Here is a 118,174-nt window from a genome sequence, read left to right as displayed (position 1 = left end):
AGTATTATTGTCAAGAAATCTTGAGAGTTTTGGAGCTAAAATCTCTTTTCCTTGTTTATAAAAAATATGTCTTCATTATGAAGTTTTCATCTGAACACATAATCTGAATTGGGCTCTGGTTTGAGGATTTGTGGCTGAAGCAAGCAAGTTCAACTTCACCCTTTCTCTAGTTTTCCCATCTGTGAATTATTGTTTTTATTCCAGCAGAGGTTTATAAACATCCAAGTAAAAAGGTCTTGGAGAAGTATACTGTTATACAACTGCTAATCATTACTATTCTTCTATTGTATTTCATGACGTAAAGAAAGTTCTCACCAGATGCCTTAAAATCTGAGGAAATGTCTGCAAGGCATCTTTGTGGTAACACATGGGTGCAGATTCCATTCATCATTTACTTGACAGTTTAACTAACTACTCCCAAGCCAAAATGATCACTAAAATCCCTTTTCAGAAATATTAGCTGAGGAACAGGAGCAAGCCACTAAAAGCTCAGGCAGCCTCTATAATTGAAAATGCCAAGACTCATGGAATATTAGTAAGGGGTCTGCAGAAGGTAATAAAAAAATGCTAGCTTGGTATGCTTAGGCTTAATTTCTACATGCAGGGATTTACACCTCCACTGGAATAAAAAGAAAAAAAGAAGAAAAAAGAAAACAAACAAAATCCAACTAACTCTGCGCATTATACGCAGTTGAAACCACTCATCCAGAAATTCTGGTTTGAACTTTCCAAAGTACCCATGGGATTTAGAACAAATCCCAGTTAACCTCAGTAGAACTGGGGCCCCCACATCGCTTAAATAGTTGAAAGTTCAACTCAGAATCTCCTGAAACATATTTTTCAACATTTTACAATTTGCTGCACCTTAAAACATTTTCCAGTGGAAGTGTCAGTTCCTGCATAGTGATTTAATGCTACAGAAAATAGGTTTGCTTTTCTTAGTTACCCTCTGCAGACCCTTTAAATATACACTGAACACACAGATTGCAGGTTAAAAACTGTAACTTTGGTGTAACATACAATATTTATTGTTTTCTACAGTCCTTTGTGCTAGCATCATTCAAACACTATACAATAGGCACCGTCTAGTTCTTGCATTCAGAAAAAGCTGAAAACAACTTTAAATGTTTAGTATTTGAACACTGTATTTGAAAGCCAATTTCATGATTATTGAGCTCTAGATTACAACTTCTGAATGTTTCTTATTGGTAATAATGCATTCCTGACTTTTTGTTGATACTGCACAATGTATGTTGGTCCTCTATGCATCATAAACCCAATATTAGAAAAAAAATTTAGAGAATCATAAAGTTATAAAATTATTAAGGTTAGGAAAGACCTCTGGGATCATATATTCCAGCCATCAATGCGTCACCAGCATGCCCACTAAACCTCGTCTCTCAGTGCAACATCTACACATTTCTTGAAGACCTCCTGGGACAGTGACTCCACCACTTCCCTGAGCTTGACTACTCTTTCTGAGAATAATGTTTTCCTAACATCCAACTTGAACCTCCCCTGGCACAACTTAAGGCCATTACCTCTCATCCTATCATCCTACTCCCATCTTGCTACAACTACCTTTCAGATAGATGTTGAGAGTGATAAGGTCTTCCCTGAGCCTCATACTGAAATATGTTTGATTCTCCCCAACCTTGCTTTCTGCTGGGTACCTTAGAAAACCTGGGAAGCAGTCTGTCCAGGACCATCAAAATATAATATTATAAAATTAGATAGTGACACATGCAAATTTCAGATACAAATCTGAGCTTGTTTCTGGGACATACAGTGTTCCAGCAAATTTTAACTTATCTTTACTCTCCATAGAAACCTGCAAGAATGGCAAGCTGAGGATACCAATAGAGAGCCAGAAAAAGGCAATCAAACACAATTGTAAGGATTATGTTTCTCTTGGTACCAGAAAGAAAAATGTCCATAAGCAATTTGCTTTGTATAAACTATAAAATTTTTACCTCGGTATATTGTTCGTGTTCATAATAAACTTCTGGACTCACGAATCAACCATTCAGAGGAGCTTTCTGGAGAAAAGATGAATGCACACAGCCTTTAAATTATGCAGTGAAACGCTACTCTGCATATTATAGCTACAGCATGATATATTAGCTAATAAAACACAACACAAAAAAAAAAAAAAAAAGGTTTTGGATGGCACAGTCAACAGGCTGCTCAGAAATATGGAAAGAAGGATTTTGGGATATATACGATGAAGGGATGTAGTCCAGGGTAAAGGCTGAAGGTGTAGGTCTTGGTGAGGCCCAGGAGGTCCGGCAGGGGAATGGTGAAAGGTGGAAATGGGTTCTTGAAATGGTTGCAAGAGAAATAATCTTTGTAGGACCACAAAAAGCAGCAGAATGAAAACGATGATGGTCCAACTGATGCAAGAGAGAGAAAACAGAAAAAAAACTATTCAAATTGCAATATATCTCACAACTGGATCAGAATATCACAAGAGCGACCATGAAATGGTAGAGTTCTCATTTCTTGGTGGAACCAGGAGAGGGGACAGCAAAACGTCTACCTTGGAATTCTGGAGGGCAGACTTTGAATTGTTCAGGAGGCTGGTAGGGAGGGTCCCTTGGGATTTGGTCTTGGAGGGTAAAGGGGTCCAGGAAGGCTGGTTGCTCCTCAAGAAGGAAGTCCTGAAAGCGCAGGAACAGGCTGTCCCCCTGAGCTGCAAGATGAGCCAGCGGAGAAGGAGACCGGCGTGGATGAACAGGGAGCTTTTCCTGAGGCTCCAGGAGAAAAAGAGAATCTACCTCCTGTGGAAGAAGGGACAGGCAGCTCGGGGAGAGTACAAAGAGGTTGCCAGGATGTGCAGGGAGAAAATTAGAAAGGCAAAGGCCCAGCTCGAATTAAGGTTGGCTGCCAGGATTAAAGGGAACAAGAAACTCTTTTACAAATATATTAACAGTAAGAGGAGGACCAAGGAGAATATCCATTCCTTACTGGATGCGGCTGGGAATGTGGCCACTGAGGACAATAAAAAGGCTGAGATTCTCAATGCCTTTTTTACGTCTGTCTTTAAAAGCCAGACCAGTTGTCCTCAGAGCAATCTACTCTCTGACCTGGAAGTCTCGGACGGGGAGCGAAACAAATCCCCCCTGATTCAGGAGGAAATGGTCAGAGACCTACTACTCCACCTGGACTGCCACAAGTCCATGGGGCCGGATGAGATCCACCCGAGAGTACTGAGGGAGCTGGCAGAAGAGATAGCCAAGCCGCTTTCCATCATCTATCGGCATTCCTGGTCAACTGGAGGGGTCCCAGAAGACTGGAGACTTGCCAATGTGACTCCCATCTACAAGAAGGGTCGTAAGGAGGATCCGGGGAACTACAGGCCTGTCAGCCTGACCTCGGTGCCAGGAAAGGTTATGGAGCAGATTGTCCTGAGGGAGATCACGCAGCATGTGCAGGACAGCTGGGGGATCGGGCCCAGCTAGCATGGGTTTGTGAAGAGCAGGTCCTGCTTGACCAACCTGATCTCCTTCTATGATCGAGTGACCCGTCTGGTGGATGAGGGAAAGGCTGTTGATGTGGTCTACCTAGACTTCAGCAAAGCCTTCAACACTGTCTCCCACAGTATTCTCCTGGAGAAACTGGCAGCCCGTGGCTTGGACAGGTACACCCTTTGCTGGGTAAGGAGCTGGCTGGAGGGCCGGGCCCAGAGGGTGGTGGTGAATGCAGTTAAATTCAGCTGGTGACCAGTCACGAGTGGTGTTCCCCAGGGGTCGGTGCTGGGGCCTGTCCTCTTCAATATCTTTATTGATGACCTGGATGAGGGCATTGAGAACACCCTCAGTAAGTTTGCAGACGACACCAAGCTGGCAGGAGGTGTCGATCTGCCTGGGGGTAGAGAGGCCCTACAGAGAGATCTGGACAGGCTGAAGCCAATGAGATGAGGTTCAACAAAACCAAGTGCCGGGTCCTGCACTTTGGCCACAACAACCCCAGGCAACGCTACAGGCTTGGGGCAGAGCGGCTGGAAGGTTGTGTAGAGGAAACGGACCTGGGGGTATTAGTTGATGCTCGGCTGAGCATGAGCCAGCAGTGTGCCCAGGTGGCCAAGAAGGCCAATGGCATCCTGGCTTGTATCAGAAATAGTGTTGCCAGTAGGAGTAGGGAAGTCATTGTCCCTCTGTACTCAGCCCTGGTGAGGCCCCACCTCGAGTACTGTGTCCAGTTCTGGGCCCCTCACTGCAAGAAAGACATTGAGGCCCTGGAGCGTGTTCAGAGGAGGGCGAAAAAGCTGGTGAGGGGTCTGGAGCACAGGCTTTATGAGGAGCGGCTGAGGGAGCTGGGATTGTTCAGTCTGGAGGAGGATCAGGGGGGACCTTATCACTATCTATAACTACTTGAAGGGAGGTTGTAGTGAGCTGGGCATTGGCCTCTTCTCTCTTGTAACTAGTGACAGGACGAGGGGGAATGGCCTCAAGTTGCACCAGGGGAGATTTAGGCTGGACATTAGGAAATACTACTTTTCTGAAAGAGTGGTCAGGCGCTGGAATGGGCTGCCCAGGGAGGTGGTTGAGTCACTGTCCCTGGAGGTATTCAAGAAACATTTAGACATAGCATTGAGAGACATGGTCTAGTGGGGTTATTGGTGGTAGGTGGATGGTTGGACTAGGTGATCTTGTAGGTCTTTTCATATGATTTTATGATTCTAAGTTAAGATCTATCCTTGCAGCATAAATAATGTGACCACAACAGGGCAACTGGACCATTCCTACACACTATAGTAACAAGTGATAGCTAGACAGTAATGTAATTTCAGGGACCTGAGAAAGCAACAAGGCCTTCTCTAAAACAGAATGGCACTTTGGGGCCCAGAAGACATGATTTAGGTGTTCAATTTGAACTATGTACAGCCTGGAGATAGTACTCGAAAGAACTGGAAGTTCTTCTGTGTACTGGGACAGCTTTGTCCCTCAGCCCCAAACTCCCCAAAGATTGGTAATGCCTGAACTGAAGAGCTTGACTTCACTGCTCTTCTAAAGGTTTGGATTGCTTTGTTTCTTGTGGTTTGGTTCCTCTAAATAAAGTCTTAACTAAACATTAAAGTGGCTGCAATAATCCTTGTCAGTTTTGGAAGGACAATCCCATTGTTAATAGGATTAATTCTATTGTAGTTTGGAAAAACAAATTACTCCAAGGCTAAATATCTGAGGCTATGAATATTACAAAACATAGACTTTAAATTCTGAATCTCAGATTAAACCTCGCTTAAGATGAGGAATAGTCAAAAGTCTCTACTTCTTGAAAACTACTTGTTAGCCTACATGAAGTCGATGTAGCATCCTCAGATCATAACTACTCTTAGACTTGCACAAATTTGGTCAGATTTTGAAATGACTGAATTTATCTAATCTGCACCAGTGATGAAATATTCATAGCTGCAATGTGCAAATATAAGCAGAACTGCTGAAAAAGGTCACATGAGCACTTGTTTCATCTGTGCAATTAATTTCAGTGGGTAGTCCCAAGGCTTAGTTCTAACAGCCTTTCATGATTTGTAAGTAAAGGGAAATCTTGAGAACTTTAGGCCAACGTGGCAGTTTTGGGGTTAAATTTGCTTTTAAACATTTGGGCATTGGTTGTATGGCAGTGTGGTGCAACAGTGTGACTGAACATACACAACCAAACAAATTATTATAAGACCATTTTCTACTCTGAAAATACAAATTTCTCAGGTGCCAGAAAAGGCCTTAGCTACAAGGTCATGGAAACCTTTGTCTGGACTCACATTCACAGTCACTCTGAACTCATTTTTACTTCTATGACCTTGTCCTTCTTTCTGTAGAAGAGCAATGGCCTCATTATACAAACCTGACCAAACTGGTCCCTATTGCACATCTATTGTCTGTATACTAAGGATCACAAGAACATAAAGAAAAAGCTACTACTGTAGTGAATATTGTGATACGCAAGAAGAACATGAAACAGGATTAGAGAGATAGAGAACTGAAGCTTTCTGAATTTCAAGTACATATTTTTATACTGTATTAGTGTTTGTCCTTTCTCTCTGAACCCTGTTAACGTGTAGCTGTCCGGAGTGATCAGCAGCAGGATATGGACTCCATCTTCTGCTCAAGCATTTCTGATGTTTGGGCAAATGGAGTACCAAGAGTGACTTAGAGCTTGCCACTGGGGAGGCACAACACACACTTTGGGTGTGGGTTTTGCAGGCATTTGCTGACAGCAAGAAAACGGTGGAGTGCAGGATTCGTGATTTGCAGGCTCCATGCTTTAGTGGACACAGTCTTCTGCCTGTCTCTTTGAAGCACGATACTTCCTTCTTTTCCTTTTCTTCCTAAGGATGTTACTCAGCAAAGTGCTAACTATGTATTCATCCACCATCCTGAGTGGGTTTTGTAACCCATGTTTGGTTTCCAGGGGCCCCAGCTATGCTTCGCAATTAAGTTTCTCTAATTTGACAGACAGCCACAGCTCCCATACCCCAAGTCCCTGTGATGCCCAGCTCCCCAGTTCAACTTCTGTAAACCTCAGGTCTCTGTTCTCTGCCTTGGGTGCTGTTCCACAGTATAATCTCCTTGTCTTTCCCCCATCTTTCTCCTCACACCACTGTACAGTTCTGGTAGTTTCCCTCTTTGTGATGTCTGTACAGGATGAGAGGAAATTCTGGGAGAGCAGGAGGGAAGAAGGGCCTGCTCTTTGCCTTGGTGCCCTGATCCAAAGGCAAGAAAGGCCAGAACTGCAACTAAAGCCAAAGTCTTGCTTGACGCCAGGATGCCAGGTGTGTGGTGCAGAGGAGCTTTTGTAAATCTTCAGCAAATCAGGCTGTGAAGCTTTACTGAGGCCAAGTCTTACAAGAGCAGGTGAGTGGTTAAGCTCACTGCCAGGCAGCACAAGCTGTCTCTGCCTCCACTTCTCGATGGCCTGCCACTACCATCCCCCTTTCCCTCACTCCTGTATCCCTTGGACCTACCACTGGTCACTGGCAGAAAGCTAATCCAGCCACTTTCTGTGGGATTAGTGGGCTGAATTGAGAAGACTATGGAGGGGCCTGGTGAGTGTTAAAATTGACATGTGGAGGGGTCAGAGACAACATGACTGGGAGGGGAATCAAGGCAAGTTGTTCTCCCTGTTTTGTTAGGCAACTAATAGCTGTTTGGAGATATGGCCACAGGTCTTGTCAGATAGTGCCACTTGTATATTTTCAAAGCCTTCTAATGCGTTCAAACTGGGCAGGCTCTCACAAAAGCAAATTAAGGGCAGGGACATAAAAGCCTCTCTGAGAATCATTACCAGAATATTTTGGCATGGCAAAATATTCTCCTGGCCCTGACCTTAGAGATAATAGAAAATTCTGACAAAGAGTTTGTTATGGGATTCAGGTTTAGGGAGATACTCAGCGTGGAAATTATGGCTAAAATAGCTAATGTTTGGTAAGTGTGCTTAACAATAGAGATGCCAGTCCCTATAAGAAGTGGTTTGCACCTCCTTGGCAGAAGGATCTGAGATTGAATGGGTATAAGCAAAGCTGGGAAAATGATGTTTTTCACTGTTTCCCAATGAGTCATCAACAGGTTTTTGAAAACTGTAAAAATAACATTTTTTTTTAGAACACATGAGATGCTTTTCTTCAAAAAGTAGCATTATAATGAAGGATGAGTGGAAACGCATGTGCTTTTCATCTGCACAGGATACAAAGAGACTGTAATGTAAAGCAGACCTTAACGGAGACAAATAAGCATGTTAAAGAAAAATGCTGGTAAAATAAATCTGGAGAAAAATGTTTCAAGTACACACTGAAATCCTTTCATACCATCTGAAATGCATGAACTAGGCAGAGAAAACCATGCCGAAAGTCACGGAGGGGCTGATAGACAGACTCACACACCCAGCACTGATAAGAAGTTCTGTGCAAATCTCTTTCATACTGTTTTGCTTTTCCTCTGAGAAATATTTAAAAAGAGATTTGTCTTACCAGAATGACTGAATGAGAAAGTGAAAAGAGCAGGGATTTTATATTCCTGCATTAGAGCTTTACAAACTTTTGTTTTCCTTTTATTATTTTTTTTTAATGGGGTGTGCTACCAGCATCAGCTACAAGCTTTCACGTACAGTCTTTGCCATCTTACGCTGCTGTGGTTCCAAGTCACTCATGTGTATAAGCTTGAAGGAACAGGGCAGGTACCTCAGTGGTGTTCCAGTCTATCTGTTTTTCTCTTGCTGCCTGTCTGGGAAATAGGAGAGCCCAGGCTCCACCCTGCCAGTGGAAAGTTCATGGAAACCATCAGTCAGCACCAGTTGCCTTTAGCAACCAACAACAAATCTGCCCACACTGGCCACAGAGATTGAGACTACGTGCTTATTACTGCATTGATGTTCAGCTGAGGAGTCCTGGCATCTGGAAGACTTCACCTATAGGAACTTCCAGAGAGCACGTAAGTCATGTCTTCAGGGAAACTAAGAGAGAGCAGTGAATGCCAGGGTGTGAGAGAAACATCCTCCAGCTTGGTTGCACCCAGTCACTGCTGCTTCCACCAGGAAGATACGCTAGGCCAGTTTGGAAAACAGTGCCCAAGGGATTCCTCTTCTGAGACATCTGTCTCACTAGAGGGGGAAGGGCACACTAAAGATGCCATGGGAGAGCTTCTCGTGTAGCCCTCAGCAAGGTTTCTTCTGGTTGAATATTTGCAGGAGTGGAACTGTCACAGCCTGCCTTTAAATAGTCTGAATTAATTGGCATATTTTAATCTATTTACTTATTATTATTGCTGACTTGTAACATAAAACCTTAATCACTCTGAAAGAGATATATATATTTATATATATACGAGTTAAATATGTGTGTGAGTGTTTGATATATGTATAGTCGTATTGAGAAACTATCTGACTCTCAATACCTGTGTCAGGTGGTCCTTAATGTGCATGCAGTACTCTCCAGTCACACCAAGGAACATCTGCCCCTTCACACTGCACTGCAGTGAAACAGCACAGGCTGCAAGGCTACAGAGCCCAGCAATGCACACAGAATTACATTCATCTGTGAGCCTTTATCTGTGGACCCATTATCTGTCTCCCACTGAGAGGGCCTAGAAAAAGTCAGCAGTCTCAGTGGCTGCTGTCAGCAGAGGGATTATGGATTCTGACCCTCCCAACCCCAGATGTTTTCCTAGGCCAGTGCCATGTGGGTCTCAGCAGCTGCCCCTGAGCTAACACCTTTGCCTTTGGGACCAGGAGGCAGAGAAGGGAAAACATGGACACACTTCAAAGTCAGCTCAGGTTTCAAGGGGCAAGAAGCTGAAGAGGATGATTTCTGCTCATTCCTTTCTTCCCCTGAGCATCAGAAAGAGCCTGTTGTGGCGGTGGAGGGAGGCAGAACTATTGTTACACCGCTCCCGGCATCTCTATTCAGTACAACTCATCCTGCCTTTGGGGAAGTTCAGCAATTTCAACACTGTCTTTGGGATTTTCCAGAGGTTACAATCCACCAGTTAGTAATTCAGCCTGTTCTCTGAGTGCTCTTTTGAAAGAATCATGGCATTTTCAAAGAAGTCAGAGGTCATCGCTGGCTTGGCTTGACATTTACACTTGTTTTTATCAAGAGATAGAGGAATGGCATTCATTGCTGGTATACCCAAAAACAGTAGAATTTTTTTCCCCTCAAGGGTTTAGAGCTCATTCTCACACTTGTTCACGATCCAAAAATAATCCTCTCATTAGTTCTTTAGCAAAATCACATTGCAGTATCCTGCACCTTGTTATTGACATTCTTAGCAATATATAAACTGCTGCAGAATAACTGCCTGACCACTTCTGCCAGGAAGGAAAATGCCGGAGGATACATTCATTCCATCGACAGAGGAATTAATTTTTAACTTTTTTCTCCTTTTTACCTCGCTGAAAGATACAGGAATGACCGAAGCCAGAGGAACTGAACAGATCATGTTATGTGAGGATCTGGCTAACCATTTGGTAGGTCTGTGCACCAGCGTCTCTCCTGAACATAGCAGGTGCTGCAGAGACAAAGGTGGAAGCAAAAAAGCCTAAAAGAAAAATACCCAGATTTACTTTATTTGGGCTTCCTGGTGATAAGATGGAGAATTTTTATTGCTATTTAATTTCACCAACAAGTTTATACAGCAGGTTACCCAGCAAATAGAGGGAGAAATGTTAAATAATGTTTAATTATTAATTAAAACTAGGTGAACATTATGAGATCCATCAAGATCAGAATCTCACTGTGCTGAGCCAGGTAAGAAGTTATTCCCTGCCCTGAAGAGCTTAAAAACTGAAGAGACCAGTGAATCACTGAAGTTGGGCACAGACTTCTTTTCACTGAGAAACTAGAGCTGCAGTAACCCTGCGTCCTTCTCCACAAGACTGACCCTTTTTCCAGAGATTCTTTTAATAATAGGACAAACTTAGCTTACTAGCAGTGCTGTACACACAATCTATTCCTTGGCAAGTGCATTCCTTAACATGCCAATTAAAATAATTCAGTTGCCTTTGTCCCCCTCACTTTATTTAGAGAACTCAAAGTACATCAGCATACATGCTGTAATAACAGATAAGGGTATGAAGATATAACCAATCCTCATTTGTATTATGCTGGGTACATCAAAAAGCTACTTTTCCATAATCTGCTTATTCCCATTGTAATCGTTATACAAGAACTCTGAAAATCTCGCTGGAGCATAAAGATAGAAAAGAGTCAGAGAGGGAGGGGAAAAGGGAAGCATATTTAATAACTGAGGAAAATCTTATTTGAGAAAGGCTAATTTATGAGTACATGAAGCATCATATGGTTCTATATAAAGGCTCCAAGTATGGCTGGGATGGAGAAAAACAGTTGGGTCTACCAGCTCTAGATCACACATCTAGCAGCTAGACCTGGATCAATAGGTACTGTGGTTCCAGGGAAACCTTGAGCCTATGACTGAGAGACTTTTTGAGGCAAAAGGTGCACAAGAAAGTAGGCAGAGCTAAAGGAGCTCTAACTTCTACACAATTCAGCAAATATGAAATTCCCACTTGGTTCCCTTGCTATTAAGAACTTCTCTGTTTCTAGCGGAAGTAAACAAAGCTTTGCTTCATGTGGGGAAACCTTTTCCCCGTGATATAACCTATCCATAGGGATAAAGCCGTGGGCATGCCTTGGAAACTTGGAAAATTCAGTTATCTCAGCTCTTCTTTTACCATATATTTGAGTGAAAAAGGAAGAGGAACCCACAGATCTCTGTAAATTGAAGCTGTCATCTTTTGGACAGTTCCATGTCAGTGCTACTTTCTCCCACATTTCTACATGCCAGACAGAGGTTCCTAGGTAGGTTCCATTAGCCCTCTGAGTGCCAGTGTGCTAGATAAATATCTTATGTACAAAAAGATTCTGTACTTAAAGGGAACTGTAGATACTTACCTGTGTCTTGCATTCAACTAGGTTTAAACATGTTTTGAAATAGTTTCAATTTATTTTGAGGTTCCCAGACTATTTTCTGTTATTTTTGGAATAAATATGCATTAATATACATTTGTGCTGGTCTGCACACTTGCAGAGTCCAGTGCATTAAGGAGATGCTGAATGCACTGCTCACGGATTGCATAGGGAATTTGTGTGTACAGTAATTCTGATGCAATTAACATGTGTAGGAGCCACTAGGGTTAAATCATAGGTTGTATCTGTTTGTGCACTGTGTCCATCTATGTAGTGTATTCAAGTGTCAGACTGTCTGGACAGAAATGCTATTCTGACTCAGTTGCCAGAGACATACAAAGATCCTAGAAGTATGTCTGAAGCCCCCTTGTAATCTTCAAGATAAAACTTTTTCTTGCTAGAAATCTGGCCACATCCAGAACATGCAGGTATATATATGGTAGTCCTGCCCAAATCAAATCCTTAGTTCCCATGGTAGGAAACCAGTGCAAATAAAAGGGATCAGGTTAACATGCATCTGTGTGCACGGACATACACAATACAATTAAAAGCTCAGCTCCATTCCTAGCTCACTGCTTTTGCTCTGGGTAGTAGTAAATCCTCACCCAGCAGGGTTGCAAGAATGAAAACCAGCCACAAGAGACAAAGAGGCACAGAAGTGATTGAAGCCAGCCTAGGCAGAAGCAAGTTCTGGGAAGCGTGATGCTCCTGGGCAGGCTTGGGGCCAGCATGGCCCCCGCTGCCCTGACTGATCCTGTAGCAGATCCCTGAGGGCAATGCTGATGTTGTTTTTCTTCCCCCTCCTTGCAAGGGTTTGCAAATAAAGGCCATGCAATGAAGGCGGCCTCTTCTTTATTTATTTCTTTCTTTCTGTAGTCTGTCTGAAAGAAGAACACGATTTCTTCATCTTTGTAATTCAGAAGTATTTGAATATTTGTTCTTCAGGCTGTGAAATGACCATAAATAGTTTTCCACAAGAATTTGCTTCTTGGACTGTGGTATTTACTAGAGACAAGTCAGATAAAATACCTTAGGCTAAACTGCAGCTTTTTGGTCTCTGTTCATAGGAGAAAGGAGGCTGGGAGTTCCTGGGGGAACTCTCCCACCAGAAAGCACATCTCAAGCTTTCCACACTGCTTCCTCATCAAATCATCAGCAAGAGAGGGAATGCCTTGAATGCTCTGCAACATGGAAGCCTGTACCCTAGGAAAGCTGATAGCTTGGTAGTGCCCTCGATGCAGGGAAGGCCCAAATCTTTAGGTCTGCATTCACTGTAGATGAACTTATGTACCAACAAAAAGTTTCTGTGGTGGATAATTATGGACAAGTCTCAGTGATTTAGGAGCATGCGTGCTTATGGAACTCAGCAAACTCTGAATAAATGCATAAAGAAATTGCGGTCACTGCTTCAAGTGTCTCTATTTACAGACACCTAAAAATAGCAGTGACTACAACAAGGTACTTCAAGTTAATGCAGTGTCCTGAGTTGTCATGCACACATGATGGTTAAAACAGCTCTCAGCTCTTAAAGTCAGTGCTCACAGATTTCTTTAGAACATTTTAAAGTTAATAACATTCTTTATCCTCAAAGCAGGCCTACTTAACTGTGAGTTGATTTTGCTGTACAGTCATATTGACACCTACATTTAGTTAACACTTCTTTATCCAGCCCCACCAGTGAGACCTGTAGAGTGGCAACACTCCTTGATTACTGACATGACTGACTGAGCTTTAATGTAGCCTAAGTGTCACCACCTTTCACATCAAGACAGGCACAAGTCCCAGTATCAATCAAAATGTCTCTGAGTGGAGTTTCCCATATACTTTATTAGCTTAAAACATTACAGTGAACATAGCCCCCTGTACAGAATGGTTCTTAAGGAGGCAGAGCAGCCCAAGAGTCAGTTCATCAGAGTGACATTTTTTCTACTTGGAGAAAATATATGATAGTGATTACCAGTGGAATTGTCTATTGCTTATTTAAAATAATCTCATTCTGCCTTTCTGTCCCATTCAAGAACTTTCTAAAATTCTTGTACTACAAAAGGCGGACTGACGTGGGATCCAGAATGTTCCTATTTTTATTTTTTTTAGCTATGCTTGCCAATGTTTGAAGTGCATTGACATGAACCAGAAACAGCTGGAGCTTCAGTCAGCAAAATGAGAAGGATAGGTGGTGCATAATCATTGAATTAAGAAGCTTCACTGCTGCCCAGAATCACTGATTGGATATTATCTAATGGCAGAAGAAGAGATATTGTTAACATCTGATGGTTTCAAATTCAAGTATTTTTAGGAGATGCATCAATTGAAGCAGTGATTAGACAAAAGTGGACCAAAACCATCAGCTGATTGGTTTTAAACATTACAATCTCATTTAAAAATGAATAAAAAAAGTCTGTAACTTTACTCAGCTGTAATTTCTGTCTGCTCAAATATTGTGAACTTGTTCTGTTTTGCAAACATCAAAGGGAACAGAGTTCTGTAAAATGACCAACACTCTTTTCTCCTCCACATGAATAATTCCTGTAGCTGATTTCTACTGGGAAAGAGAAATACCTTTTATTTCTGTTGTGTACCCAGACACAATTTAGAGCAATTAACCGCATTTAGGATACTTCAGATTATTGTCAGTTCTTCCGACAGTTCAAGGAAAGTGGCTCCACAAGATCTGTTTTGAAAGAGATATTATGAATATGTCCAAAACAGTGTACACAGCTGGGTTGAAGTGCTTCATTTCCAGTGTCTTTGTTTTGGTAGGAAATTATGATTGAGTCTGACGCTTGTACACATTCGTCAAAACGGGTATTTTCTGGACTGCCTATTCAAACAGTGCATCTGACACTCTTTCCAGTTAGCATCCCCAAGGCTTACAGCAGATGATTGTCTGATGGGCTCTCATCTCCACTGTTACTGGGAAAGTCCATTTGGAAATAATGGCTTAAAAATAAAATAAAATAAAATAAAATAAAATAAAATAAAATAAAATAAAATAAAATAAAATAAAAGCAGAGGCAACATTATCAGAATCATTTACCACAGGTGATCCAAATGAAATCCCTGGAGGAAGGATTATCCAACCTCCACATCCATTGCAACTATGAAATAAAAAGCTATGAAATAAAAGTGTTAGTGCTCTGGAGATCCTTTCATCATCTCTCCATCCCAACACAGTAAACAGGTTCTCAGTGCTTCTGAATGTCTGAACATGCAGACTCTGTATGTTCTTAATGTTGTGCAGTCATAGCCATTGCTATGATTTCTTCAGTATGGCAACTTTTCTGTGTTGGAGTAGGAAAGCAGATTGAAACATAACTATGTCTGTCTGCTTTTCATGGTCTATTAAGACATTAAGTCCTGTGTTTCCCTCTCTTTTCAGAGCCATCACTGTGCCTGATACTGAAGCTAGCAGTGACTGTATTTAAACAAGGATTTAATAAATAGAGGTCTAGCATGGTTTCCTTAACCATCATGGATAAGAGGTTTCACGTCCCAGCAGCTCTCCGTTTTACTTAACGTATGAGTCAGGGGCTCAAACAAAATAGTGATTTAACCTTGACACAGATCAGTTTTATTTTGTCTGTGTAAGTGGGAGCAAAATGCTTCAGCATGGGACTTTAATGATTTAGTTGATTACTGTTGTCATTTTTTCACAGAACTAAAATAAGGTTAGAGGAAAGAAAAAGATTTTTTTTCCCCCTTGGACTTCATTGTAAAGCTTTGAGTTTTCATTGCCAGAAATGAAAACAGAAAAAAAAAAAAAAAAAAAAGGCTTGTATGATTTTTATTACAAACAGCCAAATAGGAATTTTCTTTCAAACAGTATCCATTCTACCCAAGGCTTCTTTTTGGCTTCATAAGCTTTCAGTCAGCTCTAATTCTTATCCTTGTCATATAGTTAAGGAATCCAAGCCTCAGCCAAGTGAAGTGATTTGCCCCAGGTGCCCCAGTAGGCTGGTGGCAGAGCCCAGAAGAGTCCAGTTCCCTGACATCCATTCTCATGCTGGAGCCTGTTCTCCATTCACACCCCTCCACAAGAAGAAAGACATTTATCAGCGCTCCCAAAGAAGCTCCAATATTGGAATCTTTATTCTCAGAGTAGAGAACAGGCCCGATAACAGTGTATCTGCTGATAAATGCTGACAGTATTTTGAGTTAAATATCCTCTGGAAAGATTCTGCTGCAGACAGAGACACCTGCAACGGTAAGGAATATTATTTAGCATCATATCTTTCTCCAGCTACTGATTACTGAGCACTTCCTTTAAGAAATGATAAAAAGGAGAGAAAATGTAAATGATGGCATGGAAGCCAACACATTCCCCTGCCAGATAAAATGGCACTTAGCAATCAGAGTAAGTCTTAGCTACACTAACAGCACTGGACATTTAAAGCAGTGATTGGGCTAAATTTGAACACATCATTCTTCAGGATCTATGTAAATATTATCGATATTTTGTATATATTTCTCCTTTGAGGGCATCAGAAAGGATAAATTTTCATGCTGTCTGCTGCTTCTTTACTAACTGCTCTAGATTTTCCAAAAAACTGTATTTTGTTCTTTGAGATGATTTATTACTGTGGCTTCCTCAGTCTTATTTGAATAGGGATTTAAATAATTGTATTTCCAGTGTTCTCTTCCTATTATGTGCAAGAAGCTTTTATAGGAGATGGGGGCTGATACAGCCAGAAAAGAATGCATTTTGAATGTGATAATCTCCAATTTAGCTAATAGTGCTAATTAACTAGGATTATATTTTTTGGCTTGTCACTGGTTAGTGAATGAATCCCGGGAAAGATGAGTGCTTCAATAAAATGAGACAGTAGTTCTTAATGTATATGTTTTTAGCGTTTCTTGTCAAGAAGCTGCATCAGCCCCTTACTGTATACAGTACATGAGGGTAATATATATTTTTAATGTTTTTGCTTCAGGAATATTGACTGAAGACTTTTCTTTCTCTTTGACTGACCAGTATGTATTTTTTTTCCCTCCAGATTACAAAGCTTGTTACTTCCATGTCTTCATGGTTTACTGAAGAACTAAGCCAAGTAAAGCTTCAAGTCTTTGAATCATGTTCAAATGTTATGTATGAATTTCATTAACAGTTGCAAGGATAAGTTTAACTTGGCGTCGATCGGGTTAGTGGGAAACTATGTACAATAGCAGAAAATGTATTGCAGGGATCAGCATGAGTATATGGGCTTGTTCTCTTTTCCTTTAGAAAATGTCTTTGAAGGTATTCCCAAACTTTCTCATCTTTCTGTGCTTTCTGAGCATGTTTAAAGTGTCTGGAGAAAGGAAGAAAGGAAGGTATCAACCTAGTAATCATGGAGGTGTATTGAGAGACTGTAATCCAGACCCTGTCTGTAATCCATCTGTAATTCGTCCTCCCTGCACTCCCTGGCAATATGCTATTGAATTATCACATTCAATGTACACAGTGCGTATAATAACAAATAATGAGGTTTCATGCGGAATTCATAAACTATCACAGAGATGCCTCCAGGTTGTTTCCAGTATGAAGATAAATTATGTTAGCTAATGTTATGTAGTGTGATCGTACATCACAGGCCTTCCCCATAGACCATATTGCCCAGCTCTACTTAGTTTTCTTTAAAAATAGATGCTATGGATTTATATTCCTGTAGCATAACGGATGCTTCTGCTCGGGCCTTGTAAATGCAAGAGCTGGAAATGAACTGTGGTGTAAGAGATACAGAATCATAGAATTGTTTGAGCTGGAAAGGATCCTTAAAGCTAACTACACTGATACGTGGAAATGGCATGAAAGTGAGATTTGAGAAAAACTGAGATACAAATGGATTTATACTATCTCACTAACCAGCTAGCCCAAATACAATACAGCTTCAAAAGTGCCTTTAATTTGTACAGGGCCTACCACTGTGACAAAGACTTTTAGATTAGAATACCAGGAAAGCCTTGGTGAGAATATGTTTGGGGCTTTTTTTAAATGTTTTTTTTTTTTCCTTTTTCTTTTATTCATTTTCTCTTTTTCTTTTTTTTTCCTTTTTCTTTTTTCATTTTCTCTTTACATTTAATGATGATAGATTATGTGGTCAATTTGATCACCTCTTTTGGAAGGCATTTATAATGATCAGTGTCAATATTTATGAGGAAATAAAGCACTCTAAAAATTATTCATAGTCACTGAGGCTATTTTTCACTTAGCATTAATGCACTGAGTGCAGGTTTCTTGATACAGTCAGATATGCTAGCCAAGAATAAGCTCAGGCCCCAAAGTACAGCTAAGGATGTTTAATGTATCTTGACAGTCATTAAGTAGTTGGTAAAGGACTGGCAATGAATTCATTATTCTTCTTATGAATCAATCCCTATTTATAGCAAACTATCAAAATTTTCATGTTATAATATGGAGATTGAAATGGTTATATTTAGTGGTCCTTTCACCAGAGGCAGCCATGAAAGAACCGGTGAGACTAGAACAAATTACAGTTAATGACAGACTCTTTCTCAGAGAATTAAATACTTTAATTGGTCAATCAGGTTGGGCATTCGAGAAAGAAAGAGTTGTAATTATGTGAAAACCTGCCTACTGTACTTTGGCAGCTTTATGGGCCTCTGGCAATTTTTCATCAGGATTTAGATTTGTCATCATGTTCTTACGCTTACAGATACCCCTAGCCAAGAATAAGAGCTACTTCTTGACCTCCTAGGTTTGGGGGTTCCTTGGAACAAAATAAGATCAAGATTTTGGTACTGATATGCTGTTGCCTTTGAGTGCAATTCCATCATGACATCTATATATCAGCTACACTGTCTTTTGAAGGCTTATGTGAGACTTTCCACCCTCTTGGCAAGTGTATGAGGCAGCAGTCTCACTTCTTTGCATATCACCCATGTAGTAACACTCAGTAATATTGTTTGAAGACATAGAGTTTGTTCCATTGTTCCATATACTTTTTTTTTTTTTTGCTTCTTGCATCTAATTCACAATTCGGTTGTTTTCTAGTTAAACACCAGAACAACTCCATAAATTGTCTACCTTGCATATTTAGTTTGTTATTCATTCAGGGAAGAGTTTATCTCTTAATGTGTGTTTTGCCAGGCTGCTTACTACACTGCTCTGGTTCCTGGTAGAAGCTTTGCGATGCTAATGTAATGTTGTGGCTGCTTTTAACATTCTGTGTTACAGCATCTGTAACAAAGCTCTATTATGTTGGTTTTTGGGTGTCCCACATGAATCAGTGAGTTGAAACAGCCATTTTACATCAGAAAAAGTTCTGCCTTCTCTCTTCTATAGTCTCATATTAGAAGTGATGTAAGATTTTGTTCAGCGTGAAACTGGACTCTACCTCACAGCAGAGAGATGTTCTTGCTTGATGATTGTGAGGAACATGATATGCCTTAGCTATGCCTATTGACTGCATGAAGTTATTGCTCTACATTAGCGCAAGTTCATAGTGAAAGCTTTGTGCTGTGCTTATTCAATGAGCTTAATAAACGAGGTTATAAAATGAGGTTTTGGAGTGCGAGTGAGAGCAAGCCTTTCCCTGTATGAAAAGAAAGAGTGAGAATAGCTTGCTCCAGGAACACTATGAAAGTGCCTGTGAGCTGGGCTGAGCAGTCTATCGTGCTGAATTGGGATGTTAGACTGGTCTGCAGTCTTACATCAAGACAGGTATGACTGTTTTGGGACAAGCATATGAAGGCTGCAGCCGTGTTCTGCAAGAGAAGGAAACACTTTACAATTTGGATAGTTTAGAAGCCAGGAGAGAAAGGGGAGCTAGATCTTACATTGCACCAATCAGAGACTTGCTGTTGCAGGGCCAGGTCTGACACACTGTGAAAGCCGTGGCTGATACCTCTGCAGCTGAGCTTCACAACACTACTCCCTAGGATGGATGAATGCTCACACATCCTAGCTTTCTCCAGGTAGATGAATCCTCCATCTAGTGCTCACCAGTGAGAAGATCAGACAGTTGCCATTGCTGACAAAAAGCAGCTACCTGCACCTTGGGATCTTCTGGAGAAGAGCAGCAGCAGCAAGACGAGAAAAGCGATTAGCGGCAACAGCAAAACCCCAGAGGAATCAAGTACCAAAACTGGTTTTATTTTCTGCTGCTTTGATGGAGGAAAAGTCACTTTTCCTAAGGAAAGCCATTTTGTTTCTTTACCCCAAAGAAAAAGTCACTTTTCTTAGGTAAGCAGAGCAATAGTATGGATCTGATGTTTTATAGGTAAAAAAAATAGAGGTATTTCGCTGTCATAGCCTCTGTACATCACCACCTTCAGCTGACAGACATGAAATAAAAGCTTCCACCCCTGAAAGCAAAGGCAGAAACCTAGTGAGGATGCATGGTTCTCAAATCCTACCTTCTTCTTCCTCTGTCACAGCTGTGCTGAGCCTTTAGGACCACACTCTTCCCAAGATGCATGGTCAACACACACCAAAGAGGGAGCAGAAAGTGCGTGGAGCTACACTAGCAGCCAAGTGGAGAGGCACTTCTCTGGGTCACGAGACAGGGCTCAGGAATGGCCTGGTACAGGATATATTTCTGAGGCACCATGGAAACAAACAGATGAGACACACCCCCAGCAGCAGTGGCCTGTCAGAGGAAATTTCTCCCTTGCTGTAGCCAGCCCTGGCTTTGACTAGGCCTGGACAGGGGGACCAGGGCCAGGGTGGGCCCTTCCCAGAGTAGGCTTTTCCTGTCCTTCCCTGCCCTATTCCAGGCCTGTGGCCTCTGAGGTGAGCGGCAGCCCAGGGCACAGTGGGCTCGGCTGGGCCCATCTGTGGGACAGGGATACCAGGCCAGGGTTCTGCCTGTGGGACAGGAGTGAGTTCTGACCCATGGGCATCGGGCCAGGCAGGGGCCGGTCTGCAGTGTGGCTAACAAGATGGCTCCCATCAAACCCGAGGTGAGAGCACTGGGTAGAATGCAGCTCTCAGAGGAGGGGGCCTTTTTTTGCATTGTCCCTACATGTACCTCTGAGTCTGAGGAACAAAAACCAGCCCATTATTAGATAAAGCTGGTTTTGTGTCTATACAGACCAGAGGAGCTCTGAAGCAGCAGAACACTTGCAGCTCCTCTCTGTTCAAGAGGAGGGAAATTCATGGAGGCCGAGGGCCGGAGGGGGATCCCATGCAGCTGCTTCTTGCCAGGAAAGAGCTTACACAGCTGAAAACACACATCACAGTGCCTCGGAGAAGGTAAGGAACAAAACTGGGTTTTCAGGAAACGGTACAGTGTTTTCTCACATCTACTATTTCTGGGGTGTTTACAAAAAATGTCACCTCTGATCTTGTGCTAATAGGCAACGTGCCATGAAGTGCTGGATGTACAGCTTCCTCTTGTGTGTGCTTGGCACATCCCAGGTTTAATACAGCTTTTGGCATGAATTATTGCTCACTCCCATCGGGGGTAGGTTGGTCAGTGTCCAGCAACACAGTGATGTTCTCCAGATCTTCAGCTGCATCCCTGGCTGTGAGTGAGGGTGGTTCCTACACCACTTGGGCACACACAGACACTTTTCTGCAACTGGTGCTTGGGAGAGAAACAGAATGTGCTTTGGAGCTGGCCAGGGTCTCAGGCACTGGCTCTTCAGCACTGGCTCTTCAGCACTGAAGTGAGAGAAGACACACTGGCTAGGTACAGAGCCCTATTTTTGTCCTTGCTCCAGACCCAGCCATGCTGCTCCTTGCAGTTAAAATCAGCTTTCTGGCTGGCTGGCTGCCAGCAGAGGCCTGGAACAACCACAGCCTAAGCCTGCTCTGCTGGCTGCACTGGCTGTATAGGGGCAAAACTATTTTAGCGAAACACTGGTATGCAAACAGTACCTATGTCAGTGTGAGTGTTTGACCTTCAGAGAGACCTCATCTTGTTTGGCAACGGTAGAGTCAGCTCCAGCACTACAGGTACAAGTGACTTCTACTGCTCCAGTGATGGGGCCATGGTATGTTAAAGAGGTGAAGAAAGCCTCTGCAGTGTATGGGCAGATGGGGGCTGCAAAGAGAAGTCCCTGAAAGCTGGGCTTGCTTTTCCTTCTGTCCCTGGGAGAGTGAGAGCGTGGCTACTTCCCCTGCAGAGGGAATTCATCTTACTCTTCCCAGACAGCAGTTAGAGCTACCTCAATATACTTGGAGCTCTCTTTTGCTGGAGGCTGCAGCCCACACCAGCCTGGTGCTGCAAGCAGGTGGTGGGCAGCAGGACTGTGGTATTGCCCCCAGCAGTCTGCTACTCCATGTAGGTACCTGCATTGCTGGGGCCTTTAACTCAAGTCAGCAGTCCTTTAGGGAGCTCAGGTTTACCTAGGCATAAGAGTTTGTTAAAATTCACTCCAGGTTATTCATTGAATGCATTACAAATATTATTAAATTAACTGTTAATGCTTTTGAAATGCAAATACTGGCCAGGGCCTTTCTCTGTTTTGCTTTGCTAAGGCTCACAAGACAGGGGAGCTGACTCATGGTAGGATTCTCAGGAGTCTCCAAGCTTTTAGTGTTTTGGCATTTACTACCCATAAACACATTTCTCATATTTAGATGACAAACTGGCACTGCACCAGGGGAGCCCATGTTTATTCACAATATTCTAGCCTTCCTCATGCTTATGACAAATCCATACACAAGGCTTCCTGCCAGCTTGGAAGTCTGGATCCTGATCAGCAAACTCTGATGAGAATCAATTCAGTATAACTTGCTATATTACCAGTTGATGTGAGAATGAGCCCAGGGAGACAAAAAGCCAGCACAGCTTCTGTTAACAGACAAAACTGTTGCCTTTATATGTGCATTTGCATGAGGAATAGCTTTTTGATGCACTGGGCCTTCACCTTCTATCCATTCCCTATAAAGAGCGACACATGACCTAGCAATTCTGATCTTTTGGCTTTGCCTGTGAGGGAGATGTTTCACTACTCTACCTTAGGAGATATCTGATAAATCTGTATTTTTCCTTTAAAACATGAGTACTTCCGTGGACTTTAAAAACTGTAATTTATTTAACTGGCTGATGTCTTCAGGGAAATCTAGAAAAACATGCTGGTCTAATCCTCTTCCCACGTTAGAAAATGAAAGGGTATCCAAGCAATTTGTTTTTAGTGGTACCATGTGTTTTGAACTTGCCATCCTCTCTGTACTTGTCTATTCTCATCCTTTTTCCCTGTTTGTTCGCTGTTCTTCCTGCCCAGTAGGGAGCAGTTCCCCCCACATGTCCTGTGCCACTCAGTGGCCCTGATGGAGAAATGTTTATTGCCTTCTTCTTCCCTGCTGTGACAGGCAGGAAGTTTAGCAAATGATGTTTCCTTTCAGGAAGTCAATGCAGGGCATAGGAATCTCTGCTGTCCATAAAAACTCACCAATCGATGCAATTAACAATGAAACTTCTTTGGTATGCATTACTACAATTGCTATTCATAGCTTAGTCTCATATTTGCATTGTTATCCAAGAACAAAATTGTCACATCTCTGTCCCATGCAAAATTTTTGGTTGCTCTGCAATTGAAGACCTCAGTTAATAACGTGCAAGATAACTCACAATAATGCACAAGTTTCACTCTGTTATTCTCAAAGATATTAAGGAAAGTATCAAGGAAATACAAACATTGTGTGACATGATTATCATCATATACGAGCATTTAGGACCAACAGTGTCTTTGTTATCTACATGGTAATTATTACTATGTTTCCTTGGTTTAATTACATTTACACCTGTAAGATTACAAGATAATTAAGTTTGCGTTAATACAGGAAACTAGAAATGGCATGGTTTGTTAACAACAGACAAAAGGAGTAAAATTGGCAAACACGACATGGTTATTTGTGCAACATCTGAAAGTGTATATTACTTCTTTGAAGATCCAAGACTGTTGTGTGAGATGCAAGCGTGAAGCCTAGTCAGTTTAGCACCTGGTAATAGGGAAGCAAAACACCAAGGAAAGCATTGCATTGTAAAGCCACCTGGCAGCTCTCCAGGGCTGGAAGCAAAATCTTAAAGATTAAATTTTAGAGATGTAGCAATTTACCACACATCTTCATTTGTGACTTCTTGTCTTTTTCATGCTGGAATACCAAGAAGCATTTTTACCTATTGCCTATGTTGTAAAAAATGGTTTATGTTCTGTATGTTTTGTGACTCTAATGGGCTGGACTTCTATGACCTTAGTAGCTACCATGTTATACAGGGAGGAAATGCCAGTCAGCTTGTTTTATTTGTTGGCCGTAGAGAGAAGATAGAGCATTCTGATGGATAGGGCACAGAGCAAAATGTTCTGCTCCTAGAGGTATTGCTCTTTGACTTCCGGAGGCAGATGCTGTCTCTTCACTAAGAGTATGCCTATCAAATTGTCTCTCCAAACTCAGCTAAGCCTTCTAGGCACTGGCAAAATCTATAAAGGTTATTAAAGATGCAGTGGAAACCATCTCTAGTCAGTGATGGCAATGATATTATCAATTAATTGGCAGTAGCAGTGAACTGTATACTTTAGGTCTGCATCATTCAGGCCTTGAATGGTAGGTTTTGCTCTGGAGTCAAGGAGAATTTAGGAATTTAGCCTGAGTTTAGGATTTAGGAACTTAGGATTCATCTTTCAAGCTCCTCAGCTCCTTGCTAAGTCAACATCTTTCATGTGGTGTAGAATGTCATCCTTCCCTGATGGTGGACATCAACTGATCTGGAGCAGCAGCCTTGACTTGGAGTTCCCATGTTGCTGTTGTGCATTTCTAGGTAGATATAAAATTCTCTCAGCTTGGCATTTTGTTTCTTCTATGCCTATTTAAAAAAAAAAAAAAAAAGACAGCAAAATCCTCATGGAGCTCATGAACCTCCTTGCCAGCAAGCCATCAAGAGTTGCCTCCAGGTATCACTGTGTTGCTGAATGTCTTGGGATGTCAAGAAGCTGAGCAGGGTGTTGAAGTATCCAGAGTGTCAGCATAACCCCAGGCATTTCTACACATCCTCCACTCTCTGTAGACAGCAGAAGTGAATACATCCTGGCGTTTGTGTATAATAACAGCATTTTGACTGTGTGTTGGCACTTGGAGCAAGTTTAAATATTTTCACAATGACAGTGCTTCATTTCATCCAAAGTCATTTAAATAATGTAAATATATTTAAGCTTTGTGACAAGCCAACTAGTAGATAAGCAGTATTACTCCTACCAAGAGACAGTGAGACTGAGGTACCAGGAAAATGAATAATTTAGTTTGGTACGAATACTGTGCTGTGAATAACAGAAATACAGAATTATAAATTCTTTGCTGCAACCTCTGGAGATGACCTCCCCTTCTGCTAAGTATTCTTCCTTTCCACTGCTGGTGCACAACTGTGGAACATCTTTGTAATGAAATAAACAAACAACAGCATGAAAACTTGTCCAAGAAGATGGCAAGGTAGTGAGCTGAACAACACCGTGGAGCAACACAGGAGGGCAAGCACGGTGATCCCAGGATCACGCTTTCTCACCCATAGGGCATAGACCAATGGGACTTGAGCTGAGTAAGTAGAGTAGGGGCAGTGATAACAGCAGGTCCTACCCACTGACTGCTGAACCTCAGGGAAGAGCAAGGTTAACAAACCAAGCCCAAGGTCAATCCAAACACCAGTTCAAGAACAAGGCTAGAAACAAGTTGTCATATGACATAGCTCAGTGGAAAAATGATTATGATTATTATTATTACCAACAAGAATTTTTTTTCCAAACGTGTTTGAGGAAATCAGATGCCTTCTGAGAAAAATGTTTCTTTATTTGAAAACACTTTTTTCCTTCCAAAAAGAAGCATGATAGGAATGTAAATAAGCCCTACCTAGTGAACTTTATTTGCCTCTGTAGCGCCTTGAGCATCTTAATCACTCATTTCATTGGATATTCTGTATAGCAGTGGGCTACATTATATGGCCCAGCTGTCTTTTTGCAGTGTGTATTCAGTTATGCCAGTGAAATTGGGAAAGATCTTGGGCCAAATTATGTGATCCCCAGGCTAATGTTTTACATACCTTTCTTTCTTTCTTTCTTTCTTTCTTTTTTTCAGTTTCCACTGATTAAAATTAAAAATAAACAAACAGCACTTTTAAATCTTCAGTGACAATGCTGACTTATTTACACTCTGTCTCCCTATTACTCCCAGAAAAAAGAGCTTGAACCCAATAGGGGAAGGCTTTACCTTTTTAGTGAATTAGGGTTGAATGTATATTTCTTATCTACATGAAGCTTGCACTGGTACCTGCTTTGGGCTACCATCCTGCAGCAAGCAGTTTCCTTGACAGAAGTTGATCCAGGAAATCAAAAGTCTGCTCCAGAAAGTCACTTCAGCAAAACTTGCCCCCAGCACTTGTACCAAAGAGAAACAATGGCTCATGATCTATTCAGAGAGAAGTGGTGACTAAGAGGGTCCACACTTAAATAATTATTTTCCCCTCTGCCAAGTAAGCATTTCCAAGAGTTGTTATGAAACAAAGAAGGGAGGATCCAAGTAAATCCGTTTGCATCCACTTTTCTTTCTCTCTTTGCATGGTCGAAAAGCTTCCAACAATATAAATAAAATCAGGGCATTTTAAAAGAACACCAACAAAAAATGCTGCTTTTCTGTAACATCTGTAAGTCACCAAAACTACTCTATGGGCTGGCCGACTTTTACTGGGTGCGCTGGCTCCCTGAAAGTTTACACAAGCCTCTTCTGGAAAGCCTTGCTGAGCCAAATCTTGCCTTCTCTGAGATCGGCGGATGTAAAAGGCATGAGGAGAAACAAGGGTGCAGGAAGGTGAGCACAGAACCTACGTGCCCTGATGAGTCTTCCACCTTTTCCATGATGACTACAAATCAGCATGCCCTAATTAGGGGATCTGAGGTACCAAGCAACACAGGTCAGACAAAATTTCCATGGCTTCTCTACCCCTGCTTCCCAGTGCTAGTGGTTTGTGTTTCACAACAGTGCTAATGGAATTCGAGTCATTGTGAAAACAAAATAAAAAAAACCCAACCCAGTGTATTTTTCCTTATCCCCCAAAATGTTAGGCCCAAGAAAGGACTATTCCAGCAGCTGAAATTACAGGGCCAGGTACTGCAACTCCAACACTGGTTGGAAGTTCAAAGACAAAATTGTTTACAAGTGAGAAGAATAACCTTGGCCTTAAAAAAATGCATCTTCAGTGCCTCATAATTATTCTGCTATTCCTCCAGAGCTGACTTTCCTTCCAAAGCAGATTAGTACAAACTGGCCTATAATGCTACTGAACTGCAGCAATGATGCTGGAGAGCATGTTCTTGAATGCAATGCCTGAATACAATGCAAAAGCCTCGGCACAGGGCAGAATCTTGCCCCAACTCTGGGCTTTTTCACCATTTTTGTCACCTGGATTACCAGGACTCAATAAACTACCATTGGTGCTCACTGGCCCTTCTTAAGCCCTTGAGCCTCATTGCTATATCAGTCACAACCACTGATGCCTCCTCTTTTTCCTCCTTCATAGTTAGGAAAAAGGACCAGAACTGCATGCAGTGTGAAGCTAGCTTACCTCTTTTGAGGTCTCCTCGCTGAGTATTAAGTTACTCTTATGAAATAAGGTAGTGAATAATTTTTGTGTGTGTGAATATGAGTTTGTTCTTACGTCATACTTCACAGAGTCACTTGCAGAGGTGTGTTTGTCCAGTTAACAGACACAGGGCATTGCCTCATATCAGACTGCATGCTCCCTTTCATTTCTTAATTATGTTCATGGATGATTTAGCATGGGTCCTCTACAGGAGTAATAAAAGAAAATCTCCGAGAAGAGAGAGCTCAGGACTTCTCAGTGTCGTAAGTAGGATTCCAATTTGCTTGGGCTACAGGTGCTCCTGTTCCACGAAGGAGAGGAACATGTCAAGGCTGAGTGTGGTGTAACTGTGTAGAGAGGGGCCCTTTCCTCCAGGGTCACTCCTCTGGTTTTCTGGAGTTGCTGAAGTGCGAAGAAAGCTACGGCTCCACTGGCTGCTAGCTGCCATAGATGACCAGCTCTGCTCTGTATGAGTTTAGGCAAGCCTTTTTATTCTGCAGATTGCCACGTGAAAGGAGGAAACTGAAACTTCTGATGCTTTGGCTTTTCTGCCATGCTAACATGCTAGCTGAAATGGCATCACTTCTTCTCAGGAGCAGGTTGTTTGTCTCTATACCTACAGTAAAAAAAAAAAAATAGTGCAGATCCATAGGAATTGACCTGTAGAACAAAGTAACTGTTGCTTAGGTCCCGGTATCCTCAATGTATGTATTTTGGGCTACTCTTAGCCCCATCCCCAAGCAGTACATCCATTTGCAAATGGAGCTATTGCTCTGTTTAGTTTGATTTTAAATAAGTTTGCTCTGCGGGCTCTCAGCCTCTCTGTGTTATGAACCAAAGCACAGCGAGTGGGAGTGATGGAAAGGATGTTTTTTGGAGCATGGCTGCGGTTCTAACAGCACCTAATACAGGTCCGCCTTTATGGTCAGCATGCAGCGTTACTTCCCTTGGGCACGCCTGCTGATAGCAAGGGAAATAGTGCTGGACTATGCAATAGCTGAGCTTTTCGAATGTAAAAAATCCCTTTTTTAGCTCATTGATTTGAAATGTCTGCCTGCCTCTGCATCTACAGAGGGTTCAAATGCATTGGCTGACAAAGGAGGAGCGGGTATTGATTCTGAGGAGAATGATGAAAAAGGGAATTGTTTGAGTAACCTGAAACGCAGGCAGCGAGTCAGAGTGTTAGCACGGTGACTTCCCTCATTTTGCTAGGAAGGTGATGTGATGCTTAATTCTTTAATGTTTGCTAAGTGTTTTTAAAGTGTGTGAAGAAGTTATTTGAGAGATGTAGAGATTACTAACGGCCTTACGCAGTAAGCTTTCAATGCTAGGTTATTATTTAAATGTGGAATACCCTGCTGTAAACTGAGTGCCAGAGCTGTTTCATTAAAGGATCTGTTAGCACTTCGATTATTAAACTCTATTTTAAAGCTAAATCTCATTTCTGGCGAACATCTTGGGAGCAATTCCCACCTCCCCAAGACCGAGTGGTGTTTAAGTTCTCGTTAGTTCTGGAGCTGGCTCTATCAGTCTTGTAAGTGAGCAGAACTACTTTCCTGTGGAGATGATGGCTTTGGTTGCAGCCAATTTACTACAGGTGAGGTGCTAACTGGTGGGGGCCAGACACAATGGAAGGGGGTGGAATCGCGCAGAGATTGCTTAGGATTGGTGTGGTTGTGGGTTTTTTGTTTTGTTTTGTTTTGCTTTTTAAAGAAAACATGCCCAAGAATGAAAATCTAAGGTCAATGAGAAATAAAAAGAGGTCCTTGAAATGTCAGTAATTCAAGTTGCAGATACCATGTTAAAAATAGCATTCTTTAAACTAGATTAATTGTGATCAGTATTGCCAGCTTCAGGCTTTCCAGGTTCCCTCCTAAACCTCGGGGTTAATTTTCCTGTCTGACCTGCTTTTGTTTTCTGGTGAAACTACTAAAATAACAGTTTGACAATGGAAATCTTTCCTGCGCGTGAATTTAAAAAGAACAAAGCATGAATTAGCATTTGTATTACAGAGGTGCTCAAGAGAACGGAGCCAGAGTCACAAGACAAAAGCTCTTTGTGTGGTTAGGTAGTCACCTTGCTGATCCGTAATGACACTCATGACACTGACAATGAAAACCCAATAAAAGGGGAAAGTGGTTCTATTTTCAGTTTCTGACTTTGTACTCGAGAGACCGAAGTGTTTCACTTCATCTCTTTACCCTTAGGCAAGGAAGAACAGCCTTACAGCCCGGGATGGTGGGAAAAGCCAAATAGATGAGGCAATGAAGTCTCACGAATAGACAAGTATTGGTGCCCTCTGCAAAAGTCAAGTAGGCCTGAACCCTCACATGAAGCTTTCTTATATGCTGTTTTTTAAATACCACTGGCATCTCCAGAAAGGCTGTTCAACTGTGGCTGTGCTGTACTCTTGTACCTAGATGTCTGGCCCTCAGTTTGAGCCAGTCTGAGCAGGCAGATAGGTTGTGAATGCTTCACTTTGGGAAGAAACTCTTGGTGGGAACATTGTAATAGTCTGGTGTTCACTGAGGTTTTTTTTGTTTGTTTGTTTGGTTTGGGTTTTTTTTTTGAGCGGTCTGATGGTGTTGGGAGTGTTGTGGTGGTGTTTTCTTTTTTTTTTGGGGGGGGGAGGGTTGTTTTTAGGTGAGCAGGATCTTTCTATGCCCTTGAGTACTTGAAATGACACATGGTGAGATGAGAGGTAGACTGTTTGATGAGGGAAGCTGTTGCTTTCTGGTGTTGGCTAGAAAGGAGTTCTTGTTTTTTATGCATATAGCAAAAGAGCTCATGCACAGTAAGAAGTCTTCAACCTTACTGCAGAGGCGGAGGGTATGTGCTACTGCCAAAAGCAGAACAGTTGACTTTAATGATCTGAATGGAAACAGCAAAGGCAACGATTAGCTCTTGCTATTTTTAATACTGGGACAAAATGCCAGTGATACTAAAGGTTTGTGGAATGAAGAAGGCAGCAGAAGACTGCTGGAGTCTTCCGTCAAACAGTGTTGTGGTTATAACTTTAAATAGTCCTGTGTACTTTCTGGGAAATCAGTGCTAGTCCAAATGTAATGTGTGTTCATTCTTCTTTTTCATATCCTGTGTGGTAAAATTCAGTGCTTCTCAGTGACTGATTTGATCCAGCTACATTCAGGAGTAAAAATAACAACCAGAGCATGACTTCTCTTAACTAACACTGTGTTGTGATCAGACAGATAAACTGTGACTGATCTCTTGCAATGCACTGTATATGGCTGTCTGCTTCCAGAGGAAAGTGTAATACAGAAAAGTGTGGTTTGGCTTTTTTTGGCCTGTCCCTTCTTCTCTTGTCATAGTCAGCTCTTACCCAGGTCCATGTGCATGTGATCACTGACAATGGCATAGATAGAGGGCTTCCTGTGTCACCGGTACAGGCCTGTTACCGAGTGATGTCCTCTGTGTACCCATTTCTCCTCCCTCTCTCTCTCTTGCCTGTTGTTTCTGTAATACAACACAAAGGTGGAAGCAAAGCTTACGTCCCTGGAGCCTCTGTGAGGAGAGAGGTTAGCTCAGAATGGATAAGGTTTGCTGCTTATGTCCTGTCCAGATGTTTTGGCTTTTCTAAGGGGGTGTATTTGAGATGGGGAGGCTGAGCACTGCCTGAGGGGGGTCGTGAAGCTTGGATGAATATGAGGTGACTTCACAGTGCAGGTCAGCCCAGGTGAGTTGCTGGGGATTGGCTTTAGTTCAGCCAGAACTAGGCCCGTGTCTGTTGTAAAGCTGTTAGCTATGGACTGTTCTGCTGGAAGGCTGTTGTAGAAACCACCCTTGAGTAGCTGCTAACAGTGAGGCACAAGGTAAGCACAGCTTTGCCCGGTGTGCACTCCAGATCCAAGGTGCTTGCTCTATGCAGAGCATGATAAAGCCCTTGAAAGAGTAGAAAAGAACAATAAAAAATTAAAGTTAATCAGTGGTAGAATCAAAATCACTCAGGGAATGTATTTAGGGACAGACTGTAACTTGGCTGCCCTTCCGTGAGGTGCAGGACAGCGTGTGGATCGCACGTACCCTCAGGTGTGAGAGAGGCATGGAGAACTGTCACCTCCTGCAGCAGCTGGGGCCGAAGCACAGCCTGGCACTTACAGCCTTTCTTCTCCTGCTGCCCACCGTGCCTCCTGCTCACCCACAAAGCAGAAATAGCAGCCTTACGTGCCAGGACTGCAGCTTCTACAGCAGTTGTTAGCGACAAGCCCAGTGCACCACAAGCAAAGGAAATAGCAGAGTATGGCTGTTCCAAACACCCACGCTGCGTTGCTGCCGAAGGCAGCTGCCAGCTTTCCCTCTGCCTGGGGCAGCCCTGCGGAGGAGCAGAATCCCCTGGGTGGCTGCCAGCAGGAGGTTTTGGCACCTGCACCAGGTGTCCTGGCCAGTATGCAGCTGGCTGAGGAATGTTTTGTAGGGGGTGACGAGGGCGGGGTGCAGTTTGCTTATTTTGTCTCTTTATGAGTTAGTTTTCTTGGCTGTTCCTATGCCTATGCAAACACTTCCTCCCTGGGTTCCCGTGCCTCTATTATTTCCCCTGGTGAATTGAAGTTGCTGTTACTGAGTGATGATGATTTTTTTTTCATCCTCTTCATTTTCAAGCATGAAGAGGGGTGATTAATGTGTGGGAGGAGGAGTGGAGTGGGGAGAAGTGCTGAAGGCAAGAAGTGTTTCCTGTTGCATGAAGGGGAAGATTTCTGCTGATCTTGCTGAAGTCCTGTGCTGCTGATTGGGACTCTCCTTGTACCAAGGAGGAAAGCACTCAGGGCAAAGCATATCAGACTTCTTGTGTGACAAGGATGGTCAGACTGGAAGTTGGATTTATTTTTTCTCCTTCCTGCTGCTGAATTTCATTTTTCCTTCTGCATTCTGTCCTGCTGTCCACAGCAGTTTGTAACAGTTTGATAAGCAACATAGGCCTGTTAGAAGTTACTCCCTTAAACATAGGCTTAGCAATTGGTTAACTGGCTTCTTTCAGCAGATGCATGACTACAGAGCCTCACTGAATGTCTTTCTTGGCTTTTTTTTTTTTTTTTTAACATTCTGTCCCTTCAGATGGTCTCAATTGATGCCTTATCTCATAAAATACTAGATACTAGCAATCCCAGCAGATGAGAACAGGGCTTCTGCAGTCAGAAGCTCTCTTCCTCAAGTCAGAAGAAATCCTTCAGAACCAAGTGATATGGACCCAGGTTTAATGTCTGAAGTTCAGAAAATCTGAGAAGCCAACAAAGCAAGAGTGAAATGAATCTAAGAGCAGTCTGCGGTAGCATACCATCAAAACGTAAGCCTATAATGTACAACATTTTCCTTCTTTCATTTGTCTACTTTAGAAGAGCTAACACACAGCATTTTCAAGATTCACAAGGGGGCTTTTCTCCCTCTAGGCTATTAGTTGCAGTAACAACTTATTAAGAAAGTTAGATTCTTCTCCCGGATGGGAGAAAAAGAGGTCCTAAAAGGGAGAGAGAGGAAGATGAAAAAGCCGAACATTTTGTTTGAACAACTTAACAATACAATGCCAGAGGAAATGAATCAGATGAGTGATTTCTGTGAGTGTGTATGTTTTGCTCTAAGAAAACAAAGAAATTTAAATCCTGGCCTCCGAAGAGTCAATAGGGCCTGTATTTAGCTTAGAAAGGCAATGTAGAGTCCTGGATCAGTTGCTAAGGGTGGAGAACGGTATTTCCAGAAGAATAAATGTTAGTTAGGTTCCTATCTAGTGCAACATCCTCAGAGGCCCTTTACAGCACTATTTTCTGGGGAACTAAAAACCAAACAACCTTTTTCCTTACTGCTCCCTTAGGAAAAAAGCACAACTTTAATGTCCTCTTCTACAGAAAATGAGATCGTCTGCACCTGATGCAGTAGGGTGTCATCTTGTTGCTGGCCCTTGGCACAGATGCCTAATTCCTTCCTGCTGCGTGGTCAGACCAGCTCTGTAAAGTCTTAATGCTGCCCAAAGCTGTGCCACACTGAGAAGCTCGGAAGGGCCATCTGGCAGGCATGGACTTCAGAAGACTGTAAATAAACCCTTGCTTTTCCTGAACTTGCCCTTTGTGATGAGACATAAGAAGGTTTCCTTCCTCTCATTTCCTGTATTAGCGAGATCCTCAGCTCTTCATCTGAAGAAGACAGAATAGGAGGATGTGCTGCCTGTCTTGTACCCAGTGTGGCTGTTTGTGTATGTGGAGTCTGTAGATTATTAATATCCCTTTGTGGGCAGATTGTTCATGTGATTTTGTTTGCATGCACTTCCAAGCCATCCTGGCTTTCTTTTGAAGGACTGTTTCCTGGAATAAGCTCTCTGTGGGCTTTGCATGATTGATGATTGCTATCCCCGGTCTAAGACCGTTAGCTAGGAGAGGTATTTAATCTTGGTTTTTCACAACATGACTGACAGCTGTTTCACACCTCTGGTGATTTTTCATAGCACCTTAAGTGTGTGGTGATTCTGAAATGGAAATTTTGCTGTTCGCCCTCTCCATTAGTGCGTATGAATAATTGACTCTCAAGGTACTTTGAGATATCAGCTCTTTTTTTGTCCACTCTAAAACTTTACTGTTCCCTTTGTGCCAAATACTTTCAAGAGGGCTTCCTGCGTCTCTCAAACTGTCCAGTTCATTTATCCATAAGTAGTAATATCGGTCAATGGATGAAATTCTGGTCTGCGCTTTCATAGGCTGTGTCCTTCCTGCCCCTCTGTGTGCAGGACTTCCTGATTTTAAGTCTTTGCAAGCAAGACTTAAATGTTCTGAACCAACTCTCGCTACAGCGAGTAGCTGCAGCCAAGTAGGGTGAACTGTCTACAGTGTAAATCAAGGGGAATGATGTTTCTCTCTGGATGCTTAATATGATCTTGTTGTTCAGATCAGAATACAAATTCTTGCACTTTTTAATCTCAGCCTCATGTCACTGAGCAGCCTGACAAAGACTACCGCACACAGGGAAGGTGGGCTGGGACACATGATCGCTTCAGCACAGTCCAAGGCACTGTCCTGCAGTATCTGGTGACAGTGCTGGTCCCAAGCTTCAGTGTCACTGATGTTCCCAAACAAGGTGAGCTTTTGAACCAGGTGTGGGACATATCCAGGACAGTAAATTCAGAAGCAGCAGGAGACCAGATTGGAGCTGGGACTACCTAGAATGTAGGTACAAGAATAATCTAGCCAATGGGGTTGGAAATGAGACTGGAAATAAGGCTACCTATAATGTAGGCCTGGGGCTTTGGGGGAAGCCCTGTCAGTAGGTTGGGATGAGGCTGGGCACAGTCATGCTGCACCATAGCTCCAGCAAGGACTGCAGCTCTAGGGCTGAGCTGCCAACAGCAGGGGATGTGTGGGGGTCACAGGAGAGGACAGCAAGTGCTGTTGAGGCCACAGAGTTGTTAATGCATGGCAGAGTTTGGGGGGCTCTTTTCAAAAAAAAGGTAACCAGTGAACAACCTGTCATGAAGGCATACTTTGTAGTTCCCTGTTTTTTAAGAGAACAGAATTAGTTTTCCCAGATTAACAGCCTGCTTCCTGAAAACTGACACAAAAGAAGTCAAAAATTAAAAAAAAAAGATGAAAATAATATGTCAGTGAAATGTGAAGGGCAAGGGAGGAAGGAAGAATGCAAAACAGAAGGCCAATATGAATTGTTGGCTGATCTTTTTATATGAAGACAAAAAAACATTTCCTCGTGAAATTTTATCCAGTCTTGTAGCCCAATGAATCTTTCTCTTCTAAAATACACAACTGAAAAAGTGTGAGAAGGAAAAGTCTGAGAAGTTCCAAGAATGATGCTATATTATTCGAAGCTTTGTGACCCTTGTTCTTGTCATGATCATGACTTTCTTTTCAATCCCTTATCCTAGCAGTCAATTAGCAAAGCATCAATTCTGTTATCAGATCAGTAATGTCTCTGAAGGCTAATAGATGTCCCTTCCTTTGAAAGGTCACTTCTCTTCAACAGAACATCAGTAAGGAAATTTAAGTGAGAGTATCTGACAAATAGCAATGTGAAGTCTTTTGAAATACTGCCAAGAGGAATCTGTATATTCTTCCATTCTAGCATAGCAAAAACACAAGCAATCAAAGTAGGACCTTCACCTTTTAAAGGAGCTAATCTGATTAGGACTTTCATTTTATGAAGGTGTATACTCCTAGAATTGGACAGCCTTACCAGGCATTTGTCAGGTAGGGTGGAGAGGAAGAGATTGCTAACATCAAAGCCCTTGCTGTAACCTATTCCACAACAGAGCATTAGAGATGTCAAGATATATGAAAGAGTTTTTATTTTAAAAATACTTATTAAAAAGGTAATATGAATCAAAGCTAAGGCTACTTCCCACTGCCAGTTTTATTGTTTCATTTGTGATCAGAAATGCTGAAACTGTAATACTGAGATTGCCCAGACATGTTACTGGTTCAGTCAGAGGTAGGAAATGCTGCAACTCTCCTTGTTGCTTGTTTGTCTGCTTTTTCTCTTGAAACTTCTAGCCCCAATCTGTAGATACAAGAAGTCTGTATGAGTTCTTTTACAAGCTGTAGTGCATCAGTCCTGGAGAATCCATGGGCTCCATCTGAGAGGCCATGAAAGATGATTATCAACAAAATTGAATGCCTTAAACAGACTTGCACTTCCCCTGAAGAAAGTCCAGGAATTCGCAAGTGCACAAAAGTCTCAAATTATTTATTTAAATAATTCTGGGCTTTCCTATGAGGAACTCGCCATGTCTCACGTTTATCTCCCAGCTGTATGTTATGTATGGCAACCAGCAGTAGAACTTTGTCATGTTTTACCATGCAACCCTGAGTTGATTCTCTGACTTTATAACTGTAGCCTTTCCCTTGGGCTCTAATTTTACTCCCCTCATCTGACTGAGTTTAATATTTCTGCTGTTCTGTAAAGATCTATTTGAAATTAGCCAGTAAGTTCAAAAGCTATTGAAGGGTGTGTGTGTGCATACCATCCATACGGATGTGCATCTGATAATAACTTCCTTAAGCTTTATTTTCTTAGAAATCAAAGCTAACAACTCAAGAAAATAGAACTTTTTTGAAACAGCTTTGGAAGCAGATATTGAATGATAAATTGCACAGCCTATGATGCCTGCCCCCCAAATTGCCATATATTAGCAAACTACATGCCATAAATGCATAATGGTATATGACCTTTTCTCAGGTGAATTGTGATTTGAAGGATTGTTTATTAGAGGATAGATGGATGGGAGGGAATAGATCAGAACCCTCCTTTCACTAATAGCACTGAACTTGTTATTTGCCATGTCAACTCTTGATTTCTGTGCCTGCTCAAAGCTTTCGTCCAGTTGTTTTTTGGACAGTGTATTATTGCCACTTGTCTCAGTGCCATGCAAAACTGAGAACTACAATAACCTTAATTAGTCTCTAATTTAATGCCCAAACTTGCCATCATGTGGTGTAATGCTGTTTGGAAACTACTTTTTTTAGGTTCTTGAGTTTCAGAGGATATACTCTCATGATTACCAGTGTGAATGACCTAAATGGCAAAAATCAACCAATCTGTCACTAATTGTCTATTCAAAATTTGTACTTTCATGAAAGAGTTTATCAAAAGCTCTTGCTTTGTTTCCAGCATGTGACCAGAATGGATACCAAAACCTCAAAAGCTGTTCTCCTTTGGCCAGCTCTCTACAACAACTTAATCACTGCTTTGATCCATCAGCTTGTTAGCTATAGGTGTGCCCTGAGCATGAAACATGGCTGAGGACTGTGTTTTACTTCTGTACACTGCAGCTATGTACAATTAAGTGGACTGTCTAGTGCCATATTTAGTTTGCACAAACAAGCTTTAATGCAGTTTCTCTTTCCATTATCTGTAATTGTTTGAATGGCAATTTCAAAGGTGTGACAGGGACCAAGGTGAAGTTAATATGATCTGCTGTCACGTGCATTCATATGAGATGATCTGCACACTAGAGTAGTTAATTCTCTCTTAACCATGATGGGAGAGCCCAGGGTGAGATGCTCTGGCATGGGTAAAATGAATTCCACTCTGGGGGATAGTTTGTAAGACTTATACTCCCAAGTTGCTTGGCTTCCTCCAGTAAAACCCACTTTGCTTTTTTATTGAGGGGAATCAGGCTTGGCTCTCTTTGCAGGGACTCTAATCTTGTGCGTCAATAGGGAAATTTGAGGAGGCAAATGACCACAGTTCATCAACATCTCTTCTTTTCCATCATGTTTCTGATCAGCGGGTGTGCTCCTCCTGATGAGCTGCAAATGTGTACTTAATATTATATTAGCTATTAACTCCCAAAGTCAACAGTTTCCCTGGTAAGATCAGAACACTTCAAACATTAGTCTGTAGTTTTTTTTAAATAAAAAAGTAATATTTTGTTTAGTGTAGAAGAACCCTTATTTAAATATTTACAGATACTTTTATGATGCTGTATTGCTTTCCTAAAACCTAAAATGGATCAACTGTGGTGAATACATATGTATGTCATCAGTCTCTTCCCCCTTCCCCCAAGTTCTTCAAACAGAAGAGAGTATTTGTTCTGTATCCAGAGGAGCTCCAAGCTTGTTATGCTCTATTATAAAAATGAATCGGAGCCCAAAGACTTAAAGCAAACACGTGAAGTCTGTTGGTGCACAGTTGTCTCCTTGCTGCAGTGAAAGAGGTCCTATTGACTGTTGTATTTCATGCCTGTGGAACAAGAAAGAGGGACTCCTCCATGCCTTCTGTACCTTTATCTGCTCATTTGTTTGGGAGGAAAAAATAAAAATATCCTTTTGTGTGTCATTTTCCTTGCTCTAAGTGGCATTGTTCATACATCCAAGTTGCAGTAGCAACTCTGGTAGGGCTGTGGACCATAAGTTTTGTAACATCCAAATTCTCGTTCCTTTGGATTGATACTCTTATAATTATGAATTTCAGCAGGCTCGATGCAGTTTAACTCTCAAACAGAGTTAATGACATGGATGTCTTTGTGGTAGTTATGAGAGCTCTATGTGGAAATGATAGCACCCTTACCTGACCCAAAGCCTATTTAGACAGATAGGAATTTTCCTACTGACCTCACTGTAGAGTGAATTAGGCTCCAAGTAGACAGCAGCTTCCCCACAGCAGCAATCAGTTGTTTTAATACTGCAAGAGGGATTAATTACAAGCAAATGGTGTTTCACCAAATTTCAGGCCAGCAGCTAATTCTTATATTCCTACAGGAACAGTATGTGCTTACTGAGTGTGTGTCATGAGCAACTGCAAAGATGGCAAATCGTCAAATGATGGTGCCTACGTGGGAAGAAAATAGCGAGCATGAGGGGAAATGAATGTGCACTTATGTCTTGGGAATGCACAACCATTCAGCGAGCAGTTGCTGTTCAGTTTTGAGCATCCCAGAGCACTGCAGCATGCTGTTTGGCTTGATCTTGGTGTGTAACGTAACTAATATGTTGTGATCTTTCACGTAGATACATAGAAGTCAAACAAAATTGTCAGGGCCTTGGGTGCTTTAATAGGTGTGTGAGGGAGAGAGGGAGCAGGTGCTGGAACGGAATGGCCAGGGAGGTGGCAGAGTCACTGCCCCTGGAGGCGTTCAAGAAAGGTTTAGATGTTGTGCTGAGGGACATGGTATAGCGGGAAATATTGGTGATAGGTGGATGGATCATCTTGGAGGTCTTTTCCAACCTAGGTGATTCTATGATTCTGTGAAGTGGGGTGGCCTTGGCAGCACTGTTAGACCTAAGCTCATGTGTCCCAGATGGTGGGTTTTCATCTCTGCTGGGTTGTGTAATGATTCAAAGGGGTCCCAGGGTGTCTGGATGCAGGTACAGCACCAGCTGCAGTGGGTTTCTGTAGTCTTCTGGTCCTATATGACACGTCACTGACCTTTTCTTCCAGTGCAACAGTTTGTGATACTATACTGTAAAAGATTTAAGAAGTTTTGGTCTTACTTTTGACCTCAGCTGTGTGTTATTTGTCACAGTTTTGGAAGCAGTGAACAGAGAGCATAAAGGTGAGAGTCAGCAGCTGGGAAAACAAACTTCTTCAGCCAGCTTTGTGCCACTAAAGCCTGGGGTTGCTCTTCTACAAGTCTGCAGGAGGTTTTTTTCTCATAGTGAAAGGGGAGAGAGTAGACGTTAATTACTGACTGCAAATGTTTAAATTAGCCTGAGAATTGCTAACTACATTTAATTGGTAGGATCTCGGCAGCCATGGAGTTGGGGAGTGAGGGTCACCTTATGCCTTCAGTGCTTGCAGTTAGCGCTGTCTCCCCCACCACAGCCAGAGGCTGGGCTGCTGCCAGCCTGGGCGGTGAGGGCTGCTGAGCCCAGGTGGCTTGCTCTGCCTAGAAGACCAGGAGCAATGGCCAACAATACTTGTTCACTTAACCCAGCAGGCAGGAACAGGCCTTTGGTTTTGGAAACAGCGTCGATGAGGAACTAATAGTTCATGGAAAGATTACTTAGCTAGATAAAGTGGGAAATAATAAACCATATCAAGTAGTGTAAGAAGATAAGAATGCTTCCCAGGACACTTGTGTGTTTGAGTGAAAGAAAATCACTGAATGATTAAATCTCTCTCAAGAAAAGTGGAAACTTTCTAAGAACTTGTTAATGTAATTATGTGTGTGGAGTAGTGCAGGCATACTGTGTGTTAAGGCCTTTAAATTAAAAGATTATGTAATACAGATTTTTTTAAGGATGTTACTAATAGACTAACTACTAACACACTAAACTTTCTAATAGTTACTTATTAATGTTTCTATAAATCAGTTAATTCAGTGGTTAAGAGCAAGTAAGACGCTAAAAAGTACATTTTGAAAACCAATAATATAGGTTGAAAGGGAAAATAATTCTATTTCTGTCAGCCATTATGAGGCTGCTCTGAAAATAATACCTCCTGTTTTATTATGTTGGCCCACGACATCAGAGGTGGATGTTGGTGGTATGGCAGTAGAGGTTGAACACTGCCACCAGCATTCCTTTACAGTTTGTTGCCGTGTGACAGATGGCAGCAGAGGGGCAGTCTGACAACATGGCGTCTGGCATGGAAGTGCATATGAAGCAAAGATGCGTCACTGAATTCCTCCCTGCGGAAAAAATGGCACCCACTGACAGTCATCAATGCTTGATGAACAATTATGGAGACCAGCAGTGGCTGTGAGCACAGTGAGGCGGTGGAAGGTGCACTTCAGCTCTGGCAACAGCCACAGTGGGTCACCTCCACTAGTGCAGATTTTTATGAGTGCAGAATGCAATTCTTGTTCATTGTTGGCAAAAATGCATAGCTAATGGTGGTAACTAAGTTGAAAAACAGTGTTTTGTAGCTGAAAATGTGCTCTATAAATTTGTGTGATTGAACTCTTTGTATCAGTTGTAGTTTCCACCGAAATAAATAGGAGGCATTACTTTCAGAGTGACCTATATATTTTACACTGAAGTTACTCTATTTCCTTATAAGTATTTTCTTTTAATGTGAAAGTAACCAGGCTGTAGATTTAGGTCTGTACTATCTGGGAGGAGGAGTGTGCTGGGTGGTCTGTTTACACTGCAGAGTGGTGTGGCAAATTGTATGTTGTGACAGTGCCATGGAGGTGCAGCCCTCAAGTAACGCTTGCTTCAAGTGGAAGGAAGAGCTACTGGAGAAAAGTGATGCTTTGCCTCACTATAGTAGCATTTTCTGGCACAACTGTAATGTATTTTCAGAGCTACAGGCTGGCAAACAGACCTATCTGTGTTCAGATAGTAAATACCATATGGCCACTGAGGCCTGCTTTGAGAACTTCCTTCTCTTGCAGATTTTAACTCACCTCCAGGGAAATCTCCCAAAATAGGTAGGAGTAAAAGGAGTGAAAGGAGAAGGTGTACCCAAACACTACCACGCTTGCACTGTTTGCTGGTGTGATTGCTTATGCAATTTACAGCTGCCTTGAGGTTGCTTTTCCTTGTGACAAGGATTTTCAGATCAGTTTTCAGCCCACACTGGAAGTGCTGTTGGTCGGGACCTCCCCTTGGAGCCCTCAGTGACCTTCTCATGTCATGCTCCCAGTTGCTGCAGTAAACCTGTGAGTTCAGTGCTGATGAAAGGTGGTCTGCTGACAGCTCTGGAAATGTATGCTAAATGTGCAGCCAGACAGGAATACTAGAGGCCTACTGGCTTCTCCTGCACTACCGACCTGCGGGTGGCCTCACACAGGACCAGGCTGATGCTGACTCCTGTTTAATCCTTGGCCTTGCTGGGGCCACTGGCAAACCACTAATTAGTACCACCTGTAGAGGCTTCCTCTGATGTATATCAACAACTCTGATTGCCAGTCCCATTGCAGCTGCTGGTGGGCAGGCCTTGCTGTTGCTGCTGAGCTGTGTGAGTACTTCAGCATGGAAGTTCTCAGTGCAAGACCCCTGAACAACCAGGCTCTCTGGGATGGAAAGTAATCTGTAACAAGAGAACCAAGTCACTGAAACAAAAAGGCAAGAAGATTCTGAATTCTCTGCAGCTCTCTGAAGAGATGTGCATAGAAAAGAGAAGCCTGCTACTACAAATTCTGTTCTGACACAGCTGTGAGGCTGTCTCCAGGCCATCTCTCTCAGGTCTTGAAATCATGGAATCATAGAATCACCAAGGTTGGAAAAGATCTCCAAGATCATCCAGTCCAACCATCCACCTATCACCAATATTTCCCACTAAACCATGTCTCTCAACACAACATCTAAACGTCCTTGAACACCTCCAGGGTTGGTGACTCCACCACCTCCCTGGGCAGCCTGTTCCAGCACCTGACCGCTCTTTTGGTGAAGCAGTATTTCCTAACGTCCAGCCTGAACCTCCCCTGGCACAACTTGAGGCCATTCCCACTCGTCCCATTGCTAGTTACATGGGAGAAGAGGCCCACCCCCACTTTGCCACAACCTCCCTTCAGGTAGTTGTAGAGAGCGATAAGGTCTCCCCTGAGCCTCCTCTTCTCAAAAGATGTTCTGTGCTTGGGGCGGCAGTGCCAGAAAAGAGTTGGTGGGAGAGGTGTACGTGAAGTGTTTAATCTGAGTATCTGAAGTAAGGAAAGAATTTGAACTAGACAAGGGATAAGGGAATGGGAGAGCAGTAAAGTGTGAAACAAATTGTGGTTGAAAAAATCCATCCTTAAATTGTTTTGACAGCCTTGTGGCTCTCTTCCTTGGACTCTAAGGGTATGAAGTACTCATGAGTCCAGCAGCAGTAATCTGGGATTTTTCCCAGGTGGTTTCCCAACTGGATTGGCTTTGTTTACCATCCTACTAGAGTTCCCATACAGTGCTCTTTCCGTAGGTGATGTGGTTCCCAATGCACATCAATTTTTGTATCCTATGTTAGTGCCTGGAAATGCACAAGACCAGCTTTAAATATATGTATTTTTTTGCACTGGATGTGGTTGCTGGGTTTGAGACCTGTACTGTTCTCTGATGCTGTGCGGGTAAGTGAGGCTTTCTGCTGTCTAAATGGGAGCTATGAGAATGCCAGATGCCCATGAGAGATCGTGAAAAAGGGCAGAAATTCAGAATAAAAATACCTAATTGGAGCTTTGGAATAAGCCTGAAGTGCATGTGGGATGGCAGTAGGGAGAGAAGAAATTAAACGGATATTTGACTTTCCCTGTCATAATATTTTATGGAAGACTTAAGTGCAAGATGAAAAGGTTTTAACACTTGAGCAGTTCTATTTTCTGTAGTCAGTTTGTTCTATATTCAACAATACTCTTTCTCTGCATCCACATAACTTAACAGAGGTCAATAAAGAAAGAAAGAAGTGCAGAAATAATTGAGAAGCACTCCACTGAGGAACAACAAGGGAGGTTTTTTTTTATTTTATTTTTCTCTCTGAAGCAAAGATAAAGCTAAGTAATTTTCTATTAGAGGCTGGAATCAACATAGGAACATTAAGGAAATAAATCACGTTTTCTTTTGAATCTTCTCGCTGTGCTTCCACTATCTCTAGGCAATAACAAGAAAAAAGTAGCAGTCATGTTCTCATTCTGCCATTCGGGCACATGGCTAAAAAAATTCTGGCAGAAGCTCACAACCTTTCCTTTTCTACTTTATTTCTACCTGCTAGTAACAAGAATCTAAAAATGCAGCTGTTGCTTGTATTTATTACCTGCTGATTATCCTTGTTAAATTTACCTCTATCATATTCATTGAAGTACCTTCCACTGCCACTTTGGTGTGGCTAAGGTAAGACGCGGTGCAATTCTTGTTCTCTGCCAGAATAGGTAAGCACATATACAGCAGGTCTTTTTATTGGAAAAATACTTGTTTGCTGAAATATAAATTATTTGTGTTAAATGGTGTTTTTATTAGATTTCTGATTATGAAGAAAGAGAGAAAGAGAGGGAGGAGAGGAGGAAGGAGGGAGAGAGTGAGAGAGAGGAAGGGAGCGGGAGAGAGAGGGAGAGAGAGGAAGGAGAGGGAGAGAGCATAGACTATAAACTTCTCCACAGATGCTAGAGAGATGCTTAATGATTCAGATGAAATGACATGTCAGAACCTTTTCCTGGTGTTGCTGAGTAGCAGCTGCTTAATAAAGGCTAAAGCAAGAGAGCATGCTGTCCTTTGCCCGGAATACTTTCTTTCTTCCTAGCAAGCTGTTGCTTCAGGGCTTCCTGAGGCAGAGTTTGTATCTGGGTCACTGTGTTCGATAACCACTGATGGACTGATCCTTTCTCAACTTGTCAAAATTTTCTTACTCTGGAGCTTCTTCTTCGGAAATGAGCAAATGTAGGACTTCTGATTATGTTTATAGGAGAGATGCTTCTATTTCTACAGGAATCCCAAAGCATTCAAGCCTTTTCAAGCTGCAAGTAAGCCCCTCTGACTAGACACCCAGCTATGTCCAAGGAGTATTCTCATTACTTGTTTTACATTGGAGAGGGTGGGAAGTCCTTGAATGCAAACAGTGAATGAATGAATTGCATATATCAAGGAGGAACAGACTGCCAGCTCCTCACACTGAAGAATTCTTGCCTTGCATTTGTACTAACAGGAACGAGGCTGAGGGAAGGTGTTGGTGTGTCTTGTTCATTTGGAAAAAAATTCCCCCTGCCAATGTGTGTGCGTGCCCATAGCACGTTCCCCTCTGCTATAACCACTTCCAGGATTCACGTGAGATGTTCTGCCTGTTCACTCTGTGGGTGGCAAGGTGGACTCGATCTCTTGGAGAGACTCAGGGCTCTCTGCCCACTACAGCCTTATGCAGCATGTGTGTTTCTATATGGACTGACTTTCATAGGGAATGTTTTCTTTACGCTGGCAAAGGGCCAAAAAAATACTGTGTAAGCAGAGCTGTATATTTAGATGTGAATCTCCTACAGTTAGGTAAAAGATAGTTGCTTGTGTGTAGATGAGAAATCGTGCTTTGTTGTTTTTAAACAACTACTTTATTGACCAGTTCCAAAGGAAAGTTGCTGTGTTTCTGTCCCTGCTCACCTGCCCTAACATGTACTCTGTATGTGATCTGCTTTGTTTGTTTCCATACCTGTACTGAGTGCTTCTGTGCCAGTCCTGGATTTAAAGCCCAAATGCAGCTTTATACAAAACCAGATCTAATGTAAAGGACATAAAGTAACCATTAGGCAAATAGCAGAGCACTACTAATTCCCATAGCATAACTGAGATGCTGTCAACATGACTGATGCCAGTAACATGAAGAAAGATGCAGCACAACAATCTCAGCTGCTAAAAGCTGTGCTCCTAACAAGGAGCATGTGAGAGACAGGCTGGGAAGCTGCTGTTGCCTGCGCTCTCTCTGTGCCTGGCCCCTTGTTCAGAGCTTGTGAGTCACTTCCTCTCTTCCCTGAAGAGAAGCTCTTCAGAAAATGGCATACCAGGGTGCTGTGTTTATTGACTTTCAGAATTAAACTGTTTCGTGTACCAGAAGAGATACTTTTCCCCTAACTGCTCACTCCATAGATTCTCCCTGGGTGTTGAAAGTCAAACAGTTTTTCCTCTGACTTAGGTCTTGCTGAGGATTCAAAAGCCTCATGCCAAATTTTACTTCTGGAGGTGCTGTGAATGCCTCTAGAGCATGGCTGCCATCTCCCTGGGCCCCTTTCTTGTGTGGTGCAAGCGGACTACTCAGCATCAGCTCCCCTGACACACACGGACAAAGGCAAAGGGAGTTTGTAGCTGCCTCTTCCTGCAGAATGGAGTTTGACTTCCATCTTGGAGGAGGCGATCAGCCACAGTGACGGGCAAGCAGCTGGGGGAGGAAACGTCACTCTGTTTGGCTTTTGAGTATGTTCTGCCCATGCTCAGTGAAACATGGACTTACCCAGGAGGCAGTCTGTGGATCTGAAAGGCCGTGTGCCAAGCATTGCCATGGAACTGTGTACTCCTGACATCAGTTAGTCATCCCAAAATCATGGTAGGTTATCTGAAGGGCTGGTTATCTGAGTGTTTTTTTAATTATTATTTTTATTTTTTTTGAGGGGAGACTGGGTGCTGGGGAAGGCCCCCAGGGTGTGTGCTCTGCAAGGGTCACTCTGCAAAGCGCTTCATGCTCTTTGCATACCACCAGCTGTGGAGCTGTTGCGTTGCTTCCATAACAACCAGCTGATGTTATCAACATGAAATTGACTTAACTTTAAGAACAAGCAGATGTAGAAACAGCTGTGGGGTCTCTAACCCAAGACTGGGTCAGCGCTCTGCCATCCCTCACCCAGGTCCCATGCTGTGATGGGAGTGGACTGAACAATAGCAGTATGGTTCTCGCTGTAGCTAGTAGTTTAACCACAAATATTACTGATATACAAAGTGCCAGTCTGTTAGGGTTGTCTGTGTTCTACTTCTCTTATGCTTGTTTCAAATACTGCCTGACAGCGCTCAGGAGCTTTGCGTGTAATAACCACCAACAGAGTATTGAAAACATCCCTCTGTGTGTATGGAAAATAGAGAATCTGAAAGTGTTTCCCTAGGAAAAGTTAATTTATGTGTGCTTTTCAGTACTCTCTGCAGCTAAATAACTTCTCGGTCTGATTCACCAGCGTATTAAAGCTGTTCTTTAGCACGCTTGAAATACAAAATGGCTTTATAGTAGATCAAGTAATCACTGGAGAGTATCTACTGGAGTTGGTGCATCTCATTCCTGGTAAAGTTACCATGGTAGCACTCATGGCATTTACTTTTTTAGGCTGTAATTGGGGATGTACCCAGTGACAGATCCAGCATCAGCTATCTGCTTCTCAGGATTTTCTGCACCTTCAGTGTTCTTCTGGGCCTGTCAGTTGCCCTGACTTTTAGTGGGGACTGATACAGAGCTCCATGAGACTATAATAAAAAACCTTCCTTATATATCACTCATGTCTTTTGAATTTGTCTTCTGTCGAATGTTCCATGGCTGAATTAAAGAGTTGGGATTTTTTTCTTATCCATAAGCTTCCATTTAAAATTATGATAACTAGCCATTAGAAGTGAACTGTCACCTCAGCTTTTAATGCAATTTAGTTTAACAAATTTTCACTATCCTTCAATTCTCGAAGCATGCGTGTATATACATACATTATTAATTTTCGTATTGACTCTAGTAAGTCTGAGTGCAACTCCCATGAGCAGGTTTCAGTTTGACTTGCAGAGCTGAGCCCAGTCAGTAATGTATGGAAACAGAACGCAGGTGTTCTAGGTTATTTTCATCCATTCTAACATTTCTGCTTTTAGCTGTAAGTTAATGTGAGTAACATTCCTCATATGCAATGAGTTTACGTCATGCAATGCAAGGAAATGTAACGTGTAACAGGTTATGGCACGGCTGAGACAGTTACAGTGTTCGGAGGCTGGAGTCTTAACACCAACGGCACCGTGCATCTTGCATGTTGTAAATGATCTTCCCACTGGAGAGGGGGAGGCATTTGTTTTAAGCAGCAGTGTAAAACAGCCCCATTCTTATAAATCAGCATTTTTGCCCCAGACTACAAAAAATACCACAATAAATTCTGGAGGCTGTCTTTTAGAACATTGTTAGTGTCTAGAATCAGTCAGTAACAGCATTCTCCTGCTCATAAAGTTCAGTAAATGACTTCTTTCAGACAGAAAGGATCATAAATTTTGACCAGGATGCATGACTGCAGAAAGACTTCAGTAAATTAAAATCTCAGGATAAGCAATGTTTTATTTTTGGAGAAAATGGAGAAAAAATTCTGTAGATGCTTTCCTTTGTTCCTTGATTTTGAGCTTTGCAGTACTTCATGCAGTGACACTGAAGAATAATCATACCTTTTGTTTTCCCCATATTTTTAAATCAAAGGATGAATGTGGTGTGCAAACACCATAGCTGCCGTGGTCAACCTCTCTGGGAGAGTTAAGAGTATGCTCCTGCTGTTCAAACTGCTAAACCAAGGTACAGGCTCTGTCATTCTCTATGGTTGTCACTAGTCAGTGCTGGCATGTACAACCAGGAGTGGCTTGAACTGGCAAGATCAGTGAGTGTGAGGCTTTCAATAAGGCTGTCTGCTTGCTGCTGTCACCCCCAGGCCACTTACTCTCCCACTGGTGTGTACTATGCTTGATCTGAAGTCGGACTGGTTTGATATTTTCTTGTGTGTGCACTTTGGGGGCCTGACCAAATTCTGTTCTGACTGGATGCTGAATCCCTTACAATATTTTAATTCACTGAAAGGCTCATGTGTTGCTTTAATACAAGTGTAGATCATACTGGACCAACAGCTTCTTGGTATTGGGTGTTTTCAATGTGCTCGTCAAAAGACTTGCTATTTTTAGTTCTTCTGAAGGCATTGGCTCTAATTTTAGCTATTTCTTTCCTGTGCACTGAATGGGAAGTTAGAGTTGAGAGTTTGAAACTTGGCATCAACATGTATTCTCTTGTCCCTGTACTTGGGGATAACCAGGAGCATGCATGGCTCATAACATATCAAAGAGCACTTTCAAAGCTGTTTGTTCTGCTTTCTCTGCCTGTGGGTCTTTGGAAGCAGGTCATTACATTACATATTGAGCTGTAGTGCTCTGCTTGTCCCCTTTGCACCCCTTTTTACCATTCTGTTTCATTCTGGGTAGAGTGGAGCAAAGCATTCTTGGTAGAATTGGGCCCAGTATTATCCGTACTCTGAAGAGCAGTAGAGTGAAGCTTGACATAATTTGATCCTGATTCTTTCTGGAGCTGTTGAACTGCTGTTCCTCAAACATATAAGAGGCATTCTGACTCCAGCTGTAGCTGTAGCTCCATGGTGGTGCATCTTTTTTTTCCCCAGTGTTTCTCCTGCAGGTTGGAGAAAACCACACATCTTTACAGTTCACAGTGGCAATTTTGGTTGTCTGAAACTTCAGATCTAAGCACTATTAAACCTGTAGAATTCCTTACCTGAGGTTTACTGCCACCTGGTTTAGTCAGTTGATGCTTTGGTTTTTGAGGTCAAGTATTTTCATATGAAGACAAAACCAATATTTCTGGTTTTCCAGACAATGCTAACACTTACTCCACTATTTCTTGGAACAGTGTCCAGTTAGAATAAACACAGGGACAAGCTATGTTGTCTTAAAACAGGTAAGTAGAATAGAATCATATAATGGCTTTTGTTGGAAGGGATCTCAAAGATCATCTAGTTCCAACTCCTCTGCCATGGGCAGTGCTGCCAACTGCTAGATCTGGCAGTTTGCTCAGGGCCCCATCTAGCCTGGCCTTGAGCATCACCAGGGATGGGGCATCCACAGCCTCTCTGGGCAGCCTGTGCCAGCACCTCACCACTCTCTCTATGAAAAACTTCCCCCTGACACCCAATCTAAATCTCCCTTTCTTTAGTTTAAAACCAGTCCCCCTTGTCCTGTCACTATTTACCTGTGTAAAAAGTTGATTTCTCTCCTGTTTATAATCTCCCTTCAAAAACTGGAAGGCCATAATTTTCTTTGATGTTGTCCTGAAACTAGAATAAATCCTTCAGACTGGCAGAGGTAGTTGTTTTTTTGTTTACAGAGGAAATAATGAAGGCCATCATAATTGATACTTGATGTTGCTTTCCTAGTTGTACAGCTCATTAATCTGCTCAAATCCTGTGTTGATGGGAAAACAGTGAAAGAAGAAATGAAATCAAAATAAATGTTACATAGTTAAAAGCCTTCTGCATTATAAGGGAAACATAGTACTAATACTGTGTATCTGGATAGATTAGAAGAATCAAATTGTTGGAAGAAAGTGTTTCTGGTAAAATGCACTGCGATCTTAAGGTGAATCCAAACAAATGTACATGCATGTGGATTACTCCCTAAATGCTTTCCAGGCTTGTTTTTAATGAGTGTTTTGTCTCCCACAGACGCTGCTAATAGAGAGAAATTTGGAGCTGCTACTTCTCTCCCACCATGCTATGTGTTTGGCATTTGCCAGCTGAGATGTGATGATTCATATAATCAGTGTTGGTGTTTTATTTCCACTTTGATAGTTATACAGCTTATGTTGCTTGACAAGTCCCTCATGTATGTATGTTTGTTATTTATTGCAGTTTCAGAAGCTGCAAATGAGATTACACGCTGACCAAGTCATGCTGGAACAAGTACAACAGGAGAACCAGTGCCTGAATCAGCAAGTTGCCCATCTGACGGCTGCATTTATGGCACTGCAGAAAATGGTGAGATCAATATAACAATAATAGAGGTTGTTTGAAAGTTTGAGGCTTGGAAGCAGTTGAAACCACTGTTTGATTTTATAAAGTTGAGGTTTTGTACAGGCATGTTTTCTTCTGCATGCTTCAGAACATAATTCACTGTGTGACTAACATAATGCTATTTACTTGAATGCATTAGGAAAAGAGCGCCTGGTGTTCAGTCACATGTATTTTTGGAAAGCTTTCAAATGCAATATTGCTATAACTGTCTTGTAGAGACATACCTAGAATAATTCAGAGGAAAGCTGGAAAACTACAATGGGGTGAATTTTTTCCCTGTAAAAAGGAGTTGAGGCCTGATATGGTTTCATCCTTTAAGGGGAGATTATTATGCAGTTATTTAAAACAGTGGAGGCATTTGATCCTTTCGTGGCTGGAGGAGGGAAAAGGCTTTTGCTGTAGGCAGTAAGATATCTTCTGCTCTTTATGACTGCTGTTTCAATAAATTGCATTCTGGTAAATTTCACACGGTAAGAATATAATACATTTGTTTGGCGCCATGTAAGCCTATGAAAACACTGTGGCTGAATTCTCCATAAGTGCTTATGGGTGCTAATAGCTTTCATTACCTCTTGACATAAACGCGAGCTACAAAATGTATCAAGGCTGGTTATGTTGCATAAAGGGGCAGCAGTTCTCTTCCCTCCTCCCTTCCCAAAACAAGAGACTGCTTTCAGTCAGGTTACTGCATGGATAATATGTTCTCAGAATGAATTCCTTTATCAATAGAATGGTTAATAAGGATGAAATGTCATCTGGGAAAAGAAATACAGGTAAAGAAATGGAGAGAAGAGGAGGAAGTGGTGTAATTCCTCCTTTTATCCAAGAGATCTGCATCATTTACCTAGCATACAGCATGTTTGAATAAAATTACCTTATTCTTAGTGAGAGGGATTTAAACTGTATCTCCCACCCCCAAGAATTTTCTATGTGCCAAACTGCTCTGGGGCATTGTTCATCTTTCTGAATTTAAGATCCCTAGAGATGACTCTGTCCTCTTGTTATTTATATAAAGGGTAAATGTGGCAAATCACTTCAAGGATACTTTTCATAATATAAGAGGAATCATTCTCTGGATGAGCTTCCCTTTTGACCACACAGGGCACTTAAATAACTCGTGCGGGAGAGGTCGAGCTAAGTGAGGAGGCATTTATTTCCTGTCTTCCCAGTCCAGTGAGAATAGCTTCTAGTGGAGGTTACCAAGGATGTTGTCATGTCTTAGGCACCTAGTTTTGATGCTTAATGTCAGATTGTGCAAAAATGTGTTTTTGTTTTGTTTTGTTTTGTTTTCCTTAAAAGTGGGTTAAAACATTAAGTATAATTTAAAAGATACCTTTTATCTCGGTCTGGGCAAGATCAAAGACATCCTGAAATTACACTGATAGCTGTGGAACAAATGAAGTGCTGTTTGTCTCTTTGGAAGTAATAATGCAGCTGAGAGTTTTTGATCCTATCGGACCAAAGTTTTCTCTCTTTGCTACCAGTAAAGTTATGCTCAGGGTATTGAATCCCAGATGAGTATTGCTATGCTGCACATATTGGATTTCTGTGAAGAAGAAACAAAGAGGCTAATATTTAATCGTATCTGTTTTAGACCAAGATGCATCTGGAAAACTAGAGCAATTTAATCCTGTAAATGGAAAAGATTGCTGGAATCTTCTCAAACTTACTGCACCTGTATTTGTTAATAAATAAATAACTCACCCTTGAAAAATGTCTTAAACTTTTTTGGTGCAAGAAATATACATATATATATATTTACATGACTTCCTGGGTCTTTATATGAAGTTTGTTAAATCTAAGTTTTTAAATTGTGTCTGTTTCCAAGAGTAGTCCTGCAGTGGTGTCAGCAATTGCACCTGTAGCTCTCACTCATGGTTTGTTAGCAGCTGTACCCAGATGCCCATCAGGTCTACTGTTGCTATCCTAAATTGTACAGCCAGGAAATGAGACCTCTGATACTGTGCCTGGCTTTACTGGTAAAATACTCAAGTGTTCCAGGTAGGTTAGAGCAGATTGAAGAAAAACAAGCTGAGCTCCCTCCAGGATCCTGCTGAGAACCCCACACACCCTTCCTGAGCTTCTAGAAGTAATCAAAAGCAATGAAAGGCTGATCCCTGGGCTGCTCTGCTTGGGCAGTGCAGTGTCTTTTCAAAAGATTGATTTGCTAATCAAAGGCTGTTGCAGAGGCCACTGGAAAAATATCAAGGAAAAGTAATTTTCACTAGACTTCTGTGTAGTGCCATTCGACTGAAGGAATGAACATTAAAGGAACTGTGATGTCAGTAGTATTTGCAAATGCATATGCTTCATATTTTTTAATGATATCTTTGCTCGTTCTCTGCTAGAGAATCTTCTGTTCTCCCACGGATTTCTTCTATACTGAACAGTACTTGGCGGAGGAGCTGGCCAGTACTTGGTGCAGAAGGTCATTGCTTTGGTCACTGTATGCTGATGGACTCCTCACCTCTGTGAGATGACCTTAGCCCCTGTCACAGAACCCAGACGTGCACCAGCAGCCTGACGCAGGAGGGAGGGCTTCTCACCTGTGCTGGAGCTGCCTCCATGCTACACACAGTGCACTATGTGATCTGTCCTTCTTTTCCAGCTTCAGTCTAGTTAAAATACATCAGACTGGCCACACAACCTCTTTCTTTTTCCTGCTGAGCCCTGTGACAGTGGGTCTGTGGTCTGGACTCAGCTCTACTGAGCACTATTTGTGCTGCTGCGGACCAAATCTTCTGCCAGGCTGTGCGATGCCTATGAAGGACAGACGCAGAAGAAATTTCATGCAGAAGGACATTAAAACCTCTCGTTCAAAAATCTCAAACAGACATTTAAAAATTATTCCATATTAAACACTGCAGTATTAGCAGAAACATCCCTTCCAACTGAGGGTTTGTGGTAGGAGAATGGCAACTCTCCTGTTGTCACCTTCTCTTCAGAGAAGATCATATAGGAAATCCTGTTCTTGCTGATTGTGTTTGCAAATCTCTCTTCCCCGGGACATCGCAACAAGGTGAGGAAGAAGGCACTGAGACATCCATCTCAGCCTTGATCCTGCCTGGGTGGGGTTAATGAGTTCTGGGTTATACCCACAGGGAGCAGCATCTTGGTGAGCATTTGTTAACATTGAAACATGAGTGCTGGCGAACAACTGCAAAAAGGACTCCTCAGAGTGTGTGGAGAAAAGCTTGAGGGATGCTGACTCAGGTAAACTCTGAGGCAAAATAAATGAGACTTGTGGGAAGCTTGATTAAACTGTTGATAAGTTTTTGTGCTAGTGGGAGGGATTTTTCTATATTGAGAAGAGTGAACTCAAAAAGATGAGGGCAGGATTTTCCCGGGCACTCTCAAAGGTTAAACTTGAGTCTTCTGACTGCATCTTAGTATGATTCCGTGGATAGTCTAACATCATGGTTCAGATTCCTTTATAATGTTATGATCTCTAAAATAATTAGTCATCTTTATTATTTTCCAATTTAGAATGTGGTGTTTTAATATGTGTATAGCCGAATCAGTGTAAATATCTAGAACAGAGTTACCCAACAAACCAGTAATTAGTTGAGTCAAAGAGAAGTACCTTTTAAGCCAACAGAATAGAAGTTAGTTTTGAGATATGATGAATACTCTATTGCAGGTGAAGGACTGCACTAGGTTAGGGCACAGCAGCGTGTGGTAAAATAACTTGTGTTGGCAAAGATGTGGGTGCATTCTTCTGTCAGCAAATGTGATCCCAGACCACTTACGTCCATTTTCTGCTGAAAACACCATATAGACATCACAGAAGATCACTTACTGCATACACCTCGATTTATGGCAAGAAAGCCCTTTAATTTTCCAGAATGGATTTCCTCGCTTCCTCAGAGCAGTGCCTCTGGAAAAACTGATACGGTACAAACTTCATACAATCCTGATGAAAGCATAAGGATTTCTAAAGCAGCATGTAGTCTGCGTGGATTAAAGTACTGAAATAATTGTTTTAGTGTGTTGCTGTTAGGAAAAGATTTTCACGGGAACTCAGTCCCCTCATTTGGGAAAGGAACGTGAGATCTCAGTGAGGCTCCTCGTAGGGTTTTGTCTTGCTGTAAGTACAGGAAACACATGTACAATCTTCTTCAGGATATTCATTTGAATGAAATTGGGTTTAACCCTTTCCTCCCTCTTCCTTTTTTTTTTAAGGCTTACATCATGTTGGCTTTGGTGCCTTGTTTCTCTTGTGGCTGAGGTAGTTTGCTTTTGCCAAATGTTAATCTAGTATAGGTGCTGTTTTTGAAAATGTTGTGGTGCAAAGATGCATTTGAAGCATCTATAAGGCATATTTGCACTTCAATTTGTGTTTTGGGGTTTGAAGCTGTAGTCCTTAAGACTATCATAAAACTGTCTTTTGAGGTAGTGACGCTTGGTAGATTTTCACTGCACTTCTATTGTTATCTAATAGACCTTGTGTGTGTGCAGATGACTGCTTTTCCTCATTCCTTAGCAAGGACTAAATCTGGGGAAAGGGGGGGAAGCAGTCACAAGTGTTTTGTGCACTGACAAGCTTCATGTATGTAAGGAGCTGATGTTTGACATGAACCTTTGGAAATTATCTATGCATGCTTTCCTTCTACTTTTCTTCTGTGGCATGTTTCTGGATATGTATTTGTCTTCTTGTAAAGCATGTCAGCAGAGTAGCTGATAGGGTCACTCCCCAGATGTTACCTTTCAGGTGAGTAGATGTGGCAGTGTTCACAGCAGTAGATGACAAAAGCAAAACACCTTTTGAGAAGTTCCTCTGTAATGGTGCCCAAAGCTTTCTCAAGGGAAAGAAATGAATGTCTGAATAAACCCCTTCCTGCTTTAAGGACAGTCCTGGAGACCTCAGTCAGACAAGCTCCTTCAAGCTGGCTAAGTCAGTGGTTTGGCTAAATTGGTTTGTGAGCAGTGGGACATGGTGAAATGCATAGATCAGCCAGCAAGTGAGAGAGGACTGCAGTTACTACTAACATTCCTTTGTGATGATAGTCTAGATGCAATTAAGTTAGTAAGAGGTGATTTGCAAATTTTTTGTTCAGTTTAGTGCATTGTAACATAGCTGTCACCACTTTGCACTCTTTGGCTTGGCAAGGTGAGCTTCTAGTCCGTCTTGTCTGACTTTTGTAAATGATAAACTGTCTCCCAAAATTAATACCAATATGTCATATCATCTTCTTAATTAATGTGAAGATTAATCTTAAGTTTTACCTGTCTCACCAAGCACTTGCAAGCATACTACTGCTTTCTTACATCCCAAGGCTGAGGTATTACATATTCATAATGACAAAGCAGAAACAAATCTCAGATGTGGATGCTCCCCTGTATCCTGTTTCTGCCACACTACTTAGAACATCATTTAAGATTGGTCTTTAAGAACTAGACATGCAGCACCGAGGAAACCTGCAATATAAAACCAAGTAGCTGGCAGAACAAGTGAAATGTAGAGCACATCTCCTACGTGCCATGCGATGACAAACACAATCATCTTTAGATCCGAACAAGAGGATGTATGTCTGTCACAGATGCAATGACTTCATTTTGTTGTGGATTTTTTTCCCAGCAGCAAAGGATTTTAAAATATTCCAGGAATTTACCTTATTTTCTGAGGTGTGGTACAAATATCATGAGAAATAACTCCTGCTTAGTAAATATTTTTTATAGAATTGTGGTCATAAAATTGAATTCTTCAGCTGCAGTCACAGTGAGTTGTCGAACTAAGACATAACGTGCAGTGAAATACTGTGGAGTGCTACATTGTGCAGGGTAGACCTCACGTTACTGTTTGGATCTCACTGAAAGAAAATACCTCCATCTTATCCACACTTCCATCTGGTGAGGGGACTAATTTTACCCTGTGGAAAATCAACAGCACGCTCTCTCTGTTTTTTGTATGCCCTACTGGCAGACAAATACTTGGAAGGAAAATCAGAGCTGCTCTGAATGAAGAAACTCTTGCAGGGTAAAATTAGAGTACAAGTCACAGGAACACTTCTTTTTTGTGTGTCTCAACGCAGGCTGCACATGTAGCCTTGACATCCTTCATTTGCTATAGCACTGAGCTGAGGTGATTTGGTGCAGGTCAGGACTGATAGTCCCCTCTGTTACTGTCTTATTCTCTACTGACAGGCAAGATGGGAGAGCAGTTCAGGGTAGTTGGTTACACCCTACATGGTGGTCAGGATGTACAGTAAAATTCTGTGCTAGCCACACACAAGGAGAATTAACACTTCTGTCTTTGGAGGTTAATGTTAAAAATGGGCAAGACAAATCACTTTGATACAAGTGAGCCAAGAGGGAGGAGCCAGGAGGTTTCATTTGTCTTTTTAAGCAATCATAGGAATAAAGCAAGAAGCCAATAGCTGCTTCCATGCTCTGCTGCCCTCTTGCAACATAACACCACATGCACTTCCTTTCTTGCACTCTCCAAGCAGTGGCTCAGTGACTTTCTCAGTGCTGGAGAGCTCAGTTCTCAGATGAATGTCTACTCCGTGGGTGTTCTTGTCTGGCTCTGGCATCCAGAATGTGTGACAGCTATTGTTGCAGCTGGGACTTTTTTTTTGAGTGGAGCCAATGTCACTGACGTATACTTCTGCATGCAGACCAGATTTGGATTTTAAAACCTCTTCAGAAGCATCTCAGCCACAAATGTTGCATTGACTGTGCTTGCTTATCTGAGATGAGGTCTACACTGACAAACTTTCAGCAGAAATCACTCTGGAGTAATCAGAGAGCATGAGAGAATGTGCAGGCTCACAGAACTTTCTGTTCACTTTGCATATTGTAAGAAAAGGTGAAAAGAGTGATGAGAGCTGCTAGGAATTTTTTAATAAAGTTTTTTTGGCAAAACATAAGGTTCTGTCAAGAAATACTTCTTTTCACAGTATGTTATTTTTCTGTTGCTAACAGCACTGCACCTTCCAAAACGAGTTTCCTAAAGGTGGAGAGCTTTTAACTTACAGAAAAACTTTCTGATGAACTGGAAGCTTGTGCATGCGTATACATGTGCGTGAAACTTGCACCTCCCAACCAGCTTTAATGAATGCAGTGCTCGTCTCTTTTATTCCACTGTGTGGGATCTGTACTGATGCTGGTACTTTTTTTCTATAAAGGAATCTGCAGCCCCGAGGAGAGGACAGAAAGGACTATGGGTTAAGCTTCTCGGATCCTGGTCAATGTTCCTTCTAATCAAAAGCCAGACTTTGATGGCAAATAGATTTTTTGTAGTGTGACATTAGCACCCAGTGGCGCTGCTTATTACAGAAAGAGATGAAATTAGTTAAGAGTACATGAAGTCAGCTGAAAAGTAATACTTGAGATCCTGTTGTATTTACTTCTATGACTTTTGGATTAAGTGGTTTACATTCATAAAAAACAGAATGTCAGACTCTTCCAGTCTGAGGTGATTTTTGGGGAGGAAAACATTCACCTGGCTACCAAAATCCTTTTGCTAGGGCTTGGCTTTAACTGCTGAGTGTTCTAGCCCCTCTGGAACACATTTTTCTCCTCTTTTTTTTTGTACTGAGTAGGAGGAAGCTGTCTCTCCGAACTAAACAGGCTACTGCAAGGCTTGCATGATAGTTACAGAATTAAACTCTCTCCAACATGCATATACTCAGTGAAGCTATTCTGTCTTTGGGGTGAGTTATTGCTCATTTTAAAGGGTGTATATTCATTTGTGTGCATATGCATGGGTGTGGGGAAGAAGAACGGGCAGGTGAAAGATGAAATTATTCAACAGAAGCATTTGCCTTGCATTATAAATATGGATCACAACTTAAGGAGCCTGAGGACATAGTATATTCATCTTCTGCTTGAATATCTAATTTTAATCAAAGACTTGCCCAAAAGCCCTTAGAAAAGATAAGCACTGACATTTAAAGTACTTATGACGTATACATTGTCTGTGTGCAGATACAGTGGGCAAAAGGACCCAAGACAAGAGGATGCTGAACTGAAACAAAGCCAAGTCAGCCTTTTTCCAAATAGGGAAACTTTATTTTCATGCATTAGAAAATGCCTATAGGTAAGGGAAGGATACATTTAGCATAAATGTCAAATCATTTAGTTGAAAGGATAATCTATTGAAGCATGAGTGTTGACACTGGGGAGCGGGTTGACAGGAGGCATAGATTGTGTTCACTGCCCTGGCACTGGCTTTAGGCAAACTGCTTAATCTCTTCCTGCCCACCTCCTGTTTGGCTTGTGCCTGTTCATCCTGGTGAGCTTTCCTGGAGAACAGGCACACAGTTGTGTAACTGCAGATGGGGTCCATGTGACAGCTGTGTCCAGACTGCTGCCTTTGCCTTGGCAGAGACGTGTATGAAGTTCAGCAGACATACACCTCATCCTACATTGTCCTATACATGCTCACTGTATTCCCAGCTCTGCTAGCCATAGCACTGAAGTATGCACATGAAGTATGTGTAGAGAAAAGATGCTCAAAATGGCAATCCATGCTGCTGGAGAGGCAGAACTATAGCACATGCGACTATACAGCATTCCACAGTGAGGACTCAATTACATAGCAAGCCTTTAGGATGTCCCATAATTAAAAATGAGTACTGGGTGGAGTTAATCAACTATCTTGTGCCTTTCTTTCTATTTAGTCCTTTGTGATAACTGGCTACATGTGCCTCACTGTGATAAAATAATGTGTTTTATTCCTTTGGCAGTTCTGAATTTAATGATCTAACTTGTTTCTAAACAAATCTTTTCCCAGTGGTGAAAGAAGGGTTTCCACAATACAGTGCCTCTGAAATACCAGGGAGAGCTTGCCCATGATCTCAGATGATGTCATATATATGACATCAAGCTACATCTTGTGGGCCTTCAGGTGGTGTCTTGCAGACACTTACTCACACAGTTCACCTAGTTGCTTGAGTCATTTTACCATTTAACCCAAGCCATGGTTCTGCACTGAAGCAGAGCACCTGAGTGGCTGTTTGTGGGACCAGATTAATGCTTATCTCATTATTGTGAATATGAGACTTTGCACTCCACCTGCTGGGATATGCAATAAGCCCAACTTCTACTTTAGAAAGAAAGATGAGTGTGGTGGGGGTGCACTGTCTTGTGGTAGCTCAGTGAATGAATAACCATCTCTTCTTTCTTGCCTTTGGCTGTGGAAAGCCATGCAGGAAGCTAGACTGTAGAGCAGATGAATGTTCATGTGTAAGGAAAAGGATCAACTTATGGAGCATGAGACCTAATAAATGAAGTGGACATTCTTCTCTCCAAAGAAACTATTTTTCTGGAAATTTAGTTTTTTTTAGCTAATATCATCAGTACCTTTTCCTATGCTAAGATGCATCATATGCTACAGTACACACTGTACATTTGTCTATGGTATTTTACGCAAGTCTTATTTCAGTGGTAAATCTTACATGTTAAGAGTCTCCTTATATTTGAATTTCTGTTTGAAATCGTTCAGAGCAAACTAGACTAACTGTTTCCTGAAGAAGCTAATAGAAACTGTGACACAAATGCTCAGTGATGTTACTCAGGCAAAAGATTGAAACTGTCAAGGAACAATTAGACATTTCCCCGAGGGAGCAGGCATACTACTGGAGAATGAAATTTGATGAGACACATAACCTTTACTCTTTCCCAAGAAAAGACTAACTAACTTCTTTCTTTTTTCCTACTAGTTATGAGGTAAGAAAGCAAAACTATAAATCAGAGCATGCAAGACATTTACTGAAGATTGTTTAGTGCTAGATGAAGAATAGTGTAAGGCTGTGTTTGGATAGCCAGGCAAACAGAACTACATTCCCAAAAGGGTTACACTTCCAAGGCATGTTGTACTGGGGCATTCTATCATTGATAAACTGTTCACAAGCCTGGAGCGATGCAATAAGCTGGTTATTAATATTTAGCATCTTGGTAAGTATGGGAGTACAAGCCTGCTGCCTTCTAACCTGCAAGTTATTCTGCTTGTGGACAGAAACCAGGATACCAACAGACTGGGGCATCTTTGGCTTTGCTTCAGTATTCCGTTCAACACACTGCGCTGAATCCTGTAAGCTAGGAGAACTGGCATAGCCACTGCAGAAAAATATGCAAATGTTTTTCTCATCCTACAAAAATAAACTGTGGTTCCAGTAGCAGGGATTTCATAAACTGTGTCCTTTGTGTGTAAGGTTTACTAAATCTCTCTATTTCTATCTCTTTCTTGTTTAATATATTTAAATAGAGAGCTTTAAAGCAGTTAAGATACAAGGAAACAAAAAAGCCAGTGTTACAGGAGCCAGTTGTCTACCTGAGGGCATAAACATTAAAAAAAAAAATAAAATCCTTCCTATCGTGCAAAGCAGATAGTGAAATAAATAAGCTAAAATTTGGAGAAGTTTCCCCTTCTGTGGACGACAGTCCTCACTTTGTCAGCACAGTTTCCTCTACAACTTACAGGTCTGTCATGTATCTTAACAATTAAGGCTGAGTTTGGCAATAGTTCCTCTATTAACTTTCCTTTCCCGAGCATCTGTAGATGAGAGGCAAAGTACAGAGCCAACAAAGAGCTGCCACATTTTTTCATGTGGCAGAGCCTTTGTCAATACTAAAATACATTTCTGAGCCAACTTTCTCTAAGTGAGAGGCAAAGAGGACAATGAAGGCCAGTTGTTGGAGGAGGAGTAGGATATCTGAGGTACGATCTCAGTTCTACTGGCCTATGCCTTGGTAAACATATGTGGGACAGTTTACAAAACAGGAAGAAAGAATCTCCTTCTTGTGCACTTTGGGATCTACAGATAAGAAGTGCTTCATAAGAGGAAAATGGTGTTGTTAGATGTTGCTTGGAGTTTATGTGGATGCCAACTGAACTGCTGATACAGATGCTCTGGCTTTTTCTCCAGACATGTTGACAGCTGGGTGTGTATGGTATTACAACAATGTCCTTAATTGTGGGTTAGGAAGCTCCAAGACAGAGGTGGTGCTAGCTGTCAGTGAGGTGATTGACACTGTGACTTAAAGGAAGATGAAAGATGCTGCACTGCTGCCAGAGTGCAAACACTTAATGAGTGTTTTGGAGGGTTTCTCTTTGAGCTCATTAAGTTAGCCTAACTGGACAATATGCATGAAAAGCATTGTTAGCAAAGCTGTTTCTCATCTGAACTTGCCCAAATTTTTCTGGCTATGGCCAGATGTTGGACTGAATTTCACCTGAAGTGATCATCTCCTGTTCGTTTGTGAAATGAGGTGTTAATATCAGAGACCTTACCCAAAATAGAAGCGCCAGTTTGATAGGAAATTGAGCTTGCTTTATTCTATGATGTTACTATTATCCCAGTAATATATTTTGTTGCTGCTCCAGTACTACTCTCTATTAATGACCATAGTACTTTCTTCACAGTTCTATGTTTCTTATGTAGCACCATGGGGATATCTGAGATAAGGACTGAGCCCAGAGCAGTTCACATGCTCTGAAGACATGAGGGGCTTTCCATAGATTCCTTGTTTTACAGGTCATTTCAAGCTCTCTGTCCCTATTCCTGTAGCACTGGTAGTGAATCTTGCCAGGAGACCATATAAGAAAAGAGTATTTTTAGTGGTTTAAGTTATACTCTAAACCCCTGTCCTTTTGGAAAAGCATGGGAGTAGACCCATGCATCTAGCTTTCACCTTGTGCTCATTCATAGATGCGCCTGTGGCCAACACACCTGTGGAGCTGTCTGTGCTCTGGAAGCTGTACCGTGTGCAGTGGCTTTGCCTAATCTGTCTCCTCACCAGCTGTATCTGGCACATTGGGTGTAGAAGGCATGGGTGACCTGAGATCAAAGACTTGCCATCCTTCTTTTTCAGACTAGTATGTCAGCATCTTGCTGTTAACTATGCACCCATCTCATCACCTGGGATGCTGCATACTCGGAGAAGAAAGGCTTTGGACATCTGTTTGAAGCTAGAGGAAAAGTATTTTTAATTGTTAATAAATATAAAGTGATTTTAATTACTACTTGTTCTTCATCTGGTTGCATCATATAAGACCCTAACTTGGTAAGCAAATCACTCAACCAACTGTCCTAGTACCAGTGCCTGGATAGAATATAGAGACCTATGCACGGACAAAACACAGCTGAGGTGTTCTCAGCTTCCCTGAAACAAGGGGTTTGGCTACATCCCTGCAGGCATCAGTGCAACTTTTAGTTAAGACTGTTCTTCATTCAATGAATGAATGAGTAGAAGGTATGTGGGATTGGCTGTTACAATTTGGATATGTGCCAGCTTTTTGGGAGGTACCACTGTGACCACCACTGTGAAAATCACCACTGTGAAAATCACCACTGTGATTTTTCCTTGTTACTAGTTTCTGAGACAGTGTAGATGCTCAGGTGGAATACTTGCCCCTTGAACCTGGCAGGGAAGAGTGGAGAGTTTGGGATGTAGTGGTTTTAAATTTTACAACTGGGCTGGAAAAACAAGAGCAGTCAGCTTACTTGGGACTATCTACCATACAGCTGTTTGTGTGGGGCACCAGCTGCCATTTCTCACCTTGCTTATAATAGGCTTTGTACAGTAGTGTAAGAAGAAAGCTCCACATGCACTAGTTGTGACACGCCTTAGATGGTTATCTGCAGCATGAGAGTTCTGTTTTTGTGATGATTCTCATGAAAACAGATGTGCTTTAGGAACTGAATGATTTAGAGTGACATAAGCATAACCCCATTATGTACATCACTGGAAAATTTCTTCAAGTTTTCACTCAGCATAAGCTATTTACATGCTTAAATCTCCTAACTGAAAATGGTTTCCCCTTTTTATCCATATTCTCTTTTTATTCCTGCCAGATGCCAAAGAAGTACAAGCTCAAACAAAATGATAGTTATTTTTTAGGACAGCAAGCATATTTTCTAACCGATCTTAGCCCTGAGCTTATGTATCAAATGCAAGCACCCTCAGTGGGTAAAAAGGAGAAGGTTCAAGTTTAAATCTGACTTGGAAATTTGGCTCCTCTGTTAATGAAATAATTCCATTTCTTTCAAGCCTTCAACTTCATTTTGGGGCAAAGTTTGGCTCAAAGGAAGGATCTTCCTTTTGTTCAGGTTGCCAAAGGCTATGGGGTACTTTGTCCAACTTCTGCAGCATAGATAATGGAGTGCTTCCTGGCATGATGGGAGCATTTTGCACTGAAATATGCAAGAATGGAAGGATGGGTCTCTGGAGATGTGCATGGTCTCTCCTCTCTTGTGATGTGCTATAGCTTGCAACTTCTGGTCTTTTGTACTTAAGGTCTTAGTTTTTCATGAGCTGCTACCTAGGATTTTCCAGTCTGAAGTAGTGGAATGGGTATTTTATGGCTTTCTAGAAGGCTAAATATATCCATAAGTAAATAGATTATGAGTTTTTTGATATAAATTGTTGAGATCTGCTGTCCTTTTTAGGCTATCAGTTACTGATGAGATCCCACAAGCACATTCCAAGTTTCACATCTAGTTCTCAAGAGGTTTATGCTACATCACAAGGTTGCTGGTTTTGCCTCAGTCTCTGTGGGCCTTGGCACTTACAAAAGTACCCAAGTGAATCCTCCTTTATATCAGCAGTTGTTGTGGGAAGGGTTGCCTATGAGAGCAAGATATGCTGATTGCACAGCTAAGACAGATGATCAGACATATTGGGCCATTCTTTCTCTGTTAACACTTCATACACAGGCTTTCGAAACCTTTTTAGACCTGCATTAATGCAACTCTTTCACAGCAGAATGCTCCTACTGAGAGGGAAAAAACAGCCTGTTGCAATCGGGGTTGGGCAGGAGAGGATAATGGTGAAATACCACTCTTCTACTCTTCCTATAGCTCCTGCTACCACAGTTGCTGCCAGTTAAACCACCCATTCCACTGCAATGTACAACTGCAGCTGCCAGGTATTTGACCAAATTCCAAATCAGGCAATATTCGAAAAGCTAGTGGAGAAAAGCCTCTGCTGTAATTATCACGACTTTTCTGAAGTTTGAGAATTTTATGTTTGGTCATTTCTGGGTATTTTATGCATCATTCTTTGGTTCTGAGAAGAATTAGAAGCAAAGTGATTATATTCTGCTTGTGTGTGTATGTCTGTGTGTGTGTTACATTTATGTGCATTATAATAGCATGGCTTCCTTGAGTATATGGCTTTTAAGTTTGCACTGCACATCTGGTCCCCTCCCTGCCACAATACTGAAATTCAGTAAAATATGAAGGATCTGGATGCTTCAAAGGTAGCTGTGTTTCTTCCCCCTTCAACTTTTATTGAAGCTTACTTGTTTCTATCCTTTTTTTTTTCATTGCTTCTATACTTAGCTTTCAGTTCTGTACTGGACCATGCTGATTGAACTTATGTAAGAATTTGGCTACTTAGGTGACAGCTGTACCTATATTTAAAATTTTTTAAAATGAATTCTGTTCCCCATTTAATTCCGTTTTCCTTTGTGGTGTTTATTTAAGAGTAAATATTAATAAGCACCAAGAATTGGCGTCTGTACTCCAATGAAAATAATTGCTTAATTAAGAGAATAATAACTTAATACTTACTAGTAACATTAGTGACCACACCTCACAGAATAAGATTTGTGTCTCATCAGTATCAGCCTAAACCAAAAATCTGGATCTGAATAGGTGGTGGGTATCATTCAAATTTCTCTTAAAATTACAGTCTGATAAACTAGGGGTCAAAATAAGTTTGTGAACCAAATAACAAATTTATAAGTGTTTGACTTGGCCACCGTTATGTATAGGAACAAAGCAATATTCTCCAGCTGCTACAAGCTTTATATTCTCATTCAAAATCCAAAGAGAGTAGTAATAAATATGTTGAGCCATTGTCATAACAAAAACTTTTGAACTGGATCTATTGCACATTGTTCTGGAAGAATTTAGCTGTTCTATATTTTTAACAAGTCAAAACTTCTGATGCTTTGGCTCTTGTACCATGTCTTTTTTAGCATGTAGTAAATGAAATGAAATCTACTTAGCTGCACCTTCTTGATAGAATGAAATAGAACAGATTGGAATACAGGCATACTACCAAAGTAACATGTTGCTCTTTTAAACAAGCATGGATTTTTTGTTACTGTTGTTTCTCCACACCAGGTTAATTTTTGCTTTATGACATTTTACCCAGTTTAATCATATTCTGCCATTTATTGCTATGTTCTGGTACGTACACAGAGGCCACCATTTACTTTTAGCTACGCATTTTGAAGGGTGCTGCCATTTTATGACAGAGTACCTCTGAATTTTTTTGTAAGATCTGCTAGCTTCCTAAATATCTGTAGTGGAAATGCTGAGTCATGGCTTGAGGCAGTGATAGAGCACCTGATGGGAAGGCAGGGCCAACCCAGGGGAGCTCAGGTACAAGCAATGCTCCTGAGTGACCGGAAGGGGTGAAGCCAGGATCCACTCCTTCCCAGACCTCATTTAAGGGTTGGCAGGGGGAGGGGAGGGTGTCTTTTGCTGGAGATCTGTGTCTATCTGGGGTCTTCTAAGGGTAAGCATTCCCCCCCCCTTTGTTTCTATGCCTAGGGCTGCTGTATTTGAGCATATCCTCACTTGCTGTAGCCTAGGATTTTGCTACTATGCTGTCATTGCTGTGTTTTCTATTGTATTAAGGTGTTACAATATCAAATTATTCTGTTAGACATCTCTTGATACTGTCATACTCCTTGTTATGACAGTGCCCTTTGTAGGGAACTTGTAAGGCAAAGAAGATGGGAAGGGTCTGGAGAGCAAGATATGTGACAAAAAGCTGGTGCCCCTTGGTGTGCTTAGCCTGGAGCAGAGGAGCTGAACTTTGTGGCTGCTGCAGCTCCTCAGGGAGCAGGAGGGCAGTGCAGAGCTCTGCTCTCTGGTGACAGCGATAGGGTACGAGGGAATGGTATGGAGCTGTGTCAGGGGAGGGGCAGGTGGTGGTTAGGGAAAGGTCCTGCACCAGAGGGTAGTGGACATGGAGCAGACCCCCCTGGGCAGGGGGCATGGCCTCAAGTGCCAGAGTTCAGGCGGTGTTTGGGCAGCACTCTCAGACACAGGGCTTGGAATTTGAGTGGTCCTGTGTGGAGCCAGGAGTTTGACTTGATGATCTTTGTGGGTCTCATCCAACTCAGGGTATTCTATACACATACATATTCTATGTATGTGTAAATTATTGTGGAGCAGATGCATCGAGAAGACTGACTTGCTGTTTGCCCCAAAAATAAGAATAAACACTTAATGCTACATAAGATGTTTAGCCTGCCAGTAATGAGAATGAACATGCTTTCTCTTTCCCTGGGTGAGTGATGATGTTATTTGTCCAAACTATTATCTTGAAGGGCACCATTCCTTTGGGGTCTATCACTTTTTTCTCATTATGCTACTTTCAGTGAGGTGTATTTGGGGAAACTCTGTAAACTCAGACATATTAGAGCTTCCTTTCTTATGTAAAGGGAAGCACAAAGAGTGTGGTTTAACTTTCAGCAAGATTATAGTGTTTTATCCTAAAATCACAACTTCACCACAGACGACTGATTTCTTTAGTAACTTTACAGTAATATGTCAGTTGGGGGGGGGGGAGGGGGAAGCCTAGGAAAATGAAACTATTCTGTATTAAACAAATGGATGCAAGTGGCTAGGCATACATTTGTTGTGTGGTAATTTGTGGAAATTGGTTTTTAGTTCTTTTTCTCTTCCAGATGTCCCCTTGATTATTCTCACCTTTGGCCTGTAAGGAGACATGGTAGAAATACTGGAGTTGTTTTTCTTCATTCAGATGGTGGCAACTATGCCTGGACCAGCACTGAACCATTGCTAAAGTGCAATGTCATGTTCTGGCCAAGGCTGGCTTCTTGAAATTATCTGATTTCCTGAACTAATTTTATAGGGATTTGAGTGGATACAATATTCTTCTATGCAGGCCATCTTTAGTTGACCTTCAAGGAGCTTCATCAAGTCCTTACCATCCACTTAGCTATGTTTAACTGCAGTTATACAAATGATGGCATTTAAAAACTGGAGAAGGGAGACGAAAGGAGGACGGAAGACAGAGAGGAAGTAAGGGGCAAGGAAGAGAAAAGCGGAACACAAGAACTCCACAAACCAAACATTTTTTTTTTTCCCTCAGTGTATCTTATTCCTTGAAGGAAATTGATTCAGACCCAAGAGATTCAACATTATAGTGCCTAAAGCAGAGTAGGAGTTGGTGTTAGCATCCCTTGAAATTTGGAGCTGTGACTCAAACAGCAAATGGAAAGCAGCACTTGAGTTTGGGCTCTCAGGGCACTTTGAGAAGGGATGGTGAGGATGGATATCTGAGAAGAGCATCTTGGTTTGTGCTTCCCTGAGGAAGTACCAAAATACTGGCTGTTCACTTTCCTTCTACTTCATTCCTGGTCTGGCTCCTATGTATCTATGCCTGTCTCATCTCATTGCATTCTCAGTGACCATATAGCTTTTTGTGATTTAAGTGTCATGTATGGACAACTCCTTCTCCAGTTCTAAATATGCAGGATAGTGTGGACTGTCATGGTTTGGTATTTACTTTCAGTTTTGTAACTCCATGATTTACAGCTTCTCCTCAGTTCAGGCTAAAATAATAACTACAAATGGCTGAGTCGTTCTGAAAAGGCATTGTTTTTTTTGATGAAGCATTTTAATAATTTTATTTAAAAACTGCACTTTTTGAGCATCAAAATCTAAGGAAGAGGAGAACACCCTTATGCATAGTGTGCCTTTATGACATTATCTTATACTTAATCAGTATAATTAAAAGTCATGGAACAGTGCAAAATGATGATTTCTTTATAAAAATGTTCTAGTAAAGAATATGAGGAAATTGCATCAATCTTCTACAAATAAAACTTGCAACATGGCACAAAGCTTCTCTTATTATAAATGTTAGAAAAATAGGAAGAGCCAGAATCCTGTCTGGCACAAATCTGCCTACCCCTACAGAAAGCAAAGTGCTGTCTTCATGGGGAAAGCAGGATCTATAATGCATAGCCAATATCCCTGTTTAGTGTTTCTACTGAATGTGTGACTGGAAAATATATGGTATTTACTAAATCAACTAACTCTAAAAGCTGAACAGAGAATGACTTTGGTCTTCAAACAGCCTCTGCAGTCAGCAGCTCCTTCAGTCAAAGGTTCACTTTAAAATTCTTTGAGTTTACAATGCTTTCATTTCTTGCATATTTACAAATGGACTAAATCCTTCCCAAACATGTATTGTTGTTTGACAGTCTCTTGTGTAATGCTCTGTGCATATGTTCTTGTTTTGTGGGGCAGCTTTTCCCCACAGATCTATATGCTCACTTTCTTGGACAGATTAAATTGGGAGACAGCTGGTCTGATTATAGATCAATGCCTTTAGTTAATCTGAAAGAAGTTGTACTTCCAGTTATAGAATTCTATGTGGTTTGGGTGGGGGGAGAAATATGAAGTTTTATGTAAGCCTGGCAGGCTAATATTTAACAGTCCTTGCTTGCCTAGAGCGCGTGGAGGTGAAGCTGTTTCTGCATTATGTGACTTGGAGTTGTTGCTCCCTTCAGAGAGGGGAGAAAACAAAACCATGAAGCTATTTTCTATTGCAGGTTGCCTCAAACAGGTGAACTATGGCTCAAGCATGCTAGTGGCAATATTAAGACTAATTTTTTGAAAAGAAACAATTTAGAACAGAAAAGTGTCTTTTCATATATTTTCTTTTCTTTTATCTTTGAGCTTAAGATCTTTCTTTCTATTACTTCATAATGTAACAGAAAATTAAGAAATAATTTCAGTATAAGCTAAAATTTCATGTATCACTTAGATGAACGTGGTGTTTAGAGGGGGGGAAAAAAGGAGGAAAAAAAGCATTATGTGGGAAAGGATGCCGTATTGATGCAAGGCATCTGAAGTGTAGGTGCTGGGAAAGTGCTCAAGAGCAACTATGTGGTGCCTCAAGAAGCAGAAGGTCCAGATAGCAGAAAGAGACAGCGTATCAAAGAGAGGCATGGAATGCTGATCTGCAAAAGAATGGACTGGTTATATACAATGGACTTTGCTCAATTGTAAATAATATCATAAATCAGTAACTGTAGCAAGTAATGGATGAAGTAATGTGTGAAAGGAGAAGTATATAATCTGTTATTAGCAGATTTTGCAGCACATCATATTGGTGTATTTCTGCTGTCCAGTGTCGCACGAGGAATAGGGGTGCTACATTATTAAAGCATACTTTTATTTTCCTGGCTCCTTCTGGCTACCAACGGCTGATTTACTCCTTGTTGGAAACTGGAGTGATTAAGCTAAAAAGCTCATAGATAAGATATGTTGGTGCACAGATACCAATGTGCTCTTCTTTTTGGCATATCTAACTCACCATGCTGGAGACTGTGGCAGGTTAACTTCTGTATTAAGTGTGAAGTCTCACACTTGCAGCTCAGGCAAGGAACGCTTTTTATCATGAAAGACAGTCTTTCTCAGAAATTGTCCATTCTCTGTGATAGCCATAAAATGCAGTGTGGTCCTGGGTGCAGAGTGTCAGACTACTAAGTGAACAGCTGCAGTGTAAAACATGGAGGTGTTGGCTTGTTCCCCATGGCTTGGTCCGAGCATGTAGCTGGGGCTCTCCCATTACCCATTGTGGCAGCAGAACCACCAGTGATGATCACCGGCTACAGCATGCTGATACGCAGTGTAGGTGCAAAGCTGGGTCCCACAGGGCAGGAGGTCAGCCACAGGAGACCAATTAACTTCCTTTTAGAGCTGCAAAATTACTTTTCTTAGGAGGCACATTAACAAAAAGAGCTTTCCAGCATGAAGAGAGTATTAAGATTGTCTGGTTTAAGGAGAAAACTTCTCTCAAACCTTTTTTACTGGCAGAGTGAAATCTTTTTTACAGCAGTCTCTTAGATATAAATTATGCGTTGTTATTAAGCAGTAATCAAATGATTCAAATGCAATTTAATGTTTTTAATTAAATCATTTAAGATCATGTTTTGAATGCAGTGCTTTAATAAAATGATACTTTCTGCTGCTCTTTTATGAAAAACTTTATTCACAACCTTGAATATTTTATGGTGCTAGGGGGATCATATCTCCAATGCTGCCAATCTGATAAGGAAGTCGTGAATGTAGTTTCTTCACACATTGGACAGACAAGTATCTGACAATTTGTTAAACGAGGACATATTGCGTTGAAAATGCAAATTGATAAAATAACATTAGGATTAGAAAATATAGCTACTTTGTATCAAATAACAGACAAGGAATTATCTGAGGTATTACTTAGACAATTTGCATTTAATTCAAACTCTTACTAATCGTTCCTGGCTGGTAGTTCTCTTGCTGAACTCTGCCCTGGTGTGTGAATGAGTGTAACATCACTGAAGTCCAGCACAGGGTTTACTCCTCTAATTTGCTCTGTAACAGCAGTGGGTCTTGTTTAGCTGCTGAGCCAATGGAGTTGTGTGTGCTCATGAATGTCACCCTAAGCAAAATCCTGTATTGTTCTTCACACCCCAAGATCAAGCTGTGTGTGTGTTTAAGTACGGGTAGTGGAGATCCATGGGGGTCTGGACCAGTCATGACCAGTCTGAAACTATACAGAGCTGTGATGGTGCTGGCTGGCAGTGCCTGCTGGAGTAAGGGGTGTATTTCCTTCAGTCTGGAGGAGTTAGTGGAAGCGGGTTTTCATCTGCTCCCTAGGGCCCTCTGGGGTGAATAGCACGGGTTATTCTCATGATATCCTCTTGGTATTCTAGTCCACTACAGCCACCAGGTAACGAAATAGTACTTTACTTGTCCTATGTGAGCAGCAAGAACAGAAAGCTGCAGATAGGGTACAAATAGACAGAAAATTCAGCAGAAGCTTCACTGCTGCAGTGATTCTGAGAGACCTGTGGGGAAAATGGGAGGACTCAGCTTGCTGGCTGTTTTTCCCAGCACTTTCCTTTCAGGGGACAGGTCCTTTGGAAAAATGCAAATAGGTTGTATGTCTGATCATCTAGTCATTCAAAAATAAAGTTCATGGTTAGTATCTCTCATGTGAATGTTTCTATGGAAAGGCTTTAATGTTTTCAATGAGCTGCTCCACTTAACTCCAAGACAACCATTAAGTCCTCTTTTAAGTGTTAGGAAATGGGGCTATCTCAGATGCTGTGGTTGCCAATATCATGATGCTTGCTGTTTGCAGCAGCTCATGTCTTCACCTTTTCATCTGCTTCCGGTTATTTAGACCTTCTTGCAAAATGTAGCAAAAGGAATAGCGCTTGTTGCTGCCAGTAGTCCTGGGAGATTTTTGTATAGGCCCTTCCTCAGGAATGTAAGAAGAAAATTTCCTTTACTGTACTATGATAGTATGCTGTAAATCATATTGGGCACCAAAAATGGTTGTTATTAATCTGCCTAATGAAAAATTTTGAGTGACTTTCACTTGGTTGTATATTTTATCTCCACCAGCTTCGTAGTTCTTCAGTGGCAACAGTACTTTCTTTTTCCAGACTTATCCTCAGACACTCTTCTAATGTCTGTCTTCACTGTTGGACGAGTTGTACCTTCTAGGGAGTCTGGATTACAGATTTCAGAATCACTGGAATTATTTCTTCACTTGTGTCTAAATCTTGGCTGGGAGGGGAGAAGTTTTTTAAATAATCAAAATGTTTCATTTAGAAGTTTTTGGAATGTTCTTTTCACACAAAAACAGGTGAATTCTGTACTGACTGAAAATATTTCAATGATGAAGACTCTCCCCTTATGACTGAGCCACTCTTTCCTCTCACCCTTTCCTTTGCATTTCTCTACTCCAAACTAATTTTTTTGTTTCTTGATACAAGGTGGCCATAAAACTGACTTGAATTATTTCTTGATGTTCAGTGTAACTCAGTGGGACAGATTTACATGCTTCCATCTGTTTTGCACCATTGAGACAAGGCAAAACAGACAGTGCATTCCAGTGACTCTGGTCTATGCAACTGTCTTGAATAGTGAGACAGTGAAAGGCTGCATCTAGCAAAAATACTCTATTTCTTGTCTTTTGAAAAAAATCAAGGATGTGGTAGAGAGCCAGATACTCAATGGCAATGTTTGTGTGAGAGAGGAAGCATTCTCCTTGCCACTTGCCAAAAGGCAGTTTTTTTTTTTTTTTTTTTTTTGTGGTGTTATAGGTGACACCTCTATGAGAGAAATCTACTTCACCTCTCACAAGGCGAGCATCTGCTGCCCAGACAATGTATTTTTACCTTCTTCCTCCTTTGGTGTTTGTATGTGTTTTGCTTTGGGTTGTTTAACATTTCTGATAATCACAGATGCTCTGAGTAATAGAATAATGTACATTTTGTTGTGAGTGAAGTTTGAGCATGAGCAACCATAGCAAAAATCTGTATTATACTTCAGTTAGCTAAAGCATAATTGAAGCGTCTGAGTTTAAGTTGTCCCTTCACCTCCTTTCACCTGCCTTACAGCTTCCTCCTTGGGAGCGTTGCTGCAGAGGGCTCCTGACTGAACAGAAGGCCTGGCATTGAATTTGACATTGCTCAGCACAAAGCCTGGCCTTCGTGGTTCCAGTAATACTGATATTGCCACCGTGGCTAATTTCTGAAAGATGTTTGTATGGATGATAATACTGGCTAAGAAACTCTGTTTTTCATGGGATGATGCAGTCACAAGGAAAAGGTAGTCAGTTTTCTGCTCCTTGCTTGTAGGTCTTCCTTGGAAGTGCCCAGAGGAGGTGAGGGCTCATGGCTGATGCAGTATGTGTGTACTGAAAACTCCTCAGTGAGTTCAGAGTGTCTGGCCTCATTAGGCAGCCCTGTGACCCATGTTATTGTGTTATCAGAGCCCTGCACAGGCCTGAATTCCTATCCCCATGGTGTCCTTCTGGGATAGGAAGTACACATACTCCTGTTTTATAGATGAGGCTGAGACCTGGCTGTGCTGCAGAAGGAAGATGTGATGTGCTGCAGTGTTAACTGCAGCAAACTAAATGAGGGTAAGAATAGCTGGTGCTGGCAAGTGGTATGCAGGCCCTCTGTGGGTGGATGGTATGTTAAAGGCTGTGCTGGCTGCGTGCTGCCATCCATGCCAGCTGCTGTCACTGCTGTGGTTACACTGGGGAGCTGAAGTTAGCAGGCAATGACCTAGGCTGTCATTCTGCCGTTCAGATATAGCTGAAGTGATATGCCCAAGGTCACCAAGAGAGCAAGTGCTGGAGAAGTGAATTGGGCTGGGGAATTGGGAATAATGCCGCTACCTTGGAACTACTCAGAAAAGCACTGTTTTCCATCTGATGTGGGAATTATTAAATGTTTTGCTAGTACCAGAAGCTGATTGTAGGAAGCCCTCACAGAGGGAGTGAGTTGCTGAAGCCTGGTGTCACACAGCTGTCATGGTGTGGCCAGGTACATATTTGTACTGATGGCTGTATTTCATACTTGCTAATGCTGATGTCAAAACACTGCAGTATCGCTAGAATCAAAGTGGCTAAATGGAGCGCTTATCCCACATACACATTTCCCCGTATGCATGGGGGATGAGGGTCCATGCCTGGGAACACTGCTGCTCACTGGGGGGGGAGCTGCAGTCACCTGCTGGAGCATTGTGGAACATGCGTGGATGAGGCCTCATGTCAACTGAGGGAGGGAGGAGGTGACTGCAGAAGCTTGATGTGCAACAATTTTCAGAACTGCGGTGAGGTAGTTCAAAGTGAATGAGCCTTTTAAAATTAAGCACAGGCAGCGTAAAAGGTACTTCACGAAATATCATTCTGTTTCTAAGCGTACAGCCATTAGACTTCCCAGAAATATGGATGAATTTAGCTATTGGGCTAATTTTCAAGGCTTTCACTGGATCAAGTGATTATCCTGTCTTACTGCGGAGCACTTCTATCTAGAATGCTGGATGGGATTTTTCCTGTTCACAGAGCACAAAGCAGACACCTCACTTGGAGTAAAGTGTTTAGTCTGAGTGAGAACTACTCGTTGTGTGCACACATGTGATTTATTTATAACAGATAATTCCTGCTATCCAGATGATTTCTTCAAGCTTCCTTTCAGTCTGAGCCAGGGCAGTCTTTGTCAGTTATGTAAGGTCTAGTAAGTGTGGCTCATAAGCAGCAGCCTTTAATTTTCATCCCCACTGGAAGATAAGAGCTATTCCCCTTACCCCACGAAATAGCAGGGTTGTTTTGGGAAAGGCTGCTGCCCAGCTGGGAGGGCGAAGAATTGCACACCCCAGCAATGTTGGCAGATTTAGTGAAATAATTGTGATTGAGCGGAGCCACTTACAAAAGGCACATGGCTGGGCAGGTCTCAGAAAGGAGAGAGCTGTGCTTTCAATTTACCTTCCCTTCCAGCTCTGCACTGCTCTGGCTTTGTCCTCATCTTCACAGGCTTAATGGGCAAGAGTTTCAAGAGTCCTCCAGGAAACAGGCACTTGCCTGGCTACAAGAGGTAGCTGTGCAGCGGTAGAGGCCTGTGTTGGTTCTTCCTGAGTGGACTTGGTTTATAGCTTATCTACTGTATTTCAAGAATACGCTAAATGAAAGTGTGGATTTCTACAAATGAAATGAAGTGGTACTCCTGACTTTAAACGCCCTCTGAAAATTAAGACTCCAACTGAGATTCTAAATGGAAAGTGTAATACCATTTTTGCATTCCCTCAAGAATAATAGAATTTTGTAGCATTAAAAAAACAAATTTGGCATGCTTCTTTGTCTTTAAGTTTGAGTTGAGGACTATTCCCTTGCCATATTAGAACATGCAATGTCTTTTGCATCTCAAAGTGAGTGGAAATGGTAGCATTTTACTCCTTTGGTTTACTATCTCGTCCATGGCAATACAGGTGATAGACTGAAATGAAAAAGGCTTGAAGTGAGTCAAACTGGAGGGGAAAAAGAGAACTTGCATAGTTTCATCTTTGCCTTGATGCCCCCCAGGTGCCATTTGAATTGTCATTCTTCTGCTTCCATTTAGGCACACAATTGCAGCTGAGAGTAAAATCCTGTGTAACTATAAACCTGCTTTGTCTCTCTGCACCGCGTTATGACTTTCACCTACATGGTCTTCTCATTTCTCTAATTACTGGCTCAAAAAATGACTCAAATAATTGTACAACCCTAGATTTATTCCTATATTCTGTATTTGATAACAAAGGAATTAAAAGATATTTCTTTTTATAGCACTTATTATGTGTAGTTTGCAGAGGGGGGTCAAGATAAGGACCTACATTACTCTCCTAATTGGAGGACTGAGGTGAGAAGAGCTTGTGGAGATTTGGACTAAAGCTGTTAGTGGCACCTTCTGGCAGTCACGGTTACTTTGTTTTAAACTGAATTTGTTACCATTACCTAGGAAATACATACAGAAAGTCATTGTACTGTTGCAAATATTGTCCTCCCTTCAGATTTCAGTAGGCTATTTGTGCATGTGCAGAACTGGTTAGAATGAAGGCAGATTGTTGGACTGTGTGTTTAAAGAAGTCTGGTGTGCAGAGCATGTATTATCCCTGTACAGCTATGACAAAGCAAAGCAAACGTTCACCAAATGGCTCTGAAGCATGCCTCTTTCCTTGCTCTCCTGAGCTGCATCAAGCTGCTGTTTAGACTTTACCACGGTGGAGAATGTGTGGATGTTACAGCTATGCTTCTTAACAAGTCTGTTCCATGAAAAATTTCCAACTCAGTGTGGTTACTTCAGTTGAGAGGAGGGAAGAAGCAAGCCCCTCCTATCTTTTCTTCCCCTTGAAGGCAAGAGGAAAGATTTTATGCAAGAAGGGAGGAAGACGAGGAGAATATTTAACTATAATCTCCCTCTGGCGAGTCATGTTCTATTTAAAACATCAGTGCTTCTAAGCAGCCGAGCCTGGCAGGCCATGCAATCTGAGAGCAGATTGAGCTCCACAGCTTGCAGTGAGCCCCTAAGCCCCCACATCTCTCCACCTCCCTCTCCCACATCTGCCTCTCCAGTCTCCGTCACCTCTGCACAGCCATACTCCCTGGTGTGCATGTGAAGTGCTGGATGAAAATGCACATGCGCTGGACTCCACAGTGCTGCAGTTTAAGCATGGATTTGCTGTAACTTCCTTATTTTCTGCTTTTTCTCTTGCTGGAATATTACTTGTTACTTGCTACTGTTTTTACTACCATTCTTTCCCACCTCTTTCAAGCCAAAGCTATTCCCACCTTCCTCCTCTGTTTCCTAGAACTCCTTCCTTTTGCTTTATTTCACAAATAAGTCACAAGAGAGACCTGCATTGATAAGTATGTGGTTTCTGCACTTATTTCCCCCACCAGTTGAAGGAAGAGTATGGTAAAGGAGAGCTCTTACGCTGTTCTGGTAAAACTCATATTGAGAGGTACCATCTGTTTTTCCCCTCCCAAAGAGAAGGTGAGGATAGTGAAAAGGAGGATCTGTGTATTTCCTATTGTGTGTTTTTGCAGTAAATCTTAATGAATACCAGGAAATTGGTCTGACTTCATCTTTTCAGCCTTGCCTAGAGCTGCCAGCCCAGTACATGCTTAGCAGCATCAGGGGAAAGCATGTCCTCCTTTCTGCACTCCCCAAATTGATCTCTTTTTTTTTTTCTATGCAGATAGAAAAGTAGCAACAGTAATGGACTTTCCCCAGTGGTGGTTGTTGTGTTTGCAATTATAATTGGAAGCACTTATATGTTTGTTCCATTTGATAATATATGAAAAGACCCTTTGATTATTCTTTTTCCCTTTTAAAGTCTTAACATTGCTGAAAATGTGAAACTCATGCTTTGTATTTTTATACTAGCTGCCCTTTAAAATATCTTTGTTCATAATTACCTTTTTTTTCGCAGAGCCTGTTGTTATGTTAGTCTGTGTTTTTTTTTCTTTTTTCCTCCATCATGAAAAATATCTGATGGTCAGGATCTTCTCTGTAAATTAAGATGGAAAAGAACCATAGTCTCTTTCCCTTCACCTTTAAGGCTGCCTTTCACTCAGGCCAGCACGATTGGAAGTGGTCTCAATCTGTTACTGTCTAGCGTACAGCAAGAAGTCATTGACTATCCCTCTCTTGTGGAAATCTGGTAGATGTCTTGTGGGCCAGGAATGTCTTTTAGTTTTATTGGGGGTTTTGATTTTTTGTTGTTGTTTTGATGCTATCAACCTTTGTTTCACTAGTAAGTGCACTTGATTGGAATATGAAGCCTCCAATGGTCTCATTTTCTTTTGTTCAGCATATCAGGAAAAATAAATAAAGCTTTGGGAAGTAGGTATTATGACCTTACTTGGAATTTGATAGTTTTTTTTCTGCAACAAATTTCCACTACAAATAAGTGGATGAGAATATCCTAATCAGCTATTGATACGTATCATCCAGGTCTAATCACTTTGCCTTGGAGAATTTTGATTTGGCAAGAGCAGGTAACTCCATGTGCCAGAAAAGTCTGCAACAGTTACTTGTAACAACCTCCCTTAGCTTTTGGCATCCCTTCTTCATCGTGTTTGCATCTTTAATATGTGTAGACATATGCTTATGTGGCAGAGGTATGACTAGGCATGCGAAGCATCCATTACAAGCAGTTTCTGATTTTCTGTGTTCATGCTAGTCCCTCAGAACACACAGTTTGCTAGTTCCTGTCGCCAGGCTCTTTTTGTCTTTTATCTTCTCTTTACACAACCACAATTACCCATATTTGTTTGTGCTTATAAGTGTTCTTTTTTGAGTAATATCTGTTCTACTGAGCTTGATCCCAGGATATACAAGAGTCTATAATCTAACACATAGTTTCCTGAACATTGAAAGCAATTAACCTCCTGAAAAAACTATTCAAAATATCAGTGGAACTGTTGAAATAGTCCTGTAGCTAGGCCTTTTAGATCCTTAACTGGATCCCTCTCTTAGCCATGTGCTAAATATCGCGCTAAATTAATTCTATATGGCTTCCTGACTTGGCTTTTCTAAAGAGTTTAGCAGTCATCTGTGCTGCTATATTTCTCCCCAAAATGTTTGACTAAAATGCACCTTTCACTTGTACTAGGAAGGCAGCTCTCCTGAGTTGTGTAGCTTCACCTTTATCATTTAGGAGCTGAAGCGCTTTATCTGGGCTCTAAGAGAACATCCAAGTTGCCAGGTTAAACATTAAAAAGTAGGAAACTGCAGATTTATGATTAATTCAACTGCTTTTATACTTACGATGACCTCTCTAATAACTGGATTGAACAATGATTCTTTAAAGCCCTTTCACTACATAAAATTACTTCATAATTTGTCTCCTCTCAATACAAAGTTGTGCATTTCCTTGCTGTGAAGCGATGCAGCAGGCAAGTGAAGCATAGGGCAGCCCTATTAAGCACAATGGTTAGTAGTGTGCTGAGGCACGTACATGTGCCCAGGCACTGCAGGGAGAGCATTCCCTGACAACCTGACCTAGCCTCTCATAAATTTGTGTACCTAGCTGCAGTCATGGCAGCATGTGGCACACCCTAAGTCAGCAGTCAGTAAATGTTAATGCTGTTGTCAAAATGCTGAAGGCTTTGAAAGCATTTCAAGCAAAATGGCCTCACTTAGTTCTGTATTTTTTACTTCTGTTGGCAGTTTGAAGAAATGTCTACGGGATTGCAAGGAACTGTAAGGCCCTGTGTCAAGCACTCCAGACCTAGGAAATAGCAGGAGGAGGGCTGCCTGTGTGTCCTGGCCTTTCCATGCTGCCTTTCTATTTCCAGAGTGTGAGTCAAATCCTATCCAGATGTTTGCTTGTAGCCAGCGATTTGTGACTGGAGCACAGTTTAATAACTCATTTTTCCTCCTTACCACTTGTTCATCACCTCCTCCTCTCTGTAGGAAGTGAAAAAATATTTTTTTTAAGGGTTCAGAGCCATGAACAAAGTTAATCCAATAATTGCGGTAATTTATGAGTTGATGATTGATAGCAGAAGACGTAATTACTCTTTTTCAACTTTAGTTAGCTCACTGTGATCAAATAAGATTGTCTTGTTAGGTTATTGTTCAGTGAATCGTGCCCCAGTGCTATGTGCCATGCTGATGGTGCCATGGTTTGCACTCCTTACATCATGAATTAAATCAGTTTTGTCTTGTTTATCAAAGGGCATCATCCTACAAACACTGTGGACACTTTAAATTTACTAGCAGGATAAATCTGTGTCTGAGGATTGCAGCAACCCAATGGAAAGAGATTTCAATAGTTTTCAGTTCCTACAGATGCCTCTTTGCTGGTTTTATCCCATGTTACATTTATATTTCAATTATCTTTGTGCTTCTATTTGGTTTTTGCCCAACCTCTTCTCAACCAAAACTGTCCTCAGACAAAGGCTGTTGATGATACAACCTTTGAGCCATGCTTGCCAACACAGGAGAGCCTGTAAGTTAGCTCTTAGGCTTATTTTTATAGTGGGCTCTGGTCTGTATAATTTCATAGGCTGTCCTTAATATCAACAGATATCAGAGTCTAGGTCACAGGATTCCTGTGTGTTTGTGCGCTGCACCTGACCTATCCTGTCTGTACACAACTACTGCTTACCTACAGTCATTGTCTTCATAACAGACCTACTTTATGATTTGTACACAGTGCATCTTTGGTGCACGTGTGCATCCTTACCTGTATGTTTTCATTTCAGATGGCTGTCCATTTAAATCAATATTGGCTTCACACCATCAAAACAAGCCTAGAAACTGCAGTTCCATAGAGAAATAGCCAGGGAATTTAGCCAGGGGTAAGTTATCTATTGATATAAATATGTAGGTGGGTCTGAAAGTAATGCCTCCTATTTATTTCCATGGAAACTACAACAGAGACAAAGAGCACAGTAACACTATTTGATAGAGCACATTTTCAGCTATAAAACACTCTTTTTCAACATAGTCAACACCGTTAGCTATGCATTTGTGCCAGCAGTGAATTAGGAGCCTGTATTCTGTGCTTATAGAAATCTGCACCAGCAGAAGTGACCCACTGTTTCACAGCTGTTGTGATGGCATTGCTGCAAAAAAAAGTTGTTCACACAGTCCACCTTTCATTTTCCCAAACAGATGGAAGTCAGAAGGCTCTAAATCTGGACAATATGATGGGCGTCATAGGACAGTCCAGTCAAGATTGGCAATGTGCTTCATGGTCTTCAAACTGGCGTTATCAAGTTGCAAGAGAAAGGCTGTCTTCTGTGGCTTGAGTCTGGAAGTTCAAGCTTTCAGCTTAGTCAGCTTCACAATGTAGCAGTCAAGAGTTGATGGTTTGTCCAAGTTCCATGAAATCCAGAAGGATCACCACTTTTCCATCCCAAAAGACAGTGTGTATCTCTTTACCTGCTGAGGGATGCATCTTGAACATCTTCCTTTGGAGAATTCCCATGTCACCACTCCATGCAGTGTTGTTTTGACTTTGGCTTGTAGTGGTGAAACCACACCTCATGACTGGTAGTTATGTAGTCTGGGAAATTGTTACCTTCAGCCTTGAATTAGTTCAATAGGTCTCGACAAACTTGCATATGGTGTTCATTCTGTTCCTGCGTGAGCATTTGTGTGGCCTAGTTGGTGCAAACTTCACAATATTCCAACATTGCTGCCATTGTTTCCAATGCATTGAAGCGACATGCAGTTCCCTGGTCATAATCTCCTGATTTGCGTGAATGAGCTGATCGAGATGCTCTTCATTTTGTGGTGTGATTGCTATGCATGACTGTAAGGAATGTGGCATGTCTTTCACATCATTGTTGCCACTGCAACAGTGGCAAATCTGTCAGTCTGCAGTGTCTGCTTCCAACCTCAGAGCTGAAGCCAGCACCCATAGGCTCTCCTCGATATCTCTTGGTGGTGTTACTCTGTTCTGCATAGCTCAGGCACCTCTGATTCTGTGGCTGACTGGACTGCAAAACACCTCCTGGGGTGGAAAAGATAAATTCTTGCTGCCTCTACTCAACTGCATGTCTTCATGGAAGACCATGTAGTTGCCTTTTGACAACTGACGCTGTTGTTGGGCTAATTTGCCTGCATTCCCTTTATCCCATGGAGAGGCTTTGTGTAAGTTTGCATTTAAAGAAAACTCAAAATGCTATTGTTTGTTTTCTGTTGAATAGAGTCCCTATGGTGCTTTTAATGTCCTACTCTGGATAATATTTAATTTGTTAATGAGTTCATTGGTTGTGCAATGTGTTAATGTGTAAGTCACTCAGTAAGATGGAAGGGTCATGCTGCTGTATTTGAAGGCATGAATGTGATGTCAAATGTTCTAATAATCCCATTAAAAATTTTTCCACTCAAAAATGTGCATGTAGATTGTGCATTGTGCAATTCCTAATGGAGCCCAGCAATAATGGATGTCTGAGTCGTCTTTTTGGTTTTCTGCTCCCAGGTGGTGCACACTTTGGTATAGTGCACACACTTCCAGGTGCTTCTAAACCTGCAGTGTCTCAGCTCTGCTTCTGATTTAAAAAGAAGTAAATCCTCACCCTTTTTCTCCAAGATACTATGCAAAGCAAATGACAGCATGGTAATGTTGATGCTGTTGTCAGCATAGCTCATGAACACAGCATGCTGTCTGGCCTCCAGTCTTCCTGCTGCACATCCTACTGCCACCCTGCTGTGGGCCGAGGTGGCAGAAGTCCTCCCTCTGCCTTGTGGTGCTTCTGGGCACAGATCAATGATAAGCTGGAGCTGGAACCACATGGTCAGGATGACTCTGGATATAAGGATAGGGAGGTTAACTGGGGTCTGAGGAGTGAGTTTGTGATCTGCATGTGACTTAGATGGCTGGCTCATCCTCATAAATAATAATAATCTGAACTAGAGTGTTCCAGAAGATGTGTCATTCTGGATGAAGTTTTTTTAAGGACATTGTTAGGAGTGCGCAGTGAGTGTTGGGAGATGGCTATGCTAACCGCTGTGGTAGAAGGCAAGCTGTTCTCCCTGGATGACATCAGACATTGACAGCCTTCAGTAACAGTTACTTGGAAGGAAGAGAAGTCTTTTCTCATCCAACATGACTGTGTTGAGGCTGTGTAGTGTGAAGGCATGAAAGACAAGCTCACACTTGCTCTAAAGAGCCTATTTCGAAGAGTATGTAATGCTTGCAGAGCCAGGCCAGTGTCTTGAACATATAATAAAACATATGTTTTATTAACATAGCCAGCATGTTTCTCACGTTTTACATAGAAAGCTCTCAATATTTGGTCTTCCTGAAAGTTTCCTAAATGCTGTTACAACAGCTAAGAGGAATGGTCCTAGTAGTTTTGTTTTATTTTATGTACACTTGGTTTGCAGCTGTAGAGTGTGTGCTTGTGAGTTGTGGATAAAATATGTTAATATTTAACCTTGACTTTTCCTGTAGAAAAGTGCTGCAATGCCTGTTCAGAGTAGTGAGATAAACTGGTATGTGCTACATTATATTATAGAATCATGGAATCATTACATTTGAAAAAGACTGACCAACTACTACCCCTCTAAGATCATCCAGTCCAACCATCCACCTACCACCAATATTGCCCATTAAACTGTGTCCCAAAGTACTATGTCTACCCTTTCCTTGAATACCTGCAGGAATGGTGACTGCCACTTCCCTGGGCAGCCTGTTCCAATGCCTGATCATTCTTTCTGAGAATAAATTCTTCCTAACATCCAGTCTGAACCTCCTCTGGCACAACTTGAGGCCCTTCTCTCTAGTGCTTTCACTAGTCACTCAGGAGAAGAGGACAACTCCTACCTTGCCACAAACTCCTCTCAGGTAGTTGTAGAGAGTGGTAAGGTCTCCCCTGAGCCTCCTCTTTTCTAGACTAGACAATCCCAATTCCCTCAGCTGCTCTTCATAAGACTTGTATTCCAGACCTCTCACAGCTTTGTTGTCCTTCTCTGGACATGCTTCAGGGCCTTGATGTCTTTCTTGTAGTGAGGGGCCCAAAACCAAACACAGTACCTGAGGTGCAACCTCAGCAGATCTGAGTACAGGGAGACAATCACCTCCCTGCTCCTGCTGGCTATGCTAGTTCTCCTATAAGCCAGGATGCCCTTGGCTATCTGGGCATACTGCTGGCTCATGTTCAGCTGAGTACTGACCAACATCTCCAGATCCTTTTCCTCCACACAGCTTTCCAGCCACTCTCCCCCAAGCCTATAGTGTTGCATGGGTTTGTTGTGACCAAAGTACAGGACCTGACACTCGGTCATGTTCAACATCATCCCATTGGCCTCAGCCCAGCGATCCAGCCTGTCTAGGTACTTATGTAGGGCCTTCCTTCCCTCAGACACTTCCTACCAACTTGGTGTTATCTTCAGACTTACTGAGGGTGTATTCAATTCCCTCATCCAAACAATCAATAAAGATATTAAACAGGACAGCCTCCAGTACCAACCCCTGGGGAACACCACTCATGACCGGTTGCCAGCTGGATTTAATTCCATTCACCACCACTCTCTGGGCCTGGCCCTCCAGCCAGTTCTTTACCCAGCACAGAGTTCATCTGTCCAAGCCACGGGCTGCCAGCTTCTCCAGGAGAATACTGTGGGAGACAGTGTTGAAGGCTTTGCTGAAGTCTAGGTAGACCACATCAACAACCTTTCCCTCATCCACCAAGGGGGTCACCTGGTCATAAAAGGAGATGAGGCTGGTCAGACAAAACCTGCCTTTCATGAGCCTATGTTGGTTGGGCCTGATTGCCCAGTTGTCCCAGACATGCCATGTGTTTGTTCTCAAGATGATCTGATTGATGTGTTCTTCAACTTGACTTCACTTGTCCCATAGTCAGATGATGTTTTTTTAAATATTCTGATTTATCACTAATAATGTGCTTTTGTGTTTTTAGGGGTGTTTTGTGTTAGGGCAATAATTTCTCACTCTGAAGTGCATGTGTTCTTTACACTGGTTTTGCTTGAGCAGAGCACATAGGAGATATGGTTTGTCAGCGTGCTTCTCCTCAAAATCCTCTGGTTCCTTTTGTCTCACATCCTGGTAACAGAAGGTGAGCCTGTAGCTTTAGGGCTGATTTTTGTGTATTCTGTAGCATAGCTGTAGGTTTGGTGCTGTGAAGCAAATTTTTCCACTATGATGCAAATGAGACTCATTTTTGGTTTGGAAAGAGTACTCCCAAAAGTTTCTCAGTTGGTGTAAATGTGCTGGCAGGGGGGCTCAATTTATTTGCTGTTTGTGGAATAGAAAAAGCTTTTGATGCTGACATCTGTACTATATAAAAGGGTCATCATACTATCTTCTGCTTTGGCTTTTGACTGAACACAAGATCTGTTTAACTGGTGATGTCTAGATAAAGAATTTGATGACTTCTAATGATAATACTTTAACATCAAGCATTTTCTCTCGTTCTTGGCACTTGATTTAAAATCTTGATAAAAATTTAGTGATCCCATCTACTAACTTACACGCAAGGTGAGACAAGAAATAACACTGTAATTTTCACTTCTCTTTAAACAGGAAAGTAAAAAGATTTTCATTTGAGGATCATGCTCTATGGCCTGTTCTTGTAGGCAGCAACGTATGCTACTATTAAATATTAGCTGTCTAATGGAAAAGAGCCACGCTGATTGTATTGCGATCTAGTAACACAACAGACACTAGTAAATACATCTTCTTCCTGTACAAATCACAATGTTAAGAGCTTGCACAGTACTCTGTGGGATGAGGCTGCAGTTGAACTACTTTAGGAAGCTGTTGTGAGTGGTTTTTCCTTTCAGAGCCTCTTGCAAAGGATACTTCCCAGCTTTTATTCATCATGGTTTTTATATTATGTTTTTGAAATAAAAGTAGCTGCACCGAACATAGTAAGAGGCCAAAGTGGGTTAGCACTACATATATAGGGTAAATTAAATATATAACCATTTTTTAACACTAGTTTTCCTTAATTTGTGTACCCAGACTCTCAGTTTTAATGCATAGTCATCAGAAAGGCAAATGCCATTAGAACTTTTGAGTTTGCAAATGCCCATGCATGTTTCTAGGTGGGTTTTACCAGATTTCTCATGAGTGTACAGTTTAACTTCTCAACTAATCAACATACTGGGGAATTGTTTCTTCAGCTTCCACTGTTCTGTTCCAGTTATCTTCTGGAACACATAAATGGGTTTTACTGGCGTTTATTTAACACTGGTGTGTGCCAGCTAGACTTTCCATAAGGAGGAAAGAACAATCTGCTGATACAGATAAGCAGACTAGCTCAGCATTTACCACATTATGTAAATAACAGATTTGTGGAGTTGCCTGAAGGAAGATTATTTGAATTTAATTGGCTAATCTCTAATGTCTGTATTCCAGAAAGATCTGACCTCAGACTTAATGAAGTTGATGGAGGGACATTCATGCACTTTTAAAAGTCTGATCCAGGTTCCAGTAGTACTGAACTTAGAATCCCACCCAACAGCTTTATGCTTTTATCTTCCTCCGACCCTTTAATCAAAATTTGTCAATGTTGGTGATCACATAAAACAAATTTAAAAGCAGAATTTGTGCAATCTTCATATGTGCAGACAAAAAATGAATTATTTGTTTCTTATACATTTTGCTTATACATTTCTGACTGTTGCCTTTCATATCCTCCAATCGTTTTGACATTCTCCAGTTAAGGAACAAAACTCAGCATATCTGACAGCTATTTGCAACATAAACAGCACCATCCTAGTTCTGCAAAACAAGCATTGATTCCATGTCGCGTGCAATTATACATAGTCTGACATGTGGCTGAACTAAAAACAATTGGGCAACTTCAAATAAAATAAATTCTGGTTACAGCTACTATGTGAATAAAAAGAAAAATATGAGCTATTGGCTTATTTGTTACTATTCAGGCTGCATTTCTAGTCAATCATCTGGTGGATAATTTTCTGGTTTTCACATTTTTTTTCCTTTTAATGTGTAGGGAAAACAGCAGCATTTTTCATTCATTTTCTGTCCTTTAAAGCCAGATGCAATTATTAGAAATTAATATTGTTCGGGCATGTGTGTGTATATCTATGTATGTACGTACAGGTAACTATTTGTTTTTCATTACTGAAGGAGAGAGAGGTTTTCTGCTGCTGCTCTTTTTTATTTACTGCAAGGACAGTGACAGTGATATTTTCATGTACTGTTCTATGCTGTCCTCTGCCTTTCCAACTTGGGTGGGTAGCTCAGAGTTTTAAAATATTCCTGAGATCCTATTCATATAGGAAAAAATACTGATAAAGGACAAGATGAAACCAATAGAAGCTAACATCTTAGCATGCACAGCTTGTTGCACATAGCACTTTATCAGAGCCATCAATCAGGCTAGCTCAGTCAAGCTCCTAGAAAAAAATCTCCAATTTTTGTTTCAACTGTATTGATGACTTTGGCCACGGAGCAGAGGGAAATACCTTAGACTGATGACTTAAAAAGATGCATAATTAACAAAAAGAGCAGAATATAAGTGGACTTGCATGGATTGATGGATGCACTAAATTAGTGGAATTAACAATTTATTTTCTTTCATTAGACTCTTTCCATGGTGTGTGCTTGATTATTAACAGTTAACGACACACACAGGGCTAATAAAAATAGGTTTGTATGGATCAGTTGTTCCATTTGGAAATGTTGGCTTCCTAATGCTGTATTCATGTTTAACTTAGAGATGCTTGCGCCTATGAATGTGTAAGTAGAAGGGACACTTACAAATATACAGCAATTACCATTCATGCTATTGCTTGCAAAGATAGTCTTTCCCATCCTGCCAGTTGCTTTCCTGTTGTGAGTGGCAGGAAAGTGACTGAGGTATCCAGGACACCACTTGATGACAGCAGGAGGAAGAGGAAAGCTGTCTTATTGAAACAGTAAGCACTGCTAAGTAGTGGTTTCAGCAACAAAAAACAGAGTCTGACAGGCTCCCAAGCCAGGTGTTTACACTTGACCACTAGGTTTTGGATTGATAGTGTTAGCTCACTTGCTGATGTTTTTAAAACATCATGAAAAAAATTACAGAGAATAACGTAGGCATGCTTATAAAAAAAAAATATGCATCCAAATAGCAGCACTGCATATGGCTGTTACTTCACATATGAATTGTGGGAGTTGATATTGGTTGTTAGGGAGTGTCAACGCAGGCAGACAGGGCACCAAACCTGGCGCTCTGCGTACTGAAGACGACTTCTTGTGAGGTATTCTGATCAAAGTGACAAAGCTTGGGTAGCATGTGGGATCACATTTAGGGTAATACATATCAGTGTCCCCTTGTATGTTCTTTAAATGTTCTTTGGCTACATAAAAAACTCTCCGTTAAACTAGCTCCTATTTTTTCCTGATATGATCACTCAGATAGCAAGTGTGAATGACTACTTGTTAATTGCTTTCTGAAAAGGCTCCATGCCAGTGTCAAGCTGTTTCTCTGACCTGTTATAAGTTCTTAGTCAGTTGTGACTCATAGTTCTAAGCCTGTTCTTGCTGATATACTGTGGAGCACTTCTGGAAATAAGTGACTCATACTCAGTTAAGAAGGTCCCAGTGAGACTATGAAAGTGGGATGACTTTATGTGCAATATTTTTTAAGTGCTGTGATTTTCTTTAAGTCCAGGAAAAGACCTGTAATATGTCCCACATCTTCATAGAGAAGTTTCTTCAGGCTTTCATGCAGTTGTTCCTACGGAGGTAGGATTCTCACATCCACCCTCTGTATTCCTAGACTATCTCTTGTGCCTCATCTCAGGATATAATACAGGAGTGGTTATGAAGGAATCTTTTTTTTGAAATAGGTACTTTAGCTGGGCATATAAACTACTGAAACTGATTACGTTGAATTAGCAAATACAAATATTAAAGAAAAAAAATAGCATGAACAATGAAAAGTACCTTTTGCTTTCATCCAAAGTCCACATATTTCAGTGGAAGTTGCATTAGTGGCAATGTATTTGGTCTCTGATCCATTTTCCATGCCTGGGTTAGAGTTTTGCTTCATGGTCCCATTGACAAGGCTCATACTTTGTTGCGCTGAACATTAGTTCTGTCTGTATAGGAGCACTCTGCGTGTAGCTGCTTATTCAGAGGAGAAGCAAAAGGTCTGTGGCAATTGTGAACTTCTTGGTTAAACGCAGGAGGTGACCGCTTTTCATCTGTAAACTTCATTCTTATGCACATATGTGAATCTATAAATACACAATGTTTGTAAAATGCCTGCCTATCCCTTAGGGAGAATATGTTTGTACTCACATCATCAGAGAGAACTGGCTGTGTGCTAAGCCCACCATAACTAAATTGCTCATTCCTTGGGCCACCACTTGTTCTTCCTTCTGCATTTCTGCATACTTGGTTCAGAGGAAGAAAGATTTTGACTGATGGCAAGACTGTTTTCTGAATGAAAAAAAATGGAGAAAATATTCTGATTTGTGTTTGTATTGTGAGAATATCTTTGAAGCTGGCTCATTAGCTAACATCTCCAGTAGGACAATACCAAAATAAAGTCTGGTCTGTGTCTCAGGGATCTCCTCATCTTAACAATAGATGAAATATCAGTATAGCTCAATAAATTTAGATACAATGGGAAAAAAACTTTAAGTTTGGTGATACAAAAGGAGAGCAGTGCTATAAAGAAAGAAGTTCAGTTCATCTTGGACAAATACTGTAGTTCTCAGAAGCACTGATGCTATCCCTGAATTTAATCCAGCTACAGCCAACAAATAATGAGATGTGTCGCTTCAGTGAAGCCGTTTCAGAAAACGCTTGTGGAAGAAAAAAAATATTCTCTAATCCAAGTCTTGCATTTGCTCTGCTGTCAGGTCAGCCTCCATTGGAAGTGCTGGGCACAAACCATTCTCCCTCACAGTCTGCCTTCTGAAAGCAGCGCAGTCACAGCTTTCTGGGGAAATAAAAATGGGATAAACTGGACCTAACTGATTGATACTGGCACTGATAGCAGCAGGTACAGCTGATTAAACAAAACTCTATGGCATTTGCTGTTAGTACCTGACAAGGAGTAAATGCAAGTATATGTTGAGCAGGGTGTAAAATCCTCTTTATGCCCGACTTCTGAATGTGTGAGCCACTTCTTAATTATCTTACAGACACACCAGTCTTTGTCACTGTTTCTTGTATTATTTATGAGGTGGAGAATTTGGAAAGTGGTAATAATACCTGCTGATCTCTGTTTGGCATAATAAAACCAATACATTTGCCAGGAGCCTAGAATTTTTTTGATCAGCATACTTAATAAAGTAAGAAAAGATTTACTTACTTATTAAGTTTGGCCAATACTTAAGAGTTGCAATTCTGCACTCTTGAAGATAATGACTTCTATTCTTTCTGGATATCTTACTCATTTCCTATCAGTCAGGGAAGGTTGTACACAAGCAATAGCATAACATAATGGGTTTTCTTATAAAGATGAAGAAGGTAGACAATGGTACAAATGTACAGAAAATGTAAGAACATGATGCTCCAGTGTCCCTTTGCAAAGCCTCACATGAAACTCTCTCCTTTGCAGATCAAACTGTAGCTGCATGTTGAGAACTGTAGGTCCATTCCTGAGATTCGACTGACCTGGAATGCTTCATATGTTTCAGTTCACATAAGGCATCTAAAAGTATCAGCTGTAGAAATGCTATCAGTGGAACATTATTTTGTAGAAGATCATAGAACCGTAGGATCATTTGAGTAGGAAGAGACCTTTAAAGGTCATCAACTCCCCTGCAAAGAACAGGGACATCTACAGCTGTCAGGTTGCTTAGAACCCCATCCAGCCTGACTTTGACTGCCTCCAGGGATGGGGCATCCACCACATCTCTGGTCAATGTGTTCCAGTGCTTCACTACCCTTATCATAAAAAAACGTTTTTCTTATATCCAATCAAAATGTCCTGTGTTTCAGTTAGAAATTATTTCCTCTTGTCCTATCACAAGAGAACTTGCTAAAGAGTCTGTCCTCTTCTTTTTTATAGCTCAGGCTGTTAGAAGGCTTCATCAACAGGTTCCTCATGATACTTAAGCCCCTTCTTGCCTCTAGGCTCTGCAAGTACATACCACTGCAGTAGTGTTCTATTCCCTGGGGAAGTGTAATTTCATTTCTAAGAAATGCAAAGCTCCCAGTCAAGCATTTCTCACACGGATGACTGGTGTCCCTGGAGATGATTTGGTTTCATTTTTGTTCTTTCTGCAAGTATGGTGCTCATAAAACAGAATTTTGTAAGACTTCCTAGCTCAAGCTTCTCCTTTTATCACTTATGACCTGGTCCGTGGTCATTTCGAGCTTGGTCTCCTCTCATGTACAGAACATCTGTATATGGAGACATCATAGGCCTTGAAAACCAGGACTGTAAAAAATGAAACTTTTCATATTATGTATCCACGACTAATGCTTAAATATCTCACTTGTAAAATATTAAACTGCTGAGCAATGAGCACTCCTTATTTACAAAACCAACTTATAATATTATGCTGTACCTCTTACTGAAGAGGGTGGGAAGTCGTAGGTGAAGTATGAGCACAACTTTAATTATAACATATTCTGGTATTGTTGTGCTTAATAATGTTCTGTGCAAGTCTCTGTGGTTTTATTTTATCTATTCACTGCATTAAAAATTATGCATATTTATCCTGTATTAAAAAAATGAAGGAAATAAACAGGTGTAGGTAATAAACAGTGACTATATCTTAGCAGAAAGGAATATTTTGATTTTAGCAACTGATGGAATAGACGAGTAGAAAACAAAGCCTTAGGTTTGGATTAGTTTTGTTCTTTGAAGACTAAGTTGATTCTTGCTTACTTAGAATGTTTTTTTATAACGAAGAATTGCTATTGAAAGGAGAAGCCAATACTTTCTTTTTTTCTTTGGCTGCACTTGGAAAATGCTGCAGGTGAACATAATTTGCAGCTATACATTTCAGATAAATCTGTTAAAGATATAATTAGCTTAAGGGGAACTATTTTCTAAAGTGCAAGTTATGTAATTGATGCTGTTTTACCCAGATAAAAACATAATCAAAAAGCTATTTGTTTGTAATTTTGAGCTATCTTTAGAAATTAATTAATCTACGTAATTTAGAATTTAGTTAAGCTCATTAGTTTGATGGATTTTTCTTTTTTAAAATGAAAACAACAAACAAAATTCATCAAGCAAAGTGTAGCCCCCAAGCTCATTATAATTCCTCTCTTGTAATTGGAAACTCCTGGTTAGGATAGTCTTAAATGGAAACACTTTGCCTTCTTCCTTGTATGTTTTGATTATTCTCCAAAGAAGAAAAACTATGTAATAAGTTTTACTTTGATATGAGGCATGCCAGATCCTTCTTATATCTTGGAAGTCAGCATTTCAGGTGAAATGCGAAGCTGAAGATTTCCATTCCTGATGGTGGCTGTGTTCTCTTTTTCACTTTGTTGTGTTTACCATAATCCTTAAGAACTTGGTAATAGAATTTAGTGAAGACAGTATTCCCTGATGCTATACTTTAGTTTATTAAAATATGTTGAGTTGGAAGGAACCCACAGGGATCACCGTATCCAACTCCTGGCTCCATGCGGGACCACCCAACATCCAAACCCTATGTCTGAGAGCAGTGTCTAAATGCTCCTTCAACTCCTTGAACAGACTGCCCTGGGTAGCCTGTTCCACACCCACTGCCCTCTGGTGCAGAACCTGTTCCTAACCCCCACCTGCCCCTCCCCTGACACAGCTCCATGCCGTTCCCTCGGGAACGGCAGAGAGCAGAGCTCAGCGCTGCTGCTCCACTCCCTGTGAGGAGCTGCAGCTGCCATGAGGCCTCTGCTCAGCTCCTCTGCTCTGGGCTTGGCAAACGAAAGGACCTCAGACACTCCTCACATGTCTTGTCCTCCAGACCCTTCCCCATCTTTGTAGCCCTCCTTTGGATGCTGTCTAAATGTTTTATGTTCTACTTACATTGCGGTGCCCACACAGTGCTCAAGGTGAGGCTGTACAGCACAGAGCAGAGTGGGACTATCCCTTCCCTCGCCTGGCTGGCAGTGTTGGGCCTGATGCACCCCAGAGCAGTGTTGGCCCTTTTGGCTGCCTGTGCAAACATGCTGTCAAACAATACCCACAGACCTCTCCACTGCCCCAACTAAACCCTTCCTCAGGTCAGAGCTACTGGAGGCCTTGCCACCCACACACATTGCAGTGGTTCTGGAAGCAGTTTCTGTTCTTTGTGTGTCGCTAGATTTGTGCACTTCACGTTTCTTTGTGTAGAAGTTTGCTGAATTTACTGTAAAGTGGATTTTCAAAAACTGACATAAAACATCAACAACAGGGAAGCAGACTGGCAGCACAGAGCTCAACTCATTTTTTTTCTGCCTGCAGAGTTTTGTAAATGCCAGAAACTACTGGGATTCTGAGTTATTTTTAAGCATTGTGAGCATTTCCAGCTGTTTTCAGATCCTCCTGGCTGAGCAAAGCTAAAATCCAGGTGTGCTGCCTCAGTCAGTACTTTTCTTCTTAGCGGGAGCCAAGTGAAGTCACCAAAAGCACTACAGAGCACATCAGCTACACAGGCAGGCAAGGCTGTGAGAAAACTGTTCCAGAAACACTTTTGGTTGGAAAAAAAGAGGATAGATGAACTTGAAATGTTTTGTGAAATGATGTCAATGTTGCAGAAATGTTACAGAGTAAAAATCTCATGCTCATCCTGTGCTGATGTGTTCTACTCGTATTTTCAGAATGAAATATTCCCCTTTTGAGTAAAACATTTTGAAAGGACTTCTCTCTATAATCTGCAAACTTCGATCCACAAAACATTGAGAAAAGTCATTCAGTGAATCATGGGTTTTTCCCTTTTCAGTTTAAACAGACTATGGTATTTATCATCTCAAAATCTTTTCCTTGGTGCAGTTCCCATCCTTTTCACACCTCTAGCCTCAAACTCTTGAGGTCTTGGTCTTGAACTCCAAGCCCTGTAAGAGAAGTAAGAATGATGCTGGTGGAATCTCATCAGCAGGAAGACCTGTGATTACACAAACTGGAGCACTAATGAAACTTGATTACATTCAGGCTTTTGCATCTTAGTGCAATGGAGTTTGGTATCTGAGAAGGGAAAACCTCCATGAATGCTTATTTTGGGTTGGTAGAGACTCATCAGCTTATCTCCTGTGTGTATTCTCTGTTTTTTACTAAGGTACAAGCTAGTACTGCTGCATTTTTGGGGGGCTTGGATTATAAATAAAATCTCCATCCTCTGCCTAGCCATTTATTTTTGGGAAAGTGGTAGGAACTTAGTTCCCTTTGAGACTGCTACTCTTCTGTTGTATTTCACTGAGCAAAAGCCTTAAAAGTCAGTGAGCAAGGGATCAAGCAGACAGAGTACCTGGACAAGCCTTGTCTAGGTCTTCAGTTTGACAGGGTAACTGCAACAAACCAAATATGCTCATGTCCTTCCCCATGGCTAGGGAAACACATACAGAAGCTTGCCCACGCGTGCCACTGGAGCAGTGACGTACCTGCTACTTGGCCATGCAGTAGCAGGAGACGGGGAGGCATTGGGCAGGTGAACACCTGGATTTTCGGTGTCTTAGGGAGCTGGAGCTGCTTCAAGCTGATCCTGCTGGAGGAAGCGGCCTTGGAGCAAGTCCAGGTCAGACTGTTGTCCTCAGCCACCTGAATCCCATTAGTGGGACTTAAGCTGGGAACAGTTTTAGTCCTATAGCAGGTAATAGCCACAGCAATTTTTTGTCATCCATTATTTAGATTAGGTTTTGCATAAATAAATGCCACCCTGAACAGCTTTTATAGCTATTTTGTATCAAGGCTGAGGGGGGTAAGATACACCTTTTCAATAAGAAAAGGAAATAAAAAAGAAACAATATATTGAGTGTTTTTGTTATTAGCTAGTCTCCAGGCAACTCCTGGCTGAGGGCAAAGCTAAATTAAATTTTGTAGTAGCAGACTGCTATATACACCCTAGAAGCTATTTTTAAAACATCTACCATATCTCATATCTGACAGTGTTATTTGAATCTAGGTTATTCATTGGGAAAAAGCAGCTAATTAATTTATCTCATGAATATCAAATATGCAATTAGTCACACTGCACTTGCTATTCCAGCCACTATCCACCAATGCAGGCTCTTTACTGCTAACAATGACTCTGGGAAATGAGTCCTATTCAGTACCTGACCTGCCGTATAAAGACAGACATAAATGGGTTTACCATATGCTGTTGCATATTGTGCTTATAATTCTTGTATGCATCCATGTGTGTGCAGTCAGCTAATGGGTTTTCTTCCATCATAACAATGTGAGGAAATTAAACGAGTGTTCAGCAGATAAAATAACACTGTAGTCTCAAAGCCTTCAGATTACTATTTCTATCCAAAGATAATTCTAAAGAAACACGCCCCTGTGTATTTCTCCATGTGAACTGTTGGTAAGACAAAGAGGCAACAGACTAAAATTGCAGACAGGAAGATTAAAGTTAGATGATGGATGAAAACCTTCAAAACGGTAATGATGGTTATACATTGTTAAACAGGTGTTCAAGGGGAGACTGTGCAGCCTCTGCTGCTGATGCTTGCTATGGAGCAATGTGACAAGCACTGAGGAGAGCAGTTCAGGCATTGGATGGTCATGTCCTGGAGAGTGAAGGCAAGGGATGTAAATTCTCAGTCTCCTTTCCAGCATTATGGCCACATGATCTTCAAAAACCTCACCAAATTTGGCAGCTGGATTACCCTTCTCAGTAGCAGACTTGAGGATCAAATAAGCTTGCAAGCTGAACTACTGGATGAAATTGAAGCATATTTATGCAATACTGTGAAGCAAACGTCATTGCCGTTGCCCTTGAGATATTTATGATTAAGTACAATTTCCCACGCTAGCAAATCTAATGCCTTTTTTAGAAACACTAACTTCTGTTATTTAATGGCTAGCTCCTAAGGTTTAACCTTGGAGAAGATTCTGGGTGTTGAATGATTTTAAAGATCAGTAAACGTTACTGTAATTGTAAGACAGTCTTGCGAGATGGGGTCCAGCTCCATTCATTGTGCTGCTTTGGCAGCATGGCAGTTAGAAATTGTTTCTCTGAAGCATTGGAAGGCATTGTACTTTCAATCTGCACTGGAGCCTTTGGTCACAAATCTTGCAATTTGTAGTAGAATCTAAACTAATAAAGCATTACAAAGAGGGCAAAAAAGTTCCAGTATCTTTTCAAACTCTTCATCTTTGCCTGAGGGCACAGTTTACAGTGGTGATGGGAGGTTTAATGGTAGATGGGAATCTATCAAAGCTTTGTTTTTGTTAAGTTGTATTTCATGTTTTTATATTGTCTGGTTTTTGGTGGATATTTTTATAAGTTGCTAAACCAACAGTTCCTAAATAAAGCACAGCGACTGTTCTTCGAGTTGCAACTGTCACAGCGTTATCTATGGATCTGTGTCCGTAACAGGGGGACAGCAGGCCCACAGGCCCACCAGCCCAGAAAAGAGAGAAAGGAGAAAAAAAAAGTGTCTGCGGTTTATGGGCCAGCGCCGACCGGTCCTGTGGCTAACGGAGCAGGGGAGTTGCAGGGGACCCACGCCCTGGGGAAAACAAAGGGAAAAGGGGAAGGGTAGGAAAACCGTAGATGGGTCTAAAATAAAACAGCGGCAACAATCTGAGGAGGAACGTTAATTTACTAAATATGATATCGAAATTGAGGCCAATAAATCTAACAGAGAGAGTTTCAAGCTGAGATTCTTACTCCCTAAGCTGCAGGGGGATCACGTGCTTCCCCGCCTGGTACGAAGACAGCTCGGCTTGCCAGGCGGCTTCTCCAGCCCCTTCAGATGTAAAGACCCCTGGGGAGTGCAGCTCCTCCCCTCCCCCTCGGAGAACCAAGCACCCAAAAAATGCAGTCCGCAGAAACCAGGACATTAACTCTTTAACTGCCAGTGCTTAACATGATGTTATGATGTGGAATACTGACAACAAAAAAAATCACAAAACCATGACAGCAACGTAGGCCGTTGTGTTCTCAGCATCAAGGTACACATCTAAACGTTAGTGTGGAAATAATCTCTTCTGATTAGTCACCAGATAAAGCAAAGAATGTAATACTGGTTTTCAGTGGCTAAATCAAAATGTTTGATTGGAGGAAAGAGTTAATTATGAGCCAATGTGAAATCCCTGAGTGCTCCAATGTTTTTTTTTAAAAATGCCACTCTGTACATATGGACAAAGTGTAGTGTTTGGAAACTGATGAAATTTAACACACTTCAGGTTGTTGGGGAGCACTGTTAATATTAGCCGCCTTCTTCCCATGATTTCAGGTAACCATGAGAAAGGGGCTGTGACTCCCATGCACTTCTGTCAACTCTGGAGTGCAAGTATGGGAACTCCTCCATCTGTGCCAGCCTCTGATAAGGAGACCATGGAACAATGGTGATAACAGGAGCAGCTCCTGCTCCTGTGAAGCCTAGCTATCCATCTCCCAAGTACATCCCCCTGAGTATTCCCTTCCTCTTCCAAGGCTCCTGTCTCTTACAAGCATAAGATATGAGCACTTGCATATTTTGAAGGCTTGGTTTGTGTTGTTTTTTCAGCCATCAGTAACTCCCAGAGTAGGCATCCTGATTCCCTCTTGCTAGATTAGACAGGTAGGATGTGATTTACATGACTGTATTGTCTCCCATGCTCAAACAGCACTGGGCTGCCAAGGCGAGGGTTATGTGTACATTGCAGAGGTTGGGTCTCTGCTGTGAGCCCCAGCCTCTGTTCTGAATCCTCTCTGGGACCAGCAGACCACAATCACAATGTGTTTTGCATTCATACATCATGGATCTAGCAGTCTCAACAGTATAATTCAGGGAGTTTAACAGCAACATTTTTTGCAGCTTTAACAACTGCTCCGAAAGTCAAATCTAATCTCTTAAAGTGCTAAATGTAAGTAAATGCCACTCTGCATAAAAATGTCTTTCTGTTTTTTGGTTTTTTTTTTTTTTTTGCTAAACAAAGACTTAAGGGAATGTTTTATAAAAACAGTTCTCTTTAAACCCTTAAGGGACACTAATTACTTTTAATTTCAATGTGTGATGGTCCTTAGCCATGGGAAGTATGCTGCATGGACTATAAAGAATTTTTATATCGTATAGCACTTAACAGAGCATGCCTGGAGTTAGCAGAGCTGCCACCCTGGTTCTCCGATCTCTATTATTAATCTCCATGATTAAACGTGCAGTGCATCACTGCCTGATCTTGAAGGGCATTTAGGAAAGTTAACTGAACTTTGCTTCCCTACCTGCCTGAGTGGTTATGTTTCCCTCTGTGCTTGCTATATCAACTTTGTAGCTGAGCATCACTCTACCTAGGGGAGGTCAGAAGGTAGTTGTGGCCATGCAGATGCCGTGTCTTTTTTGCTGTTCCCGCTGCAGGAAGATCAGCTCCAGTGAGAGCTAACGTGACCGTGGTTGCGAGTAGCTAGGAGACATAGCTCTGGAGGTTGCTTTCCAAGTCATTCATGAGGCTGATGTAAATTACACTCCCCTCTTCAGAAAGAGCAGAGCCTCATTTTCTCTAGAAAGATGTGATGATGGTAGTTTTCCAATTTCCTCTTATTCCTCCACAAATCAGCAACTGCAGAGCGGAGCTTAGGAATTTGTTGGCTCTGCTTGGATCTGAACCTTATTGAATTTAAGGTCAACCTATTCCTTCCATTTCTTCTAGGAAGCCAGTGTTTTTGCCATGTTTTCATGTTGGTGACATTCTTGTTCCCTTCTCATCGCAGTTCTGAAGGTGCATCTCTGTATGAAATGGAGCAGATAGATATTCACAGTTAGGGAGATAGATAAACATGTATATTTGAGCATAAAATAAAATTAACAATACAAACATATTAGAGCAGCCACTCACCACATCTGAATTCCTAGACAGCTGCTATTGCTGCTCTTGAGTACTCAAGCATCCTGCCCTTAAACCTTCAGTCTGTTTGTTGCTTAGGTAGCAGTCTGTTCTCCTTTTCTGTGAGGTAATCTAAGATACTGTAGATATTACCAGAAATAAATAACCACATTCTTAAGCTGTTTACTATGCACCTTAATGAGTGTTGTGCATGCTTCTGTAAGTGCTTTCACTTAAAGGAACCTCTGGAAATAAGCACAGGTTTTAATTGTGCAACTCAGGCATAGAATCTGGAAAGTGTTAGGTGATGGTTTCTCATTCATGCCTATAAAAGTGGTCTGGACATCTTTCCATTTTCAGACATCCCTGCTTTTGGTGAAGCATCTGAAGCATCTATTGGTGAAGCAACTCTGTGAAGCACCTGATTCTGTTGAAGGGATGGACCTCATATGGTCTGGTTGGGTCCAGAGTCTGGTTCATTCAGACTGATCGTTTTGGAACTTCTGATGCTAATCCTGTTTCGGACCAGAAATGAACAGACAGAAATACGTATCCAAATATTGCAATTTCATGTAGGGGAAATGTACTAATGCCTTTTTACAAGTACACAAAGAACAAAGTAATTTTGCATTGACCTTAAACTGCCTGAGGTTCTTAGTTTCCTTGAAACATGATTCCATCCTGAAAACATAGTTTCTTGTTTTTCCATCCAGCCTGATTTAAGTGACTTAAATGTCTTTCACATTTTCCTATTGCAGGACCAATTAGACCTACACTTGTGATTACTTTCATGAAAGTACATAAGCAGTACTGATAACACCAGGAAAAAAGTCTGATAAAGGATAACCAGCTACTGTTATGGCTAAGGATATGAATGCTGTTTTGCTTCACTATGCCTATGATTAAATGATTGCTGTTCAAAAACAAGGAAAGATTTATATTTCATCAGTGGAATAAATAAAAATGCCCCCTCTAAACGATGTAGTAAAACAGAACCTTCTCTACTCTTCTCAGTGAACTCCAACCTTGCACATAACCTCAGCACAGATTATTTTGTTAAAATTTACAGAGACCAAAAATATCTTTCTCACAGTAATGGCTTCCAGTTGCTCTTCAGCCTCAACAGGATCTGAAGCAGTGACCAGCAGATGAAAGTCTCTCTCTGCCTTTTCAACCCCCTAACCCACCTAGCCAATTTCAGCCTTTATTTTTCAGAAATTATTTTTTCTTAAAAGCAATTGTTTTTGCAAACAGCCTTTTGAATTCTATCCCAGTGGCATTTTAGAGCATTACTGCAAATTATTCAATTTATATGCATAGTCAAGCCTACATCATTATTCCCACATTCTACTAAGGCAGGAAGAGGGGGAAAAAAATACTCAGAAAAGAAAGGCTGAAAAAACTCGAAGACAAAATTAGAATGCTCTTCTAGAAAAATATTTTTCACCATGCTCAAAATAAACTTAAAACCCCTCCATCAGTGTGATCTTTTTTGGAAAGTCATTGTAAGCAAGGATTCAAGTGACTGCAGTAAAACTCAAAAGCTATACCGTATTATGAACACTAGTTAATGCAAGTATTAATGTTTTTGGCTTTAGATAAGATGATCTAGCATTCTTAAAAATTAATAAAAACAATTACAGAGACTTACACACATACCTGAACATGTTCCAACTTAACAGCTAATTATTCACAGAATAATTGGCTGCTCATTCACATCCTATGAGTTTCAGAGCCTTTTAACTACATAGGTGTTACTTTCTTTTATGCATTGTTTTGTGGTTCATGCTTCTGATGGGAAAGGTGAAATAACGCCAGTGTGGTTAGCTTCAGAAAAGGCACAAGGCATGGGACTGTTCCTCTGGCAACCATAAACTATTTGAGGGGTTCATTGTTCTTCCCATGTTCTGCGTCTGATCCTCTGGAAACATCCAGGTGTGAAACTGCATCTTACAGCTGCGATTCCCAATTCATTTTAATTTGAATGTAAAAGGGACCCAGGCACAGCTGGTGGGCCACCCCATTGCCGTCAGGAGTACTGAGATAATTCGAATTCAGAAACATGTTACTAGTGAAAGCAGTGAGAAGGTATATGGTGGTGGAGCTGAGAGTTCCCTGCCTGCAAGTCATTATGATGCACACTCCAAACGTTGGTCACATTTATCGGTCAACAAACTTGAAACTATTAGTGGTGTCTTTCTCAAATGCAGTTAGAGAAATGCCGGAGTGCTGGAGTAAAATCCATTCCAAATTGTCTGCAGGGACAAAACCCCTTCACTTCAGCTCTGAGAAAGGGAAGCTTGATGCTTCTGGCTTGAAATATTTAAGCTCACTGAGACCAGTGATAAGACATAAAACCAGAACAGTAAGAGTCTGAGGGGATTAAGACCTTCAGCCATGTCCACAGAACAGCTGTTCCAGCAGCGTGCTCTGCATGTCCTTCTTGTTTGCTAAGTATGGAGAAGTACAGATTTCTCAAAAGGAAGGGGTCCTGCTGTGGACTTTGGAGACAGAGAAGCTGCTGATAACTTGCATCTCAGCAGAAAGGCTTGAGCCATTTGGGCTTGTTCCTACAAGTTTTGCCTATGGTCTGCAAAAGACACTAGGAAGGTGCATAGCTAGCTGTCTGATGCTTACGTGGAGTAAAATGGCCTCAGCTATAAATTGCTTTTTCTTCACCATGCTCTGGTTTATAATTTGAGAAAGCTCTTTGCTGGGAGGCAGTTTTGAATTACTTTTTGCTGGCTTTTCTGATTTAGTTTACTTAGAGAAACTAGCCATTAATTACAAGTTGGTAAGGTCTCACATGAGGTCTGGACCAGCTGCTCTGCAGACAGATAAGCTGCTGGCTGATAATGGCTCTTGGCTGCTGCTGACCTGGGCTGGATTTGGGCCGTTGCTTTGTTCTGTAATAAGCAATCCCACAAGCCATCCTGTCTCCAAAACTAGGCTTTTTAAATTTTAAAGTGCACTTCTAAGACCTAGCTCACAATGTTTATGGAGCTAATTGCCCTCAAATTCACCTTGGGCCTAATTGGCTTACTGGCTTAATTAACAAAATGCTTATTAATGTCTAGTGGTAATTAATTTTCAAGGGATTATTTTCTATTAAGATCATGAGTACGTTATTAATGTTGTGCAACTGTGATTCTGAAAAACCAACTGGTATGGGGTGTGGAGTTTTTCTTTTATGTACATAGCAAAATTTATTTCCTTGGTCATGTTGTGCTGATTTGCCCTGTAGTTATGTTAATTAGCATCTGTATAAAACCAAGAACTGTATACTGAGATTAGGGTCACTTTAGAAACAATGGCATGATAGCTTTTACTGGGTTTGCATAAATCATAATGGGCTGAATGAGCAAATAAAAGGTGTTTGTGAGATAACATGGTATCTTGCTAACAAAAGATACGTTTCTGAATGGCAGGGAGCCTATAATTTTACAAAGTCAAGTGAATTGATTTGGTATTTTAATATGTATATGGGCATGAAAATTGGAATATGGGCAATAGATCCCAAGACCTAGCTGTAATCCACTAGCACATTTCATAATGTCACAGCTCTGTCATATTTCATTTATGTGTCTTACTCCCACACAGAAAATCTGGGAGTACTGGGAAGGGCAAAGCACCTCTCCAGCCCAGTGTCAGTAGTAAGTGCTTAGAGGAATGGTTTAAACTCAGTGTAGGTTAAAAAGACACAACCTCCTTGGACACAGATTCTTTGCTTTCAGCCACCTGTGGCTTTCAGGACTTTCTGAAGAGAGTGTGTGATAACCAGCAGTCATTGATAGATTTTTGTTGTGTGAGTTTTGTCTATTTTTAACACATTTATACTTCGTGTAGCTGCACATCCCGTGGCAGTGAGCTCTCCAACGTGTGCATGGCTTGAAAAATTCTGCCACTCTTTTCTTCTAAAACATTTATGTGCTATTTCTTTTTAATGCTCTCTAGTTCTTTTGTTCCAAGAAACTGTGACTTATTCACCTCCAAGTAGTTTGGGATTGTAAAGGGATCTCTGCTAGCAGCACACCAGCTTCTTCTCTTTCATACTTGAAAAATCCCAGTTACTCAAACCTCACGCTTACCATACTTCTCCATATCCTTGGTGCTTTAAGTTTGAAAAAAAAATAGTATACTAGGATGTATGAGAAAGGTGTATAAAATTGGAGAGAGGCAGATGCAAGTTTTTGTTTAGAGACTCCCTGAGCAGCAGTTTGCCAGGTGAGATGAAGTACCGGACCTTCTCTTGGCCTGGTTTTCACATTATCCACTATTTATCATTCATAGAGGTAGGGTCCTCGGTTGGAAGGATCTTTGTTTCCACTGTGCCAGTTTCATGTTTTGCTGTTTTTCTTGATCTTCTACTGTAGATCAAGTAGATTCTCTCTTACATTTCTTTTTCCTGATATATTTGGAAATGTTCATATCATATCCTTTAATACTCTCTTCCCCGACCTTATTATCATTGTATATGCCTTTCCTCAGTTTTCTTGTTTGTTCAAGGCTTTTATGTTTTCAGATATGTTTTACTACTGCTGTCTTCTTTACTCTCCATTTTACTGTGACAGCTCTTCTCTGGGGGAGGTGGGAGGGAGTTGCTTTGTTAGTGGGGTTTTTTTTTTTGGTAAGTGGTGTACATTTTGGTGTTTGTTAGTATGGGTCCTGCCAAAAGACTGAAAAATCCTTTTGACCCTCGGTAAAGAACAGATTCTTCACCTCTGCTTTGCAAGAGTGAAACAAAACAAAACCAGTGTGTTTTGTTTTCTTGCTCAGTTTTGGTAGCTGAGTCAGCTGTATCTGGAATCGTATCACAAAGCCTGGGAGATTTGGAAATAGAAATGAGAAGTCAAGAGTTCGCACCTCCTGAGAACCACCACCACCATTAAGTTCACGTAAGATCCACTGATCTCTCCTGAACAGCTGGTGAGAGGCTGATGTGCTGCTCAGGCTCTCTGACGGCTGTCTGCCAGTGGGAGGGCATCACTCTCAGCATCTCCTGTAGCAAATTCTGCCAGCACATCGTGGGGCATACTGGCAGTGGGCTGCATCCCTACAGCGTATCTATCTCCAGCACCACGGAGCTGTGGACACTTATTTTGTTCCATGTTTTGTTACTAAATACACCATAATAATAACAATAACAATATTATCAGCAGTTACATGTCAGTGATAAAAAGTGCCACCTGTGAGTTAACATGAAATATGTTAATCACCTTTCCACACTGGGCAAACATTTGCGTTTAATTTTGTTCTATAGTTTTATAATAAAAGCTTAATTTTACTCCCTCCCCCTGTACAAAGCATACACTATAAAATAACCAAGAGCAATCATCCAAGTGCGAATGCAATAGAAAGCTCCATTCATATTTATTATGCAAACATGAAAGGGAAGGTTTAATATAAACTCCATTGCAAAATAAGGCAAATATATTCAGCTAGCATGTAATTGCATTTACATTTTATAACTTAACCGGTATTGCGAGACACATCCTGTGAATGAGTCACTGACTTTTACATACCGTCCCATTGTTATTAATAACTTCTATTTCTATAATGTCTTCCATCCCAATTGGTCTCAGACATTGAATGTGTTCCTAGTGTATATATTGGGAAGACTCAGCCTCTGTAAGGACACGACAAAGCAGTTCTCCACTGCACGGTAATTCTTCAGGGCAAGAAGCAAACAGTAATGCTGTGTGGTTTAAACTGCAGGAGTACATGTGGCAATGCATTATTATTTGGCTTGGCTTATTGGCGAAGTGCTGCTTCAGACAACATCCCTATTAATTACCAAGCAATCCTTGCATGTTACCTGGGTGGGAAATATTGCACTAACACATGGGCTCAGCTGCCAGTCAGAGCAGTGAATTTGTTGCAATGGGTGCCCAAGGGAACAGAACCCTAGGATATAGTTTGCCTTGGGAGAAGGCTGCCTCGTCCCCATTGCCTGGCCCAGGAATGGTGCAGGTCTGTTTTCCTCAGCCATGTGCACAGGCAGCTGATGCCTCATAGCTCACCATCACCTTCCCTCTATTTGCTCAGATGGATTCTGGTGGCTGGGGCTGGACCGGTCCTGCTGATCTGAAGATGAGCCCTGTCCCTTGGTTCCCCTTACAGCCTCATCTCTTCCATGTAGTTCCTGCTTGCAGGTGGGCTTTGGGATCCTGCGAGGGCATGGAGAGGGTCTGTGGGTTTGTCATTCTCCTCATGTGAATTATAATCTGAAGCATGGCTTGCTAATTTTATGGTAATTTTCTCTTGCTGCCTCTGTACATAGTTGAAAACCATAGCTACCATAAGTATCCGTTGAAAAATACAGACATGCATATGGACAGAATAGAAACACAATGTTCCAGAATTACTGCAGAAATGTCTCACTTCTGAGCAAATCCTTTAAATGTTTTTCCTGATCAGTCTAAACACAAAAATGGATGGTCTGTTGCTGTAAAGGAGCTCTCATTGTCAGGCTGCATAAGCAACACTCACCACTTATTTCCTAGGAAATGAAACACATGACATATAATGCACAGTACTTCAGCTTACTTCAGCTTCCTTTTATTCAAGTGCTTGTATCCAGAAATGATGAAAAAGGGCAATGACAAAATGTCATCTTTATCGCTAAATTAAGTTCTCCAGGACACAGACTGCCCCTTATTTTTACCACGGCAAGACTCAGTGTGAAGAAACACTGGCTTCTGTTTTAACAGAAATAAATCAGGGTAACCATATGCTGAATACCAGCAGTACTGTAACAAGCATTTTGTATCCATACATCTGGTGAGTGCTAAAGCTATTTTTTCCTTGGCCTCCAAATAGAGAAGCACATGCGTGCAAGCTCCTAAAAGGCAGCTAGGAATTAGCAGCACTTGCTATCCTGAGCTGTGAAAAGTGTTACAGCTGAAAAAGGCAATTGTTTGCCTGTAGTGCTGCAGCAAGAAGGCTTGGCAGCTTGCTGGAGATTGCATAGGAAGCCGGTAATTGCTCCATTTCATCTTCTTTTATTGGGTGTTTTCCCTCTCACAGAGCCTTCTTTTTCCTTCCTCAGCTCCTCCAGACTGAGGCTAGGCACTACATGCATCCTGCAAGGGCTGTGGGGAAGAAGCAGCACATGGCAGGCAGGCAAGAGGTTGGTCATGCCGCTGCACATGGATGGACAATTCCCATGAGGTTTTCCCATGCCTGTGAAATAAATAATCAGAAAATATTTGGATGCCTTACCTGTACATGTAGCAATGTGTCCCAGTTGCTGATGTTGAGGGCCTTTGTTAAATCCTCCAGATACACCTATTTGTTTGCGTGATGGACCATGAGATGTGAGTCAGGTGTTGAGATAAAGTGCTCCCAGCTAACACTGTTGTGGACCATGATAAAATGTGGGCATCTCCTTGGTCAGAGAGCACAAGGTACTCTTGATTGTCCTTGATGGGCTTTACAGTGGGGCCCAGATTCTCCCTCATAGGTCTCTGCTGTTCAACAATTTAGGATACATGCAATGAAGTGACAGTGCCCACTGAAAGAGAATAGCTGAATTCTGCTCTTGTGTGCCCTTCCTGTAGTAGTGGGTACAAGAAAAGAGGATATCTAATGTACCCACTGGGTCTAAATTTTGGGTGAAAAGTCAAGAGGTCCTTAACTGTTCCCCAGTGTGATCAGAAACTACAGAAGATGCTACTGTGTGAATAGCTATGTCCTTTATTCCTGGCCCCCTGCTCCTAGAGAAACAAGGTGTGCTTTGCAGAGGAGAAACAGCTGTGCTCTAACCATGCTTGCAACTCATGCTCTTGTTCTTGGCCTGAAAAGCAAGTAGTACATGAAGCAGTGCTTTCCAGAGGTAAAACCATAAAACATTTCCTTTTTCCTTTATTTTACTGACCAAAGTTGTGTTGAGTCAGTGCTGGGGAGAAACACATTGTAACTGATTCCCTGACACTGCTGCCTTTTCTGCGTGAAAGACTGGTCCTTTCTGATAGACACAATAAAGAAAAAATAAAGTGTAAAACTGAAGCCTGTATGGCTTTATGGGCTGCATGGGATTTACAGAAATGAATCCTGTAGCTAAAACAATCTCTGGGTTCAGTTTCCCTGTAGCTGTAAATATAAATATAAGAATCTGGATGACTTTCTTGACGAAAATTTCTTTGAATGTCTTCTTGGTATGGAGACTATATATGAACATGGGCTGTCTTGTGATGCTACCTGCTACTCCCTTTGTCTTGTCCAGTCAATAATAAAAGTAAGAACAGCTCTTTTGTCTGTCATTCAGACAGTTCATTTTTTTTTTTTTTTTTTTTTACAAAGAGGATGTTTGATATTGTTCAAGAATTTGCATTTGTTTCCCCATTTGAAATAAGGCTCTAGTTTGGTTTTTCATCTTAATTTATGTGATTGCCTTTGCTTACTCCAGAGAAATTTAACCATAGTAGCAGTGAGAGCCAGCTGTTTTGACTGGTAGAGTAATGCAGCACCCAAAGCAGCACTTTGGACCTCTGTGCAACTTGCTGTATGAGAACAACTAAGGGCTTTACAAATGTTAAAATGTTGTGCTTCACAGTATCTGGGTGAGAAAAACAATAATTTTCCACATTTTACAAAAAGCAGGAGCTGAAATGAATGGTTTTATGGATATGTCTCCGTAAGACTAAACATATTTTTACAGAGCACCTCAGAGTTTCAGCGAGATGTTGCAGTATGAGGGTCTTTAGACACTGGAGCTGAACAAGTGGTTTTTAGGTATAATAGAGCTTTAATCTCATAGATATCTGTTCTTGTTTTACTTGCACAAAGCATTAGATGTATGTATCTGAAACGGCAACTGATGAGTAGAAGACCTTGATAGGAAACCCAGATCTTCTCTCTGAACCTTCATTTGTACACAGTTTATTTTGACCTTGCTGATGAGCTTAACAGAACATTTAGGCAGGGCTTGTGTTTTGAACTAATCTGTCAGGTTAGACAGGGAAAGATATTTTTATAAGGCTGGTCTGTTAACACTGTGTTGTTTGCTTGAATGGGGCATGGCCCTCAAATCAATGTTCCTCCCTTCTTAAATGTTAAGTTAGAGTGAGAAAATGTATGAGAAAATGCGAATAAGTCCTGAAATTTTCTTTTCTCTTCACCACCACACCTTACTCCATCCAGTTTCCTTCTTCTGAGCAAGTCTACCTGGCAACTTTTCATCTGTCACTGCCAACTCTGTTAAAGATTCCACAGCGTGCCAAGAATATCATTCTAAAAACATCTTAGTTGACCAGGGCTGACACTGCTGCCAGTGCTGGGGTTCCTATCATAAAAGCTTCTGGATTATGGAATTGTGGACTTAGGGCCTGTCACGATATCAGTAGTTTGGGCATAGAGGGATTGGGCCAACAGAAAAGGAGTGGATGGATCAGACAGTGGCTGGTGCAGCATGTGTAGTAAGCCCTAGGTGGTGGGGAGCAAGAGATCAAAAAGAAGTACAAGGGAGAAGGTAAGTAGAAACAAAATCCTCCACAGCACCCTGGATGCTTTTGCACGCCTCCAGAGCAGTATACACTCTAAAACAAATAAAATCGGACGTGGTGTCAAACTGAGCTGTTTACATTTTCAGCATCTTAGGAAAAGTGCTTCCTCAGTGTGCGCTAAGGGCTATGTTCAAACTTGCAGCATTCTGTGCTCAGCCTCCATATGTTGAATATTTCATTTGAGATTTGATTTACTTATTGAGGAAGTAGACTAGAAAAGCTCCCAGTGTGTTGCCTCTAGTTACTAATTTAAATTGAGATTAGAGGAGGAGAATATCCAACACCATTAGTTTGCTTTAAAACTTGCTGCATCTGGCACTGTCTCCTGGCTGGTGCTAGCACTCTCTTAAATTGAAGAGAAAAGCCTGAGAGACTTTCTACATCTGGCATAGGAGTAAGCTGGCGGTTAGATTTTCTTATGTGGATGTTGAATTTGTGATGGGGTCAGCATCTCTAAAGTTATAGAAAGGCATCTTCTGTCCTCTTCTTCTTTTTTTTTTTTTTAACATTTGCTTGAGTTCTTCCTCTCTGTAGCAGGTGTATGTTTGTGTGTAGAAGATGACTTCTGAAGGACTCCTTGAAGGGCACCCGTGACTGGGACATGCAGCATAGATGAATTTCTGTCATTCTCTATCTTGGAGCACTGAGGACGAGGCTGTATGTTCCCATTTAAATTCAGAGTACTGTGGGAGAGGGTGGAAAGGAAACCAACCCTGTGAGTGATGGTAGGTTGCTGACGCTGCCATAATGATCATCCCAGGTCTTAGGACTTTCAGGAGCTGCCCTGTGAAAAAGGCCACCAGAAGCAGAGGAGAGGCTGGGAAACTTAGCACTGTCCCGTTATTACCCACGGCTCACAAGATGAGTGTATCTGCATCCACCAAAAGGTTATTCTTTAGTCAAGTCACCCTGATCAGAAACTTGTTAATTAAAATCTGTAAGGGGTAAGGCCTTCTGAGAAGCCTGTAAAAACTTCATGCTGCAGTCTGAAAGGCAAACTGCAGTAAAATGTCTCTTTACCCAAGTGCACTAAGGGCTACATTATTAAAAAAAAAAGATGAATTTTTATGAGGGAAAAGCAAGGCCATGAGGTAGTGAGGTAAAACAGAGCACAAAGAGTATTTTTTAAAATCAGAATAAAACATCACAAATCAGAATGAAAAAAAACAGTCAATTCTTGGAAATGTCAAGTTATCACTGTGCGGAAAACCACAGGCTTTTAAATATTAGGAGAAACTGCAAGAATACCTGGCTTGAAAATACAGGCATCTGGCACATAAGTTGAAGAAAACTGTCACAGCTAAGTAATCTCAGCCAAACAATTCTATCTACAGGAATGTACTGGTTCATTAACTCACAAGCTCATTTATTAAAGTATATTTCTTAGTTTTTAAGTGTCAGTTAAATAAACCTTGAGAATTAACTTGTTAATGGAAAAGATGTTTTAGCCTCACTATTTCTGCTTTGCTAGTTGGATGACCTTGAATTCGTCTTCTGTTCAGGTTCCCTGGACTCATTTTGGCATTTGTGGTTTTCTGCTGCTATATGGATGTCTTCTCAGCCTCATCAGAAAAATCTGCATTTATAGGGCCGACATTAATTCCTTTTCAAGGACAAATGTTTCTGATACGGGATTCACATCTTTCGTGACACAAACACTATTTGGTAGCAGATTTTCAGTCTTGTCAGCATTGCAAGAGTCTAAAAGTTGTCTTCTTCTGCATACCTTGCTATTTTGCTCTGTGTTGCTGTTTTTGTCTTCCTTTGCACCTGTTGAGAGACTAAGTTTATGTCCAAAAACTTGCAGAGGAGTAAAAGATTCTGGTGAAGATTTTTAATAATTCTTTGTTCACTTACTGCATTTACTTCATAGAGTGGTTGGTGTGTTTTACTGGATTTTACTTTCCCAAGAACATCCTAATTTTCACAGCCTGTCTCTACCTTACAGGTACTCTGCCATCTGATGAAAGGACAAGATCATACACTTCCAGATAATCTTGGTTCTTTCTACAAGTAGCAGAATTTTTCTCCGAACATTTTGATGCCACTACAGGAATTGCTTTTCCCTGCTGTTTCTATTTTTCAACTTAATTTTTGAGGTTCTTAGCCAACAGGATTCTTGTCATCTTTTCTACTCATGGCTTACCTTAAAAGTGATGGATAGACATCTGATTCTAAAGAAATTCTGCAATCACTTTAAAATACATTTTCAAGCTTCATGTTGTGATCTTGATGGGAAATCAAATAGTAAAATAGAGGAACTGAAGGTATACAGTGGTTCCAGAGCAGATTAGTGGTAAAATATCTCACTTAATCTAGACCAGCTACATTTCAGTTATTCGTATTCATTTCCATTATAGTCAGCGAGCCATTTTAAGGACTGATTAATTTGAACTTTTTATTTATTCATTTATTCACTTATTCGTTTAATAAATAGAAGGCAGTTTTTTTCTCCATTGCACGTAAAGGGAATCCAAACAGCTTCTTTAAGGATAGTTGACCAAAGTTAGGTGAGATGAACTGTATGTGCTACGTAGTGTTACATCATTTTTCTTTGAGATATAAGGATTTTAATGACTGGAGCTCAAATGCTTTTGCTGGATTTCTCCTACTGGGAAATCTGCAATGAATTTGCTTAGAGCACTCAATGTTTTTTTTTTTTTTTTTTAATCTTTTCTCAGCAAAGCAGATGTCATGCGAGACTGCTCATTTTGCTCTGAGAATCCCACTCATTCATGCTACTCCTGATGCATTTTAAGCTTTATCCTTTATAGATATTACTTTCTCAACAACAACAACAACAACGAGGCAATATAACTTTCCTTGAATGTATTAACACCTTCTTTGCATCAAAATAGGGATCTCATAATGCATTCTTCAACTTTTCGCCAACCTTTTTTTCTAGATTCTTAAAAACATTAGGTAGGGAAAAATCTGTTTGTGCTGTTTCATCACTACTTTTACCAGCAGGCCTCTGGATGCACAGTATGGGCTTGGATAAGTAAGAGTCAGCAGTAGTAGTCTGTCATCTAATCCGAGAAGGTGCTGGAGGAGGCATGGGCTGGCACTGAGTGTCATAGGTAGGTTCCAATAGCTTATTCATTGGTCAGCTCTGGCTCCCTGGTTTCTATTCTAGATGAAATAGACTTGAGGAGAAACGGTCTCATGAGCTTCTACAATAGCTTGTTCTTCTGATAGCACTGTTCCTTATCCCAGTTTCAGTTTTTACCCATCTTCACATCCTTGATCACTTGATCCCAGTCTCTCTCAGGATCTAAGACTTCTGTTGTCTTGGATAAGTGGGAATATGTGGAATAGATGCACGTTTTCAGACTTAACAACCATGGGGAAGTGGACAAGTACAAAAAAACAGTCCCATGTTCCTATCTTGATTCCTCCTCTTTTAGTACACATTGTGTGTATTGTCTGCTGTTTCATTCCACTGTTTGATTGCATTTCCATCCCCATGCCCAAATACCTCTTATTCCCATACAAAGACGTAGTGTTCCTCAGCTCTGTCCTAAATTCCTTCCTCTATTGCCACTGTTTCCATCCTCCAAAATTTTGCCTTTTGTTCATCCTGAGAAGCCCACTTCTTCCAGTCTCTGTGCCACTCAAACACACAGCAGTACAAGAGGGATGATCTTGCAGCTAGTGGTTCTCTTTAGTGCCACAGGAGGAACACAGGCACAGGGGAGAGAGTCCTGCTCAGTCACTGCATCTGTAAGCTGAGTATGCTCAATGCACAGGAAACCCAGGGAGACTCTAGCTGCTGGCCTGAAAGCACGGAGACTTGCTGAGTTGAGGCTTGAATGCAGTCAGAACCAGGTAGTACTTTTTATAGGGGTATCACAGTACATGTCTTACACGCTAGAACACAGCCGCTCAAATTTCGTCTTCTTACCGCAGAGCAAAAAGGCACTCAAACTTTGTGATGAACCACTATGAGAGTTCTTTTAAAACAGAGAAAAAGTGTATGTCTTCATAAACCCATATTAAAAAACTTGTTGTTGTTTAAGCTTTCAAAAATAGTGTCCTCAGGGAGTATGAAACCTTTCAGCTTTCAGCTGACTGGCAAGGGTACAGAAACAAGGCACTGGAAATGCACAGCCTTACTATAGATATTTTTTTACCATCTTAGTCAGTTACGACTTTGCATTTTCCTGAACTCCCATGCTTTTGATTGAGCAAGTCCTGCTGAAATTGCATCCTGCATTATCATGTAACACCTTGCTGAGGGGATCAGTAGAAAACAGTAACCTCCTGTGAGACATAAATCTGTAGGTGACCTTTGGAAAGCTCTTGACCAAGAGTCTCTTGGGATCTTAAGGCAGCAGAATTTAATTGTAACCTTTAATACTTCAGGACCTATCTTCAACGGTTGCAGAAGAAAAACTATTTATTAAAATGAAAGTTGTTGAGAAATCAGAGGGAGTGCAGTGGAGGACTACAGGGATGGCTGGAGGCCGGAGCACTTGATCTGTGAGGAGGCTGGGATACTTCAGCCAGGACAAGAGGTGGCTTCAGGGAAACTAATATCAGCCTGCCTGACAGTGGAATCACTGTCCCTGGAGATGTTTAAGAAAAGGGCAGATGTAGTACTTATGGACACGGTTTAGTGAGTAATATTGGTGGTAGGTGGATGGTTGAACTAGATGATCTTAGAGGCCTTTTCCAACCTTAATAATTCTATGATTCTATGAAACATCCTAGTTTTCCTCATTTTTAGTCTTGAGTCAGGCAATGTTTTGGCCATGCTGAGCCTTTGCTATGACATTTATAATATCCAAAATCGTTATGAAGTTTACTGGGTGCTAGGCTGCTGGAATGCTATCAGTGCTGTTGGACACGTGCACTTTAGTATGGGGTATGACATTTTAATATAATATAAAGAGATCCTTATAATCATTAAAGGAATAAAAAACAAAGTCTATCTGCTCTTTAAATAACAGCTTTCTAAACTTCTCACTTTCCCATCTTTCCTCCTAAAAATATGAGAAACCCAAATCAACAGTTGATTTCTTAGATGCTGTGGAAAGAGATCCTTTTTACAGGGATATAATGCTCCACTTGAATTATACCTTACAAATAAAAAATGGCAGCCTCATCAGCTTGTTTGCTGTGGTATTCAAACTGAAACTGCAGCTTCCAATTCATGTTGATAGAAACTGTTGGAGGGGGAGAAATTCTGTGCTAATAGGAGAAACTCACGTCAGTCACGCCAGAGCATTAGGAAACATTATGAGATCTGGATGAAATCTGCCAAAAAGTATACGCTATCATATTCTAAATACTCAGCTAGTCTTTAGTAGTGCATTCCACAGATTTTTAAATGCTGACTTCATTGGAAAACAAAAACATATAAATAGATATTTTCAGTGCAGTCACATTTCCTAGCAGAAGGGGTTATTTGAGTTGTCACAAAACATTATTTCCGCTTTTGTGCATTTTTTTGTATTAAAACACTAATGAATTTGTATGCTAAAACAAGCCTTCCTTAATTATGCATGATATATATTCATTAGACCCCAGAGGGAAGGGGGAAGGCCATGTGACCAGTTATCTCATTACCATGCATAAAATGATAACGACATTAGCAATGGCCAGGCACCAAATCGGAAGCAAGATTATTGTAACTCGAGGGAGAGAATATCGCTGGAGTGTTTTGGTGCCTAATGTTTTTCACTGAACTTTACAGGCAGAACAACTGCAGTGAGCATGACAGCCTTCAAGCCATCCCCAAACTGGGGCTATTATAGGAGAGTATCACATCTGTGCTTGTACTGCTTCACAGCTGAGGAAATGGCTCTGGAGCAGGTGGGCTGTTTCAATTATGCAGTGGCTAGGAAAGACCGAGGGAGTGCTGCAGGAGCTGGTTTTGGTCAATGGGGACTGCACTGGTACAAATTTCAGAACATCCAGATCATTTCAAAAATGTAAAGGTTTAGAATACACTGGATTTCTGGTCATCTTGCGGCAAAGTGACAGAGTGCTGCAAGAACCGAAAGATAGCTTCTGAAAATCACCTAAGGTATTTTTACAGATTTGCCGTTGCTGGTAGTTATTTAATTCTTCAGCAGTTGGGAATGAACTGAAATGTTTGGACAGGCTATACACCACAAGAGTGGCTGGAGCTAAGTTAGGTTTTAGATTACTTCAGGTAATCCCTGTGAGGAGCTGCAGGCTGCCATGAGGCCATCCCTCAGCTCCTCTGCTCTGGGCTGAGCAAACCAACTCAGCCATTCTACATACTTCTTGCCCTCTAGACCCTTCACCATCTTAATAGACCTCTGGTCTTTCCAAGTACAGAAATAATACTAAAAAAATAATTTTAAAAAATCAGAGCAAAACCTGAAAAATACAAACTCCAATAATTCATATTTTGTTCATGTTGCTACTGTGCAAGAGCAAAGGAGGCATTCAAATTTGCTGAGGTGAGATTTAGAATACCTTTAATGGGAATACCTTCTGTTATAGGCTCTTGTACATCTAAAACAGCAAAGGCAGTTATCCAGTTTTGTGTCATTGAAATTAAGGCTTAGTGCTCTCCTGTCCATCTTCTCTGCAGCTGTCAGTCTAGTGTGCAGTGAAAGTTTGCCGAGAATTTTCAATTGGGACCTGTCAGTTAAGATCATAGCAAGGTCTTGTGATTGTCAGTCTCCTTCAGAACAAAACACTATCTGTTAGTACAGTCTTGCTTTTCTTGCAAGGCTTTGAATTCACTGGAATATAGATGTCACTGTTCTGGGCCATATATGTGTGCTGAGAGAGCTGTACATTCTGCTATCCTCTCCCGGACAAGCTAAGCTCACTTAACAAATCCACATTCTGGGGAAATGTGGTTCAGATTATGATTATGAACAAGCTTTCTTAATGCACCAAAGGCAAACTGTGTATGTTTTTATTATGGATAATTTTTCTGTTATGATAAAAGGAGTATTAATCACAGTTATAAAGGGAATATCATATTACATCTGTGTAGTCCTCTCCTTATAATAGCAGAGAAAATATATCTCATGAAAATACAATAAAACTTTTCACAGTATTTAAAATATTTGATATATTCATGACATTGCCAATAATCTTCTATTACTTCAAAATTGCATAGAGCCATAAAAGTCTGTTTTTTTTTTCCCAAAATGTTCCACTGTCCTGCATAATTTGGACTTTTTTGCTGAAGAGGAGAAGAATTATATTCATTTCCTGTAATGTTTTATATCACTTGGTAAGCTAGGAAATTCAATAAATGAGTGGTTTTCTACCATTTTTTTTCTGCCTAATTATCCTGTGGAGCCAGGGAATGTATTTTATGCCACTGTTTTTTCACTCTTTTCTTCTATATAAATACCATTCTTTTGGGATTTCTGATATTATTTTTTTCCTACTTATTCCTGATGACTTTGGGATATAGCTGTCTATTACTTAGAAGAGGAAGAACTCAGGTCATGAACAAGATCCTTTGATCTTTCTTCCAGGCAGACATAAGGCAGGCACTCCTTTGGAAAGCAGGACATGACTCTGCAAGCATAAAAAGGGGTTATGATAAGCGGAATGGTATTGATGCAGTAATATCACCAGTAATGCCATTAGGGCTGAGGGACATTTATCTTTTAATGAAACCAATTATCTATTCACCAGCTTTTTATGCATTTATTATCCATTCTGTAGACTTTCTGTTTGGTGTTAGGAACACTTTCATTTTCCTTTGAACTTTCCAAATGTATATCCTTGACTTGCTGCACACTGTGTGTGACTAGGATTTGCCTTTGGAGGCTGGGTATGTGGAGGGCCAGACAGATTGTTGGAAATGCTGATAATACCAGCATGATGGCCTAGGAAGATTGTTTCTTCTAAGAGCTTGAACTGTCTTAAAATTGTAGCTTGGTACATTTTGCTTTGCATTAAAAGGTGCAAATGTGTTAAGATACAATGCTTATTTAAAGACTTGTATTTATTATTATTATTATTTTCAAATATATTTAGTCTGTAATGAGTGCAAAGTTTCCCTGATAGTTTCAGCGTGGCTCAGCAAGACCAATATGTTCAGGTGCTTTAGGGACCTAGAGAGCATTTATCACACTTAATACTTCCCTTTAGACTTGATTTATTACCATACAACATGCAATAAGCTAGGACTGCCTGCAAACTCTGTAAACCAGAAGTTTCCACTTCTGAAAATTCTCTGGGTTAGCTCTTTTAGCTGGCTGATACCTAACCGAAGTAACTCCCCTTCTCAGGACAAGTGCCACCCCCACCTTTGTCATCCTTACAGGTAAGTCATTTTCCACATGTGGAAGTTTCTGTGGTGTGCTGGTTTTGCAGTTCTTATAAACAACTATGCTGCATCCAGCTGTGGTCACAGTCTCCGGTTACAGGTTTCTCTCCACTAGGGTGAATGTTTTGGAGGAGAACATGGAGCTGGTTTTAGTATGTTTGTGGATGTGTGTGCATGTGTGTCTGTACAAACAAACCTAATCTTGCTTCCTCATTTTAGTATCTGTTATTTTCAGTCTTTGCTTTCAGATATAAACACTTAACATGTTCAGTCTTGGTTTTGGGAAACTATTTGTGAAGGTGCTTTAAAGCCTGTGGCAAAAAAAATTGACTCCTTGAGGACAGATAGGTTCCAACAATTCAGCACGACTTTGGTGAAATGTGTCTCAGGGATTACTTGCAGCCTTTAGCAAGTCGAATTTATTTACGTGCTGTGCTGCTGATGTGGCCTATGGGCCAATTTCCCATGAAAAAAGATACTAGTTAAAAAATATACTGACCCACTCTACTACTTGCCTTTACTATGATTGTACCTACAACCTCTCTCAGCTTTTGGCTGAGTTCAGCATGGCTTTAATCAGCCCTGCCTGCAGTGGTCTCTCTGCCTGTTTTACGGCAGTGTTTGTTGAGAGAGGGTGCAACCTTCCCACTGGGCCGGTGTTGGACATCACCTGCTGCTGCCTCTGCCCCCAGCCAGGCTGCAGATCAGAGTCTTGTTCTGGTGTTTCACATATTCAGACTTTGCTCATATCATTAATCAATTTGACTGCCTTAAAAAACTAAAAATAGGCAGATGGCCCTATACTAAAAAATGTGAACATTGAACTTTCCAATAATCTTTTGTCTAGCCGGTCAAATCCTCATTTAGCCAGACAGCCAGTAAAACTGCAGGTGAAAAAAAAAATCTGAAGTTGTTATAAATAAACACTGGAGCTGTGTTTTGCCAGCTATCTTGTTGCCTATTTTTGAGATGTCTCTGTGGGCAAGGATTTCATTACACTGAGCTCAAATTAAATTTGCTGAAAAATTCAAGAGTACAGCTATAAGTCAGCTTCTTTTCAGGATAGGGACTGCTAACTTTGCCCAGGCACATGGATGCTACAGCAAAGGATAAAATTTAACCCAGGTGTTCCAGCAGCTACTGATGCCTCAGAAGGAATTGCTGGCAGTTCGGGTACAAGACTACAAGCTGCTGTGAGCATCCTCATCCTCAGGGCTGCAAATTGTGTTGCTTCCTACCCTTCTCTAAATCCTTGAGCCAGTTGTGTCTTTCCAGTCCACCCTCAGAGGATGAGGTGAGAGCAAAAGCTCCTCTTCCTGATTTTTCTCCCTTTCTCTGAAGTAAAATTGCCATACTGGCCCCACAAACTTGCAGGGTCTGAATGGAAGGGGATGAGGGGTGAATGGACCCTGTGCCGAGGTGCAGCTGGTGATTGGCTCTAGCAGAAAGAGAGGGACCTGCATCAAGAGGTCATTAAGCTAGAGAAAGAAAAACCAAAATAAAAGGCATGCACTTCTGATGTAGTGTCACCTGCTTGGAGACTTCTGTAACAGGGATGCAACTCAGTTACCATGTGAGAGGAGGAGAATTGAAAAAAGCATTCAGAAATAATTGCAGTGCACTTCATTTGCTGTTATTCAAATTATGTTGTCTTAGCCTTTGTGCTTAATTGCCTGATGGCTGCCGAACACAATGCAGAGCAGTAGGTAAAAAATGCAGGCCCAGCTCTGGGAGTAACTTGACACCTTACATTTATCAGTTGTGGTCTTGTCCCTGGGAGGATGGGGATCACACCTTCCCCAGGGTCAGCAGGAGCTGCCAAGGAGCTGGCCCTGACCAGCCCAGCGGGGCCTCCTTTGCATGCACCAGGCCTGCTCTGGGTGGGAGCCGCAGCAGGGCCCACTCTGCTTCCAGCCCTGTTGGAGGCTGGAAGGACAAGCAAAGCAAGTCCTGGCACTGCCTCCTGACTGCCAGGAGACCTTTCACAGTTGAAGGCCACCCTAGGCCCACTCTCAGCCCTGCCTAGTGGTCAGCTTCAGCTCTCTGTGGCTCTCCTGAGGGCACAGCTTGGGATGGCTCCACCTCTGACATTGCAGAAGATGATCTGGCTTTCAGAGAGAGCAGGGACAGTGACAGCACCCAAATCTGAGCCCTGGTTGTTCTTTTCAGCCAGTGCTATCACCTGAGTTATAGCCCATTGGTTATGGTGCAGGGTAGGTCTTGTGGGGATTTATTTCCTCGACTGTAAGTCTCTCAGACTCTTCTCAGTAGTGGCACTGCTGGCAGTGATCTTGTCTCTCCTCCTTGCCATTAATATCATTGTTTCAGTAGCACTACTTTATTGCCTGCTACCCTGAGCTGAAGGCAAGCACCATTTAAATACGTGGAAAAAATCAAAATCTTAATTAAAAAAGAACCTTGTGGTGAAATTCCGACTCAACTGTAAAAAGCAGGAGGTTAAACCATTGACTTCAAAGCAGCTGGGGTTATACCTGTTATCCAAAACAACATCAGCTCCCTTCTGCTCTTTGTTCACACAGATGGCTTTGATTCAGGCTCACTCCTCACATGCCCATGTTCACCATGATAAACAGCTGATTTTTCAGCATGTGAAGTGGGGGCAGCTCATGGCCAAACTGTCTCAGCCTGTGATTCTGTGCAAGGCCAAGGAGGAATGGTACCTGCTGCCTGTCTGACTGCTAGTGTTTGGTCACACGGAAATGCAGGTAATATCTCCAGCTTTTTCTTCCCGTGCCTCATGGGAGTCCCTGAGCAGTGGGGACGGGAGAAGCTTCCACACCCCTGCCTCGATGCAGCCTGTCACCCCTTGCAGTGTAGGCAGTCATTTCCCAGTGGCAAAAGCCCAAAACAAAACTGCTGCCCCCAACCCCTTGCTCTAGAGAGCTGGAGGAAGCAGGGGAGGCACGGTGAGTCAGAGCGACTGAGTCACTGCTCTTCCTGGCTTCATGCTACATGAACACTACCCTCTGCTCAGAGCTGTGCCCTCAGGCACTTTCTGGCCCCAAGTACACACCTTGCATTTTAATCAGCAGTTTGCTCTGCTTCCCTATTGTTCGGTCTTGTGGGTTTCTTCAGTAAAGAAGATGAAAATATTTGGGGAGATTGGAATAAATTCAAAGCACAGAACAAAGGAAAGCCAAATGCAATTTAACA

At 41.5% G+C, this 118,174-nt stretch overlaps 1 long non-coding RNA gene across 3 annotated transcripts; it reads left to right on the top strand.

Moving 5' to 3' along the window:
* LOC110396403 lies at positions 8,273 to 81,461 on the top strand. Of its 3 annotated transcripts, XR_002436951.1 has the most exons (6): positions 8,274 to 20,150; positions 20,452 to 20,612; positions 49,391 to 49,516; positions 78,054 to 78,184; positions 79,094 to 79,189; positions 79,506 to 81,461. It is a non-coding gene; the product is annotated as an uncharacterized LOC110396403 (long non-coding RNA). The 3 variants fall into 3 exon arrangements; XR_002436950.1 differs by having other exon boundaries at positions 8,273 to 20,612; XR_002436952.1 differs by lacking the exons at positions 78,054 to 78,184; positions 79,094 to 79,189; positions 79,506 to 81,461 and adding an exon at positions 51,901 to 56,261 and having other exon boundaries at positions 8,273 to 20,612.

Source organism: Numida meleagris, chromosome 1 (genome assembly GCF_002078875.1).
Source record: "Numida meleagris isolate 19003 breed g44 Domestic line chromosome 1, NumMel1.0, whole genome shotgun sequence".
NCBI classification, from domain to species: Eukaryota; Metazoa; Chordata; class Aves; order Galliformes; family Numididae; genus Numida; species Numida meleagris.
The sequence above is the reverse complement of the archived record's forward strand: the minus strand, read 5'-3'. Positions and strand labels throughout refer to the sequence as shown.